Source organism: Polypterus senegalus, chromosome 2, assembly GCF_016835505.1.
Source record: "Polypterus senegalus isolate Bchr_013 chromosome 2, ASM1683550v1, whole genome shotgun sequence".
NCBI classification, from domain to species: domain Eukaryota; kingdom Metazoa; phylum Chordata; class Cladistia; order Polypteriformes; family Polypteridae; genus Polypterus; species Polypterus senegalus.
In genome coordinates, this window is record NC_053155.1 from 55,119,288 (window position 1) to 55,263,466 (window position 144,179).

Below are 144,179 nucleotides of genomic sequence, written 5' to 3' on the forward strand. Positions count from 1 at the left end.
AGGGTGAATACATTTTATTGACACTGCATGTGCATAACTCAAGCCTGCTCCTTGATGTTCTTTCTGGGTTTAAAGATGGCTCAGTATATATATAGAATGTATTAATTTGAATTCCATTTTTTTAAAAATAATACTATTTATGTTTGATTGGATCAAAGTGATGCACAGATAAGAAACTCGAAAATTATAAATTAATGCATATTCATTTCCAAATTATATTGCACTGGGAGTGAATAATAAAAAATACCTATTGCAGTTTATAATAATGCATGTTATGATTAGTCCAAGGTAATGTACAACATCTGAGATACAATTGGGCCCACAGTCACAGGTGAAGTGACTTACTCAGGGTCACAGAGTGTCAGTAGCAGGATTTGAACCCACCACCTTAACTCCACACTGCCTGCACCTCTCATTTATTATTATGTACACTGAATATAATTTATATGATCTAATATAATTGCATATATCATAAGTCATATTAAATATGTAACTTAATTTAAGTTATATATTATTTCCAATATATTACACCTTTATTAGGTTGCAGTGGAGAATTATAGGTTATAATTTTTGCGTGTGTTGGAGTTAAAGGAAAAGTATGGGATTAAGTGTTAAGTGGATGGAGAAAGAGAAAGGGAGAGTGAGAAAGAGAGGCGGAAACAAAGATTTAATGGGAAAAAGGAACAGGTAATAATTTTAAATGGTTGTCTGGGGAAAAAGGTAATGATTTTAACAGATCTGATTTTCCCGGCATTCCTAAATTCCTGAAAGCATCTTGTCTCTGTGTGGCTATGATGTAAGCCACCGTATTTCACGGCCAAGCACAGGCGATGACACAGGCAATTTAGCTTGTGAGTTCTCTCTAACCCTGGACATGGTGTTGTGATTACACGCTTCAGTGAACCCTGTACATTCCGAGACACAGGAAAACCTTTCAAAATAACTTTTATAGAGTATAGCTCTATCCTTCCAGCTCCTCATAAACCCCTGATAGATTTCAACAGAAGTGGATGCCATTAACTAGCAGGTTACCAACTATCTGATAAATTCAAATAAAACAAGTCCATTTTGAAAAGTTTACTTTTCAAAAAAGGGGGACTTGTGTCAGCATTTAGGGTTAAGTAGTCCACGTCATTTAAGTTCTATTATTGCTTATTATTATTAGTATTATTAGTATTATTATTATTATTATTATTATGTCATAAGAACACAGTGTTGCAGATGCTTCATGAAGTATGGAGTCAAGAACTGAGGGTGTATTTTTTATTAACCTGTGCACCACAGTAGCTTCCTTAGCAGCCATGACGCTGCCTTAGGTCTGTGTTTTAAGTTTCTGGGTTGATTATGTCAGGAGGAGTTTGTGTGCTTTCCTGCACTTGCATACGTTTTCTTAAGATACTCAAATGTTCAAACCAGAATGTTGTATGCTTTAGATGGACTGCTCTTTGAAAAGAATAAAAAGGAGTTCCTGAGTAGAACAGATGGCTGTCCCATTCTTATGAATATATGACCACCAGATTTTTACTTCTTGTGACTCTGAAATTGAAAGAAGCAGAATCATTCAATGGAGGAAGTGAACAATTAAATTAATTGTGCCACAACATCAACGCTTAATTCAGAAAGCACATAGCTCAAAATGCTTAATGCAATTTCAAAGAAACAAATTACAAGAAAAACAATAAAATATAAATAAATAGATATATGAATAAATAAATGAAGTACCAAAATAATAAATATGGATAAATCAATGCACACTTAAACAATACAAATATATGAGTAATAGGTATAGTCCTTCATTATGGATTTGTTTTTAAGTCTCTCATGATTACAATGAAAAGTCCAATGGTTAGATGGCTAGAGAGGAGAGAGAAAACATTTTTAAAAACTCCAACCGATGAGATTGCTGGACAAAACAATAATCAAACAACCACGTAGTTGGAATGGAAATTACAACCTTCAATTCTGTGGTCTTCACCTGCTACTGGAAAACAGTGGTTTGTTCCCAGGCGGAGATCCCCTCAGGGTCCTGTTCATGATTTTTGGATGATAAAGCTTAAACTGCTCTCTTTTACTCTGGGTTTCACATTGTTCTGATTGTGTGTGTGTATGTGTTTTTTTAAATTTTTGTTAATTATAAATTATTTTTATAATTTACCATCTCTCCCTTGTTTGATCTTTATTTTGATAATTACTTGCTTAGAGCTGTGAGGTTTGACATGTTTAAGGTACCCGTTGCCATTGCTTGAGTGTTGCGTCCTTAGCTAATTCATTAGCAGTTGTTCTTTGACCCTCTTTTGTGACTCCTTTTTCTTATGGGTTTTTTAGTTTTTTGGACTAGTTTTGTTTTGGTTTTGATTTCTTGGTTTTGTAAATGGCTTAGTTTTTACATCTCTATTGGGTTAATGGACAAGTCCTTGTCATTTTTGGATTATATTCTTGTTCTGCAAGACAGGTACGAATAAAAATAGGGACCAGAAGAATACTTGTAATCAGTAGCCAAGCAAAGTTTGCAACCAGTAAATAAACTTGATTGTTTAACAAACCAAAAGCAAAGCCATGAACTCTATTTAAAGTTCAAAGCTAATGATTCTCATTAACAGGATATTGAAAACAAAACCCACTCACAATCTCTGTCTTTGTCCTTTACTCAGATAATCCAGAAACGTAGGCTGACCTTACAAGCTATCGCGACGGTGATGCCACATGTCACATATAATCTTTCATGATGTTTTTTCTAGTTGTGTTTAAATTTTATTTAGGTGCATATGTATATTATTTATATAAATGGTTCATCCTTTTTTTTTTTGTTTGCTTCCAATCATAGCCATTTTATGTCATGTTAGCCATTTCTTATCTTTGATTGTCAATGAGAGCAGTCATTGGCATTGGCACAACAGTAAAAAGATCTTTTCAAGTGCAAAGATGAATTCTGATTAAAATGTTTGTGCCCTTTCGTTCATTAATTTCTTCAAGAGACTTTGTGGTTACTGATATTTTAGCTTTTTTGATTATTGTTTTTTCCGTTGGACAATCTCTTTATTAGTCTTCTAGTTATGATCCTTTGCTTGTAAAATGTCTCTTCACCTGGACATCCCATTAATTTTGGTTGCATTTCTTTTCAACCTCATTACAAACATAGTTTGTGTTTTCATGTATGGTAATGAATGGTTTTAGTAGTCTTCTGTTAATACATTTAGTTGTGCATTTGTTGAATGCGCTCTGTGCCTGTACTTAGTGATCAACACTATCTAAAAATAGGCTGAATTATACTGAATATCTATTCCATTGTTCATTGCTATCTCTCACAAAAAATATAAATATTTTTTGTCATGAGTAAGATAAAAAATGAGAGGCACCTCTATGTAGATTAAAAAGCAAGTAACTATACCATAATCCTGACTGTTTACTACACTGGTAATAATATTTCATTTACTTAAAAAATGGTTCTTATACCACAAATGGCAGTGCCTCACTGTTTAAGTTGGTAGCAGAAAGGATTCCCCAAATTGACACTGTATGCCGTTGCTTTATAATAATAAATGTAGGAAAGTTTTCATTGCCCAAAATAGCATAATAATCTAACAGTCCAAGTTCTGCAGCAATTGGCATGTGCTCAACACTGAAAGCCAGCTTGCAAGTACAGAACAAAGAGTAATATCCTGGTGTTCTTCCCCTAGCATGAAATCTGTAGACATACTTGGAGCAGAATGGAGAACAATCTCCAAAAAAGCAAAGATGGTATGAAGCAGCTGAAGAAGCTGGCCTTCTCATGAATTAGACAGAATTAAATGTCTAGTTTGCCTAAGTCACTACGTAATAATATATGAGGATGTTTAAATGATTACCAATTATCCCAATTAATTTTGTAGTCATGCTACCTAAGAATAAAAGTGGTTTATAGTCATTTTTGTCAGTGTTTAACAATTATTATAATCTTAAATATGTACAATACATGATTATTCTGGGTCTACTATCTGATGTTTAGTTTGGTTCCCATTACATGCTGCCTAAATAGAAAACATTAATGGAAAAATCACTTTGAATTGAATGGATGCATACAGTATGTGGACTGAAATTTTTCTTAGTAGAGCAAGTTTTATTAATGGAAAAATCTAAGTAAAAAAATAGAAAAGGAGGACATAAGCAAAACATTTCAGCAATTAAGTCTGCTGATCACAATTAACCATTTATGAGTGGATTAGCTATCTAGAGGCAGGGGATGGAAAGGCAGATCCAGTTTATGGTTACTGTAGATTCATTGTTTAAATTTGTTTTTTTTTTATTTTTTTTTACCCTGGTGACTGACCACATCCCGCTTCAGTGGCTGTACAAACAGAAGGATACTAATGCTTGGCTCACTCGGTGGTCTATTAGTTTGCAGGCTTTTGATGTTCACCACCATCCTGGGGCAACACACACCAATGCTGATGTTTTCTCCTGTCTGGCCGAGCCTCGCTTGGATAGTAACTTGGGTGAGGTTTCTAAACTCTTTTGGGACTCCCCACAACGGGACGACACGAAGAGTGTCCCAAAGCACAATCACCACATCTATGGAAGACTGTTTATCCATTGCCTGGGAAACTGCAGGCTCACAGCACTGCAGCAGCTCCCTGCCAAAGCAACTCTGAGCCGATTGTGGTTCCACTATAAGCATCTGTCGTCAATGGGTGATGCAAGGAACATTATAAATGCAAGGAACAGTATTATAAGGACACTCTCACCTCGGAGTTCTGCACCCTCCACCCATCCTTCTGCTGACACAAGCATAGGAGAGACATCCCCACCCACAATTACAGCAGCGCAGGTGAGCAGAAAGCTGAGGAGACTTCATGCTAGCAAAGCGGCGGGTTCAAATGGAGTATCACCACGACTGCTGAAGGTCTGTGCGCTGGAACTGGGGAGTCCTCGACAGCGCATCTTCAACCTGAGCCTGGAACAGGGGAGAGTCCCGAGGCTTTGGAAAACATCTTGCATTACCCCAGTCCCAAAGGTATCACGTCCTAGTGAGCTGAATGACTTCCGCTCACTGTCGGCTGCTGCTTCACCACCTGAGGCCACAGGTATGCCACACCCTCAACCCTCTGCAGTTCGCATACCAGGAGAAGGTGGGAGCGCGGGATGCCATCATCTATATGCTACACCGACCTCTCTCCCACTTGGACAGAGGCAGTGGTTCTGTAAGAATTATGTTTCTGGACTTCTCTAGCACCTTCAACACCAACCAACCTCTGCTCCTTAGGGACAAGCTGACAGAGATGGGAGTAGATTCACACCTGGTGGCATGGATCGTTGACTATCTTACAGACAGGCCTCAGCATGTGCTTTCCCAAGCGCAGGCAGCGGGGTGGCGCTGTATGCGTTTTTAACGTTTGCATACAGTAAGTCAATAGTCCTATTTCCCCGGGTGTTACAGTCCACATACTGGGAGAAGGCAGGTAATGTTTTGTCCAGCGTTACATGGTTAAAGTCTCTAGTGATTACCACAAGCGTCTCAGGGTGCTGCGTTTGTAACTTAGCAACTGTGGAATGGATGACGTCACTCGCAATCTCTGCGTTCGCTCGGGGGGATGTAAACAATAACAACTAGGACGTGTCCAAACTCTCTGGGAAAGTAATAGGGACACAAACTTACAGTCAACAGTTCAATGTCCTTGCAGCAAGTGGAGATTTTAACGTTTACATATCCAGAGTTGCACCATCTTGTATTGACATAGAGAGCAACACCCCCTCCTTTCTGCTTCCTGCTGGTACTTGCGTCTCTGTCCGCTCTAACTGTGCTAAACCCGTTAGCATCTGGGATGTTAGTTGTTAGCCACGTTTCACTAAAACACAGCAAACTGCATTCTCTGTAGATTCTGACATTTTTCATCAGTGCAGCCAGTTCATCGATCTTATTTGGTAGTGAGTTCACATTTCCCAGGATCACAGAAGGCACCGAAGGTTTGTAGCTCCACTTTCTTGCTAGATGTGTGGCTTTTATCTTAGCACCAGCTCTGCTGCCCCGATACCGCCTTCTTACCTCGTCAGGTAAATAGGGAACCACACCAACGTGCGTATTTGTTCTCAGCGCTTGAAGTTGACTACTTGAATAGACGAGTCTCGGTGTGTAAAAATCCATCTCCAAGTAGTAAAAAGTGTCCATGGAACGAGTCAACATAAAAGAAAGTGGTTGGAGTTAACAGTGAAATAAAGAAAAATAGAGAAAAAGGTAGACAGATAAAGACTTTGAAGATAAAGTCATACACAGAGCTGCTGGAAAGGCTGCCACTCGCATCAACGCCTGAGTAAACTGTTACTGTAGTTACTGTAGAAAGGTACAAAGTGGTAGGCACAGAAAGAGAAACATAAACAGCAGATGGGTGACATTGTCTTAAAGGATACAATCTCTGAAAAGGATTTGAAGGATTGCCATTTATGCACTATTCTCATCATCTAAGCAATGTGCAAATAAAAAGTGAGGTTATATTAATAAACTTCCCAACATAAGTCAAGAAACATTACACTCCATATAATGTGCTAGTGAGACAGTACCTTGAGCACTGAATGCAGTTCTGGTCACCACACTACACAAAAACAAAGCATCTCTGGAAACTGTATGGATGACATAAGAAAGTGCACCCCAGGATTAAAGAGCTGGTCCCACACTGACAGTTGTAAGAAATTAAACCTTTTTACTTTTGGCCAGAGAAATCTGCATAAGGAATTAAGAAGTCTTCACAATTGTCAAAGGTACTATTAAATTTGATAGAGCAGAATTACAGTAAGTTATTTAAATACAGAACCACATACACAAAGGCAAAGGTGGAAATAAAAGGAAAGGCATTTACAATGGTAGCCAGGGAGCACTTCTCCAGAGAAAGGGTCGTCAGAATCTGGAACAAACTACAAATACATGCAGCAGAAGCTGAAACCTTGATAACTTTTAAAAACAATCTGAGGGAGATGTTGGAACAATTTAGTTTTCAGCTAACCAAAGAAGTTTGAGTGACTTAATGACCCTCTTGTTTCTGAAACCACTAATTTTCCTATGTAGCAATACAATTTTGAATGTGTGCTATGGATACATTTAAATAATATGGATAATTTAATTCAGAAGATGCTCAGGTAACTTCCAAATACTTGCCTGGATAGTGAGATTTTTATAAATTGACACAAAGAGGAATCTCATAAAGGTTTTGTGTGGCAGGCCAGCATACTTGTACAAAACCTCTCAGCAGGGAAAAGTGACACCAAATGCTGCCAGTGCAAATTAGCAAGTCCCTTAATAGCCTGTGGAATTCAATAATGACAACTCTCTCCCCATGGAGCACTAAACACTGATACAGTTGATACTTACGCAGACGTCAAATTCTCAGTTTTCACATTCACCACTTCCAAAATGTGATCACTAGAGCAAGGAGGACTTTTTTTAATTAAAAAACACAATTAAATGTACAAACAACTTTCACAAACAGGATTATTACAATAAGTTAGCTTTAATATTAGGCTTAATGCAAAATACCAAGAGGTAATGTGCATAAGTTATTGACAAAAGTCTTATAAAGTTACATATTGCTTTAGTTTGATTCTTCAGAAGTATCATATGTATCATATTTTCCTATATTACATCAAGGCTAACAATTTCAAAATGGAGCCCAAAACAACATCTTCCTGTGGTCAGTTGAAGTTTAGTTAATCACTAATTTACTTATTTAATCCATCCATCCATCATCCAACCCGCTATATCCTAACTACAGGGTCATGGGGTCTGCTGGAACCAATCCCAGCCAACGCAGGATGCAAGGCAGGAAACAAACCCCGGGCATGGTGCCAGCCCACCGCAGGGCACACACACACACATGCCAAGCACACACCAGGGACAATTTAGGATCACTAATGCACCTAACCTGCATGTCTTTGGACTGTGGGAGGAAACTGGAGCGCCCGGAGGAAACCCACGCAGACACGGGGAGAACATGCAAACGCCACGCAGGGAGGACCCGGGAAGCGAACCCAGGACTCCTAACCGTGAGGCAGCAGTGCTACCACTGCACCACCGTGCCGCCTACTAATTTTATATTCGTAAAAATTTGTAACATTTTGTAATATTCATAACATTTGGCTGAATCACTGATTCAGTAATTTAAATTCAATGTGTTTATATTTTGAATCATTCTCTTCATAGCAAAGGCACCAATACTGTAATATGTGTGTATATGTCTATTTATTTATTGATTGAGCTTCTGTAAAGTCACAAATTTCCTCTTGGGACAAATAAAGTTCTATCTATCTATCGAGCTTCAGTAAAAAGCCAAATTTTCCATTTGGTATAAATAAAGTTCTATTTATCTACACAGTTGCCTACCTATAGTTGTTCATTGTAGTAGCCTATCAAACCAGACAAGTTTTTCGGTATGTTGCTGCATTCATTTTACAGTCTATCTTCACAATCGTTCAGAGCCTACTGCAGAGAAGCATCTGCACAGCGTGATGCTGCAACCACCATCCTTTACATACATTTTTAATAAACTGCAGTGTTTGAAAATGTCTAATGGCCAAAAAGCTTAATTTTGGTCTCATCACATCATCTTCCAGCTCACTTCAGACTTTCCCGTCATGTCTTTTTAAACAGTGGCTTTCTCTTTTCCATTTTCCCATAAGATGCAACTGGTGAAGCACAAGGCAACAGTTGTTTCAAGCAGTCTCTCCTATCTTACTCACTGTAACTTGTATTTCCTTCCGGTCTCTGTGTGGTCTCCGTTTAAATAAATCTGTTTTAGCTTTAACATTAAAGAGTCCCATGTCAAAATACCCAGATTAAATCCACTGTGATTCAATATTGTGTAACAATAAAATGTGATAACTTTAAATGTGATATATGTATGTGTGTTAAGACTGTTTTCATTAGGGGTGGCACATTGCTTAGCGTTACTCCATTTCACATCCCACCCTGGGCAGTATCCATGTGGAGTTTGCATGGGATTTTCATTGGATAGTCCAGTTTTCCACTCACATTACAAACTGAAAGACTATGACCCAGTATCTGTATGAGGAATCCTCTCAATGGATTTTCATCATGTTTGGTCAGGTCAGGTTGGAGAGCATTCACTGGTACAGCACACTGACATGACGAAACAGCTTGGTATCCTGGTTGGCAACCCCCCAGGCAGACACACAGTCCAGTACCACCCTCTAGAAATGACCATCTATGTGCCACAGTCAGGTGTTATGTATGGGTCCTCTTGGCCTTGTTCAACTGGTCGGGTCCTCAACAATGAGGATCCTGTGAGTCGGATCACCCTCGGGGAATTGTGCTACATGGCTGTAGTGCCATAACTGAGGCTCCATCACGATGCAGGTGATATGCCTCATTTGGGACAATATGAGCGACCACTTGTACGACACAAAGTCAAACCAGCGTTACCCAAGGATTTTCTGAAGAGACACAATATCGAAGGAGCTAAAATGGAAATATACATAGATGAATTTCTGGAAGGTGTGCTCAGTTCTTGATGTGCTTGCAAAACCCCATTACAATATGAAGTACAATTTGTCTCTTACCTTCTGCTGTAAGCAGCCCAACAAAACAAAAGCTGGATATTACCATGTTCAGTTAATATAATGTCACCATTATTAGAGCAAAATTTAAAACTATAAGTCTAAATTTCCCATTTAAGTAAATTACTTAGATCAGTTTGTATTTTATTTCTCAATCAAATCCACATGGGATGTAAGAACATAAGGTACAATCTTTATTAAAAAAAAATCAAAAAAAAAAACAGGAACCAGTCCACTGCTATTGTAAAACAGCAATTATATTTAATGAAAGCTAGAAAAAAGTGGGGGGAAAAATTAGGCAGGCTTTGTGTAGATCTGATCTCCTGTGCTTTTGTTCAGAATTAAATTACATATTGTTTTACACAAGCATTCGAAGAAAAGTTCACCCACACACTGGGACATGTATAGGCTCCATGTATAGACAAACTTCTTAGCTCTTCTTGAGCTGTGATTAAAGCAGCAATAAACACTGTGTTTCTGGGCCAACTTTCAATGAACTAATTACAATTAAGCTGTGAGCACTACAACAACAACATTTATTTATATAGCACATTTTCATACAAACAGTAGCTCAAAGTACTTTACATAATGAAGAATAGAAAAATAAAAGACACAGTCAGAAAATAAAATAAGTCAACATTAATTAACATAGAATAAGAGTAAGGTCCAATGGCCAAGGGGGACAGAAAAAACAAAAAAACTCCAGACGGCTGGAGAAAAAATAAAATCTGTAGGGATTCCAGACCATGAGACTGCCCAGTCCCCTCTGGGCATTTTACCTAACATAAATGAAACAGTCCTCTTTGGATTTAGGGTTCTCACGGAAGGACTTGATGATGATGGTCATGTAGACTTCTGGCTTTTAGTCCATCAATGTAGGAACATCATGAAGCTTTGAGTAGGTGGTGGAGTTGCAGGCCACCACCACAAAGAAACCGGAAAAAGAAACCTAAAATGATCATTATTCCTCACTTCTTTAAAAAAAAGGAGAAGGACAAGGCAAAACCTTTAATTCGGCTGGAATCCAGGCACTTCCAGGCAGGTGGCACAAGTGCATTGAGGAGGGTAGAGACTACATTGAGAAATGACATTATCCTTTTACTAATAAACTTCATTTTCTAACTTTAGCTTGACCCCCCTCATAGTATAAATGAAATGCACGGAAAACGATATACTAGGCACATAGCATAACTGTAGAGGAACCACAAAATCATGCAAATAAAAGGCTACCTGTACTGTGCAGTCCTTCAAGACAACTCTGAAAAGCAGCAACTGTCCATATGCCAGTATTAGATGAAAATAAAGATGGACATACTGTATCTGGAATTGGCCATTGGAGCTGGCAATATGGCCAAAAATCCTTGTCATATTATAATTAAAAAATTTGATGGCTTTAGTAGATACCGGCGTAATATATTTGCATAGGCTTTTTATCCTGAAATATTAATACATGTATTACTGGTTAATGGTGCACACAGGTACATCTCTAATTGGGTCAAAATGCTTGGTAACACTCTTCTACTCTAATGGATTTGATAGCAGGTATTTTTTAATCTGTCTTCCTGCTTCAAATCATAGAGAACTCTGGACAATATCCTTAAATTGGTATGGTCGCTTATTACACACACTTCATGTACAAGTCCCCACACAAAGATGATTCCTTAAGGACATGAATGCACCAATATAAATACTTTTTGTGTGTCAAACATTCTTAAAGGGGTAGGCTGACTTATTACACACAGATCACAAACATAGAAGTACACAAAGACATTACCTTTAAGGCATTAATACATCAAAATAAGTCACATATTTCACACTTGCTTTTGTGATATAACATGCTTTACATTTAAAAGTATTCACATGTTCTTCAACAGCCCATAGTTCAGCAATTAATTAATAGACAGATATTGCTGGTTTCTATTAAAGTTAATCAATTTCAAACTACATAGTTTTCCTGTGTGTTTAAACTTAGCTTTGTCTGTATTTTGTAATTTATCAAATTTATTTTTGCATGTTTCCTGAGAACTAGTCACAACACCCAATGAAGAATCCTATACAAAAAGCAAACTGAACTGAATTGAAAAGCAGTGGGAATGTCATGACAAGACATAAAACTGAAATCTAATAACATTTTAATGTGCAAGGGACATAATTGCTTTTGAAAGTGTTTACTACATCAAATTCCTGCACTTTTCCTCACAGCAGCTGAACAAGATGAAAAGAGTAGCCCATTTTGTGCATTTTTCTTGAGCAAATTTTTCACCTTCCTCTTTTGTTGGTGCTCATTTGTTTGCGCCATTTTTTTCCTGTACCATTCTGCCTGTGCTCTATGTCAGAAATTGCTACTCGTTGGGGGTATAAAAACCACATTATACTAACCAGTCACATGAACTCTGAGTTGGAAGTGGAATCAGTGACAAGGACTGAACTGATGAGGAAAAGAAAGGCTAGTATGCTGGGAGAAGTGTGGGTGCAACATGGGATGTGAGTAGAGAGCGCTACACTTAGCTTGTGGAAGTGTGAACCAGGCACGCCACAAAGTAGACAGGGCCCACCTATTGTTTATGTTGTTATAATTATTACACTTAACAAAATTTTGAATGGGTGTAATAAATTTGTATTGCAAAATATATGCCTGTATTCAGAGGGATTTAGTGCCATAGAACATTTCTGACTTCTTATTTTTAATCTTCACAGCTTCAGGAAATAAGTATATTTTATTGTGTTATTATTTATCAATGCCATTTTGTTTCATTTATGGGCGCTGCCATGTTACGAATCATGTCGTCAGGGAACTGCTCCCAGGTGCCAGAAGATGTCACAGTTTTGAATGTCATTGTTGATGTAACCCATTAAATACTGACGTCACACAAATTTGGGATTAACTTTCTTAGAGATCTTTATATAGACAACATCTTTGCATCCTATGAAAAATTACATTCCAAATTTAACATTCCAGCTATACATTTCTTTCACTATCTTCAAATTAGAAACTTTGTTAAACAGAACCTGCCCGATTTTCCTCATCTTGCACCCTCGTCCATGCTGGAAAAAATATTGCTCAATTTCAAGGACTCAGACACCATCTCTGCAATATATAAAATTATTTTACAGTCCCTCCCTTTCAAAGATCCAAGAGGACACTGGGAAAAAGATCTCTCAATTAATATATCAGAAAAGGAGTGGAAAATAGCAATGCAGAGAATTCACTCGAGCTCCATATGCGCAAAGCACACAATTATACAACTCAAAATTATATATCGAGCACATCTGTCTCGTCTAAAACTCTCAAAATGTTTCCAGGGCATGATCCAACCTGCGAACGCTGCAATCAAGTCCCAGCCTCGCTGGGTCACATGTTCTGGGCCTGCTCCAAATTAACATTATTCTGGACAAAAATTTTTAATTACCTTTTAGACAGCCTTGGTGTCACAATCCCACCTAATCCATTAACAGCTGTGTTTAGGGTTCTTCCAGATGGGTTTAAAGTGGAGAAGGACAAACAAACTGTGATTGCATTTACTACACTTTTGGCATGCAGATTTATTCTGATAAACTGGAAGAACCCAAACTCTCCTCTTTTAAGTCAGTGGGAAACCAATGTTTTATACTATTTGAAATTGGAAAAAATCAAATACTCAGAGGATCTGTACAGATTTTTTTCAAAACATGGCAGGATCTAATCAGTAATATTTTAGAATAAGCTCTTAAAGCACAGAGGAAGCAATTATTTCTGCATTTCTTTTTCTTCTCCATTCATCTCTATTGGCTTATCAAACTAATTATTTTAGGTATGTTTACAAGCCTTAAGTTTTACTCCGTTGGCCTTGCTCTCTCTTTCAGGGGTGGGGGTCGACTTGTTCTCAATCCTACTTTTTTTAAAAATTGATTGATTTGTATGGAATGATTACAATAAAATAAAATAAATAAATAAATACTGACGTGACAGGTCGTTTAATATTCAATGTTGATGGACAGATATAGCTTTGGGCACATTTCTTTTTAAATTCTGATTTCTGAATTCTTCAACTTTCCACTTCAGTTACATCTTTAAGGTTTTTTTATGGCTTTGGCAACAGAATGAATGTCTTTTGATTGGTTACTGACTTGTTTATAGCTTTTTGACTATGTTCACCTCCTTGTCCATTACTTTCATTCTTTCTCTTCTCAACCTACAGGCAAAACATATATAGGCTCCCCACAGGAAAACACACAAAAATACAATCTGGGCTGCAAGTTGGCATTTATCAGAGACAAACAAATGCAAATGTAACATAATTATTAAGTGGCACTACAAAACGCAACTTAAACCTCTAGGTCGCTCAGACAGCATTCATTTACCCAAGGTTTGCACACCCGTGTGGACAGAGCCTAAAAGCTGAGTAAAGCAATTGGAGCATCCAGAACTAAAAAGCCTGTCCTACTGTAGGAGCCTAACCCAGTGCCCATATTTATCAAGTGTTTCAGAATTACTCCTTGGAATTGCACGAAAAGTCTCACAAAGATAAGAATTTGTCCTAGGACATGAGAAGTAGTTACTGTATACTGAGTTCACATTTGAGAATAAATGATGTTGCAGTTTTATGGCATTTGGAGTCACAAAATGACACTCATGATGACATTTTTTAGTTTTCTTATGCTAACAATAAGACTTCAGTACAAAGAAGATAATAATAATAATAAAAGCAGTAGGCGAAGAAGAAGGAGGAAAAATTAAAATGTTGGATATTGTACTAAGCATGCACATAATTGCCGGCACTTCACAAAACCATCAAGAATAATACTGTACCAAGCACCGAGATGGAAAGACTAAGACACACATACCGAATGAATGTTAAGCCCAATAATGGGCATGTCTATTTATCAATGAATGATGCACAGACGAATCACCTCCCTGCTGTTACAGCCATGTGGAATGCCTAGAAATATAATAGTTATTGAAATCCTCCATGGCTATTCTTGCACTGTTTCTGAAGTCGTGTTCATTCTTCCAGTGTCTTTAATCATCTTCCAGAGATGCGTGGCATGTCTCTCTCCATGATCGCCACTTATATTTTGTGGGGCTCTATTTATCTAAACCCCCATGAGTCTTCACATGCCTTTTTTAACCTTCAAAGGCTTGTAAAGTGTAAATTGAATGTCCTAGGAGTTCCTGGAATATATGGTCATACATACCTTGGACAATGTCACTTACTTGTGCACCATCAATCACAGCAACAACTCCGAAGACCACCAAGTTGCATTAATGTAGCTTGCTTTAACATTAACAATACAGTGGGAGGAGGAAAAGAATGAGATGAGGGGAGCAGTAGAGAACTGAATGAAAAAGTGGTCAGACGTGTGTAGAGGAGTGACGTTTACAGGAGAGAAGTTGTGTGAAAAAACAAGGTCAAGTAGATTGCCTTGGGAGTCGGTGGGGTGTGGAGCTGTGCATTATTGACAGAGGAAAGAAGAGCAAAAAAGTCAGCAGCAGGAGGGCTGTTCAGGTGGATGTTCAGCTCATCAAGGAAGACCCTGTGCAACCTAGGAGGGCAATAAACAACTATAATGGTCATGATAATTGGAAAGGAGACAGTAATAACATGGTATTCAAAAGTACTAATGTTGCATAGATTACACAGAGAAGTGAATTTTGAGCTCTTAGACATAAGGACAATTGTCCCTCCACCGCTACTAGTAGAGAGGCAGGAGTGAGAGAAGTTCTAGACCGAGGAAAGTGTTGTCGGAGTCACTGTGTTTTCTGATCAAATCAATGTCTCTGTCAGAGCCAGCACTTGTAGAGCTTTTTGGGTGGCGAAAGTTGGATTGAAGTCTGCTTTGTAGACCACAGACTGACAGGTCCACAAGCCATAGGAGAAGAGAATATCTGAAATGGTGGCTTCACACAGTGGATGAAGGCTGTCTTGGTTTCTTTCTCTCCTGCTAATGGGGCGAGAGAAATGTCTTGTGTTACTAACAGGAATTTACTATTGACACATGCTGAAGACAACATTGAAAGGAAAGCAGAACACAGTACCTTGGTCAAATAGGAGAGTCCATTTCCTTGTGCGGTGTCTGTGCTTAGTGGGCTTGCATACATAGACTTGTGGTCTTTACACAAGTGATAGTTCATTGAAGTGCTATCAAGATTGAGACCAAGATGTTCTTTGACACACAGTTTTTTTTTTTTTTTTTATCTGAGTAAGATACTGACATTATGTAGCCATTAGCTAACTGAATAAACTTGATGAACTCAAGGTCCTAACCGATTGTTTTTTTAACATCTACAGTATGTTGTTCTTATATCAGGTAAACTGCAGGCTCTGAACTGAGCTTTTAAGAATCAGTGGGTACATGTGTGCCCTGTAATGGACTTGGAATGGAATGATATTCCTATTTCTTTTATGCAACCACAAAGCTTTCAAATATTAAAGAGAAACTGACAAGCACATCAATATAAGGGATAGCTAAAAAGCCAAGTAGGTATCTTGGTTAAGTGGCCTTTCTGGATATTATGTGAGTAGAAAGCTTAAAATGATTACCCAGCTGCTATCCTTGCAGAAATGTAAAGAGCAGATATGAAATTGCTTTTTCATTCCTTTGCTGTCAGCGCACCAGTGACCCATGTAAGAAGGCACACTGTGACGATATACTTGCACTTCTTTTGACTTTCTTTCCTTCAGTCTATTAAGTAAAATACTGGGGATCGAAAGTTTGCACACCCCTGCTGTTACACTTTCCCATAAGTTTAAAAATTAACTTTGCTTTACATTATTTTTTTTTCATTTAGCAGGAATGTCTTTTATAGTTAATTTTACTTTATTATATTTTGATACAGTATTGCTCTCCAGTTGCTATAATAACTCGCTTAGCTGAAACTAGAGACAACCATAAGAAAAATGTTTTCAAACGCCCCATAAACCCACTTCCTTTAAGTGGTAAAATGGCACTAGCCTATGCCTTTTCTCTAAGTAGAAAATCAAAACCTGCTGAAGTGTCCAGTAGAATGATGCCTGATAGCTTTCATTGTGTACACTGCTTCTCTCTGCCCTGCCCCCTTTTCCCTCCCCTGCTGCTCCAACTCAGCACTTCAGATCAACAATTAATAAACTGATATACTCTCAGTCCCCAGCCAAATGTCCAATTTCATCACTTCACCACCCTTTACTGCATACTCAGAAAGGGAAACAATCTGATATAGACATTAGCTTCTCATTGGTCAGGAAGTGGAAACAAGGTCCCTAGAGAGTCTGAGGTGTAAGATGTGTACTTTGATTGTGCCACTTGTGTTACCACTGTTCTCTTGTAATCGAATGTGGTTAACAACCTAAAAAAAGCTCCCCTGGCATCTAGAAATTTTCTTTTATACTGAAATGAATGTTGTGCAGCAATGATATAACAGGAATATTTTTAATTAACAATATATTTTTACCTATCACCACAATTAGACAACTCTTGCTATATATAGTGCATTTCTCTAGTGAATGCAATAATTAAGGTATTCAGACCCCAACTTCTGAAAATACCAACTAAGTACTGCAGATGAAAACACTAACTGTTGACAACATAGACTTTAATTGTGCTCTTATTTGTTCATGTTTGCTATGTAGCCCTTCCCTTGTTGGATCATGCTCATTACAATGTTTCATTCCCTGATTGGTCATTGCAGAAAGCGATATTCCCACATGTCATATGTGTTTTCAGTCGTTTTAAGTGTGGATAATGAAATTTGCATAAACAATGTGAAAATGTTAACAGGTTTTTGTAAAAAAAACCATTCCTATAGGAAAATATAGCAGTGTGGATGTAGCCCTGGATTTGTAGCCCATGGGGGAAGGCCCCCTATTTCTGTCTGCTGCCTCCTTTGGCTTCACTTGAGCCCCAGTTTGATTACTGGGACTTTGATTTCTCACTTCTTTGTCTTTGACTTCCTTTCTCTGAGTTTGTAAATGTATTGTAAGCCTAGACAAAGTCAAGGTTTTTGAAGAAAATTACTAATGTAAGAATATTAACATTTGATTTACTAGATGTCTTTTCCTTTTCATTCAGGATTTGGTATTTGAACGTTTTGTGTTTTGGGAATTCTTCTTTTAATGTGTTTCTGTGAATTTGATTAAGGAAAATGTTTTGCATTCTGTGATCTTAGGACCCTAAGGGTTCTTAAATTTACTTGTCTGTTTTATTATTTAAATAATTTTAGTTTATTTTATGTTTTAGTTTATTCTACGCATTTAAGAAAAGTGTCTTGTTTTAGTTTATTGGTTGCTTAATTACCAAGACTTATTTTGCTTTATTGATACTTAAGTTTAAAAATTATCTTTAAATTCCTGAAGCGTCGTCTTATTGTTTTTTCTTTTCACATAATACTATGACAAACAGTGAATAATTAAAATTACTGTAGCTAGCAATTTATGAAACTTCACCAGTTATAATGCTCAGAATCCTTCAATTTCTCTTTTTTTTAAAACTGCCAAGTCTAGAATTATTTCATTACTAATGTATTCTTTTACATCTGTTATTTTGATTTTGATTCGGCTGAATCTTGGATGATTTGGGGTTTATAAGAAGGGACCTTTATACTGTTGATCAGATGATGTCATCAATTCATACTCCCAGTGCATGATGGGAGAATTACAGAGGCAATGGATGACACAAAGCTGTCAAAATTGCAGCAGCAGTCACAAAAACAAAATAACGTTAAATTAACAACTATAAAAGAAAGTCCTCAAACAATAAACAACAAAATGTGATTCTCTGGGTACAAAAAAATGTAAAGATGATGTTGTAAGATTAATCCCTCATGTGTTAAGGGGTTTTTGGTATTATTGCACTTAAATTACATACCCAGAAATAAACAGCTGTTATTCTGCTTATGTAAAAAAGGAGCTGTCAATGGCTGCACAGAAGTAAGTACAACACTAAAAATTTTTAAAAGAAAGTATTTATTTGATTAAAAACACCAATATCAACTAAGTGAAACACACAAAAAATGTGAGCTTTAGGGATTTATTGTCAAAAAGATGGATTTAACAGTCCATAACCAAGATATTTTATGATGCATAACCCTGCAATCAGTTTTTTGTTGTGGTGGTCTAGTATGTCAGGTTTAGATGCCATAGCCCTGTAAAGTTAGGCTGTTTGGGACAAGGTGTCTTTCTTTTTGGGAACAGTTAGTCTCTTGCACCTAAACAGTCTTTCAAAGCAAGTATTGTTGTTGCAGTTATAAACTTTTTTATTTTTTAGAAAAGCAAGTTTATTTAGGAATGGGATAAAATCTGTCACACAGCACTGTCTAACCCTTAACTGTATAGAGTGTGGGGATCATACCATGAACAAAACACTAGCTGAAATGGCTTTATTTTCCTCAGGTGTTTGTGACACAGTGACGTGACCAGCATGATACAGGGACATTCGATCGAAGGCGAAGGCAGCAGATATAGCATCCTATTTTTGTTTTCTCTAACAAAGGGACTTTACAGATAAATACTGATATTTAATGATGAATAATGAATGAATAATAATAATAATAATAATGAATTAGCTAAGCATAACATGAGGAAGCTATCTAAAGTTAGAACTGTGCTCAGGTAGGTGAATTCACATTTAAAAGGGACTTTCTGGTAATCTTAAAGGAAGTAGTCCATGAGTTGGAGCAAAAGTAGCTGCCTTTTGCTGTGTGTCAGCTGGAGTGGGAAAGATCTTGGATTTCAGGAATTCCTGGTGAAAGTACATTATACAGTACTTCCATATTTTAGTTACCAATAGTTACAGTAAAAAAAAAATAACAGCACAGCATAAAGAAAATCAATAATATAAAAAGCAAGCTGCCATCATACCTCACAGTGTTGATGAGTCTTTAGAATTAATGTTGCTCCATTGATCTGTTTCTAACTAAACACTACCACCTTTCGACTACACAATACCACCATCCCCTACTCAAACCTACCACTCGTTAGCTGAGCTATTTCTACCAGTCGTCTCTCAACTGTAAACTCATTGTGCCAAGGGAAAGTTACGGCCTTTGACTGTCTTGGAGTACTGTAAAATAAGCTGTGGTAAAGTGAGGTCTGCTGCTGATTACCTCCTTATAAAATAAATAATTGCCATGCTTGCATCTTTGTGTGGGGAGTCATGGTAATGTGGTGAGAGAGGTTCCTGTGCACAATGCGGGAACGGACAGCCCTACACTTAGTGCACAGGTGCACGATCCTCATTGGCCCTGGGAGCTGCTGATTGCCCGCAGCTGTGCCATGCCCCCACTTTTAAAAAGGCAAGCATGATTGTGAGAGAGAAAAAGAAAACAACAAGAAGAGAAGAGAATCGAAGTTATAGAGAAAGCAAGAGCAGAAGGTTTTTATATCGGTTTGAGGCAGCCAATGTTAACAGGCTTGGGAGAGAGAAGGCAGGCAGCTGGGAAGAGAGCCCCTGGAGAGGAGTGTGTGGCTGACACTTGCAGGGGTTGAACTGAGTCACTCCAGTTGAACACGTCTGAAGAGCGGGAGTGACCAGGAGCATGAACAACTCACCACAGAAGACCAGGAAGGCAGCGGGGGTTTAGTAGGCATGGGAGGAGAGCCCCAATGAGAGCACCATAGGCTGTTGAAGACCCAAGCCTAGCTCCGGAGAGGAAGCCTTACTGTAGCCATGGGACGGCAGGTACCCAGACCTGCAGAAGGTCAGCTGTGCCTGTTGTTAAGGTGACTCCTCTGGTGCAAGGCTCATATGGGATAAGCAGAGGAGCCACCATTTAAAAGATCAATGCACTGGGCTTTTAGAGAGGACACTTTCCTGGCAGCTGAGTTTTAATCTCATTTTTAATGGATTGTTTGAATGATTTTATCCTCCACAAATTCATGTTTTTAACTGGAGTATTTATTTACTGAACTTTCTTGAAGCATTGCACTTTTTAGACACTTGTTTTGTTTAGTTTTTTGTTTTTTTTTTAATAAAATCACTGAGCAGTTTGCACCTACCCTTGCTTCATGTCGTGTCCTCATTTGCCAAGCTCATCTCTTGTAAATGTTATGGGAGGCAGCAGGTTCAATAAGCTACCAGGGGCACCTGTTAGCATGGAGTCGACCCACACCATCACATAAGCACTTTGTGGGTTCCAGATGCCATCAATAACCCTTTTGCACAGAGCTGTCCCTGATGAGGGCTTGACTAGCCATTCACCCCAGTACCCTTCTATATATAAACAGGTGTATGAGTTATATTATTTATTACAGGATGCAATATTTAACATTTTAAGACATTCATAACCCGTTATTTTATTGAATAGTATTTGCCTTGTTTGAATCAAATTCAATAACTTTAGCAAATTGGTGGTTTAAATCAATAATAATTTGACAAACAAGAGGAGACCTTTCAGTTGATCAAGCCAGTTTGTTTAGCTAATAGCTAAGCTGTCCCAAAATCACATCAAGATACTTTTTTGTCAAGGTTTCTGCTTCAACTGCATGCAGTTTGTTCCAGGTTTCCACAGCTTTTAGGTTTTACTCATTCCTAAATATGCCTGATAAAATACATTATTTTATTCTGTTTTCTAGGATTTAAAGTAAAGATAATTTATTATCTAATGAAGTAAATCCTGTGATGGAATAAATATTTTTTTTCGTGTCCTCAAAGGTATAATAGAAAAATAAACTTATCTGAATGTACATCTTTGCTAGTGCTTTAAATAAAAAATCAGAATCTCAATTCAGTTTCATGCTGATTTTTGGCAAAAGTTATTGCTATACAAAAGTTCAGTGAACATCATCCAGTCTTGTGTTGTATTTCAGTGTCTGTATAAAGATTGCTTTCAAGTGTTGCTGTGAACAGCTTTTTGGATGTCAGTGCATTTGTTAGTAGTTTGTGTTGATTTGATATATAGCCCCCTTCTTTCCTGTTTCTTCATGTTCTTTCAGGCAGTTTAATCTCTCCCTCCTGGAAACTTAAGATTTATTGGTTTGAAACATTATGCATATACAGGATAAAGCTGTTGAATTCTGTAATATATGGTCATTACAGCAAATTGTTTAATGAAAAATTGCCATTTCCTTGTTTTGCATAAGAGACAAATAACAAATTCAACAAAAAAATGTAAATTAAAAAACTAAATTAAAAAGTAATTTAAACATAGGTCTAATTAAAGAGTCCATATATTAATCAATCTTATACATATAAAAGAATCGTGTTTTACTCTACTAAAGCACTGATACTTCACCTAGTAAAACAGAATATAATGAATGCATATTATAGAAGAACTTTGGCATAACACAATACATCACATTTTATTTGCTATTAATAAGAAACATCACTGATGCAAAATAACGCAGATGTCAAACAAAAATCTATATACACTTAATATTGCTACTTTTCAAATTATGTAATGTTTATATTTCACTTTAAAGAAAAATCTCCTTTATACTATTATTTTACATACAGCAGAACAACTACAAATTGTAACAGGCAGATAGAGTATTTTACTATGCTCAGATTTTATTGTAGCATAATATGGAATTTACTCAACATGATGATGCACCATGTCATATTAATATGAAAATAATGATTTTCAGCCTACCCTTTAACAAGCTGAGCATCCTGGGAAATCTACAAAAGGGTTCAATACTAGCTGTGCTATCTGGCTAACACGGATTGAAATCTAAGTAATCAATGTCGACCTCATGTGTTAACGTTTGTTTTGCCCTTCTTGGCTACCGTAGAACGAAGGTGTTTCATAATGCATGTAATAATAAAATGCATTGCATTTGCCATTCAAACAGATCTGTTGGATTTCCATAAACCCTAATAATTTCTTCTGCACACTGACTACACAATACAAATGTTCCATCAATATACGCCGCTAAATACCTTTTAGATATTATATTTTATAGGGTAAGATGTGTAAGTACTGCATAACAATTTTTATTATTTTACTAAACTTTTATTTACTTAAGTGTAGCAATTCTACCTTAAATTAGGGTTAGGTTTAGGGAGGTGAAATTGTGTTGGTGGTGGCGCAGTGGGTAGCGCTGCCACCTCGCAGTTAGGAGACCCGGGTTCGCTTCCCGAGTCCTCCCTGTGTGGAGTTTGCATGTTCTCCTCGTGTTTGCGTGGGTTTCCTCCCACAGTCCAAAGACATGCAGGTTAGGTGCATTGGCGATTCTAAATTGTGCCTAGTGTGTGGGTGTGTGTATGCATGTGCCCTGCGGTGGGCTGGCACCCTGCCCAGGGTTTGTTTCCTGCCATGCGCCCTGTCTTGGCTGGGATTGGCTCCAGCAGACCCCCGTGACCCTGTAGTTAGGATTTGCAGGTTGGATAATGGATGGATGGATGGAGATTGTGTTGACATGTGCAGAGAGTGTATATAGAGAAGGATGCTATGCATAGACCTGCTAGGCAAGAGGTAAAGAGGAAGGCCTAAGAGGAGGTTTATGGATGTGGTGAGAGAGGTGAGAAAGAAAAAAACATTATTAACTGAAATGATAAATGATTATAAGTATTTAACTCAAAATATCAATGACTGTATTTTGTATTAAGCATGCTGAAGAGAGCTATGATTTTTACTTCTATATGATTTGTTCTTCATTTAGGTAGAAAAAGAATTAAGCTTGTGCATAGAAATATTAAACTAACTTGCATTCCTTTATGAGAAAATGCTGACCTTTTGATACTAACAGAACACCATATCATATTTTAAATGAGTCATGACACCTATGTATTAAATAAGAATGTGCTAAGCTAACTGAACAAATGTAATCCTTGATATTTTATAAGCAATGTACGTGCAAAGAAAAAAGGAAGTGAGCATTGTCTAAAACCACTGAGTTGCATACACCCTATAACCATTAGGACAAAACTTACTATAACTGGTCTTATGTATGTGTAAGTTAGCAGAGATGTATTTCTTAAAATTGTAAAAATACTGACCATTTTTTATCTGTAAAAAACACTGTATTTTCTCTGCATGTACAAATTCAGGATGTGGACAGAGGCTACAGCAATCCATGTATTAACCTCAGGATGAACTGGTATGTTTTTTTTATTCTTTTTCAACAAACTTGAGTATTTAAAGAAGTCTCTTTTTGGCTGCTGGCAGGCTGACTGTCTATAAGCACACTAGAACGTGACAGGTCCTGTAGCCTCCTCTCACCAAGAATAAAAGAAATTACTTTTTATTTTAAATATTTTTTTTGTCTTCTGTTGTTTTCGACTTCAGCGTCCACAGAGGACATGCAGGTGATGTGTGTAAAACACTAAGATGCAGAAGACAGGAAGATATGGAAATGGGTGATCTCCTGGGAAAAACTCCAATGAGAGCAGCCGAAATGACAAAGTTGCCTGAGTTGCCTTGAAAGCTTGCATATTGTAATCTTTTTAGTTAGCCAATAAAAGGTGTAATTCTGCTTGACTTCTCACTAAGAGCAATAGCCCAAACAGTGACCCCAGAGGAACTCCACTGAAGACTTCATTAATTTTTTTTTTTTAGCTTTTTCTTTTTTTCTGACTCATCAAAAGTTTGAAATCCAGTATTGTAAGTTATCTGTGAAGCTAGTTGCATCTAATTGCTTCAGAACAATACTAAATCAAAAATTATTTCAAAGTTTAAGTTAAAGCATACTATATTTTTGTTTTTACTACTCCTCCAGTTGATTGTTCAAAACAGTCTAACAGATTGGTTTGTCAGGATATTCCTGTCATGAACACATGCTACCTATATTTCAGTATATTATTTTCAAACAAGTAGATTGTATATATAAGTATATTTTAAGATAATTTGTATAATTTTGCATGTGACAGACATGAGACTTAATACTCCATCATTACTGGAATACATTTTGTCTTTCCTTTTGTGTAATGGAACTACATTTGAAACTTTCCAGTTCTTGGGTGCTTCTCCCATCCACGATTGCAGGAATAACCCTTGGTAAAGGTTTATAAACTGCCTTTCATTTCTTGCAAAACTACTGATAAAATTCATGAGACCCAGAGGTTTTACTAGCCTTCATCATGTTGAAGGACTGATGCACATCTAACTCTTCTATTCTGAAATCTGAAGTCATTTTTATTTCTGATTGATACCTTATATTTTTTATATCTACTTTAATAACTCCATTGGTGTTATTAATTTAGTTTGATATTTGTTGCTCATGTTCAATTTCTACTTCTGCACCTCTGAATATATTCTTTTCATTTCGTCTTTTAGACTTTTAAATACTTTTTTTGACCGCATGCTGTACTTTTTCGTATACCTGTAAGTCAACCTTTTTACATTTTTTAAAATATATATACAGTGCATACTTGTAAAGCAAGCTTAGAATAAAAATTGTATGCCTTCATTTGTTCATTTAATTAGGTAATTTTGTCTTTTCATTTTATTATATCTGAACATATTTATTTTGAGCCAAGATTGCATTACTATTATTATTGAAGTGACACCATCTATTATTTACAGTTACAATATTGTATTATTTAATTTTTTTTTACTCTGTCTTCCAGGTGGTTTCTCATTCCTCAGAAATCTGCATGTTATAATTATTAGTTCTGGCACGCACTTGTGTATTTTCAAACTTAATTATGTTGTGATCACATTTCCTTATATGATCTGTAAGTTAATTTTCATTTATTCTATCTCTGCTATTAGAAAAGGCACAATCTAGACAGGTGTCATGCAGTGTTTTTTATGAATGAGAGTTCTGATTTGTTTTATCATTTTTCATTATTTTAAAATGATTATATTTTAACTTTCTTTTTCTACCAGTTTATTTTCATTTTTTGACAGCTGGCCACATCATTTTGTGTTGTTTGTTGTTAAACTGCACCCCGGTTGCCACCACGGGACTCTCAAAAGTGTAATGCATGGTGTGACCACACTGAACATTCAAAACGCAAAAGCACCCATTCTGCCATTTCCAGGTTTCCAGATAGTTCACAAAAAAAAATTAACGTTCTTTGCATTTCTAAAATATGTCTTGATTTATTACTTGTGTTGACATTGTATTTTGCTTTGCTTTGTTCTTCTCAAGCAAGGCAAAGTTTCGCAGTTATAGTGCAGACTAGGTTTTGCATCCCAGGTCTGCGTGGGTTTCCCCAAGGTGCTCTCATTTCCTTCTTTTTCTGTCTTGATTTTTATACTAAATTAATTTTATTGCAATCCATATAGAGCAATCAAGTTTTTACAAAAAGTAGAATTGAGTTACGAACAGATCGATCCCCACCCCTGAGAGAGAGATCAAGCCAAATGGCGTGAAATTTAAGGCTTGTAAACATACCTAAATTAATAAATTCTCTGTGCTTTATGAGCTTATTTTAAAATATTACTGATTAGATCCTGTCATGTTTTGAAAAAAGTCTGTACGGATGCTCTGAGTATTTGATTTTTTCCAATTTCAAATAATATAACACATCGGTTTCCCACTGACTTAAAAGAGGAGAGTTTGGGTTCTTCCAGTTTAGCAAAATTAGTCTGCGTGCCAAAAGTGTAGTGAATGCAATCACAGTTTGTTTGTCTTTCTCCACTTTAAACCCCTCTGGAAGAACCCCAAACACAGCTGTTAATGGGTTAGGAGGGATTGTGAGTCCAAGGCTGTCTGAAAGGTAATTAAAAATTTTTGTCCAGAATAATGTTAATTTGGAGCAGGCCCAGAACATGTGACCCAGCGAGGCTGGGACTTGGCTGCAACATTCGCAGGTTGGATCATGCCTTGGAAACATTTTGGAGAGTTTTAGGTGAGACAGATGTGCTCGATATATAATTTTAAGTTGTATAATTGTATGCTTTGTGCATATGGAGCTCGAGTGAATTCTCTGCATTGCTATTTTCTACTCCTTTTCTGATATATTCATTGAGAGATCTTTTTCCCAGTGTCCTCTTGGATCTTTGAAAGGGAGGGATTGTAAAATGATTTTATATTTTGTAGAGATGATTTCTAAGTCCTTGAGATTGAGCAATATTTTTTCCAGCATGGATGAGGGTGCAAGATGAGAAAAATCTGGAAGGTTCTGTTTAACAAAGTTCCTGACTTGAAGATAGTGAAAGAAATGTGTAGCTGGAATGTTAAATCCATTTCCTTCCACTGGTGATACTAAATTCCCTCTAGTGTGTATTTGTCCTGTGATGGACTGGTGCACTTTCCAGGGTTTGTTCTGCCTTGAGTGCTATGCTAGCTGGGATAGGCCCCAGCCCTCCCAAAACCCTGGTCTGGATTAAGCAAATTAGAAAATGACATGATGTTCTGAAAACCATTTCATATTTTTACCTTTCTGTCACTATTTTGTCTTGCTGTTGCTTTGGCCTTTACCAGTCACATGACCATGTTGCATCAGTGCCTACTTCCTATAAAAGATGGTTGCACAGTGCTGACTGTATTTTAGTATTAGGATAAAAAAAATACCTTTCTGTTCACCCTAGACTTTTTGACTACTTGCATTGCACTTTTTTACTTTTTGGCATTGTTTTATTTTTTGACCTCCCTTTTGTTATTTAACCTTCACATCTTAATCCATTATTAATTGTTCCTTTATAGGCAAACATGCCTTTTTTCCTTCCTTGGCTAAAATACTTTTTCTAGTGTTTATTATTGGTAACATGCAACACTAAAAGTATTACACACAATATTTCAGATAAGTTTGAATAAGTGCATTGTACAGCTTAAGAATAATATCCCTTGATTTGTAGTCAGCTATCTAACCCAATATCCTTTGAGATATATTTGCTTCTGCATATAGACTGGTTGAGAACACTGACCAGTCCCTGTGACTCCTTAGTTTGTATTTTCATATGGTGTACTTTTCTGTCATACTCCACATTGTGATAAGCCATACATTCATTTACATTACACTTCATCTTCCAAATTTCTGTCCAACTGTGAACTCTCTAATAATTCTACTGATATTTAAACTAAATTGTGTGAGGGTCCCTACTAATCCTTCTAGTTTAGTGTCATTTACACATTTAAACAGCTTGTCATTAACAGTCTTAACGCAGCACATTTAGAGGGCCTATTAAAAATGTTCACATTTCATTGTGATATAATGTTGTCAAACTCCATACGTGATTCATTTAGGCAGGGGGAGCTCAGATGAACCTTAAAAGTACTGTAACTGCAAGTCACAACTTCACTATTACATATTACATATTTCAGTATTTTATTCATATACCAAGTCAGGTATCATATGTTTGTAACAAACTTACAATATGTAGTAAATCTTACATTTCCAACTCCAAAAATTATGATATTATTTGTCTACTTATTAAAATAGTGGCCAAAGAAGTATTGTAATCCTTTAGATTTTTTAAGTTGGAAAATGTTTGCAGGGCATAAAATTTAGATGCATTCTGGTATTGGAAGTCAGAGCATTTTTAATTATTTATTTTAATTAAAGAGACCCATGTTTAGTGTGACAAGTCATTGAGATTTGCTCAGATTGCTGTATAGCTGAGATTGTACAGGCAAGCAATTCATTAGCTATGGGCCCTCGAGCACAACTATGTGGCTTTTTCAATAGACTACTGAGGAACATTTTGCTGACAGGAGAGGCTCGCTGACATGTAAAAGAGGGAAACGCAGTATACAAAATATACAAATTCAAGTGACCTCTCTCAGGCTAAATACAAAACATTAAACAAATTCAAAATTGAGGTCATACAGAATGTTTCGCTGTTTGTTTTAAGGATAGGCGGTGTGCACTGCTTGGGGCAGGATGGATTTAATTATCATTGATCGTTAATATATTTATATTACTGTAGCTCTGGTTTTTAAAAAAAAGTTTGAGGAAAAAGTACCCTTTATTCGAGATTTATTTTAGTAACATTGTATTTGTGGGGTGAGCAAGCCACCCTTTAAACTCTTCCCATGCAATAAATCACATTGGATTCAATTTGGATTTTTTGACACTAATCAAAAGAAAACGACTCTTTAAAGTCAAACTGAAAAGTGATCTCTGCAAAAGGCTCAAATTTAGTTATAAATGTAAAACATGAAATAATTGAGCTGATTCATTTATGTTGTATATTAGAAATACATGTAATGTTTCAAAATTTACTTAAACAAATATTTCAAAAGTTATGCTTATTTTATATAAAATACAAACATAAATTCTTAAGCCTGCCTCATCTATATCAGTTTTGTAACAGTCCAGTAGCATTGGTTTCAAGGCAGAAAACAGCACTAGACAAAGCGTCAGGACATCGGCGGCCCCACTAATGCACACACCTACATTGGTACTCTCAGAACTGGGAGTATAACTTATTAAGTGCTATAGGAGACAGGTAAGCAGCACATTTATTAACCTGATTTCTGTTTTCTTTCAAATTAAATTATGTATTTTTGTTTATAATGGCAATAGACAGTGGCATATGTTGAACATTGGTTGAAGTTGCAATTATGAAATTTATTGTACTCTGTACACATGAAAGTACTACTTCTACTATTACTACAAGTAGAGTACAAAGGGACCGTTTAAAATGACCAGTTAACTTACATGCACATCTTTGGGGATGTCAGAGGAAAACTGGCATAAGGGAAGAAAAAGCCATGCAGCCATGGGGAGAACTTGCAAACTCCATACAGACATTGACAAGGCACAGGATCCATGAGGCAGCAGGGCTAACTGCTGCTGCACTGCACTGCCCTGTATATGAATTGCTCTATTAATGCCATTTAATTTAAATCAGTGTTTGTTATTGTTATAATCTAAAGTTTATTTTTATATGTAAAATGTCTTCAAGCCTTCTTCTTGTTCTGATTAAGATTTGTAAAAGTCACTAACTGCAATTAATTTGATAAACTCCAGCTGATTCTTTCAAAACAAATTAGCAACAGACAAAATATGACAGGGCAAAATAAATGATACTGAATGCATTCCATCTTCCATGCTAGTAAAAGGCCCTTATTCAGTAACGATTCTTAAATCTTCAAATAAGGCATAAAAATGTTATTACAATAAAAATAAAGAAAGTTAACATTTGCCTGACTTCACTGCTGCAGGCGTTTTCATACAAAAGGTGAGTGTGCTGAGCTCAGTGCACTATATGGCTGAACTGTATATATTAAGAAACTCTCATCTCTAAGTGCCTAAATGTATAACAGCTCTCTCCAGCTTTAAATAAGCAATCTATTAGTTAACACTGGAGTTTCCTTTAAGTTAATCTGCCATTAATCAAAATAGTAATTTATGTATTTGTGTCATTTTAACTGAAATTCTTTTTACATTTTAGAAAAAAATATGTACGGTATGCATTGATGACCACTGGCTACAATGTTATACTTCTTTTTCTTGATCAACCATCTTGAGAAGAGTCACATAAGGGTCAAATGAATGAAATATAGTATAGGCATGACTGTTAATAAAAGATAGATAGATAATTTGTTCACTCAGACATCCATCCATTTTCTAACCCGCTGAATCCAAATACAGGGTCACGGGGGTCTGCTGGAGCCAATCCCAGCCAACACAGGGCAGGAACCAATCCTGGGCAGGGTGCCAACCCACTGCAGGACACACACAAACACACACTAGGGCCAATTTAGTAACGCCAATCCACCTAACCTGCATGTCTTTGGATTGTGGGAGGAAACCCACGCAGACACGGGGAGAACATGCAAACTCCACGCAGGGAGGACCTGGGAAGCGAACCCGGGTCTCCTAACTGCGAGGCAGCAACGCTACCACTGCGCCACCGTGCCACCTCACTCAGACATCCTTCTTTTAAAGTTACATCTTAGTTGAAGACCTGAAAAATAATATTTTCCTAGCACTTAGATAGATACGAAAGGTACAATATGAAATAATTATAAGTATACAGACTAATAATTTTTTATTTTTAAAAAACAAACTTTATTGAATAAAATCATTATACAGAAACCTGTAAAGCTTATTAGAAATGTACTGTATATTGTGATCGTAATGCAACACAGACATCATAAAGATTTGGGGCAGCAACCCGTATATTGTTTTCCCAGCTGCAAAAGTTGAGTTTTCGAAGCACGATGTGCATAGAACAGAGTCCAAAACAGAAGTGATTATTACAGACAAAGATGGAGGCTTTAAAGGCCCGTAAAGGAAGTGACGTCATCAAAAGGAGCGGAATTTGGAAGTGATGTCTTCTGGAACGGATGTGACATCAGCAAAGGGGCCGGCACCAGAAGTAATGTCTTCTGAGGCGCAGGATTTCCCAGGAAAGGTCTGTAGGGAACTGAGAAAGACAGTCAGGGCACTCCACCTAATTATTACAATTACTCTGGCCCTTTAGCTGCCTCGTACTTGCATGTGTGTGACAATATTCATACTTAATTATTTTCCAAAACACACTCAAACACCTACACTCCTAAAAACAACTATAATTCTTCATTAATACAATCACATAGTATACTATTCACACACCATGTACTTTTAACACTTCTAAATATAATAGCACTCCAGTGGTTTACTTAATGCACCAGATAAGGTATGGTGATCCAGTTCCTGACTAAAAGGAGCACTGCTTTTTTCCCAGTTTAATTTTTGCAGAAAATACCCTTTCAAAAACTCTCTGATGTGGAAGCAAGTTTTCAATGTCCCCCTGGTTTTCAGGTATTATGATAATGTCATTAACAGGCTGCACAGTGTAGTCAGATATAATCAAATCACTCAATACTTTTCTCAATTGAATTCATTTTTCAAGAGATTCAAATCTGACATGATTGTGTATAGATATCTAAACCTGAACCAGGAAAATTAATAAGAATGAATTCATCAGAAGATGTGACCTAATAGACAACCATGAATACCACCTACATAAAAACTGCAAACTATGTACAGTGCAGGATGTCTGGAAATGTGTTAGCTTATGACAGGAGATGCACAAAGATGCTTTTAGTGGAATCATCACTGCCAGATCTAGCACTATTTTCAGGAATGCAGGAGCTATTGGTCATTAAAAAGAACATGCGTGCTCAGTGAAGTTAAATCCTCAAAAGTTCAGAACAAAAGCTCTATAGACTTATCACGGAAAAGAAGTTCTGTTTGGCTGGTATGGGGCCTGTTATGTTTTGTGAAAAGTTAATTCTATAATTCAGAGGACAAACATCATATGAACGGTGGAACAAGTTTGGTTTAAGGATGCACGTCTGCTTAGGGAGCTTTACAAAATGCAATTAGGCATACATTCTGCACCAATTTTAAGATTCAAGGAGAAAGTCAAGCCATGTTAACATAATTGACTAGTAGCTAAAGGAAATGTTTGATTGTAGTTATGCCTGCTAAAGGTGCCTTAACAGGTTATTTAGTGGGCAGTTACTTTTCAGTATATGTGGAAAGAAACACTGGATGCATCATTTCTCATCCCACATAGGGATTTCTAGCCTGTGGAATAACAGACAGATATAATTTGCCTGGCCTTGCCAATAATTCCCTCCCTTTAAAATTGGTGTCCACAATCTCAATTGAAGAGTTACATTATCAACCAAGTGCCCAGAGTGTATTGAAAATTCAGGCACAGGGACACTTTGTAGTTGTCATATTAATCTAAATAAAAGCAAAACACAAATACAAATAAAAATGCAAAACATATTGAAAACATGCAAAAACAAATAAGAAATACCACAACATACTGGAAAAATGCAAATACAAATTGAAAACCACAAAACATTTCGTATGCTGAGTAAAAAATCAGAAACAAGAGAAGAGTACAAACAGGAGGGGGGTAGCATAAATAAATTCCAGAACACAAGTACAACAAGGAAAAACACACTTTCAAAAAGAGGTCACAAGTGAAGTTTAGTTTTTTGTGAAATTACAGAGTGTTTAATAGCGGAGGAAAAGAGAAAGCGGTAGGATTAAAGCATTCTTTACATGTTTTTGGCTTTTCTACTTTGCCACATTATTATCATATCATACACCGAACACATTTTACAAGAAGCGTTAAGTCTGGCATTCATTCATGTGTTCAAGAACGAACCCGCCCATCCATTTCACATTGTTAGGGAACTGGATACAATATGGTGTGCAATATGAACAAGTCACGAATCAACTCTGACAGCTGTCAATCCATTTTATACTATGACTGCACACACTGCAGACTAACATCAAGAAACCAAAAAGATCTGAAATGGAAAAACATAGTAGTGATGGACTGAAAAATGTTATTGTGTTTTCCAGCCACTGTATTTGGTTCAAATTGCAGCTGAGGAATTACTGTGTAAACATTTATGACACTAAACCTTTTCTTGTGCACATTTATTTTTTCGGGTTCAAAGAGGGGGGGTCTTTGAACTGCAATCTTGGTATGATATGTGGTTATGACTGTGTACCTCAATGATCCCTAAAGCTGGACATGCAGTAAGTGCTCCTAACAAGGTTACTGTAAAAAAAACTGATATAAGCAAAGGGTCAGATAAAAACAAAATCCATAAATGAGCCTTACAAAAGCACCAATGAAATCCAACAGTCTCACATGAAAGATATACTGTATACAGTATCTAGGCCCACTCCTAGCCAGTCCTGGTAGCAAAATGGCCTAGGTAACTTGGTCAAACTTGGTGTAAAAAATGAAAGGAGTTTCCCCTTTTAGCTCATCACTTTCAAGTCAAAGGTTGAGGGTGCAGCACAAATTGAGTTACAGCCAAGAATGCAAGATATTCCAGTCGTTCTAGACCGTAACAATTGAAAGTGACTATTGAGTGGAAAATAAGTTCTCCTATTGGGAAGTGAACAGACAGACATGGAAAATACTAGGTAGATATTGTCTCAACTCTACCCAGAGTAGCAAATCTGAAATCAGACTTCTTATCTCCCCCACTGGAGTTCCCCCAATAAGAGAAGCCTCGGGCCGGTGTAGTATAACTTACAGGCTCTGAGCTGGGTAAAATACAGTTTGTTCAGGTGGACAAAAGTGTTGCAGAGACGAAAACATTGACTACTGTTTGCATGTATATATGAAAGAAATATTAGATTTAAGTCTCAAAAGAGAACCATCTACTGATTTTGTAATCTTACTAGGAGACATTAGTTCTCACATGAATTGCTTAGATTGCCACAGGATTTTTGTTTTTGGCATGGATTGACATAATAAACATTTTGTTCAAACACAATATTCTTCATAAATGTACCTGATACCAGAGTAATTTGAACCATAGACAGATAGACAGAAATGTGTATGAGGCCATATGTTCCAGATACTCAGGTAGTGAGAATGATGAGTTGTCAGCTGATCGCCACATTCAAATGGGTAGAAAATATAGTGGACAGACTTGGAAGACCCAAAAGAGTAGTAAAGGTATGCTGAGAATGACTACTCAATAGCATTGGCTGAATATCTAAGCTGTTTAAAATGTTACTGGTGCCAGTCCTGTAGGCAACACCAGGACCAGTCTTTGGACTCTAGCAATAAGTAAAACTAACAGGTTGAAAAAAAGGACTTCCATGTAATGATAGCTGGAGGATCTGACGGAGAGGCAACAGTTGGCCAAAATGTCAGCAGCTATAGCATTGGCCAAAGCAAAGGTTTTTGGGTGGGTGGAGTTTAGTGAGACCAAAATATCTGATTATTCAAGATGGGTAAGCAGGATATTGCTTAAGTGGTTAACAAAGGGGGGAAGAAAATGGGGATATTTCTAAAAGTTGGAAAGTGGACTTTGAAGAGGTCCTAAATTGGGTGGAAAATGCAATCCTTGAAAGAGTCAGTGCCAGAAGTACTGCTTGGGGTTAAGTACTTTCTGTGGCTAAAGTCACTAAAATGATTAAAAAGCTCCACAGTGGATAAAACACAGAGATGAACTAAACCTCTCCATAAAAAAAAAATATTTTGGCTAACACTCTAGTTAATTTTTGCATCAAAGATGGAGACAATGTTTCAGATTGGAAGGCTAAAATGGTATTTTCCATTATTTAAAAAGTTGTCAAGGAGTTAGTTTCAATTGCCAAGAAATGGCACTTCATAGCTTCCCTGGTAAAACCCCTACTGGGCTACTAAAAAAAAGATTTTATCTGGTAGTTGAGCCTCAGAATTAAAAGGAAGAATGGTAATTGTATTGTGACTATTAATCCATTGACTACCTCTTTGTTGTTGTGCACACAATTGAGACGTTAAGGGAGTTTACCAATGTTGTCTACGTGTTCTTTTGCAGAATTGGAAAAACCTAAAGACCCTGCATCATATCTGGTGGAATGTGTTACAAGACTATGTGGTTTCGGACTGTTTCTATGTGTTGTGTGGTACGTGTATTTGTTTGGTGAAAACAGCGCTAAGTTGCGTACATTCAACGAGTGCTTTCTGCTCAGCCTAGAGTATGTTTCGTCTTCTCTCCTCTTTGTGGTTTTCAAGGGCTGAATATCAACGTACATGGTGTGGATAATATCCTGTTTAGTTACCTAAGGGTTGCATCTCTGATGTTTCCAGATTATGCTATCACTTGGCTTCATCAGACAGTAACCTCCATCATACAGTGGAACAGTTTACAGCAGAGTGTGATGCAGTTGGAAATCTGAAATCATGGTCCTCTGCAAGAAAAGTGCTACATGTTGTCTATAGATAAGGAGTAAGAAGCTGTCTCTACTGGAGAGGTTCAAAGAGCTTGGGATGTTGTGCACAATTAATGGTGGAGTTATTCATGAAATTGACCATTAAATTGGTGTATCAGTTGCAGTTTTATAGTTCTAAAAGATCATGGGAATGAAAAGCGTGTTAATACTTACAAATAATGAAATAACAATAAACAAATGAGAATATGAAATAGCTCTGAAATAGCACAACAAAAAAGGACAACCAGAAAACATTTGTGAATAGTCACAGACATCTTGCAAACCACAACTTTTGCAGCCACCACTGCTTGATACCACTGGTTCATTGAGACAATAAGTCTCTTTTTGTAGGATATTATTTCTTTAGTGCAGAAGGGCCTGACAAAATGACAATCTTATATTTCCGAATATCGCGATTCACAGCATCCCAAGGGGCTCTGTGGACTTACGGTCAGGAGAGAAGGCAGGGTAATGCAAGATCTGTACACCAACATTCATTCATTTGGACAGTTGTGAGTACAACTTATGGGTGTGACCTCACATTATTCATGGTTGGGTTATGATGGAGGTGTGAGGAGAGGACCTCTGGCAATTTGCTTCGCCCTCAGCCTGTTCTACACTTTCCTGCAATTGACAGGGGTACTGTGTTTGGCAAAACTAATGCAGTAGGTCAGAAACAAACTCTTAGATGGACCAGTCTAACGTATTGTAGCTGCTCTGGAGTAGGCACTCAAAGATGACCAGATCACGAACCTCATTTGGTAAAGGTGCACCTAACAAGTTTTCGTTTGTTTTGCCGTTCACAGTGCAAAAAAAAAAAAAAATGTGCAAGTACACAACCCATAAATGTTTTTCCAGAAAATGTTTCATTATATACATGTGGTATTCCGTTGTTGGAAGAATTGTACTGTGCTGTAAACAGATGACAATAAACTTAAACTATAACCCCCCTCTAAAAAAGATAAAGGAGGTTTGCCACTGCATCCCAACCTAGGAGTAGCAGTATGAAAATGATAATGACGACGACGATGATGATTTCATTTGTTTAGAAGTACAATATTTCTAGTTTAACAATAGTTAATATTATGACGCTTTCAGAAAGTCAGAATTCTAACTTCCATACAATCTTTCATTATTTTACTTCTCTGCCACTTTTACGCTGGGCGAGTTGAGCTATTTTAAAAGAAGCTGCAATTGTTTAATTTTATAAACACCATATACATTTTTTAACTTTGGCAACCCATAACTGCACCCCTCTTTCTTGGTGGCAACACTGTTTTCTGTAGAGTATGCATGCACTTTCTTTTATCATTTTGCTGATTTTTGGAGTACTTCAAAATATAGGAAGTGAACAATGCCAAAAGGCACATAATATTTCTAAAAACACGTCACAGGCTCACCTCTCTTGCTTCCCAAATCTCGGAAATCTGGTATATTTTTCTTGAAGACTCCAGTTTCAAAAAATTCCCTGCGGAAATCTCATGAGGTTGGCTGCTGTTTCAAAGTCAGCCTGGTATGGATGTGGGTGTGCCCAGAGATGAAAAGGCCTAAGTTCTTTTGAATAGTAAATACGTACGATTAAAACAAATGGGTAAATGCTCATCCACCCTTAGACGTTTATTTTATGAAAAATAATTTTTCCTGATGGTTACAATTCCAAACTTTTATTTCATAAAAAAGTAATTGGTAACATCTAGCATAAATATTTTTTAAACGTATGAAATTTTGACATCCTTGCATAAGGATGGTTTTTCTCATGTTGAAGATAATTTTATTAGATCTTATAATAGCAGCCTATCTTTAATTTGATCCTTTTTTGGCAGTTTTTACAAGCAATCAATACTGTGTTTTGCTATTGTAAAACACTGCCAGACCAAGAATCACTCCGAGTGGTGGAAAACCTTTTAAGCAGCAGTCAGGGTGCCAGATCCATTAATGCAGCACAAAGGAGATAAACGTTTAACTTCGTCTCTGAAATTTCTTCTGACTTACAGCGTGAGTAATGTTGGCACATTTGGAAACATTTAGGGAAACTGAAAGGCAAATTACTCAATGGCATTAAGTAATTGCTTTAAAAGAGAACATTAATAGGTCAGTTAAAGATCTAAACTGAAATGTATTATTCTGTCTTGGAATCAGTCAGAGGTGTGGTCAATATTTATAAAACATAGAGTTGACCAAGAAAAACATATATGTGCCAAAAGGAAATAAAATATGTTAAGGAAAAAAATCCCATACTGGGGTAAAAATATTTTAAAGAAATAATCCATCCATCCATTTTAAGAATCTGCTTTTACTTTCCAGTACCAAGTCACAGAAAGCCGCAGCCTATCACAACTCCAATGGATGTAACGTGCAAGTCAGTCTTGGACAGGCAGCCACACTTTCTCAAACAAGAGTTGCCAATTATTTTAACAACCATATATTGAAAGTGTGAAAAGAAACTGAAAACCTCACATTAAATCCATGTCACCATGGGAGGGAATGTTCAAACTTCACATAGATGGTACCCCAAGCTAGAAATGTAATCATGGTCTAAGTGCACTGTGTTGATCATTTCAACTGCCACTTTCAAGCAAGTAATGAATTCATACCGTCATTGAACATGGCACCTGTTTTTGGTAAGGCAATTATGTAAGTACTTGTGAAAGCTTTTTACAATTTGCCTTATGTTCAGAATCTAAAGATAACAAATAAAGAAATGAAGCAGCGGGTGGCACGGTGGCGCTGCTGCCTCGCAGTTAGGAGACCTGGGTTTACTTCCTGGGTCCTCCCTGTGTGGAGTTGGCATGTTCTCTCCATGTCTGTGTGGGTTTCCTCCAGGCGCTCCGGTTTCCTCCCACAGTCCAAAGACATGCAGCTTAGGTGGATTGGCGATTCTAAATTGGCCCTAGTGTGTGTTTGTGTGTGTCCTGCGGTGGGTTGGCACCCTGCCCAGGATTGGTTCCTGCCTTGTGCCCTGTGTTGGCTGGGATTGGCTCCAGCAGACCCCCGTGACCCTGTGTTCGGATTCAGCGGGTTAGAAAATGAATGGATGGAAATGAAGCAGCACCACTGATATCTGTTATATTTGAAAAATTAAAGGAATTCATAATCCACTCTCTGTCAGTAAAATAGATGACATTTATTTCATGTATTGTAGTCTTTTTGAAAGTGTGTTTATAATTAAGATTGGGCAAGTGTTTCTTTACACTGCAGCAAAATCTCATTTCTGAATCAAAATCTTGAGTGTGTATATCAAGTAATATTTATTAATATTGTCCCCACAAGTCCCACGTTTGTCAGGTTGGGGTAATCTTCTGATCAGTAAGTCTCCATGATGGCTTACCAGGCAAGGGACCATACCTTGAGAACATATGGAAAAGTAAAACCCTGTCAAGATAAACAAACTGCATAAGTCAAAGTGCCAGTGAAGACATGGACAATCAAAACATAGCTTAAGAGCCATGATAAAAAAGGATAATTAACAAAACCTTAACGTGAATAATGGTCAGATGCTGTACTGAAATCCAGGAGGCTGGAATCAAAAGGCAGTGGCACTAACCACTGTGCCACACTTATTACACCATATTTATTTATTTATTTTTTTGTCATGAGCGTGCGCTTAGAGGACAGTTTAAGGTCTCTGTTGATGATATTTCTCTGTCACTCCAGGGGTTGGCACTGTGTGATATCGTCTTCTCTTTTTCTCGCTCTGCAGACTAGAAGATTGACGGCTTTTCCAATCCCAACATCACCTCTGGTGTCTGTTTGCCTGAACCTGCCTCTTCCAGTTGTAAATCACCATAACCAGAAGCTTTGCCATCTTCAAGTTAGTTCAGTCTCTAACTCCTGTCTGAAAAGATGTTACTTCAATGCTTTGAATTGAGCTTTGTTTATCTTTTTGAAAATTATTTATATGAGTTTTGCCCACAGGTGTCCCAAACATTTGTATTGTGTCCTCTTGTTCTTACTATAATAGTAAGTAGTATATATATATTTTGGAAGATTTGGGGGGGTCGAACAGCACCCCTAACCCAGACAGGCTCAGCCACACACAAGTCCCAAAAGCACAACCCACTTTTATTTTCTTCTTCTTTAGCACACAGTGTACCAAACCCCAATTACTCAGTCCATTTCTTTTCTCTCTGTTCTTTCTCCTCTTTTTCTCTTCTGCCTCCACTTCTCCTTACAGCTTTGTCCTCTACCACCTGACTCTAGCTCCCCAATTTGTGGTGAGGCAGCTCCTTTTATAGCAAACCCAGAAGTGCTCCAGGTATGTCTTGACCTTCTTCCGGCTGCACTTCAGATTGGGGGAAGAGGTTCCTCCGAGGATCCAGATGAACCTGCAGCATCCCTTGGCGGCCTTTGCTCAATACTTTGTCGATGCACCTTTGGCAGCAATTACAGCCTCAGGTCTTTTGCATATGATGCCACAAGCTTGGCACACCTATCCTTGGCCAGTTTCACCCATTCCTCTTTGCAGTACCTCTCAAGCTCCAGCAGGTTGGATGGGAAGCATCGGTGCACAGCCATTTTAAGATCTCTCCAGAGATGTTCAATCAGATTCAAGTCTGGGCCCTGGCTGGGCCACTTAAGGACATTCACAGAGTTGTCCTGAAGCCACTCCTTTGATATCTTGGCTGTGTGCTTAGGGTTGTTGTCCTGCTGAAAGATGAACCATCTCCCCAGTCTGAGATCAAGAGTGCTCTGGAGCAGGTTTTCATCCAGGATGTCTCTGTACATTGCTGCAGTCATCTTTCCCTTTATCCTGACTAGTCTCCCAGTTCCTGCCACTGAAAAACATCCCCATAGCATGATGCTGCCACCACCATGCTTCACTGTAGGGATGGTATTGGCCTGGTGATGAGCGGTACCTGGTATCCTCCAAACGTGACGCCTGGCATTCGCACCAAAGAGTTCAATCTTTGTCTCATCAAACCAGAGAATTTTGTTTCTCATAGTCTGAGAGTCCTTCAGGTGCCTTTTGGCAAACTCCAGGCGGGCTGCCATGTGCCTTTTACTAAGGAGTGGCTTCCGTCTGGCTACTCTACCATACAGGCCTGATTGGTGGATTGCTGCAGAGATGGTTGTCCTTCTGGAAGGTTCTCCTCTCTCCACAGAGGACCTCTGGAGCTCTGACAGAGTGACCATTGGGTTCTTGGTCACCTCCCTGACTAAGGCCCTTCTCCCCTGATCGCTCAGTTTAGATGGCCGGCCAGCTCTAGGAAGAGTCCTGGTGGTTTCGAACTTCTACTACGGATGATGGAGGCCACTGTGCTCATTGGGACCTTCAAAGCAGCAGAAATTTTTCTGTAACCTTCCCCAGATTTGTGCCTCGAGACAATTCTGTCTCGGAGGTCTACAGACAATTCCTTTGACTTCGTGCTTGGTTTGTGCTCTGACATGAACTGTCAACTGTGGGACCTTATATAGACAGGTGTGTGCCTTTCCAAATCATGTCCAATCAACTGAATTTACCACAGGTGGACTCCAATGAAGCTGCAGAAACATCTCAGGGATGATCAGGACCAGGAGCCAGAAGTGACGTTATCTAGTCCAGGCGAAATTTCTTGTGTTTGGTCTGCCTATGAAAAAGAGGAAGGATCAGGACATTTATTTCCTGAATTATCCCTTTTTGAGTTCTTCAGCTGCCTCCCATGCACATGTGTGTGACACCATATATATTATATATGTATTTACCTCAATATCAGATATTCCCAGAATCCATCAATAGCAAAGAAGTAGAAGTATTATCAAATATTCCACTAGGTATCATATGCCAACAGTCTAGTTAATTAGTCTAACCAAGTGGTCTGTGCTGGATGGAACGAGTGCAAATTTCTGATGTTTATTCTACAATCATGCACGTGACTTTTGATAGATTTTCAAAAGACAATACTGATCACATTTATTGAAGTTGACAAACTTGTTCAAGACATCTATGGGAAAGCATCAGCAAAGAACCTACAGAGAAGTAATACACCCGAAACTGGATTTTGCATCATGACAATGCACCTGCATTGTCGGTCAAGGAGTTTTTGACCAAAAACAATGTGGTTGTTGCCTCACATCCCATCCTTCCCCAGATCTCATTCCATGTGACTTCTTTTTGCTCCCAAAATTAAAACTGAGACTGAAGGGAAGAAGATTTGCTACCATGGAAAAAATCCAGGAAAAATACTGGAGGCTCCAGGAGAAGTGTATTGCATCTAGGGGTGTATTTTGATGGTTACTAAAAGTTAATTTCTGTAAGTTTAATAATAAATGTTTTTTTGTTTTTTTTTTAATTCCAGGACTTTTTGGATCTCCCCTTGTACAGTGCCCTCCATAATGTTTAGGAAAAAGACACATTTTTCCTTGGTACCCGCCTGCTCCACTGTTTAAAATTATAAATCAAACAACGCAGAAGTAATTGAAGTGACTTTAATGTAAGGGTACATACATACATTTTGGTCAGATGTTGAAATTAAAACAATAAAAACAGATCAAAAACAGTTTTCAGGAGGCAGAGGTGTGTGTGTGTATGTGCGCATGTGTATGTGTCAGACACAACTAGCTGCAGAAGACTAGTTAGCCACAAAAACAGGATGGCCAGATTTTAGTTTGTGAAAAAGTACTTAAGAGCCTGCAGAATTCTGGAAAAAGGTCTTGTGTACAGACAAGACAATGATGAATCTGTATAAGAGTTATAAAAAGGAACTTTCCAAGATCCAAAGCATGCCACCTCATCTGTTAAACATGGTGGTGATGGTGTTATGGCTTGGGCATGTATGGCTACCACATTTACACATGACGCAATTCTCTTCAGTGATGATGTAATTGTTGATGACAGTGGCACAATGAATTCTGCATATCGAAACATCTTATCTCCTCAAGTTCCTGTAAATACCTCCAAACTCATTGGATGGTGTTTCATTCTACAACAAGAAAATGATCACAAACATACTGCTGAGGAAACAGTGTAGTTTTTCAAAGCTAAGAAACAGAAAATTCTTGAACCACCAAGCCAGTCACTCAATTCAAAGACTATTGAGCATACCTTCCATTTGCCGAAGAGAAAACATAAGGATACAAGCCTCTGAGGAGCAGGAGCCGAAGATGATTGCATTAGAGGCTTGGCAGAGCATCACTAGAGAAAATCCTGAGCACTGGTGATGTCTGTAAATCACAGACTCAACCAGTCATTTCATGAAGGGAATATGTGACAAAGTACTAAATATGCCTGTCTTAACATAGCTGCCATTGCTACGTCCCAAACATGGTGCCCAGAAATGAGGCAACAATGTAGTAAATATGTTGTCATTTCTACATAATGTGACTGAAATGTATGCAAATACAGTTTGCACTTGTGCGCTTTTTTCACATCTGAATTGTTTGACTTGTAATTTTAAACTGTAAAGTAGAAGGGAAGAAAAATGTATTTGTTCCAAACATTATGGAGGGTACTTTATACACAATACGTAGTTAATTTAAATTACACAAAACACAAAAGCAGCAAAAATTCAAGTATAGCTTTCATTGCTTATACTAACTATCATTTCTCTCTCTCTATATATATATATATCCATGTACCAGGTGCTTGAGATTCTATGGTATCCAGATATTCATACTGACAAAATCCCTTTAAAATCCCTATTTGCATATTTTAATATGTATTGTTCATTTTTAGGACAGAAATTGGAAGAATGACTAAAAGTGCAAACAACTAAATTTTCAGCACAGACTGTTTAAACTAGGTGTCTAAATCTATCGAAATCTTAATTTTGTTTCTATCTATCTATCATCAGAATCCTTTCTTTCTCACTCAGTTACTTTCTTATTATCAGTTTTCTAAAGCAAATGTCGTCCTCTGTGCTGCCACGTACATTTTAACTTTGATAAACAATATTATTATTATTTTGCTGATGCCTTTATCCTAGGTGACTTACAACGATTTGAGATACAATTTGTTACAATTTTTTTGTTTTTCCAATTGGAGCACAAAATGGTGAAGTCACTTGCTCATAGTCACACACTATCAGTATCAGGATTTGAACCCACAACCCCAGGGTTTGAATTCCAAAGTTTTCTTTATTATAGTTTTATGTTTATTGTCTTCTCCTTTGCAGTTCTATAACTCTTTTTTGTGCACTGTAATGTTAAAGAAACATCCACACACTGTAATGTTCTTTATATCCACTCACCTATTTGTCAACCTTGTCACCATTTCTTAATTCATGAACAGGAGTAGCGAAGAAATGCAGCCACGTTATTGTGTTTTTTTTTTTTTTCAAAATTGAGTTTTTTCATTTCAAGTAGTACATCTGCTGTTTTGGTAGTAGGCTCAAAGAACACTAACAGACCTCCTGCTTCAAAAGACAATCTATCAAACCACAGTAGCCATGCTAAGAACATCAAAGTAAACCCATGAAAATTAAAAACAGTATTTTGTAGGTTGAAAGGCATTGCAGTAAATCCACGACGGAATATAGTCGAAAGCTTTTGGATGTTTGTGATATTTTTTCCTGTAGCCTATGGGTCATAGCTATATTTGCCACGGTCACTGAATAACAATGCTGTTCATAACATAGCCATAGAATCTTGTGCAATAGGTTACTCAAATGCCTGCCTTCTGTCAATTCAACATTCTTTATACCTTCCTCACCATGAAGAGTCGCTTTGCATTCTTTCAGCAGTGTCTGGCAGTGGAAGGTTCATGTACTCCATCACAAGTTTCTGCCACAGTGTTGACGAAAATCAGCTTTGACAGCATCATGTTTGGAGCAGGATCCAACTATGGACAGGTTGTCTATCTGTTAAGGAAATTCCTCTCTTTCTCTCTCTGTCTCATTCTGTCACTGGGCCAATTTAGAGTTTCTAATCAACCATGCATGGACATCACTGGAATGAGGGAGAAAACAAAAGCTTCAGGAGAAAACTACACAATTCTATGCTGTAAGTCTTAACTTCACACAGTACAGCCTAGGTGCTTGGTGCTTTAAGGAAGCATCTCAAACCTCTATACTAACATCCAGTAAGAGTTCTCCTTAGTTTTGACATTTATGTTGAAAATGAAGATGTCTCTTGTTCTATTTAACATTTCAAGATAACATTTTTAATGAAACCTGCATTTGTTTACCTGATGTCTAAACTATAGAAATATAATTACAATATTGGCAAGGACAATATATTCAGATTCATGAAACAAAAGAAGTGGTGGCACCAAAATTTGTTATTTGCATGAGGCTTTTTAGATTGAGCTAATAGGATGTTAAGTTATATATAATGTGTTACAGACATGTTTTTTTCTCCAATTTTTCTGTTTTTTTATTGTTTTACTTTTCTTTAAAATGGCATCCATTCCTTATACTTTGCAAATTTAACTCTAAGAGGACGTCACTGCTGGGTCCTCCTTATGGCTAATTATTGATGTCCCAAACAGTGACTCAACAGCAGGTCATCAGGAGTAGTAAAGATTCTTGTAATTATTCCTTTTATTCTTTATTCTCTGATTACTGAATCTTTTCAGTTTCGCGATTGTACTTTTCTTATGGATGTGTTTTGGGACTTAATTGCTGTGGAGGCAGTTTGTTAGGTTTTCCTATATTTGCTAATAAACTCTTCATTTATAAAGATTACAGTTTGAATAGTCTATTCAAGTAAGAGTTATAGTTTCTAACTTTAGTACAGATTTTCAACTTCTAAAGGCACTTTGCCAATTATAGGTGTAGGCCACAGTCTGCAGGTTGCTGAGTTGGAGTTAGCCTCTTCTCGACAGACCATTGAATTACCAGGCCTGCTTTATGGTCTTTTGTAGGCCTCATGAATCCCTCTCACCATGTTTTGACTCCTCTGTACAACAACAATATTGCACATTTTTACAGTATAAGTCAAGGGAAATTATGCTTAAGCTATACTGAAGCCTCATCTGGAGTACAATATGCAATTTTAGACTTCATATTACAAAAAAGAAATAGCAGCAGCAGAGATAGTCCAAAAAATAGTGACTTGTTTAACTCCAGGGGCCTCATGCATAACGCTATGTGTAGAATTCATACTAAAACATGGCGTATGGACAAAAGTGGAAATGTGCATACGCACAAAAACTTTCAAATGCACAAAACTGTCTGTACGCCAACTTCCATGCACTTCTGCTACATAAATCCTGGTCAGCGTGGAGAGTAACTTTTATTGTACACACCTGCAGCCCCATCCTGACTCCTCTGAGAATTTTGCAGATTTTAATATGTAAATCAATATAAATAGCCCCTTAAGTTTAGCTTTCTGTGAAAAGAAAAGCAAAAGTATGGGGAAAATAGAAGAATTTCAGCGAAAACCAAGTGGAGGCAAGGAAAAATGTACTATTGGTTGGTTTAAGCAGTGATATAAACAACAAAAGGAAGTTGATCAAGTGACAGAGTGATGGAGAAACTCAAAAGTTCAAGTTCAGAAAGTAGCACACTGCCCGAAATAAAAAAGAAGTGGTCAAATATCAAAGTCACCGTAAAAAGGCGAGTCAATGGCCACCATCTGAGTGTCATTTGGAAGCATATTAGGGTATAGAGAACAGAAAAAAAATAGGGACACAGTTTAAAAAAGGTAAAAATATCCACTTTAATCTCAGTTTATTTTGTCATTAAAGTAGAACGTAGTAAACCTAACCTTAAAATCGTGTAATTTACTAGCTTCTCAATTTCCATTGTAACTAAAATAGAATGTTAAATGCTTCATATTCTATGTGTTCTTCTATGTACTCTGTGTGTGAATCACTACATCACTGACAGGACACAGAATACATTACATTCATGATATTACAGCTCTCTGAACAATTTAAATACTAAGATGTATACTTGATATCATTTTCAGCAATTACAGGAATTAAAGCATGTACTAAAAATGCTTGAATGTTGGCAGAGTGGTAGCATCCAGAGATTGTCCCTGCCTCCCGCAAGATGCTTGCTGCACTGTGCGCGACCTTCAACTAAATAATTTGTTGCAGCAGTACTGTCTCTTTCAAACGTACTAACCTCCAATTCCTGTCCTTCATTTTCTTTCTCCAAGTAGCCAATCACCACACAATAAGTTCTTTAAATGTAAAACTATATCTAAGCTTAGAACACAGATTCTTCAAAACTTACATGGAACATTGAAATATCTTCATAGTACATGTTTAATTATTCCATCCATCTATCCATCCAGGGTCGCGCCAGTCCCAGGAAGTATAAAGCGTGAGGTAGGAACAATCCCTAAACGGGGTGCCAGCTCATTGCTACCGCAATGAAGCTAAAGTTATTGTCTGTTTTTACATGCATTTTTAATACTCTATAATTTAATATTGTTTTTTGTATCAGTATACTGCTGCTGGATTATGTGAATTTCCCCTTGGGATTAATAAAGTATCTATCTATTTATCTGTATAATGTAATATACATATTTTACTGCAATTCATCTTAAAATGATATCAAGAGCTCCAAGAAGATAGCGTTTGGACATCTAAATCCATTTAGAGGCCAGTCATCATCATCTGTAAATACATGCTCACTTCTATTGAATTGAATTGAATTCCTTTATTGTTATTGTAAGGTACAACAAGATTCAATATGCAAATCTTCCATAAACGTATTTTCCTATAAATTATAAAACAACAACAATAATAACAACAATAATAATAATAATAATGATAAAAAAATGAAAAATATACAACATGTAAACATAGGTGGCTCAGGTTGTGCAATATTACAACTGTAGTGCAAGTTTAAAGTGAGGTAATTGCACTGATAAGTACACACAGTTCTACTGGGAGCACTTGATGGACTGATTGAATGTGTTTAGAGCTCGATAAAAGTACTTCTGAACCAGCAGGTCCCGACAAGAAAGGCTCTGAAGCATTTGCCATATGGGAGCAGTTGAAATAGACTGTGAACATGGTCAAAGCAGCATGTGCTAGATGCTGTATCCCAATAATCCTCTTTCTGATCAGCTCTTGTAGAGCTGTGAAACCACACTCAAATACAATGGGTTAAAATACCTTCAGTGGTACACCTAAGATTAACAACGCTAAAGCAGCTATAGCATTTGGAATAGTTTAGTTTTTATACATTGCGATGTGAGCGTGGAAATGGGCATACGCAACATTTTTCTGCATACACACACACCATTTATACATGAGGTCCTAGGACTTTGAGGTACTGTATGATAGTATATTAGGTGATATAATTGAAGTTTTCAACATTATTAGTACAGTGGCTCCCAGTAATTACTTCAATGTAAGTTCCTCAATAAGAACATGCAGACATAGATGTAAACTTATTAAAAGTAAATTTCACACAAACATTTTGAAGAATCAAATAAAATATGTGATTTGATATTTCTTTGGAAAAATTATTCAGACAGGATTGGCAAGCTTTGTTGGGGTGATTGGTCTGTTCTCATTAAAACTGTTGTAATATTGTAATATTTAATAATGGTTTTGAGGGTTCCTTAGAGATTAAACAAACTTTTTAAATGTCTGTGAATGTTCACAGGAATTCAATAATGACTCATTTAAAATGCACATAACCATACAAAAAGCTGGTCCCTATCGCATCAGGTGCAAGGCAGGAACCAAACCTGAATAGGGTGCCTGGGCAGAATCACACACCTAAATTGTGCAGCTTGCCCAAAAGCTGCATAAAACTCCCCATCAGCAGTGGCCAAGGACTTGAGATCATAATTCTAAAACTCGGAACTCATGACGTAATGGACAGATTGCTAAAAATGGCTTTATAATGGTAATCCAAATGGTATTTTCAAATGTCCTATTTCTGATTGAATCCACAGTAGGAGGATTATATTGCAGGATTGCATGAAGAACTCGGTTTTATCTCCCAAATCCTGAAAATTGTGCAGGTAAGGTTAACTGGCAATTCCAAATTGTCCTAGTGTGTGCGTCGCTTCAATGAACTGGTGCTCTGTCCAGGGCTATTTTTTGCCAGTCCTCTGGGATAGACTCTGGTGCTCCATGATCTTGAACTGGATTAAGCAGGTATGAAACTATAATGTTATGATTTAAAAAGTTTCTCCCCATTCTTTTGCATTTTCTGTAATCTCTCTCCTAATAAATGCTTTGTAACACTAGATGCAGCAGTACTTTGGACCCTGGGTTAAATATCCCCACATTACCATGACAGAGTTTTCACCAGACTTAATTTTAAGCCTATTTCAGTTCCCTTTTTTAGTTGAGAGAAGGGCTGTCCACAGTAGATTATTCAGTTTCATACATGAAGCCGCTATTCAGCAGATCAGCTGCTACTTTTCAGTTTAAGCACTTTGTCAATACATTGACAAGCCGCAACAACAGGCTGTACATTTGATAAATATCTGTTGAAACGTGAAGTGTGCGTTCCAGCTCTCCCTTCTTGGAGCATTCCATTGGTGCAGAATTTTCTCTGCAGTGCACATATGTGGCTTATATCCACTAAAGCTAAATAACAGTACGGCATTGATTTACGAGGTCTACATTTCTTTGAATGATCCCTGCTGCTGCGGCCTTCAGCGTTTTCTCTTTCATGTGTCAGTGTCAGAGGGCAACTGTGAACCAGCTGTGGAAAGCTGGTAAAGAAATTGCCATTTCATTGTCATATTGTTGCAGTCCTGCATTACAAGTACATTTGTAAAGTTAGTTTAAAATACTGACATGAGACAAACTGAGTTATCAGCAAACTGAAGAGAAACCTTTTAAGGGTAACTTTTTCTTGTCCGACAGTGGTGAAAAAGTTTTTAAAATTGCCTTTTCGTTTTATTGGGTTTCTAAATTTATTTCAAATTTCATTGCTTTTAGGGGACATTTTCATTATGCTAATGTTCTTGTTACTGGGCAAAAGTGGGAATAAGCTGAACTTTTTTTTTTTTTAAATAATAATGAGCCGTGTCATTAGCCTGTCTCATTAGAACAGTATGGCACAGCACGGCTTATAATAACAGGAAGGATCAAGAGAAACCATAAGGTGTGAATGACACACCTCATAATTTAGGACACACTTTTTTTTTTTTTAAATTAATGATAACTTTAACAAATGACCAAAGAAAGCAAGAAAAAAAAATAATAGTGCTGAGACAAATAAAAATAACCTTTTCAATATGAAAGAAAGTGGGGGGGCACACTTAATCCTGGGGGAGAAGTTATTTCTCAGCTTTTTTGCATGCTGGTTTTCAGTACTAAAGTGTGTGGCACTAATAATATTATCATAACACTTACCTGAAGAAGATTTTCTGAAGACACCTGCTATGTGCAGTTAGAACCTAAGTAGATATAACTACCACACTTTATTAAAAGTGTATTGTGATTTTTAAATAAAACTACTGATGTTTTGTTTTTTCAAAAATTTCAGGCGCAGACTTTCACTGAAGTAATTTTTAAATAAATGTGACGAGACCTACTTTAAATTAAAGCAGAAAAAGTGACGATTAGTCACTGCAGCAGAAAGTGTCTTTCTAAATTTCCAAATTATTTATTTATTATTTTCTGAGACAATAGACAGTGAGCTAAAGTGTACCTTATGCTTAAATGAGAAGTTCAAGGAGATTAAATTTAAATATTAGTTGGAAGAAAGCTGCTGCAGTCCTCTATGACCAGGATAGTTCATCCTCTGTTTAGGGCATGAACAACACAACACTTGCATACATGAACAATTTTCATTGTACCTCAAGAATTTGTTATATAGCATTTGTTGTAGTTACAATCAATTCATTCATTATTCTAAAGTCAATTACTCAATTATTGATTTTTTAGAATGATAGATTGGGTAGTAATGTACTGCAAGGCACACACAGAGAGCTTACTTTAAGAGTAATTAATCAACAAACTGCACACCTTTGGGACACATCCCTTTAAGAGGAATAATAAATAATCAAATAAAATGTGCAAAGATTATACAGACGTTGACTAACTAAACCTGTGGTTTAAACTCCTAGATGTATTAACAGATGTTAATAAAATACATTCTGATTTATGTATTCATATTGAGGTAATTACATAGTCATTCACTCTCTCCAGATTCATTTTAAATCCCAGTTTGATAGGACTTAATCAGCACATTGTATGCATATACAAGTCATGAATATGAGTTTGGAAAATGGAAAGTACCAAAACATCAGTATAAAAGGAAATTTCTTTTCTTTTTCTCTTAAAATTCCCTAGGCCTCTGAATTTTTCCACAAATAGTATATATGGTAAAAATGTCAATAGCAATGGCAAAAATAGCGATAAAAGCATCCATACTTATCCATAACCTTTTAAATTAAATAATAATAAAGATACTGGGCTAAAGTATAAGAGTCATATTAATACAGGAGTGTTTAATCCATGTATGCAATGCTGTAAAAAAAGGAGTTCTGTTTAGATCTGTCAAATAATTTTTTTGAAGCTAATATCAACAGGACTTCACAGGATTCTAATCATGTATGCATTATGCTGTTATTGACAAAAATGAAAAAAATATTTGATTTTTGTGAAGAAATAGATGGTAGCACTTTTTCAGTTCTGATTGTGAACAACTTGACCAGAATCTTGGCGTCACTGTTTAACAGGGATAACAGTCCATAGGATGCTTTCTTTTATTATCCTAGATTGTTCTAGTATTTTTGTGATGGACTGTGTTAAAATATGCAGTCAAGACAGAAAAAAAATGTCTGAACTGGAGGATCAAATAGCCATTAGCCATTACCAAAATGGGAATCAAACAATCATCCAAAAATATCAAAGATAAAGGAAGCACTGAAAAAACATTCTTTTGAAAAGGATACAAGTCAAAAAGAGGTTTGTATATGCAAATCCAGATAAAACATGACCGGCCAAGCTGACCTTTATACCCTTGACCTAATAAGGTCAATGTCACGACCTTTGTAAACACACCCCCAATAACAGGAGGATGCATCTTAACAATAGGATCCAAAAAATAGCAGCAAAAACTTTATAAATTGTTAAAAGAAATGTTTAGAAAGTTTATGTAATTTCAAATAATGGATGGTACAATTAGACTCTAGAAATAGGAAAAATAAATAAGTAATAATTAAATGCAGAAACATGAAGATATCTATAGAAAATATTCCAAAAATGTATACAAAGTCCTCATTCATAAAACAGGCTTTTTTTCTTGATTTTTATAAATTGTTCTGGACCCACTAAAAATTATTGTGGCCTTGTTTTAGGGGTTTTCGAGATCTAGGAATATTGCGGCCCCTTTTATTCTGTTGTTTGATTTGTTTTTAATAATGTTGAAAATAAGAAGCATTCTCCTGAAATCCCATCTTGTTTTACTTATAAGTGCCACCATTTTGAGGAGTATTTGTGGACAGTTGCTATGCCATTGCTTTGCAAGGTCAACAGGAAGTGCGCAGTGGATAACATTTCTGGGTCACAGGTATAGTGGTCATGCCATGCACTTCCTGGGGGGTAGTTTCCATACGTCGCTTAAATCATCCGAGATCAGATGCCTCATCTTGGATGAGTTAATGCCGGTGAAACTCATCCAGGATAAGTCGGTTTTTCAAACACAGCCGTGTAGTCTAACTGGAGCTAATCATCCGAGATAAATGAGCGTGCCCACGCCGATTGAAAAGCCCATATATATTGAGCCTAGAAAACATGATCAGCAAATCTTTGATATGCTGCAACAAAATGACGAAAGAATGGGCGCATTTTTTCACACAAGCGGAGTAGGACCTTTTACTTGAAGGATATGAAGAATTTCAAGATTTAATATGCACAAGGGGTAACACTGCAAAAGCAGCCCAAACCAGAAAAGACGGCAGGCAATAAATGGCTGACAAATTAAACGCTAAGTAGTGTTCATTGTACTTACTGAATGCAGCGTTCCATTTCCTATGTGTCTGATTAATTATTATTTAATATGTCATAATTCCAGATCAAACGTGAGCACAAGGAGAACATGGGAACAGGTTAAAGTGAAGTACAAGAATATACTTCAAACTGGTAAATATTAGTATATAACTATTTAAAGAATTGTTGACATATATAATATAAAAAAACATTAATTTTAAAGCTAATAAGAAGGCAGACAAGCAAAAAACAGGTGGAGGTCCATGCAGTCCAGACCTAACCCCTGCAGAAGAGTTGGCTCTTCAGCAAAATGCCCATCGCCCTGTTTGTGAGGGCATTCCAGGAGGAAGCTCCTCCTCAGAACCAGTGGCAGGATGCAGTGGTGACTTCATTTCAGGTAAAGGATGGTCATTGCATATATTTGTCCTCATTGTGTGCCATAGGTATGTTCCATATAGCCCTCTTTTTTTTTTGTTGGGTCAGTTGCAGGAAATGTCATTTCCATAGAACTTGTGTCTGACCAACAAGATATTGACGAAGGACAAATATTTAATGAAGACACTGTGTCTGATTATTAATCAGGAGGAGAGGTACATTTTCAAAATAATATTTGATCAAATGTGGCCCAATCACATTTGGAAATCCTGGGTAATGAGAATGTTAGGCTGATTGTGAGATTCTTTATGGAACTGTGGGTGTTTATGCCTGTGTATTACCTACCTGCAATGGCATGAAACGCCTCTTTTATTGTCTGCACATGCAGGTGTCCAGGAAACACTATGAAAACCCGAAGGAAATATTTCAGAGCCAAACAGACTTTACGAATTGCCTGGCAAACTGCACTTTTAGATAGATTTTCCGTATCGCCTACAATATATAAAAAAGTGCCGCTTGCAAAAAATTTCAAAGCAATGCATACTGTCTGTGTGGTTGTGAGAGCCCGACTTCACCTAGTTTGACTTCGAATATAAGGTGCAAATAAATCTTTGAAGTACAATATTCCCCCTCCTGGAGCAATAAAGGATCTTGCCGATCACACAAAACCCTCTCTATATGAAATTCTCTTCTTATAATTTGCGCACCGATATCAATTGGTCGCTCATTCATAAACGGCGAAGCCATGACTGAATGAATTCCATGCACGGAAACTGATTAAGTGTGTGAGTTAATCCTTGTTTACATAGAACAAACCTGATCCGAACAGGTTTGAGGATTAGGATGTGCTGCTATGACAACACATACACCAAAAGTTTCAAAAAACCGACAGATCCAGGATCATGCCAAATTGTCAACATTTACAGCCGGCTAAACGAGTAATCCACGTACGAAAAATATCCCCCTGGTTGGTCTTGATTGTTGTTGCTTAATAAAAACAAGTGCCAGAAAACAAGATTGTTTCTTAAATATTAATAAACAGACAGGCCTAGAGCAGACATGGACCTTTTCATCTTCTAAAACAAAACATTTAAGCGAAACATAGTACAAATTTTAGAATCAGAACTTACAAATCTGAATAATAAACCAATGGTTTCCTACAGTACCATGACATTTTTTTTGCACTTTCCATTTAATATTTACAATTTCCCAAAATAGTCACTCCTGAGTTATACTGTAAAAAGCATAAAATAAAGCATAAACATAAAAATAAATAATTATTCATAACTTATACACAGTGTCTATAAAAAGTATTCATTGCTTTCCTAAGTTTTCACATTTTATTATTATACAGCATTGAATCACAGAGAATTGAACTGGCTTTTTTTACATTGATAAAGAGAAAAAGCCTGGTCAAATCTCAAAGTGAAAACAGATTTCTGCAGAGTAATCTAAATTGACTGCAAATATAAAACACAAAATAATTGATCACAAAAGTTTTCATCCCCTTCAAGTCAGTATTTTGTAGATGCACCTTTGGCAGCCATGACAGCCACGAGTCTGTGTGCACAGGTCTCACTCGACTGAGACTGTGCACATCTGGACTCTGCAATTTTCCCCCACACTACTTTGTTAAACTGCACAATCTTTGTCAGATTGCAAAGAGATTTAATGACTGAGCTACACATTATGTAATCTTGGTTTTAGACCCTATGAATTTTTAGGATCATATTATTTGCTTTTTCTCTTTGCTTCTCTCTGTTTATGGTTATGTGACATAGATAGATAGACAGATAGAAATGTTATTAATTATCCCACCTCTAAAAGATTCTGGCACACAAGTATTGGATCCCTTTTCAAAAACAACTCACATTTTCTTTCTTTAGGGTTACTGGAAGCTAAAAGGCATTTACGAGAAGATCATAATAATAGACTTGATATTTTTGGAAATGCTTCTTAACTCTGAGTTTTGATTTGTGTCTGTAGTTCTGCTGGTTTAATTTATTACAATTTGCGTTTTGTGTTTTCACTCTTCTTTGTATTTCTAGAACTCATCTTTGCCATAACCAACAATGCTCTGTTTCCTAGTCTCACTTCCTATACTGCCTTACAAGCATTGTAATTCATTCTCTTAATACTTGTACAGTTGAGGATAGGAGTTTCTATTTTAGGAGTGACTTCAGCAAATCTGGATTCTACTTAGTCTCTTTCTGTAACCATATTTTGTCAGCTTTGTCATAAACGTGATCTATTTACATTAACTTTTCTGGCCTTAACCCTGAGCATGGCTCAGGCTTGGAATGCTGTATAAATACGGTAAAGCCCAAGTAAGACTTAAGGTGACATGTAATGATCTGCTTTACAGTGTTATGTCCTAATAACCCTCATGACAGTATTCTTCTGCTATCTAGTGGATCAAATAACATCATGCTGCAGAAAATCATGAATATATCTTTGTGTTCATGAGTGGGAAAGAGCCTTCATCTAATAACACTATGGCAAATGAAAAGGTGTAATGTTAGTTTTAGAACAAACTGAAACTGAACTATTGCTCAAATGAGCCATAGTGATGGTGATGTGAACTAGTCATCAGCCATTGGCACAGACAGTGAAATTAACACCTGTTCAGTAGATTCCGACCTGAGACAAGTTTCAGTGATGTTCATATTAAGTTTCAGCGTCATACTATTACTGTCAATCCTGCACCTCCACATTGTCAGTTTATGGGTAATTCTGGTCTAAATGTGTCTGTTGATCATAATTATCTGGACTGTTTACAATTAATCAATGATTGTCTGTTAGAGAAAATAGTTGTTGAAATGAATTGCTATGCTGAGCAGTGTCAGAAAAGTCACAGTAAACCATTTGCTTATTGCTGCAGACAATATGTGGGTGTTTTTATTCTCCTAATACTGCATGGCATAGTGTGTAAGCTAGTTCAGAGATGGTGATTGTCCACAAACCAGTTGTTGAAAACACAAGAAGGAAGATGGGAAGACAACCGACCCAGAGTGGTTGGTAGTGTGAGGCCAACAGCGGCTCAAGTCTCTCCAGCTGAGTAAGTCTTGGGTGAGCTGGAGAGACTGGGAAGGAGCTGTGTTTGGCTAGTGATGCCTCAATGACTGCTGCAGGTTTTTATTCTCGTGTTTTAAACCTTTGGGAATTTTACCTTTTTATGGATTATTTATTTATTTATGGACATTTTGGAGCACTGCACTTCTTTTATTTTGAACACTTTTTGTTTTTGTAATAAAAGCACTTGCATCTTTTGCACCATCCCCTTGCTCAGTTTGATTTGTCCCAATAGGCCAGCTCATCCGGTTACATTACCGATGGTGTTGGGTTCAAGGGCTCCCAAAAGGGAGGAGGGAGCTTGGAGCAGGACTCACATTGTCACACAAGCAAGGAAATTATGCAAACTATTGGATGTGTATGAGTCCATCATCAAAAATTTGATTGTGACATAAGTATTGCATAAATATTACAAGCAAAACCTGTAATGGATATATTACATCACATGTAAATGGTCATAATTCATTATCAAGTTCTGCATGTTGTAGATAGATAGATAGATAGATAGATAGATAGATAGATAGATAGATAGATAGATAGATAGATAGATAGATAGATAGATAGATAGATAGATAGATAGATAGATAGATAGATAGATACTTTATTAATCCCATAGGGAAATTCACATACTCCAGCAGCAGCATACTGATAAAAAAAAATTAAATTAAAGAGTGATAAAAATGCAGGTAAAACAGACAATAACTTTGTATAATATTAACGTTTACCTCCCGGGTGGAATTGAAGAGTCGCATAGTGTGAGGAAGGAACGATCTCCTCAGTCTGTCAGTGGAACAGGACAGTGACTGCAGTCTGCCTCTGAAGCTGCTGCTCTACCTGGAGATGATCCTGTTCAGTGGATGCAGTGGATTCTCCATTATTGACAGGAGCCTGCTCAGCACCCGTCTCTCTGCCACAGATATCAAACTGTCCAGCTCGGTGCCTACAATACAGTCTGCCTTCCTCACCAGTTTGTCCAGGCGTTTTGGGTACATATGAAACTCGATACTTTATACCAGTAGATGCGATGGCAAATACATTCAATACGGTGTTGTTATATTATCTGTGCTGTCACTGGTGGACCATTTTCTTCACTAAGGTTACTGTATAATGATGGACAGTTTCTATACCTCACTTGAACTGCCTGAGATTTTACTTCAAAGGACAACCACTGTATATAGCAATGCATGACCAAACTGCTGTGATATGCCTGGTGCGTCCATTTGTGTGAACGTGCCCTAACTCTGTGGCAAAAAGACAAGATGATTAAGATCATGTGGTAGACAAGAAAGATACTAGCCACCTAAACACTGTTCACAATGCAACAACTGTCAATGTTCCTGTGTGGAGAAATGTGGAAGTCACTATGCCTTGCACAATATAGTAGGCTACAGTGACACAATGGGCAGTGTCGATCATGTGATTCAGCCTCTGACATTCTTCCCTTTCATGTACAAGTAACAGAAATATATTACAAAAAAATCCTTTGACATCTGCTCGAACAGTGAATGTGTAAATTGGTGACTACTTTAAAACATGTCACACAAAGGATGTGTACTTGCATCAGTACAGCAGTAAACACCTTTCCTATTGTGAATATATTGACATTTTGGTATTTACACGATTCTCTAACACATAATAAAATTTTTTTTTGTTGAAAAAAATTCAACATTTTGGCTTGTTCTTCTGGGGGAAGCAGAACGCAGAGGCTACTAAAGCCTTTTGTTTTTGTGGAACTCCTCTTGAGCTGTTAGTCTGGAGAGGAGGCCTCCAAAAGAAGATAATTTGAAACTTTAAAACCCTTTAGACTCCACTGTAATGGAATCATATACCTTAGCTCTGTCCCTGTTTAAATGCCAGCCAGCCAAATTATTTTTTCAGGCTCATTCAGTTTGTCACAAAAAGAAAGTAAAGACTCTAATGTCCTTCTCCTCTTATGCAGTTATCTCTGCATTGCCCATCTTTTTCTATCCTGAGTAGATCAAATTTTCCATCTTCTTTCAAGACAATAAGACACCTTTGTATGCTGTTTCATTTTCATCTTTATTGAACCCAGAAAAGAGTCTTAGGAATATTTCTATCTTGGGAAACTAGGCTAATCTTCTGCTGAATCAGAAATAAGGACTGGTATTCAATCGGCTGTGTCTCCACATTATTTGTGCAACATAGCACCCCAGAACAACAAGGACTGAGGAACCAGAGAATTTGCACATTTAATAGCTGGTGGTAGGCTAGTGAAAGATGAAAAACAAGCATTTACCATTTTTCAGTTACATCAATATACTGTTAAGTCTGATTGATCCTAAAATAAACATTGACATCCTGTTTTGTCCAGAGTTTTCTAGTTTAGTGTGAGGGACGGCCGGAGGTTCAGTCCGGCCAGTACATCCCTGAAAGAAAAGAATGGAGGAAGGCAGCCTTTTCAGGGCACTGCATGTCCCGGGACACCAGGTGGCAGCTCCCCTGGACGGCAACAGTTCTCCGGATTCCCTCAAAGCATCCTGGGACGTGGAGTCCGTTTCCTCAGCCCTGTTGGGTGCTGTGGGTGCTGCCAGGGGGAGCTCACCAAGAACCTGGAGACTCCTACTGTTACGACAACCCGGAAGTACTTCGGAGTCACGAGGACGGAAGCCCACAGTACTTCTGGGCTACTTGAAGAAGGATGATGTGGCGTTTGACCCAGGAGAAGAGAAGCAACACTTCCAGGTCATGGACTATTTAAAGGACTGGTGGAGACCCAGCAAAGAGAGCCAGAGTTGGGAGGTTGGGTGACGAAGCTGCTGGGAGTGGAGGATTGTTGTATTGTTATTGATTATTGTTATTATTATTGAGTATTGGAGAATTGTGGAGTATGCAGTGCTTTGTGCACTTTATTTGAAGAAAATAATTAAAAATTCTTCTTGGTGCTTTTACACGTGTGTCCTGGACATTTGTCTGTTGGGTTCACGGGGCAACAACGCCCCTAGTGTCCACAATAGATCTAGGAAAACAGAGATGTCAGAGCTGCTGTCATCGTCGTGATTCTACTTTCTGGTCATGTATTTTGCTTCTGGGGAATTAAAGGAAGAGTTTTCCATATAAAAGGCACTATAATTCCATGTTTGTAACAACAATCATATTATACTGTCAGTTATTTTGATTTTAGATTATAAAAACAGGGCTTTGATATAATATGAATAATAGAAACCTGGTTAAATGATACAGATGGTCAGGAGTATAATATTGACAGGTACACATTATGTAGGAAAGACAGGCAAAACCCAAAATGTGTGAGAATCTGCATTTATGTTAAACAGAATTTAAATCAAGACTTCTTTATTTAGGTGGTGAGCTTAGTGAGGATGTTTGGTTTCAACTAGACAACATTAGGGACTGAGGCCTGACTGTGTTATAGATCCCTTAATGGAGAGAACAGTTCCATTTAAATATTTTTAATAATATATTGAAGAGGTTAAGGTGACTGAGATAGTAGTATCTAAAGACCATTATATAATAAAGTATGCATTGTTTGGCAGATTACATATTCAGAAAACAAAGCAGTTAAATTTAATTTTAGTATGGCAAACTTTGAGCATAGCCTAAGTAGGATAAATTAGAATAGGTGTAGAGACAGGTGAGGACATATGAGTCAGGTTTAAAAGTGTTCATCCCAAAATTTAGAAGCAGTAAGAAATTAAAGAAAATTGAGAGGTAGATAGATATAAAGATGGGCGGCACGGTGGCGCAGTGGTAGCGCTGCTGCCTCGCAGTTAGGAGACCCGGGTTCGCTTCCCGGGTTCTCCCTGCGTGGAGTTTGCATGTTCTCCCCATGTCTGCGTGGGTTTCCTCCGGGCGCTCTGGTTTCCTCCCACAATCCAAAGACATGCAGGTTAGGTGGATTGGTGATTCTAAATTGGCCCTAGTGTGTGCTGGGTGTGTTTGTGTGTGTCCTGCGGTGGGTTGGCACCTTGCCCAGGATTGGTACCTGCCTTGTGCCCTGGGATTGGCTCCAGCAGACCCCTGTGAACCCTGTATTCGGATTCAGCGGGTTAGGAAATGGATGGATGGATAGATATAAAGATAAAAAGGAAGTTACAAAGAAATAGACAAGTGGTTTAAGGAATGTAAAACTAATAACTCCAGCACTTACTGTAGGGCATATTAGCGCAATAGTTAAAAACAATGTTAGGAGAAATATTGCAGAAAAGGTCAAAGATGAGACAAACAAATTCTTACAATATATCAGTACTAAATGAACAGTCAAGTAATTAAAAGAGTATTAGGAATGGTAAAATTGAGCTAGAATATACAGACAATGATTTTAACTTGCATTTTACTGATGTTTACATGTGTGAAGAAGTTGATAACCTCTCAAAAGTAACAAGGACTACTAAAAAGGTACTTATTGATTTGCAAATTGAAGAGGGAGAAGTACTGCTTAAATTAAATTGGCTGAAATCTAACAAATCATCATAACCAGGTTAACATTTATCCTTGAGTGCTAAAGGAAGTTAATGACTCCATATATAATCCTTGGGTACATATTTTTCCAAAATCTTTGCACAATGGGGAAATTCCGAAAGACTGGAGGCAAGCCAAATTATCCCATTGTAAAAGGTAATTGGGCTTATCCAAGTAAATATTGGCCAGTAAGCTTGTTAAGGAAAAGCTCCAGCAGCACATATCTATAACAGACATGTTAGCATATACGTAACATGGCTTCAGACAAGGATGTTCACGTTTCAATAATATGTTGGAATTCGATGAGGAAGCCACAAAGGCAACCAGCCAGAGATATGCAAATGACAGTATTTATCTCGATCTTCAGAAGGCTTAGTGAATAAACTAAAAGTAGCAGGAATTCAGGTTGTGGTCTCTAGGTGGGTATAAAATTGTCTCAAGATACAGAAAGGAAACTGCTCTTTTTTAAAAGATGTGGACAAGAATATAATAAGATATTTAAGTTTGCAGATGATGTCAAACTAGGTGGAAGGGCAGATAATGTAGAATCAGGTGAATTGACATAACCCCTTATGACAATAATCTCGTAATCATAGTGGACTCATCACTATCTACATCCAGACAGTGTACAGAAGTGATCATGAAGGCTAATAAAAAGTTAAGTTATGTATCACAATGCACAGAGTACAAGTCAAAGAAGGCTGGTTATGCACAAATCATAACATAACATACTAGTGAGGTCTCACCAGAAGTACTGTGTACAGTTTCCATATTACAAAAGAAAATAAAACATAGCAGCACTTGAGTACCTATTGAATAGAGCAACTGGCTGATGCCAAGAATTAGAGGTACAGTATGAATTATGAGGAGAGATTGAAGGAGCTAAACATTTTTAATTTAAGCAAACACAGATTAAGAGGTGAAAAGACTGAAGTATTTAAAATTGTGAAAGGAATTAATACAATGGATCCCAGCTGTTACTTTAAAACGAATTCTGCAACAAGAATATAGCGTCACAGTGGGGCACTTGATAAGGGCAGATTTTGCACAAATATTAGAAAGTTTTTCTTCACACAATGAACCATAGACACAAAATAAATTGCAAAGTAGCTTGATGGAGAGCAGGACTTGAGGGACCTTCAAATCTCAATTTGATGTTATTCTAAACAATACAGGTGAATAGGATGGATTACCTTGTTAGGCTAAGCGACTTGCTCCTGTCACAGTGTTTCATTTTGTTTTATTATCCCACAAAAACATGATGTGTACCATAATTAATATGTTAACTTTATTCTTTGACAACAATCAAAGATTGTATTGGTTGAATGCTTAGGAAGCAACCTGTATTAAAGCACTCTGTATTAAAGGGTAAGTGCAGGGAGGCCAGTGATGCACCAGAATGGTAAGTCATCAGCTCCTCCTGCTGTTCTCTCCACAACTCTTCATAATCAATACTCTACCCCGTCTTGCAAAGGCCTGCATGCAAAGCTGTTTGTCACTTAGTATAAAACAACAGAGCCATCACTGCCTTTGAATGTTAATCAGTAGTTGGAAGCTCTCAATTTTCTCTAGATCTCTTTTCTCTTCTTTTTTACTGTAGAGTTGTAAAATACCTATATAACTATACATCTAAAAGACATAGTTGAAATCTACAGTAAATTCTGTAGGTTTCAATTTTCACAATTTTACTGTGATTATCTTCAGACAAATATGCATACTATTCACTATTAGACCCTAATGCCTATTAAGGAGAAATATTGTGTTCTTCACACTGATGCTGTCACCTGCTGAACATTCCATGCCTGGGCCTCATTGACTCAACTGAGCAATCCCTTTAAATCGCACCAGATGCGGACCCTTGCTGTTAGGAAAACTAATTGATTTTACCAGTTACAATATGGCTTTTGTTTCCAAGCGAAGTAATGGTTATTCAATTACAGCACTTCAGAAAATATGACTAATAATGCACACAACACTTTTCCTCCTCTTGATTTCTTTACTTTTTTAATTGTGAAAAAAAGATTGACTCTGGAGATTGGTCTGCATTGAGGCTGGCTATAACCATGATGGATAGCTGTTGTGTGTAAGGCGTTATTATTTGTTATGTGAGCAGAGGGATATGGCAGGCGTTCTGCGCCATACACCTGCTGAGCCAAGAGAGGCAAGAACAGCTGTATGCATTGATTTAGATGCTCGCTCCATGAGCTCCAGGAATGAATCAAGCAACAGCTAATAAAAAGAGGGGTTTATGATTTTTTTTTTCCTCTCTGCAAACAAACGGCTACATCATTTGTTTTTATAACACTGCGATCTATCAAAATCAAATCCCAAACTTAGGTGTCAGCTTTGGACTATGTCAAAAATAAAATAACTCGATTACAGAATTCAATCAATATTTAGCTCTTTTACAGTGAGCATATAGAATTTAGTTATAAAGTAACATATAATGCTGGGTTAAAAGAGCTTGATATACAAACTATTTGACTGCAATGTCCATGCATTGATTCAACATATATGAAAAAATCATTTGACTCAAGGTGTCAGAAGAAAGTGGCAGTTAGGAAGCTTCATTAAGAACAGTCACAAAAGGGGATTTTATAGTTGGGTTGCTGTGCATAAAATCTAAAAAGTGTCCTTTGTGGGTAAAGTGGTAAAAAGACCATGAACAGAGGTGTATTGAGCACTAAAAATAATTCTGTTCAGATGTGTCACACTTCACCTTGATCTCAGTAAGTAGCTAAGTACATGTGTGCTGCGAAAAAAAAATTCTATAGGCCCTAATGGTTGCTGCTCATAATGTAAGCTGTATAAGCTGGCAAGTCAGACAATCAAGAAATAGCTGAAAGTGTTGGGAGATGGGTAAATGCTGAATGAAAGTTTAGGAACAGACTGGGGTCAAGCACTGAGAATTCAAAATGATTGTACACCTAAACCAATTTGCAAACCAAAATCAAAGTGAAAAAATAACAATCTAGTGTTCTGCTTGCCACAAAAATTAGAATATGGGACCAGGAGAGAAACAAGAGAGAGCAACTGTGGGTCAAAACCATGAATACTTTTAATTCAGGCAAACGCAACCTGTAGGCAAGGAAAAAAGAACTATTTGTTGGCTTAAGCAGTAGTATAAGCAACAAAAGGAAGTTGATCTAGTGATAAGAGTGGCGGAGACACAGGAAAGTTCAAGTTCAGAAAGTTGCACAGTGCCCAAAAAAAAAGTGGTCAGATATCAAAATCGTAGTAAAAATACGAGTCGTAGTCGTGTCATACGGAAGCGTATCGGAGTACAGAGAAAGGAAAAAAAACAGGGACACAGTTGAGAAAAAAAGGTTACATTGTCAACTTTAATCTCAAAATCTACACTTTAATGTTGTAGTTTATTTTGTCATTAAAGTAGAACGTCATAAACTTCATTTTAAAATCGATGTTTAATTTATTAGAGTTTCTCAAATCCCATCGTAACTAAAGTAACATGATAAATGCTTTGTATTCTATGTGTGTGAATCACTACGTGATCAAACAGGCTTTCTCTTTCATAGACAGAAGAGAGCAGGCACTGATCTCCACACAGAATATATTACATTCATGATATTACAGCTGGGCGGCACGGTGGCGCAGTGGTAGCGCTGCTGCCTCGCAGTTAGGAGACCCGGGTTCGCTTCCCGGGTCCTCCCTGCGTGGAGTTTGCATGTTCTCCCGTGTCTGCGTGGGTTTCCTCCGGGCGCTCGGTTTCCTCCCACAATCCAAAGACATGCAGGTTAGGTGGATTGGCGATTCTAAATTGGCCCTAGTGTGTGCTTGGTGTGTGGGTGTGTTTGTGTGTGTCCTGCGGTGGGTTGGCACCCTGCCCAGGATTGGTTCCTGCCTTGTGCCCTGTGTTGGCTGGGATTGGCTCCCTGTTTGGATTCAGCGGGTTAGACAATGGATGGATGGATATTGGGTTGTGCAATATTACAGGTAAAGTGCTGTAATATTCCGGTTAGTGCAGGAAAGGCTCTGAAGTGTTTGGTGGATGGGAGATATTCAAATAGACTGTGGGCACGGCTGAGTGGAATCCATGCAGATGCTGGTGGCTTTTCTGAGGCAGCATGTACTATAAATGTCATCCAGGGCTGGAAGCTGTATCCTCATAATCCTCTGTGCTCTCTACACAACACACTGTGGAGATTTCCAATCAGCTGCTGTACAACTGTGATTCCACACACATATACAGTGGGTTAAAATACCCTAAGTGGTGCACTGAGAGTAACAACAGTAAAGCAGCTATGGTATTTAATATAGCCTGGCATTCCATGCACCATTATATTGTTACAGGTTGATTACAATCAGGTGCCTTAAATTTATAAATGATATGCGGTTAATGTCAGTGTATTTAATAAAGCCCACATCATGGATGAGAATCTAAAAAAGAATGGGAAACCACACAGGAACAGTAGTACTGCTTTGACACTGGGTTCAAAACCAAACAAAAACGTGTGTACACAAGGGGGAAGGCTACCGTGAGAATGTGCGTGGATTTACGCCAAGTTTAGTTTTTATACATCGCGATGTGAGCATGGAAATGGGCATATGCAACATTTTTGTGCATATGCACCATTTATACATGAGGCCCCAGGTCTTATGCAACACTGTTTTTCATCACCATCATAAAAATACAAAATGATTAAATTTATTATGAAAAACTGTATCAATCCTTTACCAGATGCTTGTAGAAACCTATCATTACACAGTGAAAGTGTTCAGTGTCTTCCGGCAGTGTAACACACTATTGACACTTTTTATAATTCACTATAATAATTTTACTTTTTGTGTGTTTCTTCAAATTTTGTAGTAGGTGGTATTTATTGTAGCTATTTTCTTCTTAATTTTAGTACATTTTATTTTGTTTATATTTTCTCCTCCACTTTGTTTGTCATCGATATCCCTGCTTTGTTGTTTTATTTTGCCATTGATAGATACTCTTAAGAAAAAAATTACTAATTTCACTTTCTCTTCACTTATACAGGAAAGAGTCTTGGTGGAAATATACTAAGCTGACCTACCTTCCTTAGTAAATTATTCTAGCTCCACCTAAGGTATTCACAGATGATCCTAGGCCAATCAAGAATTATAATCGCTCCAACCTTCTGGATCTTCTGCCAGCGGTCTGTGCCTAGTACAATCCAAGGAGCATCTTATCTGCAATTTTGTCACTAAATATCACCTTGCATGCATTTCACATACTGTATGTGTAGATTATTCCAATGTCCACCAGAGGACGGAGTCAGATGAAGATAAGAGGACAATATAATCTGCAAAGGACATCACCTTCAGATTCCATTTGTAGTTCTCTCTTTTTCATATTCAAGGTGGGGCACCCAACTATTAAGAGATTTAAACTGCAATTTATAAAAAAGTTCATAAAATGGAATGGTGCTCACATATCAACCTTAATTTTTTCGAATTGCAGTTCAGATATGGCAATAGGCTTCCTTTCGATAAATAAACTACTCTTGCTGTAATGAACAAAATAAGTTTATTTATAACATAAGAATAATAAAAGATGGGTACAGGAATATAAATAAGTAAAAGCACAATAAACAAAAAACACTAAATATAAATTTCAGTCAGATTTATTTTATTATGAGTTGTATTTCCCCTTTCTATTTCTTGACTAATGAATTGCACAAGGAAGCATCATTAATTCAAGGTAAGCTTTCAAAGGCTTATAACAGATTTTTGGTCTACCAGCAAGTTAAGTGGAAAAACCTTTTTTAGTTGTAAGTTTATCACTGTCTATGTGCTTTGATATGGAGGTAAATTAAAAAGTAAAGGCAATTTGAAATGTAAGTGGTAGCCACAACAGATAGAAGTTGATGTTCACAGTGCCTGGTGAATTCGGTCCCATGAAGCTTCACCAGAGTTCATAGTCTGGAATATTTTATTTTACCATAAATAACAGAGTAACACCATGGATTATTTTGAAAAAAATCTTAAAAACCCACTTTTTAATTTGCATTTTCATAACTACGTTTTAGTTCTACTCTTAATTAACTAGATATGAATACAATTATCATATTCTTCAATTAATCTGCAATCATTATTAATCTCTACTTTTCTCTGTTTTCTTTTCCAAGTCTTCCTTACACCACCACCTGATCAAAACACAGTGCAGTAGCCTGTAATATTTAAATGAAAGTCAATACCCCAACTTTTCATGTGGCCCACTGTGTTGAATTTTCTAAGATAATGCCTAAAAAATTCAATATGAATACTTAAGATACTTACAATACTTAAGAACATTTATGTTAGGTAGAATGCCCAATGGGACCTGGGTTGTCCCTTGGCCTTGGAACCCCTGTAGGTTTTTTTTGTCCTCTCATCTGACCTTATCATCAGACTCCTCTTTAAACACTTAAATATCAGTTCTATACAGGAATTCTACTTCTCCATTAATTATATAAGTGTCTCTCATTTATTTCTTGTATGTTACTTTTTCACAATTACACTTATCTGATTTTAATTTGCTTTGCATTGTTTCTATTCCTTTGACATCTTGTGCACATTGAGCTACATTCAGTTTATGAAAATGTTATACAAATACAGTAAAATGTTATTGTTGTTATCATTTATTCATCTTAAATCTCATACATATGTTGGTTAAGCTAAGGATACACACTAAATGAGACATCAGTCAATCATAGACTTAAATTATAATTATAGTAAACCTATATAATAGTTTCCAAAGATATTTAAGTTCAGAGTATCCCATTATTAGTATCTGGACACATTAGGCTTGACAGCATATTGTTTTAAACTTGCACGTTATTTTTTGTAAAACTAATTGTATTGTTTTATTACTCCTGGCGTCCAAATAATGGAATGGAGTCATTGGTAAGACATTAACGTTGCATTGACTGCATAAAACAAAAACAGCCTTACCTATAATACATATAGACCTCTTTATAAAAACTAAATAACCTGAGGAGCTTTGTGTTAAATACTGAGTAAAAACCCCAGAAAATGAATTCACTTCATTTAGGAATATTTAAGTGACTCTGAGCTTTATTTTGCTGTATGAAGAAGATAACTATTTAATTACGTAGATGATATTAGACTTGAGATTTCCTAGAATCTCCATTTGTATCTCCCATTTACTGTATTTTAGGACCATTCATTTACAGACGGAAGTGAATACTTATGACAATGCTTCACCTCATACAAGTCTCATATCGGGATTTATACTTGCAAGCTACAGATTTGTCACTATAAGAGAGTAATGGAAAGAGGATGATGCAAGAAGAAGGTTGTATTAGACAATGCCTCTTGTTTGACTCTTAATTTTTCAAATAATAGCTTCTTACTAAATGTGGTACACCCAGTCCTCTTTAAAGCTGGAGTTCTAGCAGAAAAGGTGACAAGTATGAGAATGTCAGCTAGGTATTATTGTGGGTGTATAATTGCAAGCAGTGGTTTTTGATTTTCTCTGGTTTTTGTAACAAGCCTCCTGTTCCCATTTCTTGCCTAATCCCATTTTATTCAATAAAGATTAATTCAACCTAAAAATCTCCTGAGAGATCTGAAGAAAGATCACTCAAATGAAGATCACATGTATGTTTTATATTGTTTTTTGCTGTTTATAAGAATTATCAAGATTGCAAAGTTGCAAATGTCGTAATAAATCTTCCCATGTATATTTGAATGCTAAAACGATAGTCACTGCTTGAGTAGGGGATTTAAAAGTAAACAAGGCTTGCATATTTTAAGATTAAAATGTATAAAGCAATTTTAATGTACACTTAATATCTAATTTGCACAAGAAAATCTACATCATACACAATTTTTATTATTTTTATTTTACTTTGGTGTATGTGTGTCAGTTTCAAATATTTTCATGCTGTTGAGTAATAAACATCAATTAACCATTGCAATTCTACCAACAAATGAAAACAGGAAATTTTAAAAGGTTGGGAACCAGCCAGGTACTTCATTTAATTTGAAGAAATGAAAATTAAATTACAAGGATGTCTTGTATCCTGTGTGCTTTCTGTCTAAAAATTTGCTTCTCCGTCATGGAGTTTCATTTGCTAAGTGAGTGTGGTCCTAATGGGCACCAGCCTGTGGTACCTTCACTCTTTAGGTAGCTTCCAGAGTGGAAGAAGTGAAATAAACATATTTCTTTAGTGGAGTAACTTGAAGTGTATTTGTTTTGTCTAACAGTTACAAACTTAACTTAGCCTCTGAAAATTAGAAAGCCATTTTAACTAGGCATCTTAAATTGAAAGCATTTTGCAGCTTGTATACAAATAATGCAGAAGTCAATTTATTTTTCTGAATACGCCATTACAGGGCCTCGGAAAGCCTAGAGATTAATTCATTACCAATGGGCTCAGTGTGTCAGACGCTGGTTTATTCTATTCAAAACTGTATGACAAGTACACCTCCTTCAAGTCAATGTCACAGTCCTCAGCTCATACTGTACAGACCTACTCCATCACAGACCATCGGACTTACCACACCCAGTGAAATACGTGTGAGCAAGGTGTCATTTTAACCTGTTACCTATATGCTACATCGTCTTCTCATCTTGATAATGGAAACAAGATGTACTATATGTATAGGTTAGACTTTATAATTGAAAAAAAAAATGTTCAAAAAATCTTCAGTGTTTAACAGTTCTTTATTATCATACTTCCCACAAGCAACACTCACACTCAACAGCACTAAGCTCACTAGTCAGACTAATAACATCAGACTCTTTTTTTCTCTAGATGTGTGAAAATTGGATGTGAATGAAACAAGTGTACTATACAATAGTGTGATGCAATGTTTACTATTATATTCAAGATACTTTTTTCTGAAAGTAAACCAAAAAAAGCTTTCACAAGATTTGTCAGCGTATCCTACAACCTGAACAAGCCATATATAAGCTATAAGAATAACAAACAGGACAAGGATGAACAGTTGGGGCAACTCTTCTGAGAAACCCCTTTTATTTGTGAAAGCCAAAGAGAAAATAGAAGACATGAGATTTAAGTCAAAAACCAACTGCAGCCACAATTATGTGTTCCTAGTACTAACACTCACAGGAGGTCCATCTCACTCAATTGTGGGTTTCAAAAGTGAATGGCCACATCCTGTCTTTGACGGGTTATAGAGTTGACATGCCGTAAGGGATGTCATAGGATGTAGGATGTCAGTCAGCTTCCTGGCCATCTTTCAGACTGCAGAGGAATGGGAAGAAGGAGCTGGCAACTATACCACTTCTTGGTGTGGGGTGCTACTTCTTACCTTGATGGGGGCTTGAAAGTGTCCCTGTAGCAGAGTCTGACAAAGTAAAATTTCCCAACTGTTTTTTTAGTGATCAATGCTGGGAACTCTGCAATGAAGAAATAAATGGCTACTGCATCTCAGAGCACCAGAGCCAATTGTTCTAAGCAGTTTTGATTTTAAATGACATACTGCTTGGCCTGCAACTAAGGAACTCAAACTTAAACTGTTAGAAACAATAAATAAACATTTTAGCTTCAAAATAATAATTGTTAGCCAAGCATTTAAAAACATGAATCAATACTGGGAAGTCAATGTTAAAGAAAAAATCTCCTGTGTACAGTACAGCTTTTACAACATTCATTTCTGATTTTATCAGTAAAAGATAAAGGACAATGTGCACAAAAATGCAAAATGATTGTCTGTCTCCACTTAGCATAATCCACTGGAGTGATTCGCCACAGTTATTAACTAAGTCAAGTTGTTGTGTTCATAGACTTGCATCTTAACACACAGACACAGCAAGTTCACTCCGAAAGTGGTCAAGTCATGTTCTGGGATGCCTAATTACATGTACACCAGTTGTCACGCACAAGCACATGGGGAGCAGTTTAAGGACCCAAAATGCACCGCGATAAGTCATGCTGGGAGACAACGGCAGCGTACTAATCTCTCTCTTCTTATTTTCTCAGAAAGAACGAGACTTCGCCGCCGTAATACCGCCTGCACGATCCAAAGAGCCGCAGCACTTCCAGGTTCCTTTCTTCCCTCTGGTCCCCATTTGATGACGTCGGCCACCCATCTAGCACCACGGTTTTCCCAGCATCCCACTGTTTAATTTCTGGTCCGACCCCATAAATTGTCCGTCTATCTATCCTTCTGTGTCTTTTGAGTTTTGGAAAACTATTGACCTTATTTTGTTACAGTATACAGGGCTAAAAACCCCAAATCTTTATGAGTTTCTGCTTGATTATTACACAGTTCACAATTTGAAGCCAGCATTTTGACCCTCTCATGATTCTTTGCCTATACCTATGGTATCTCAACTTCTTTCAGTAGAGCTAAACATACTTGTGTGATTTTACTTTAAGGCCGTAGGCCCATAGCATTTTAAAAAGCCAATAGTTGTGTCAAGTTTCAGCTGGTTTGAATGATTTTAATTTTGTGCCCATTGTTTCATATTCTGACACAAAGACATCACTCTGGAAAGGGTCTTGCAATGTTCCAAATTTTGACCTTGTTGAAGTACTGTTTATATATACAGTATATATATGTATTGTGTAAAGGGGGAAAGAAAGAAACAAATGCTTATTGCATCATTTGGCTTTGAGATCAACGAGTGTTTTGTATATACATTTTCATATTCAATAATGCTAAGCAACACATACAGATATGCTTGAGAAGTGACAATGCACTATCAAGCATGCCCCACTCTCCATTTTAATAATTTTCTTCAAAGATTTGTTCACAGTCTGATACCCATCTTCTTCTTCAATAATTACATTATCCAATCTTCAAATTTTTACTGTAAACTTTGAAAAGACCTATGGTATCTAAATATACTGTGCATAACTTTGAACATTTGTTGTGAATTATTACATTTTTTGTGTATTGAGTATTACATTTTCTTTGTATGTTATATTGCTGAAAACACTATAGTGGTGTTAAATATTTAATGTTAATATTTTTATATTTACAACTGCAATGCAAGAATAAATTCTTATTAATGGTACTGCATGGAAATTAGGTTTTTAATTGAAAAATGTGATTCAACTGAAAGGCCTTACATTAGCAGCCCTCGTCTTTTCTGTGTCACACTTTTCACCGGCTGTTACAGACTGAAATCAAAGGCTTCTTCTTTTTTGGTGCATACACTGTCAGCATGGTGCAGTCATATCTAAACTCTAGCATGGTGAATTGCTCACATACTGAAGTGACTTTAGCTGCAGGTGGAAGCTCCATTTTACTTATGGTGCTAAGCAGAGTTGTGTTGCGGTGCAGCAGTTTATTAGTCAGTGAAAGCTTTGTGAAAAAGCTGTCTGTTACTATGGTCCTGCCTTTGTCCAGTCTGATAGCAGTCACAGGACATTGTATCTTTGTTTGCCGCTACAACAAACAGTTCTGAGCAGGCATTAGCCACAGCGCATTTCTTGTGAAAAGAATGGAGATAAATGCCCTTAATCTCAAAGAGGGAGAGATAAGTTTATTGTACTACATGAATGTCACTGAGAGAATAAAACTGAATAATAAAAACACAAGAGCTAACTTTTACAAGTATCCAAAATTTACACTGGGTGTTGCAGACTCAAATCAAATGTATGTTTTTATTATATTGTAGAAAATAATAATAATAGCAGCTCGCTACTCAAAATACAGAGCACCCAGTTTCGAACTAGGGACATAAGGCAGAAGCTCTTACCTCTACACCATTCAAGAATACGTGTAAATTCCTTGTTGATTGACATTTCAGCTTGAGTTTTTAACTCATTGACAGCCACATGTAAATTAAATTATTTTTTTTCTTTGGTTATATTATTCAATAAAAGTGCACGTTTATTTGATATTTGGACTAAAGTCTTCACACATTATAAACTTCTCGTTATTATTAGTATAACATGGAAAAAGTTTCTGCTTTAGGTATGTGTTTAGCATTTCTTGCATTTCTCACATTTCCTTTCATCCTACACTTACCTAGATCTATGTAGATACGGAACACACATAAAATGCATGTATTCATAATAAAAATATACTGTACTGTATTATTTACCCTATAAAACTCCAGGCACCCCACACATAGATAAGCAGCCTTGGCTTGAGCTGGGAGAACTTACTGCCTGAGCTGTACTCCATCAAAGCAAGGGATGGGACAGCAGGCTGCATGCTGCTTGTGCTGATCGACGCATTTACAAAATAAAAGATGCTGATGGTAGAGGTGTGAAGGGATTTAAGGAGGGCCGGGATTACGAGTGTTTTCGTAGGGTTCAGGAATTCTAGAGTTAAAACAAAATCAACTTCCTAAAAGCATGACCAAGTGCTATCCTAATTCAACCAGGATGTATTTGAACCAATAGCAATTCTCCTTTTTTCTTTACTTGTGTTTTTAACTCTTCTTAACAGTAGGCACCCATGTAATGTGTTACACATCTCTCTCTTCTGTACTAACATTCCTGTCTTTTGCCAATTTGTGACACCCAGCATTCTATATGTACAGAATTTCTGCTCTGTATTGGTGAGTGTCATTCTTTAATGGTGTGTCAACTCTCTACTTTTTCCCTCTGTCTCTCTTAATCTGTCCTTCCTTTGCCAGCCTTTAATTCCTGGAAATCACGTTTGAACTAGGCAACCAATCATAATGCATGCATTTTTTATTTTTGATCCTAGCCATAGTTGCTTGTTTCTTTCCATTTTTATAATTTCTATCATTTTCTTCTTCTTCATTCAGCTGCTCCCGTAAGGGGTTGCCACAACAAGTGATCTTTTCCAATATTTTTATCATTTCTGTCATTCACTAAAATAATAAAACAAAAAATTAAAAAACAGTGATGCTCTAATATTTAAAATTGTAGAATATTATAAGATTAGATATTGTGGCCTGCATGGAGTGCACCAGCCACCCAAATCCAACACAGACAGACACCAGGCACAAGTTCCAGCACACCACACTTTTATTTATAAGTGGGATGGCTTCCCAAACTGTTCCCTCAAGCAGTACAGTATAATATGTACAGCACAATAAGTACAGCACACAGTGCTTTCTTCTTTCTTTATCCTGTCTCTCACTCTTTCTCCTTTCCTCCTCTCCTCCTCCAGGAAAGCTTCATCTTTCTCCCTCCCAACTCTGGCTCCCTGAATGGAGTGAGGTGACTTTTTTTATAAAGCACCTGGAGGTGTTCAGGTGTCCCGCAATCTCCTTCCAGCAGCACTTCCAGGTGTGACAGAAGTGCTGCAATAAAGAGTTGAACAGTTCCTACAGCACCCCTTGGCAGCGCCCATGGAACCTAACAGGGCTGTGCTGAACTACAACTCCTATGTTGCCCTGCGGGGGTCAGAGACACCCCTGCAACCCAGTGGAGGCTGCAATACTAGTGCTCCAGTGGAAATAAATCCGCTGTGCAAGTTCTCTCCCCTGGTCCTTCTATTATACAGGTAACCAAGCCAAGTAAAGGCCCTGGCCATTTGCCACAATATTTAATGTATAAAGCATATTACACATAATTAGTAAGAGTTCTTATTTTAACCCTTCTTTTTCACAGGTTACCATGTGTAACTTATGTAAAAGAACAGAATAAATGTAAACATTTGTAAAACATAAATATATAAACTTATTATACTTTATGATGCATTATTTAACCCATGCAAAAGTATGTATTTTTTACATTCTAATGTAATATTCATCCAAAAATAATGCATGTACATACTTTAATTTTCTAGATGTGCAATCGAGGCTCTGCATCCACTGGAAAATGGCATTCTCTAAGCACAGGAAATGAATGCCCCGCTGACAGTAAGCAGACCCTGAATTAACTACAAGCATGCAAGTGCTATATCCTGAAGGTATGATTTATGATTCCTTTTTACTTTTAATTTTTATTTTCTACATAAATCAAACCCAACAGATTAACATTTAGCAGGTGATTAGGAATGCTTACTTAATGCATTTTTTTTTAAAGTCAGTCTTTGCAAGGAGATTTAGTTATTTCTGATTAAAATTACATCTCTAATTGATCAAACAATATTGGTAATTACCCCTGGTAATTCTAGATTGTATTTGCGAGTGCATTAGTGGCCTGTGGCTTGATGCTTATTTGCTCCAGTAAAAGTCATCTGACAGATCAAAGGCTAAAGGATGTGCTATCTGCAGCAGCACACAGACCATCTCTACTACAGCCTAACAGAGTGGATACTGGGGCAGTATAGCAGCACAGCTCATTTGCTACAAACACATTTAATTCACTTAAAAATTTGTTGTCCTAGTCAATCATAAGTAATTCATTAAACTTAACTCAATTACTCAGTGTTCCAGGATGCCAATACATAAATGTTAAAACAATACAATAGAAATTGTATTTAAGATAGCACAATCAGTTCTCCAAACATAACTTAATTTTTAAATGATCCAGCAAGTCCTTCCCTTTCATTTGCTTTTTCTCCCCTATCCCATTCTTCTTCTGTGTCTATGTTTCTTTTTTGTCCTCTTGCTTCCTGGTCAGGCTCACTTTTTATGCCCCATTCGGGTGCAGGTGCCACAATCACCCACCCCGGATTGCTAACAAGAACATTGCACACCTCTACACATTAATACATAGCCAGCCAATTCCCCTATTGTCACTCCAAAACCATTCATACACACTTCTACTTGTGCCTGCACCCACCCAGAGCCCAAACACTCCATTTTTTATTTATTCAAAAAAAACTGCTCATTGCTACAGACCTTTCTGTCATTATACTCTGTGATATGCAGCTCTGGGTTCTAATCCAAGATTATGCTCTGTCTATGTTGAATTAGCACTTTATTGCTTTGTCAATGTGTAAAGATAACAATTTATGAATTCATCGAGTTGGTACATGGCTTTATCCAATATAAAGTCACGGGTAACTGGAAACCTATCATGGCGAAAGTGGTCCATGAGCAGAGCGCATCTTAAGGTCACCACTGCCCTCTTTACAGGAGATCTACACCAAGCGCTGCACGGCAAGTAAAATAATTAAGGACTCTACCTACCTCAGGCCATCAGAATCCTGAACTCTGATATGCCAACAAACATTCGAACCTAAAACACACTTTAGCTTATTGCACAGCCACTTTATACTTTTTACTGCTTTAGATTTCAGATTTTAATTTTAATTTAATTTAATTTAGTTCATTTAGTTTTTCTTAATTTTATCAGTTATTCTATTGTGTGTTTTATTTTGAACTACCTTGGAATAGGCTTGCATTTCTATTTCACTTCACATCATACCTGTATAACTGTGTGTGTTATGAATAGTGTTGATCAGTGAATTTCGCCAAAGCGTTATTCACAGAAATTTTGCTGCATTTTTTTTTCAAACCAGCACCCCATTATGCTTTGCGAGGCCAGTGTGACATCCTCCAGAGCTGTAATAACCAACATTTATGGGACAGACCCCAGGTATATAATGATGAACATTTGCATTACAGGCTCTGTGGGTGAAGTTATCTGTACTTGTAGCTAAATATGGAGGTCAATCTTTGAGTTCCACATCAACATAAGAGAAGGAGATGCGTGCCCTATGCATGCATAATAATTAGCCACTTGGCGAGGCAACAGTGAAAACAAGCCTTGAAGAAGCCTAAGCTCCCCCACAACAGAGCAGACTCTATGAAATAATAATAATTAAAGGTTTATTACTATTTACAAGACGTTTCTATCTTTTTGATAGAATAAAAAGTTCAAAACATCAGTACAGAGAGTTTAGAGAGCCTTCAGCGTGACTTCAAAAAGTAGAACGTGCTAGCAGTTTTAATCACAATGACAGGCCACTCTGAATTTTCTGCCTTTAAAAGATGTACATTTTTTTTTTATTTTTTGACTACAATTTCAGCATTTCCTCTTTGTTTTGACGAAATCTATGATTGTGCATCTCTGACTGCGTACTTTCTTCTTTGATATCACTGAGGTAAGGTGGTGCAGTAGTTGGCACTGTTGCTGCACTGCACTGGTCACCTTTTTGGCCACAATAATAGGTCCAGTTTAGTTGGTAGACATTTCCCTAGCCCTCAGGGACACTTTAAAATGATGGCACCATTATAATCCAGTTAAATGTACTTCAGTTAGTTCTTCTGCACTGACTTTAATGTAATTTGCCAAGTTCTCCAAATACAGCGAACATTTCCGTGATTTTAGGAAACTCACGGCAGACCGACCGTGGCAGTATTCACGCCACACTGGTGATGAATAAAACTCTTGAATCTTGGTATCTCTCCTCTTTATATATATATATATATATATATATATATATATATATAATCACATGTGCGCTTAGGAGGCAGCCAACAAGCCCCGAGGTGAGTAAAGTATCACGGGACAAGGTGTTGCTTAAGGGTACTAACATCTCTCTCTCTCTCTCTCTCTCTCTCTCTCTCCAGACGCAAAGAAGAAAAATAAAATACCAAAGTTTACACCTACCTCCATTACAACCCTTCAAAATGGCCACTCTCCACATCCATCACCCAATTGATGATGTCACTTCCAGTCCCACAAGTTCAATGTTATTTCCGACTTCCTGTATTTGATGTCACATCCTGTTATTCCCTTTCCTGTCACCATTGTGTTTGCTATAAAAGCACATGCATTCATGCCTTTGTTGTCAAATGTCTATTTTGATCCGCTTTGCATTTATTTTTGCATCCGTCCTTTGGACATTATACGGGGTTATTTCCCACATCTTTTTGACGTGTTGTTGTCAGCTTATTTGATTTATTACATTGGCATAGTCAGCAGGATACATTGTTCACCATGACTGAGGAACAAGAGCTGAATGCTATTATGGCCAAGCTCCAGACGGTAAAGGTATAACTAGGACCCAGCTGGCTGAAGTGGAGGCTTGGGCTGCCGCAGCAGTAAGATCAGGGACTGCTCGGTCTCTTTCCCCTCAATTAATGTACCTGACAGAGGGGGATGATATAGAATCTTATTTCTTAATATTTGTGTGCACTGCTAAGCACAACATGTGGCCAAGGTCTGAATGGGTATACATTCTAGTGCCATACCTGAAAGAGGAGGCGCAGAGAGCCTATTATGAACTAACCGAGGAGAAGGCTGCCAGTTATGACACTTTGAAGTCCAAGGTTTATAAGCACTGTGGCATTTCAGTGGCACAGCAGGCAAAAGACTGGAGAGAGTGACAATTCGATCCAGAGAGGCCGATCCAAACCCAAGCCTTTGAGGTTTGGGCCAAAATCGGGCGCTGGCTAAGGCCGGATGTAAACACAGCCCAGCAGGTAGTAGAACAACTAGCCTGCGAAACTTTTGTTAAAGCCCTCCACAACAGTCTCGCCTAACAGATCCGCAAACAAGTTTACCTCACTATGGACTTGCTGATAGAGGTGGTGGAGCATCATTGGGCAGGCTGCAAGAAGTAAAGGTCAGAATGTCTCCCTCGTCAATCCAGGCAGGCACGTGTAGCAGCCCCTGAGCCCAACAGACACAGCACAGACAAAAAGAAAAATCGTACAACTCTCCCCGTTGATTCAAGTGGGGGGGGAGGGGGGGTTGGACACATATTCCACACATGCCCAACGGTGGAGCCAATGGACTGTTCAATCACCAAGGGAGAGAGCTATTGTGCCTTGAGTAACCCTTTGTCTCTGCTGTGTACAGGAATAGTTTTATTAAATGGATATAAAGTGACCACTATGTTTGATTCAGGGAGTAATATTTCCATTGTTGCTTGCCACTATGTGTTACCGCCACAGTGGCTTAAAACTAAGACCAGTATAAGATGCATACACGGTGATACCTGATTCTATAAAACCACCTCTTGTATTATTATGGTGGACGGCTCCATGAAACAACTGATTGTAGCCATCTTACCGGAGCCACCATATCCCTTTATACTTGTGCTGGACTGGTCTAATAGTATTAGCAGTAATACCATTACTGCTCCTGATAGAAAAACTGGCTTGGTAATGGACAGGGAAACGACTACTCTGGATGCCTCCACATGGCCTCTAGGACCCATGCGTCGACACAGTGCGATGGAGCTGATGAGCCCACGGTCCTTCCAGAAGTCATTGTGACGACAGGAGTTCCTCTATGTGTGACGATGCAGGTTCAGCTCCATGCCCCCTTTCAGCTGCTGGTAGCCCTTTTAACCCAACACCGTCGGTAATGTCACCGATGAGCTTAGCAGTGAGGCAACAACATAGCAAGGGGATGGTGCAAAAGTGTCAAGTGCTTTATTAAAACAGTCAACAAAACCAAGTGTTCAAATTAAAGAGTGCAGTGTCCAAAGTCATTAAATAAATAATCCATAAAATCAAAATGTGGAGGTAAAAAAAAACAATAGAAAAATGTCTTCTTAAAACAACGAGGTTAAAATAGCACAGGAAGCAATCTTTTTAAAAACAAGCCCAGTGACTTCTTTCCTGGCGTCTCTCCTGCTCCACCCATATGGACCTCGCAACAGGAGAGTCGCCCTCTAAGCAGCTGACCTTTTCTCCGTTCGACTACTGGTCTGGAGCCCTCCCGATCCCTGGCTTCAGTCGCACACTCATCCCAGACCGAGGCTTGGCTTTCACCCAATGGCCAGGATACACACGCAGGGCAAACCACCACCAAAACCTCGACTCCCGCTGCCTTCATAGCCTGTCGTCCTTCACCTGGTCACTCCAGCTCCTTGCTCGCTCAGCTGGAGCGACCGCTTCCTTCTGCCCCCACCGAGTGTTGGCCAAACACCCTTCTTGGGGCTCTCCTTCCAGCTGCCTACCTGCGAGCCTGCACTCACTCGTTCGCCCACAACGGCTCTCTCACTGCACTGCTTCCTGCTCTCCAGCAACTTCCGTTTCCTTCTTTCTTTCTTCCTTTTTTTCCTTAACCATCACGGGCTTCTCTTTATAATGGATGTGGCAGCTTTGGCAATCAACAATTCCCGGGAACAACTACGATGTGGACAGTCTCTCACCTGTGCACTTGAGAAACGTCCGCAGCACAAATACACCCAGGAACCGCTTTGGCCACACACCACCACGCTCTCTTACTAAGCCGCGAGCATCGTGATTATTTATTTAAAAAACAGCTCTTTATGTGAGCTGTGGACCCACTACACCACACTGCAGCACGAGACTCCGCCCATTGAAGCTGAGCGAGATCCCATTCAAGACTTGAGTACACAATTTAAGTTAATGGCGTCCTCCTTTAAACGGTAGCAATGTAATGAGGATTCCTTGAAAAATGTAAGAAATGCAGTGGTTTCCGTTAACAGACTAATGTCCCAAGATCCCAATCCACCAATGCCTTACTTCGTCTAAAAATTATCTGTTATATCGCGTGGCAGCGCATGGGGGTGAAGTGTGGTCATTTTGTTAATCCTGCGTATCCATCGTCAACAAGTATGCAAGTTAGCACATGCCCATCTTCTAGGCACCCACTTGGGAGCTGAAAAAACGCTAGAGAGAATTAAACTCCGATTTTTTTGGCCAGGGATAAATAAGGAGGTCCAACTCTTTTGTACTTCTTGTCCAGAATGTCAGCTGTGTCAGATTCCTTGGAGGGACCATGCTCCTCTTATCCCTTTACCTATCATTGATATTCTCTTTGAACGAATCGGTATGGATCTTGTTGGTCCTTTAGAACCTTCAGTACGTGGCCATAAATATATATTGGTCATAGTAGATTGTCACCCGATTGCCAGAGGCTGTTCTGTTGTTATCACGCGGGAATTAGTAGGGTTATTTACACGTGTCTGGTTCCCCAAAGAGGTTCTAACAGACCAAGAGACTATATATATAATATTTTAAAGGAGGATATGGATGGACTGAAGACTAAAGACCCAGCTAGGTTGGTGGGTGGTACCTTGCCAACCTGGGCAGTATGTTTCTCCAGTGTGATTGGTGGCAGTGTATTCGGGGAACATATTACCTGGGCATATTACTCTTAGGTCCAGGTTGGATTACTGCAGGCCTCCACGGGAAATGTAGTTGAAATGGGCATCCTGGTTGGGAACTTCAGGAGGGCAGGTTCCCTGCCTTCATGTGTGTGATGCAAAGGTGTTTCTAAGTTGTGCCTCTCACCTACAAGAAGTATTTTCAGATATTGTTTTAAAAGAAGTCCGTCCTCTTATGAGTCATAATTTAGAGTGGCGCAACACAACTGTCATCTGGAGTGGAGGAGAAGGAGAAAAAGCATGTATTACCACACTGTGAAGAAGTAACAGTTGTGAATAAAAGCCTGTGGTAATTAGGGAATATAAAAAGTCTTTTGGATATGAAACATGAAACCTGAAAATAGTTTTTTGTTTACATTCATAGAGCATTTCTATATAAGGCAATTAATGTATAGCATCATCTATTGCCATTTTCTTCACATATATGTTTTAAAATATTAGATTGGCTTAAATGTTCATTCTAAATTGTTTTAGAACAATATTGCACACATGCATTGTACAGTACATTTTAAAAAATGTAATCACTTTTATTATTAACGTTTCAATAAATTCTAACATGGTGTAAACATTGTAATTATATTGTATATTTCGTTTCATGAATGTAAACGAAAAAATATTTTCAATTAAAACAAATCTTAATAATTTAAATTTTTTTGACATATTAAATGGTTCCCACAGACCCGAAAACAACGTAAATGTTAATAGTGTATTTCACAGAAACGATCCGTATTGTTTAGTTTGACGTATGACAGAAAATGATGGCAGAAACCCTCCGAACTTCATAATTTATTTGGTTTATTTGGTTTGATGTACTGTTTTTCCTCCTCATTTTTATTGTTTAATTTTTGAATGGGTCCTTGACCCGAAGTTACTTTCCGGGCTTTGCCGAGACCTGCCGAAACCTTCCAAAAGTATTTTTACAATGTCAGTCCTGAAACTGAGGAGACATTACTTCTGGGTTTACACCTGCAGTGACGTATGGTGCTGTGGCTCTGCAAGTGGATATTATTGTGTACAGCAGCTGTCCTACTGCTTGTGTTCTATTTCCAGCTCTGTGTGTGGTTAAATCTTTTGGCACAAAGTCTTGTCTCTCTACACGTGAGTGCTTGATATATTTTAGCTCATAATTTAAAAACGGAATGGTGATATAATGCAAAACAAATACAGTTTTTATTTACCTCCTCTTTGCTCAATAAGCTGCTGGCTTGCTGCTGCTGCTATGCTGCGTGATCTGCATCTCTTTAAAAGCTTGTACAGAAGCTGTCCTACTGCTTGTGTTTTATTTCCGGCCCCAGGCGTGGTTAAATCTTTTGGCACAAAGTCCCGTCTCATGAGACGTTAGTTCTTGATATTTTTTAGTTTATCATTTAAAAACGGAATAAGAATCTGAAAATCTAACAACATCACATTAAAGTTCGATAAATTCTGAAAAGAATGATACCAAACATATATATGTAGGTTTTAAAATAAGCCCAATTTAAAGCATGACAAAAAACGTCAAACACTTCCATTGCACTTTTAGGCTTAGGGTTTTATGTATAGAGATTTTATATATATATATATATATATATATATATATATATATATATATATATATATATATATATATATATATATATATATATATATATACTTTATCAAGCATGTGTGCACATATATGTAGGCAACTAACTGCATACATCCAATAAAGCAGTTACTAATGCACTAATATGCTAAAGTAATCAGAGATGTTCTAGGGTTCACAGCAAAGAAGGGGGTCCTGTGTTAAATTGGTTAAAAGTGAAATACAAGCCAGCATTTGTGTGCAATTTGCTGTCATGTTGGAAGCCACTGCAGAAGCCAAGAAAGAGAAAATCTTCAATATTTCACTATTTTATTTAACCCCGTAAAATCAAATGGCAAATGTATTATTTTTAAGGATAATGAAATGAGACAGGAAATAGGTATCCAACCAGCTTTTTATTTGTTCTCTTGGCTAGAAAATATTGCTCTTTTTCAAATGTCTCATTTTATTTTTCACTCATACAGATGGTTTTAGTTCCCCTGCAATATAACTAAAGCTTTACCAGCAACAAGTTATTTTTCAAAACTTTTTTGGAAATTAAAACCAAAAATGTTTTCCCTTTGCTTGCCAAGCAAAGCATTTTGCAAAATTAATGTTCAATTTAATGTGGTAGATTGAAAGATTTGTCAGATATTTATAGTCACATTAGAGGGTAGGCAAATAAAAAGTCAATGGTTCTCTTTTGAAAAATGTTTAGCAGTTAGTAACATAAAAAGCAGTACAGAAGGTAAAGCTTAAAGAATAAATAAATAATAAATTATCAGTATGCTTAATGGACTGAGACGTTTTACTGATATGGTGCAGAAAGATGTGCATTTTAGAGTCATAAGAAAGAGCAGAGAATAACAACAGTTCATTGATTGTGTCCAGTGCTCTTTTGTGTGATGCTACTTTTCACAGGAAAATTCTCAAATGAATTCTCTGTTACTTTATCCTCACTTTCTCACAGTTATGGTAAGTTTTAGGAAGCCCAGTCTGTGTTTTTATTGAAATTTAAATTTCTAAAGTTACACTATGGCAGCTTTATAGCTTTTTTTGCTTGTGTCTTTGTTTTCTTATGCACAGATAGGACTGAAAACAGCCTCCGAGCGTTCTGCTTATGGGACACGGTAAAATGAGAAAGTGCTTCTCAGAAGTTAATGAATTTTACTTCTGGATCTGGCAGTGGAATTAGCTACCCGTGGCTTAAGCTTAAGGGGGCCCAAAGACTGAATGCAACATTTTTGTGCCTGGCCTACCTCTCCCTATGCATAACATTAACAAACAATCTCATGTATGTTAAAATAAATAAAGAATATTGAGAGCTAATGAAATGATGCATGCATAGTTGTATTTTAACACATAAAGATCTGTGCCACTATGCACCCCAATAAAATATTTAATAAAATAATTTCAATACATTACAAGCACTCAAACACACCCCTGTACTCTGTATTACAGTTGCCTGTCAACCCAGTAAGTTAATCTTTGGGATCTGAGAGGAAGCTGAATTACCAGGAACAGCCCATGTAATAATAATAACAATAATAATTTAATTACATTTGTATATTTTCCTTTTCTGACTTACTCAAAGCACTTTACATAGACAGTGATGTACCACTTGAGCCACCACCAATGTGCACAAATAGTTAATCATTCGATGGAGTGGTGGCTCTGAGGCTAGGGATCTGCACCGGCAATCGGAAGGCTGCCGGTTCGAATGCCATAAAGAAACTCTGCTCTGTTGGGCCTTTCAGCAAAACCCTTAGCTTACAATTGCTGAGCGCTTTGAGTAGTAAGAAAAGCGCTATATAAATGCAAAGAATTATTATTACTCCTACTTAGTTCCATCAGCAGTCTGCAGTCAGGAACTGAATTGAGATGAAGGCTCGCTAACAGACACAGCAAAAGGCCGGTGGCTCAGAGAGAGATCTGGTAGGTAATTAATGGTCCTTGATTATGGAGTTATGTAAGTGGTAAAGATATTGCTTTGTACCAACAAGATAGCAGCTTTGACGGGCAGGCCCAGAGAGTCCTCAGATTTTTGCAAGTGTAGTGTATATTCTGATATAACTATTCCTATATTATGTGCATCTTATTAAAAATTACCCATTCCTTATTATTTTCATTTAAAGAAATTCCTATAGTGGCCAAAACTGAGCAAAGTTACAAGCCACTCCTTGGCTTAGGCACAGCAAAATATTTTCCATTATTTTCAAAAGTACTCTTTTTTTATGGGTAATTGACTGAAAATAAGATTTCCTTACCCTAATATACTTATGGCAAGCAGCCCCCACCATTTTCTGAAACCACTTCATCCTGTAAATCATTGGAGCTTTGTCAGAATCTGACTCAAAGGCTGAATTAGACACCAGTTCATCATAGACCACACTGGAGGAAACTGGAGTCCTTGGAGGAAATCCATGAGAACTTATAGAGAACTGCCAAACTACACCAACAAGGCACCCTAGCCTGGAGTCAGACCAGAGACCAAGTCCAAAGCTACCCATTGCACACTCATGTGACAGCAGAGATTAATGTAATCCTTGTTTGTGCAACCGATAATGTTATTAGGTGTCAAATTCCCCACTCAGAATTCTTTTGAAAGAGAAAAAAACGAACCATGTCAGAAGACATTAAAAGCAAATGTCATCGTCATTTGGAGGTCTGAGAACACTCACTACAAGTAATCACCATGGATAGTTGGAATATGGAGAGAAAAACAAAGTTCTGGTTTCCACAAAACAATTCAAAATATAATCAGGAATATATTGCCTAAGCTTTTTTGGGCTAAATGGCCTAGTGTATCTTCTTTTGAGTTTATTGATTTTTAACATGTAACATAAAAATAAATAAAAAAAAATCTTTCATAAATGCAGACTCACATTCTCTATCAGCACCCAAGAGTTGTGTTTGAAAGAAATGTGCAGTTTGATAAACACTTACAATAATACACTGGTCAACAAATATTTATATTATTTTATTTTAATATTTAAATAAGTTTTTCTCCCTGAAAAAAATTTGGTGATTATGATAGACTTTGAGATGAGGACAAATATAATTTCATATAGGAATCCAGGATAAGATTAAATCAACTTTTATCATATTTAGCATATTAATGATACTGACACACTGCATTAGTTCAAGTGAACTAAAAATGTTTTGCTGCTGATCTTCGTTTGCACTCAATATCTGATGCTTCTCATTTCAGCGTCACAATAATCGGCCATCACTGATAGATTCCACTTGCCCTGCTACCAATTTTCCATAATTGTACTGTCAGGTAAAAACTTTCACTATGTGTGTAACTGACATGCACCAAAATTAGTAGGTAAAATGTCCAAGATGTGAATACAGAAAGTCATTCTTTAGCAACATGTTGCAATTCATGGTTTTGCTTGAAGCAGGTTGTCGACCAGATGGACATTATGTGATGCTCTATAGTTGCCAAGAAAATTCTCAACATCCTTGAGTTCCTTCCATCCAATTTCCTAAGGCTTCACTAGAAGATCTTTCAATCATTTGTAGTTTATAGTGTATCTGACTTGTGAAATAACAAAAATGACTTCCTTTATCTTGGCATCAGTTATTCATGGAAACATCTGACTCAAATATTGAAATTGTTAACCTTACTTGTTCATCACTTTTACAATATTTATCATCAGTCCAAGTTTTATATGAAGAGCAGGCAAAAATATTTTTGATGGGTCGACAAATGATTTATGCTCCACACTCTTCTTCCCTGAGAACCGAATCTTAAGGAGCAGCCAAATGAGACTTTTTAACACAGGTGTCCCATTCATAAATGAAGCAACAGTGCTTGCTATATCCAAGTTGCATTTCTAGTAGCACTGCCAATACATTTAAATCACCTCAAATATTCCAGTTGCAATTGTACTTTCTATGTGCACTTACAATATGACAGCAAATCAAAATAACAGACGATCACAATAAAATGGTAAGTGATAGAAAAAATTTAAGGTGTTTTTTGTGATCAGTAGGCAACACTCCCTAAAATACACCCAAAGGGTTTTAAAAGCAAAATCTTTGTTGTTCATTGACATTGGCCAATATATATATATATATATATATATATATATATATATATATATATATATATATATATATATATATATATATGCAACGTACAGTAGAACCTCTGGTCACGGACCAAAAAGTTTCCCTACGCATGTTTGTAAGCGCCAATGATTTCTCATTCTCCGTTTTCCATTTTCTTTTGTTTGCGTATACAGGGCCTAACAAAGCAGCTGATATTGCAAAAGGAGTTGCAATGTTAACCAAGCAGAGGCCTCAACTGCTGGAAGTGGTGGAAAAACTGTTGCTAGTGTGATTGAACGAGAAGCACCTTGCAGGGGATAGCGTAAGCGAGGCTATCATATGTGAGAAAGCCAGGAAGAATCATGACGATTTGCTGAAAAAAAATCCTTCTTCGGGCAAAGGTGAGGCATTTAAAGCCAGTACAGGATGGTTTGAAAAGTTTCGCAAGAGAAGTGGCATTTAATATTTTTCTCTGTGCTTAGAACTCATAAAAAAAGTATTTACAGTGACCGGTTGGTAAGGGTCTAGCGTGAACTCTTACAGTGTTAGTTTTCTCTGTTGCTCAAGGGTTTCTCAGTGTTATTCAATGTTTTTACATTTAGTTTACTATTAAACTGTGCATTCTATGGTATAATTAACTATTTTTGTACTTAAAAAATATATATTTACATACAGTTCATACAGTCTGGAACGGATTAATTGTATTTACATACAATCTTATGGGGAAATTACGTTCAGGTGACCAGAGGTACTACTGTATATATAAGCCTATGACAATCAAAGAAATGTCAATGGAATTTGGAATAGAATATCAATGTGGTTATCTGGTTACATATGGCTAGAACTTACTTCAACTGCAAGGGCATCTTCATACTTTAGAACCGCAGAAATGGGGATTTTTGGATTTAATTAGACAAAAGTATGTAAATTTGCTCAGTATGTATTAATTTCTGATTCTTACATTTAATGAGTTGAAGCAGTCACACACGTGTGCTTGAAAGGCAGGCTAAGGGCTTAACCAAGGGTGGAAAACAAGCAGATTTTTTCAGAGTGCACTAACCTTTCCTCTTCTTCTCCTACAGATAACCCTGAAGGTAAACCAACATAGAATACTTCCTGCTTACTTTGCATAACCACGCTTCCTACCAAGGTCACTTCCGGTCTCAGTTATTGAACCCCACCTTTTCCTCCCTGGCTATTATAAAAGCGCAATTCACAGAACCAGATGTTGTTCTGGAGCCATTTGTTGAAACTTTGAGTTGTTTTGCTTTGTACATTGTACAATATAGGGGGTGGTTCCCCAAACCTTTTTCTGCCTTCTTTGTGTATCTTTACAATAAACAGTATATATACTTTTTATATTTAGAACTGTTCAGCTCCACCAGATAACCTGGATATGATTCCAACTTTTACCCCTACTGCTCTGACATTTTAAATAGAAAAAGAGACTACCAAAAAATTAGATGGATAGCATTGTGAGCTTTGTTTGTTTGAGTCACCTAAATTTTCAAACCTGCTTAATCCTACTGAGGGTCAGAGGGAGATGTAGTCTATTCTATGAAAAATAGACAGTTCTGCAAGTGTATAAGGCTCAGATGAACACATCTAAAATGTTGCAACAATTAATGTCTTGAAAGTAACATCCAAATGCTTCTAAATGGCCTTTGAATTTGATGCTCAGGATCACTCTATTGTTTCAAAGGTTGGAGTGCACACTATACTGTTTCACTTGTACATATTCCATTGAGAGTAGTAAACAGTGTAAATCTCACCCACTTTATCATACCATATCTAGGCTAGAAGATGTCAATAAGGGAATATTAAGTATGACACCTCCCATTTTGGCAACCTATAAAATAAATAAGTGATATGTAATATTGCTGTAATAGGTAAAATCCATCCATCCATCCATTATCCAACCTGTTATATCCTAACTGCAGGGTCACGAAGGTCTGCTGGAGCCAATTCCAGCCAACACAGGGCGCAAGGCAGGAAACAAACCCCAGGCAGGGTGCCAGCCCACCTCAGAATAGGTAAAATATAAACCAGAAATACGATTAAAATACACGGTCATCTTGATATAAATTTTATAAATTGCAAAGCAATGCAAGCAGACTGCTAGAGATCCCAGGAAAACATGGAGCTAACATATAGGAAAATACACAACAGCTACAGAATGATGTAAACGGAAGCTGCCTTAAATCAGTCTCTTAGCTCTGGGAGCAAACTACATTCTTGTTCACTTGCAGTTCCTGTTAGGCTCCAGTCAAAGCACAGCTACATTGCGGAGAGAGGGACCTCCTGTCCACACGATCTCTGTGAGATGTGATTTACTGCTGTGTGATGCATGCTTTATTTACTACTTTTTGCTTCATGAAATTAAACCCTGAGGCTTTGACACCAACATGGGTCACTAAAAAAACATTTGTTACCTGAGCTGCATGGGACACAAGAGGAATCTTAAATTTATAGTAGTGCAAGGGTTATTGCACCCAAGTTAAAAATACACTTAAATACTTATACGGCTATGTTTTGAAAAAGACTGCCTGTTATTAAAACATGTATGATGCATTCAACAGTGAACTCATATTTATTGAAATGTAGAAATGATAACTTAGTTATGAAAGTGACCGGAAATTGTTTCCTAAGTGTGTTGTATTTTTTTTTTTTTTGTTTAAAACATATATATGCAAGGGATATTCTCATGAATCTATGAATAATTATCAAAGTACAACATACAATATATAGTGAAGTTTATTTAGTGATTTTCCAAAATTTTAAATGAGACTTTTATTGGGGATCAGCAGATACTGTCGTATATGTTTTCACAAGCTCAGCTGGGGAACCCAACAAAATAAAATGGCTGTAGACAGGGACGAGCCATGCTGGAATTATGTGTAGACTGGAGAATACACGACAATTTTGGAAGAAAAAAAAATGTTCTTTATTGAATATGATTATACTATGACATATTTAAAATTATTATGAAATATTATTAAATATTATTAAATATTTATGAAACTAATCAATATTCTATCATTCACAAATGTTACTGGGGTCATCTTTTATATTTTGATAGTAATATGTGTCATGTAGTGTGTGCTTCAGATACCTAGCAACACAAAGCATACTAAAGGCTAGATATAACATATGCTTCATGATTTATAAAAATGAATTACAACAGGATATAGGCTGGCAACTCCAAAAAATATCCAGAAAAGGCCAAGGATATTCTTAAGCAGTAATGGAAACTGGCAACCATGACATCATGTGTCAGTGTAATTAAGTCATTTTAATTTTTTCTGATCTTCCCATCATTTGCTTCATAAATTAATTTTTTTCAGGTTTGGGTTTTGTAGGAGTTTAGGCTTTTGACAAGTATTCATAATTTTAAAAAATGTTTGCACCATTTCTGATGTTGTCTTAGTTTTCAGTGATGCTTCTTTTTGTTCGCCGTTTTGCTATAACGGTAGTGGATCAAATAGACGTAGTGTGTGATGTCTTTGGTGCAGCAGGATAAAACTTCATTGCTGCTCATCTCTGTCCAAGATTGTGGGTAATCTCTAAAAAAAACTTTGTAGCAATACTCTATTAAAAGATTTCACCTGTACAGAACTTTCAGTGGTGCTTCTTGAGTTTGATTTTTAGTTTACATTTTCACTTCAACGACAGTCTCTGCAGCATTGTTCATTTTCTACAGCTGTTTCTGTTAATATCGTTCTGTTTATTACTTAGTAGATATACTTAAAGAATTATGGTTATTTTTGTTATTTGTTATTTATTATTTAATTATAATTTAGCATATGTGTGTGTCTGACTGTGTTTTGCTATGTTCCTTATATTTTGTGGGTAAATCAACAAGTGACAGAACCACCCTTACTGTACCATTAAGTGAGCTCCTTGTGGATATAATTTGGAACATTACTAATTCTTCTTTCAGTTACCCCTGTTTGGAGATGAACCTGTTTGGTCAAGATGCCCTGGGGTGACACCTATTTTGTTGTAGGCCAATTAGAATTCTGGCTTGTTTTTGTGGATATTTTGTGCTGTTGTGTGGAACTAGAAACAAAACAGTTCATCTACTGTAGAACAGTCAGCTTGTGTGACTTATCCAGGACCACATGATGTTATGATGTTGTGGATGTCCATGGGAGATTGGGGGATCACCATTAAAACATAATAAAAAAATAAAGGCAAAAAAAAAAAAAACAAGTGCACTCCTTTGGGTATAAAACCTGACATCTTGTTGCATTTAATTTTTTTCTCAATGTTATGCATTATTTTAATTTAATGATTTCTTCTTTTTCAAATAATTGTGTACATCAGGGCACTGCTTGATTGTATATGTAGATGATTCATTTATTATCTCCTATTTTTAGTTTCTATTGCTACATTTTCTTAACTGTTAAGATCCTTTATTTCATGCAAAATTACAATGACTTATTTCTTAAGAATAAAAATTTTGCTTTGGTTGCCTGATCATTTTTACCTCTTTCGGTACTGACATGTTTGCACTCTTTTAAATATTTCTACATTAAACATAATCATCAACTGGTTATTTTTCCCCTTCTCACAATAATCTTTAGATGTGAAGTCTTATAACAAATGGTATCTCTTGTGAACACAGAGAAAACATGCAAACAGTGTCAGGCAATTGCTTGCTGAAAACATTGAGGTAAAAACTGAAAGCGTGAATTGGACAGCAGGGAGATATTCAGGCAAACAGGATCCAGTATGCTCAGGTGAAGGTGGAGAACTCAAATGGCACCATAATTAGTCATTTATTACTTGAAGCTGAAAAGTAACTGGAAAGCAGGATTATTTTAAGACAGCTGAGCTGTACCACATAGATTTTTTTTATAAAGAAGACATCATAAGACTCATATTTTCATTTCATCATTGACCTCCAAACCTGTAAATGATTTTTTTCCTACTAAATGATGTTGGCATACTATGGAGTGCTGTACACAGTCTTGTCTTTACTGGAATTATTTTTGTGAACTCTTGCTCTTTTTGTGTGAATGCCTTCTTGTCATTATTGTGTATATGTCTATTTGTATACGGGCTGTCATTTTGTGTGTCTGGTCATTGTGAAGTTGCAAAGTTGCTAGGCAGATGATGCGTATACCATGTGACCCATGGCAAATCATGAAATATAAAGTGTGGATACTCACATAAAACTGACATCCAAACTTTCTAATACAGTCTATCAAAAGAAATGTTTTCAGAGCATTTGATATACATTATATGCAACTGTAATTTTGCTGTAGGTTTTGGGTTTGTTAGTTCAATATAATCCCTATGTACAAATCTAGCAATGTCTGAGCATCCTAATTTAGCTATTTAGCTATTATGATTAGCATCTATTTTAGCTAAGTAGCATCTCACCCTCTCAAAAAATTATTTGGATCCAAATACAGTAATCCCTCCTCGATCATGGGGGTTGCGTTCCAGAACCCCCCCGACAGATGAAAATCCGCGAAGTAGAAACCATATGTTTGTATGGTTATTTTTATATATTTTAAGACAGAGATGACAGTTCTTTCTCACAATTAAAAGAATGCAAACATATCTTCCTCTTCAAAGAATGCGTGTCAGGAGCAGAGAATGTCAGAGAGAGAGAGAGAGAGAGCGAGAGAAAAGCAAACAATCAAAAAATCAATACGTGCTTTTGGGCTTTTAAGTATGCCAAAGCACCGCGATAAAGCTGCATTTTTTATAGGAGCGTCCATATCCTCTAGGCAAACAGCCACTGTGCAAACAGACCCTCTGTTCACACCCCCTCCGTCAGGCGCAGAGAATGTCAGAGAGAGTGAGAGAGACAGAGAAAAGCAAACAATCAAGCACCGTGATATCGTATATCATTGAGGAGTTTTATTTAATACGTAATACATGCTCTGATTGAGTTACTTCTAAGCCATCCGCCAATAGCGTCCCTTGTATGAAATCAACTGGGCAAACAAACTGAGGAAGCATGTACCATAAATTAAAAGACCCATTGTCCGCAGAAATCCGCGAACCAGCGAAAAATCTGTGATATATATTTAGATATGCTTACATTTAAAATCCGTGATGGAGTGAAGCCACGAAAGTCGAAGCGCGATATAGCGAGGGATCACTGTAGTCTAAATATTCACCATATTCGCCACAGTTGTCACACTCCATGACTCAGATTTCAATACGTACAGATATACATCCTTTAAAAGAAAAATAAAAGCAAACAGCCTATCCTTCCAGGCACTGCAGTATTACCTATTTTTTTCTTAGGAGCTAATTGTTGCAGGCCAGTTCTCAACTCTGTCTATGCAGGCTCAAGTTGATGAAGCAAACCATTGCGGGCTCAGCCACAAGTCCTTAATCCTTGGTGCCTTCTCAGGTCTAGCTTTAGGAGCTGTTAATTTATAATGAACCTATTGCTGTTTACTTTCTCTGTGTGTTCATTCCCTTAAAACTGCATTCTTTTAAAATTTCATCCCCTGTGGTTTGACACTTGTCATTATTTTCGTAAAAATCTGCTTTTTTCTGAAACCCGCATAACAGGTTTGTGCCGTGCCTATTACAAATTTCTCTCACTATATTTTAATTTAAAGGCTTCTGTCAGTAAGGAGAGTACCTGTTGCAGTGTATTCTTTAACAAGTGTATTCTAAAACAATAATAAACTGTTACCTTGCTCCGAATATAACTATTCACGATTGCAGTAAAACAGGTTAAGTAACTCTCTCAGGTTCACAATTGGTGGCCTCCATCACTGTACCTACTAGACCACCACCCTGTCATAATTTTGCGACAGTAAGCTAGCCTGCCATAAACGTGTTTTTGTCGACCAATTCTTACAAAAAAAAAAAACCTTACATCCTGCATAGGGTGAATTACCGCCTCATGTTGCTATTTGGAAAAGTTCTGATCGCCCCTTGACTCTCACCGGGATAAATGATAGCTTGTACAATGGGTAACTAGAAAGATGTTTTTCTGTTGGAAATTACCAATTTACATTTAATCTATAGTGATGCATCTCAGTTCAGATTTATAAGTAAAATTTTTAACCCTTATATCAAAATATCATCTCCATTTATTCTTATATTATAATTATTTGAAATGTTTCCATAATATTCTTATTAAACTTTGTTCATAAGTTGTTTTATTTACTGCATTTCTTTGTCTAAAAGAAAGGAAATTAAGCTATAAAGGGACTCAAAGTCCCATAGTAATGGTAAGTGAATATTTCATGTTGAAAAGTTTTTTCCTGCTTAATTTTTGTCTGGCACTAGTTTCCCTTTGCATAATTTAGTGGTCGACGGTTGCAAGGCAGGGGGTATGAGTATGAATCATATACAATGCTTCTGTAAGATCATTCATTACAAAAGTCTGTGCCGGGGCAGGAAGGAAAGAAGGCACAGATTGTTAAATGATCAATCTCCTAGCATCTAGCTGTTAAGCATTTACGGTTTAGAACTTAATGAAGGCTGCATGTTAGGTGCGCTTTCTCTATTGAAATCATCAGAATAAATATGTGACCAGTCTGGTATGTTTTTAAGCAAACAAGATGAAACATTTGTGATATTTCAATTGTATATTATTTTTAAAATGAGTACTAGGCTGATATGTGACTTGGCAAATAAGATAGGGTGATATTTACTTTGAATACTGTGCAATTTTAGAGAGAAAAATAGCAATAAAAGTATAAAAAATAAAAAAACTGATTTCAATAGCTTTGGAACCCTGTGAGAAAATCAGCCCTAAAACAGCTTTGGTCTATTCACCCCTACCTTGGTCAAAATGTCCATTTTAAAATAATAGTTGTAATACACCAAAGTTACTTTAGTTAAGTTGTGATGTATTTATTTCTTTTACAATGGCTTTTAGCTAATTTTTGTTTAATCTGAAAATACTCAGTTCTTATGATTTTTGCTCACTGCTCAGACCTCGCTGGAATCAGTCCAGAAGATTTTCTCTTGCGCTGTTATGTCATTCTTATAATGTGGAGACTCATATTGGACATGATATAGTATTACAGCTAAGCCAAAAGTTATCCAGGAAAAAAAAAAGACTGGAAAAACTGACTTCAAAAAAGTGTAACATTAAGTAAATGCTACCAGACTTACAAAGGGAATACCCGGAGCAAGTCATGGACTACTCAACCCCAAATTTAATTTCTTCTAATTTAATTTATTTAATTAATGGTGGAAACATGGGAATGCCTTATAAACCCCAGGTAAGAAGAAGAAGGGTGGCTGGACTACCACTTTAAAGGAGCCCTGAGCGTGTGGTAGTTTTGAGTTTCATTCAAAATCATCTTCCCATTTAAGGATGCGTTCACTAGGGATGTTATTTGAGGAATAAACTGTGTTTTGCCTAACCACGTGGACAAGCAGATCTGTACAGTTCCATCTTTGGAGAAGGAAGATCTGCATTACCTCACCCACAAGATTCCGTACAGCTGTTTTTCAAGGAAGATCTACATGATCCTGTTCAGCACTGCTGCAAGATCATGGCACTGAGAATGTCTCAGCCCCTGCTTCTGACACCAACACCTACAGCCTTGGAAGGAGAACAGGAAAACTGGCAGGGAGACCCACCAAGCTGCTCTTCTCAATCACAACCTCTCTAACATTACACCCTCCTCCACCTTTCCATAAACCATGGCCCACCTGAAACCTGCAATGATGCTGAGGTTGAAGGAGATGGAAGTCTTGTATATGTATATTAGCTTTTAACAGGAAGACTATGCTGGAGCCGGGTTTCACTAACGCCAATACCATGAGTATTCAGTCTTTCACAGCAGCCTTTTTCTGAGTTACATTCATACCTGCAACTGTATGTGGTACAGGTACATGGTGAAAGTGGCAAACACTGAGACCCATTCTGCTCACTTTTTGGTGAACTGCACTAAACAGAGAAAGGTGATTGAAAATTTCAGCAAAATTATACTTGATAAACATACATAGTATTAGATCAGGTTTTGTAAAATTGTATTAATTTTATTTTATAATTTTCTAATATAGTAGCTTATAACTAGGTTAATAAGCACATGTAGACAGGACTGGATAACCTTTCAAGTAACTGTGCATGGACAGGAGTTGTTCCCCTGATCCACCACCACATTGCACCCTTGAGTCTAAAGTTCATCTATCAGACTGAATATCCATTCGATTTCTACAACATAACATTTCCCAGGGATGCTGGGGTGTTTGACCTCTTGGCAATTGGAACACCACTTTGGTCCATTTGGTATCTTTAAGAATATTCTACAGTAGTGTGGGACACAGAGGGTGCAGGTGGATGCCATTTGATTCATGTATTTGAGACGTGAGAGTTGTATTGATGTAGTTGCCATTAAGTGAGGACTTTTCAAAGTAGGAGTTGGACTATGTCAAATGTGTGGTTTGTCTCCTCTTCTATTCATGATTTTCACAGACAGGATATCAAGGTGCAGCTTTCTCAGCACTGCATTCACTGTACCAGTATCCAGTCTGAGACCACAAGGATTTAGATCTCTTTAGTTCCAGTTTAGTACCATATTAGCCATTATGAATGTAGTGAAAAGTCAAGCAAAAAGACACCTTTTATTGACTAACTAAAAAGATTACAATATGCAAGCTTTCGGGCATCTCAGGCCCCTTCTTCAGGCAAGATGTAATTACATATTGTAATCTTTTTAGTTAGCCAATAAAAGGTGTCATTTTGCTTGACTTTCACTATGTTCACCTACAATGCAATCTTTGCATCATCAGAATGAGGAAAACATGGAAATACAATCTCAAAAACTTTAAATGTAGCAAATAATCACATCCGAGATTAATTAAGATTTATTAACACAAAATATGATAGTAAGGATAGGATAGGCTAAGGAAAACTAGAAAAGGTAGCAAGACCAAATAAAGTATTAGTACATTTACAATAAACCCTCAATAACCAGTAAAAAGAAAAAGACTGAAAAGTGACTTACACTGGGAAATGAGGGGTAGAGCAGAACGTTCTAATAAATAAACTAGGACCAAGCAAAAGATTTGGTACATTTACATTTAAATCATTTAATTTAGCAAGACCATGAAATAAACAAATACATTTGGGACACGGAGCTGAACACTAAGTAGATCTGTAAGCAAGTTGCTTTCCACAGTGGAGGATTTCTTCATTTAGCGTTTCTTGGAATTTAGGATATCCGTCCAGTACTGGCCCAGCAATGACCCTTGCAAGACCCTTGTTCTGAATACACCTAATTCAGACCTCACACTATAGTCTGGTATTTTTTCTGCATTTTTGCAAATTCTGCACCAGCCCATGGACTATGTCCTGAACCCCCTGCACCTTTTTATTTCAGATTGAGACTTTTGTGGGTATGAAATTAAATCAAAGGCTGCTCCCACCGATCAAAGGCATTCTTTTTTTTAACATTTTATTGAATTTATTAAAAGCAAATAACATTCTTCACAAGCAAGTAAAATTTTACAAAACTAAGTTCAAATCAGATCAACTCCACCCATTAGAAAGACTAACTGGGCCAACGATGAAACTTTAATAGTAGGGTAAATAAATAAATAAGGAAAGAGAATCCACTTCTTCAGTTTAAATGCTTGTTCTAAAATGTTATTGATTAGATCTTGCCAGATTTTAAAAAAGTTTTGCACAGATCCTCTAAGTGAGAATTTGATCAATTTCAAACAGTAAATAACTTCAGTTGCCCACTGACTTAAAAGAGGTGAGTTAGGATTCTTCCAGTTGAGCAAAGCAAGTCTATATGCTAGTAGTGAAGTAAAGGCAATTACAGCTGTTGATGGGTTAGGAGGGATTGTTAAACCAAGGCTGTCTGAAAGGAATTTAAAGATTTGGTCCAAAATTATGTTAATTTGATGCACGCCCAAAACATATGACCCAATGAGCATGGAGATCGATTGCAACGGTCACAGGTTGGATTTTGCCCTGGAAACATTTTGGGACAATTTTAAATGAGATAGGTGTGTGCGATAGATGATTTTAAGTTGAATAATTGTATGCTTTGCACATATGGAGCTGGAGTGAATTTTGTGCATTGCTGCCTTCCACCACTTTTGTGAAATGTTGAGTGAGAGATCCTTTTACCAATGTACTCTGGGATCTTTGAAAGGGAGGGACTTTAAAATGTTTGTGTATATTACCGAAATTCTGTCTGAGTCCAGACTGATCAATATTTTTTCTGGAATAGAACTAGGTGGGTGGAGAGGAAAATTGGGTAGATTTTGTTTAGCAAAGTTTCTAATTTGGAGGTAAAAGATGTTTTTAATTAGTTGGCCACATAGACCTCATGAGGGGGCTAATGCTTAGCCTTACATGACTGGTAACAGTCGATTGAGAATATCACTCTTTTTCACTGAATATATACATGAAAAGTTTAAAATATATCTGAAAATGTGTAGGACCTGGAATATAATATGATCAGAAATTCATAACCTTTTTTCTAATGCAATAACCCTTTTGTATGCGATCAGGCAATATGATCCACCCATCCAAGGTTATTATAGTTTTACCTTTTTATATTAGTTTTTATTTCTATATTTTTTCTGACCTTACTTGGAAATTCATTTTATTAGTTTTCCTTCATCGTGTATTTTTAGTTTTAATTTAGTTTTTATTTTACAAAGACATTTCTATTTTATTAGTATATATATATATTAGTTTTACTTATAAAAAAAGTAATTATAGTATGATAAAAGAGGTACTATGGAGTTTAGTTTTTTTGTCACAATGAGACAGAACTGTACACTTAACGGGTTTGGATATAATATGAGTTTAATGTTAGTGGAAGCTTACTACACTATACAACACAGTTTACTATTTGGTTTTGTTTTTGTCTGATAAAAAGAAGCATAATCAAAACCAGGTACTGAATAGGAACAATTTTACACAATTTTATAATTTTGAAATATTTTCTATGTCATTTGTGCTGAACAAATCTGCGCTGACTGTATTCACTTTTTACTTTTCCTTTTATTGCCCAGAATGGGCCAATGTGTAATAAAAACTAGGTGAATTTTAAGGAGTGAGGCTTTTTTACTCTAAATATATACAGCACACAACATATCCTGCTCCAACGACAATGTGCTTATAATGAATGCCTTAAATATTGCATTCAAAAATCTCAAAACACTGGACTTTGTAATTTTCTACCAGCCATATTGATCTCTGATTCCATCTCAGGCACAAACAATTTATGGACAGAATTTTGCCACTTGCAGGCCTGAAAAGATATAAAAAAAAATAAGAAAAGATATTCTACTGTGTTCTGACAGGTTTGCCAATGAAAATCATGTGGGCATAGGAAGAACAGGGCTCTTAGGCTTGAAGCAGTGTGCAGACCCCACCTAGGTATATTGAGGGAAACAAAGAAAAACAAGCATGTAGTGTGAAGGTTAGGGGCAGTGAGACTTGAATAGCCCATGCATAAGAAAAGTAAACCCAAAAATGAGCAGAGCAAGAGCAGGTAATAGGATTATGGACAGACACAAAGCGACAGAAATTAAGAACAATATATACATCATCTAAACCTGTTTATCCAGTGCAGGATCATATGAACCTGGGGTCTACCCAAACAGGTTTGGATGCAAGGCAGGAAAAATCTCTGATATGCTATATATATGATATGGCTGAGGTTAAGAATAAAAAGAATATGATATTTCAACTATCTGTTTTGAGAGAGAGAGAAACATTGAAAAAATGGGGACAGATATTTTAATATATAATTCTGCTATTGGATTATTTTCACAATATCTGGTATTTTGAGCTGTGAATATGAACTAAAAAACAAATTAATAATAACTATAGAATAAATACAAACACAAATTAGTATGTTTAGTTTTTCATCACTTGGCAGACTCTCTTTGCCTACCTACCTGTAGTTCAGTAGAGACATTGCAAACTCGGGAATTTTACAAGGTTTGCATCGCGTTGTTGTTAAATGACATTTTTAAAGCAAAAGTGATTGGTCAGCAACAATATGCTGGTCTTGTATGATGACCTTGTCAGTCTCTTGATCAGTGCTGTTTTATTTTCAAAAGTCTGCCCTAGACTTTCTCATGTACTCAGATATGAAGATGTATATTTGAGGAGTAAACCGCAAGATAATGATTATATTATGTACATTAAAGAACTATCAACATCAAATCAAATCAAGTTAGAAATATTTTGAACAATTATTATAAAAGTAAAGATAAATAAATTGGACTCTTAGGCTGCATGAATAAAAAAAATCGAGTTTGTGTTCAGGTAAAGTACCACTTCTGGTCAATGGATTTGGCCCAAAAGTTAATACAGATCTGCAATTCTTGTGTAACAACCACATGCTAAATTTCATCCATCTATCTAGTTGCATTTTTGAGATATCGTGTTTACACACACACACACAGACATAATTCCAAAAAACAGTATTTTCGAGCTCGGGGAGGTCTAAAACATCAAGATTCATCAAAATATCGAGATTTAATTTTTTTCATGATTACTATTTACTTTGGGTGCGAAGTGGCAGGTGAATTACTGTCAACAAAAAGCAGGCACCTGAGAAATAAACTTTTCTGTCCATATGGTAAAGTTTTTGTTGACCAGCACATTCCAATTTCAGGCATTTGAATTACATCTTGATATACAACAAGTGCAACGAAAGGCGGCACGTAAATCTCTTTCTATTTCTCGTGCTTATTCAGCTTGCTCTGTCACCGCAAATGCTGTGTGAACACCCGCCCGACATCACCAGCCGCCATTCACTGGATGAATATATGCGGGCGATTCGTGGTGGATGACTTTCAGTTTTAGAGTTAAAAGTTATAAGGATTAAAAACTAACAGCAAGAATATTCATTCAAAAACAAAAACTAAAATTATGTTTAGTAAATTATTATTTTATTTCAATTAGTCTTTCCAGCTACTTTAATAGTTTCGTTTAATTTTAGTTTTTCATTTTGGTTTTGTTAATTATTTTATTTCAGTTTACAAAACTGTTTTTTTAATTATATTTTCAGTTTTGATTTTAGTTTTCATGAACTATAATAACGTTGAAGCCACCCATGGAAAATTTTCTTAGCAGTGTATGGTATTGCACAGATGTTGTAAAGAATAGTTCATCACATGTAAATAGTTGGCATTTCTTTGTGCTTTTTTGAGACTAGTGATACGTGAAACAGGCAAGTTTCGATTCAAGTATAGTTTCGCAAAACTGAATATTGTTAACCTGGGAATTTTTAAATTGTGAAATGTGAAACTTGTTAAAGAGAGTTTTTGGAGGTTGTCAGGGTGGAAGGTTTTTTTTTTTTGGGTGTTGAAAAAGAAAAACTGTTTTTAAAGCCTTGTTTACATTTCTATGTTTACCTGATGCTATAGCTGTATAATGCAAAAAGCCTGTAACACACATGTGAGATCAATTCTGTTTAGTCCTCTCATGCACACAACTATGGGAGAATGCAGTGTGCTTTTTAAAAATGTGATATACTGGATATTCTCCACATGAAGAAATGCACTAAAATGCTCGATCGTCTACATTACAGTGTTTTCTCACATGAAGCCATTCCTCCCCATGCCATTACCTAGAATCCACTCTTGTCTGTTTCTTTATTCCTGCAAAAGAGGTTGGGAATAAGAGTTTTTGTCTTCTGGTCTTTGTCTTCCTTTTGGAAGATCAGGACAAAGCTGTAATCCAGATAACAAGTAAGCGATGGGGTAATACAAAAATGGCAATTATTAAAATTAGAGCACACAAGGTGCCTCATGTATAAACGGTGTGTACACACGAAAATGTTGCGTACACTCATTTCCAGGCACACTTTGATATGTATTACAACTAAACTTGGCATAAAGCCACATACATTTTGACAGCAGCCTCACACCATGCATACACAGGTTTCTGCTCAGTTCTTCAAACTGGCAGCACCCAGCATTGAAGCAGTGGTACTGTTTCTGTGTGGTCTCCCTTTTTTCAGACTTGTATCATTGCTGCGGGATTTATCAAATACACCAAAATTAGTTGCTTATTGTTTACAAATTTAATTCACTTCATTGTAATCATTCTGTAACAATATAATGGTGCATGGAATGGCCAAACTATTCCAGCTACCATATCTGCTTTAGTGTTGCTAGAAGACATCGCATATGGAAGAATTAGAAGAGAGTGCACATTTACAGATAATGATGAATGGCTTCTAAGTTCATTTCAGTTTTCAAGAGCTATCCTCTTGGAGCTGTGTGCTGAACTGGTTCCGGCTTTACAAAGGCAGACTTTGTGCTCTACCTGCTCCATTGAAAGTTCAGTCCACTCTGGTCCAAACTGGTTTGTAAGCAACAGGAACTTTTCAACGTGAACTTGCTGAGCGATTGGGTATTTCAGAAAAGTCACTGAGTTGTGCTGTGACAGCTGTATAGAATGGTATTATCTGCTTATCATCCAGATATCTAAAATTTCCTTACACTGTGGTTGAACTGGGAAACATCAAAGAGCAATTTGCAGCAACGTCCAGTTTTTCAAATGTAATCAGAGCAGTCAACTGCATGCTGTTTGCTATTGCAATGATGCTGGATAAGCTACATCAGCCATGGATGAATCACCAAAAGAATGAACTGGCAAAGCATCATCTATAGCAGGAGAGCCTATAAAAACGGTAACTCCGCAAAGTCGCAGGTGTGACAATAGGCAAGCAGTCTTTCTAAGGACAGCGAGTCACCACAGAGAGCCATGTAAAGAGCTGAAAATCTATCCATTGTGGGCTTGGTGCCATCGCTACTCTGTAAAGGTGCTTTCAGAGAATGAATTTGCTCATGTAAATAGAAAGCATTTCCACTCTATTAATGTGTTTCTCTATAGTTCACAGAAAGTGTGCTGCACTGTGCAAGTATGTAATGTGCTGTGTAATGTGGCACTCAATCATGGCCTACCCATACCTGAAGAGATGCAGCATAAAGAACCTGACCCTGATCCATCAGATGATCAGCCAAATCAGAAAGCGTTTTTAGTTTTGAATGTAATTAGCGGAATGTTAAAAAAGGTAATCAGATGCAGCATTTATTTTTTAACCAATTCATTTAATTTGTGGTCAAGATCATATACAGTAGTACAGCTCTTATATTCCTTAGTTCATTGGCCACATCTCTTACAGCATTCACTATTGCATATTGCAACTCCAGAACAGAGTCTGTCAGCACACACCCAGATGGTCATCCAGCAGTTTCCGAGGCAGAGGTGTGTGAGCAGCCAGCACCTAAACATGTGCTGGGCACAGCAGCACCATCACCACCTGGAGTCACGTCCGTGGCACGGGGGTCAGCTTTTGTAATATTGTCTGAAACAGAATAAATAGACGGGGGGCTGTGACTTACCTTTTCACATTGACTTTGATATCTAACCGCTTCCTTTTTATTTCAGACACCATGTGACTAACTTGAAATTTCGATTGTCTCCAACATGCAATATCACTCCATAACTTCCTTTAGTTGCTTATACCACTGCTTAAGCCAACAAATGGTACATTATTCCTTGCCTCCACTTCACACTAGCTAAAATTCTTCTTTTTCCACATGCTTTTGCTTTTGTCTTTTAACAAAACACTGAAAGGAAGGGGCTATTTATGTTAATTTGTATATTCAAATATGAGATATTCTGGGAGGAGTTGAGGTGGGACTGTAGGTGCGTGCAAATTAATTCAATTTCACGTCTATTGGAATTGATAAAGGGCAAGTGCGTGGAACTGTTTCTTTATTCATCAAGATTTTTATTGTGTGTATGCACATTTACAGTTTTATCTGTACACCATGTTTTAGTGTGAATTCTACACACAGTATTATATATGAGGTCCAAGGAATGGATCAGGGGAAGCACCAAAAAAGCACATAAAAATAAAGGGAAAACAAATCACTGATACCTCTCTGGGCCTAGTCATACATCAGATCAAATCTCTTGTCATTATAATGGCATGGCTGGTCCATTTCCCAAAATATATATTATTAAGCACCGTTTCAAAATCTCCAGTTATGATCTTTTAACATCTGTTTCCCCTGCTATATGAAAGCATGTTCATTTCACTTTTGAACCCCACCTTCACCACCAAATTGAATGAAAGGACATTTTAAGACAGAGACTGGGCTAAGCTCCTTATCACTTCTGAGGTCATATACATGCTCTGGAAGCCCAATAGTCATACTCTTGGAGCTCACCCTAGTGGCCTCGAATGGACATGCTATCCTCAATCCCAGTTGTCCTTTACAGGAGCAGGCACTGATAGGAAGCCTCTCATCCTAAATGTACAATAGAAGTCCACATATTATAAAGAGGACCACCAAGCTGCACTGTAGCAGCCAAGAGGACTTCTATTAATTTATTAGCTCTCACTGCTATTTATCTAGGTCAAAGATTTGATAATAATGACACTCACGTTAACCTGCATGGGCTCTGATTTGCGGAAAGATCAAACAAGAATAAATAAATTATAAGTAATATTGATGTCTCTTTCACCTTTAAAGAGTACTGTATATCAGATTCAACAGGGTACTCTGAAGAACATCTAGTTAGGTATTGCACTAGTAGTTAGTTAGGTACTCTGTGGTTTGGTGACCCAGCGGGATTACCTGGTGTGTCCTTTTGTCAGAAAGGACAAAGAACAGGAACCAGGGAACCCAGAAGAAGTTATGACTCTGGAGAAAATAGAAGGAAGGCTAGAGATGAAAAATGAAAGTGCTTCATGTGAGAAGGCAAGCAGGGCATTATGGGAAGCTATGGGTGATTGGAGCACCCACTTCATGGGGTACATAAGCACTTTAATTCTTCGCATTTATATAGCAATTTTCTCACTACACAAAGCGCTGTCCATGCAGGGAGGACCCGGGAAGTGAACACACAATTTTCTTAATGCAAATCAGCAGCGCTACTTTATTGACTACAATGGCTTAGGTGTTTGTTATTTATCTCTTTTGTCCCTTTCTGTAATTATTCATTTATATGTCGTGGTCATCCGAAGGAATGACAAGCTCAAACAAGAATGCATTTTGGGGTGCCAGCTAACACTATGAACAAAAACAATGCTTGATGGAGTAAAAAGGAAACAAAAACTGTGGTTACCAGAATAACGTGTCTAGTATAATAACAGTTGTTTAGTCTGCCCTTCAAATGACTGAGAATCTCCTTTGCTCTGGTCCCACAGAAAAGAAGTGATGCTTCCTTCTGGCCAGTCCTGTTTTTGTGGCCTGGGGACTAGAAGGGGTGGAGTCAGTAGCCCACATTGGAGAGTATCTCTACACTGTGAAGGAAGAAAAAGACAAGACAGTTAGAGGCAGCACCCCCAATCTACCACATGGGAAGAATTTTTAGGGTGACCCTCTGACACGCATATCTGACAATGCTGATAAACACTTTTTTGTGTCTTTGCGCTCCTGTGTCATTGTTTGGGTTTGCTCTCAAACATCCAAGAAATGTGCATCCTTTAGCAATTCCAACATTCTGCAATCTCAGCCCTAGCCAGAGGCCACTCTACATCTGTTAAAAGATGAAGCTGCAACAGATATAAAGTCACGCTCCATTTATAACGACCATAATCGAGATTACTTTTACTTCAAAATCTCCAAAGGGACCTTAGGAAAGAATTTTCATGGTGAGTCATTTCAGCAGAATGTACACCACAGTAGTGCCCCCTAGTGTAGAAAACAGTGCTTACAAGCCAGCTTCCCTTATTTGAACCCCAGTGCACATTTCTTCAGCGGTGTAGCGATGGAATAAAAGCAGTCAAAGAGCACACGTTTCTTATTTTGTTTTTACTTAAATAAGTTGGTTTAATTAATACATTACTAACATTCCTGGATGTGAATTAACTTTTTTTTTCTGTGTGATGAGTGAATAAATGCATGAGTTTTTAAGTGTTTTTTAATGATTGAGATTAAAATGAACCGAAAGCACAAAGCCCAGCTGTTTAAAGGCAGTATAAAAGTATTGTGTGCTTTCCTGCATCTTTGACAGACAGACCATTTAATTATTTTAGGAAAGTAAAATGTGCTGAAGGCTGGGGCAGCTTTAATGACCTGCTGTGTGCCAATTTTTTTGTAAAACAAACAAGGGGGCCTCTTCCACACACAAACACACAAGGGAGAATATGTGTGAGGTAGCCAGACTCCTGCCATGATAGAACCCGGACTCGCGTCACTCTGCAGGCAAAGACCTTAAGCCCTCTGTCTCTCACAGTCTACCACATCCCTCATCGACACATCTGGTTTCCAGCAATGATCCAGCTATTGTAGACTGACCTTTTCACTCATGCTGTATCGCTGTGTTTTTTGAACTGCACAAACTGCTGGATTATTCTGTTCCAAGAACCTTTAGCTGCAGATGTAGACACAAAACCATGGGTGGTGCTCCACCCCCTTCACTGTGGAAAGAGAAAGCATACTGTAGAGCTTCGTTCCAAAGTACTGCATGAAAGCTTTCGAGTAAGGTTAACATCAACACGTATGAAATAATATGGGTAGGTACTAATAGTGCTGACATGGCATACTCAGACTAGGGTGATTAGGATATGTGTAGAAATTGTTTTGTTTCTGAAATTGTAAGGAGTGTTCATGCCGATAATAACTTTCTGGTAGGAAAGGCTCAACCATGATGGCACAGAGCAGGATGAAGTCATACTGAAAACCTCTAGGAATGAAAGATCACCGTCCTGGCAACAGTAGAATTCCTGCACATACGTTTTTGGCAATGTAAGGAAGAAATGCCCAATATGTGCTAGGTGATTTAGAAGGATTATACAGAAAGGCACTAACCCATGTGAGATTGGGTTTCAGCATGAGTAGAATAATTCAGTGACCAGGATTCCAGATGCTTTCCCAATAGTGAGACCAGGAAGTGCAAGAGGGAGGAGAGGCCACCTGACTTTCTACTCAACTAGTGGAGGCAGGTGGCCTCTAACTGGAGAAATGTGGTTAGGCTTGTTCTTACAGCATTAGTTGAGGGTAGACTGGCAGGGGGGGCAGGACTCTTCTATCCAGCCACTGAAGGGCACACACTGTTAAACATACGGGGCACTGGTGTCCCTTTAAGGTAATGGGTAGCTGACTGGCTGCATGTCATACTCGTCTCTTGACGGGCAAAAGAATGTGCAGAGGTGCATAGATACCAGCGGTAGTTGGTAGTTTCTCTGTAAAAAATGTAGGCAGCCACTGACGATGGAATTGATATTGGGACGTAAAGCTCCTTTTTGACCAAACTTACATTGAATCAAGAGTTGGGAGGTTAGCTGGGGTAAAGGCTCAACCGGTGGGAGGAAGACAGTTTAAAGTTGAGATGGGAGATGAGAAATGGGAGCCTGGCAGGAGCTCAGAACTTTTCCATAAACTTTGTATTTAGAAGAATGGCAAATAGGCAAGACAACCCCTGGGCGGTCAAAGGTTCAAGACCTACGTTGTTTGACCCAGAGTTGCAGTTTCCTGTGTTCATCCTTTCCTTGTGTTAATTCCTTTAATAACTGTATCATTTTTTGGCCCTTTGCTGCCATAAGGAAATGCCAATGTCATAGTATACATTTGCACCCATACCGTAATTTTGCCCAAGTGTTCTGCCAGATGGGAATAAACATCAGTACTGTATACATGTTTAAAAGAACCAGGAGATAAGACAAAGTCAGAAGGGTCAATACAAAAATAGCCTGAATTTGGGTCACCAAAATGCTACACTCTCATAATCACTAACAAAGCTGAGAGCCATTGTACTAGACAATTTATCAAACTTTCACTAAGTCCTTCCAGAAAAAATCCACAGTTGTGTCAGGGATGTCACACCCCATGCATTTTTAGCCATCCCTGCGTAGTAACACCTTGAACACCAGCATTGCAGTAAGATGCAAAATAATTTTACCCTTAACAAAAAACATTCCAAAAGTGAAATTACATACTAGATTTTGGTTCTCCAGTATTTAAAAGCTTTTAGGCCAGTCTGAGACTCTAAAATGCTTCATTGTGAGTGAGTGAGTTAGAATTTATTCCTTTTAATTTTTTAAAGGCAACAATTCATCAAATTTTGCAATCCTGAGACCCTATTATTCAATGCAATTTTGGGTGCCAGCTGCTTGGACATTCAAAGGTTGTTCTGGGTGTTTTCTCAGAAGTTGTGACCTGGGAATAAAAGGTTTCTTTGGCAATCCTCTCCTGTCCAAGCTGTGAATATAATAACCCGATTCAATCCCTTGGTAAAGTCTTTGTGCTTCATTCTTTTGTGTATCGATCTTTCGCTTTTGTCCTTGATTTATAATTTTGCTCTTTTTGGCTTTGACACACAGTTGTCTTTGATCTCCCAGTTTTGACTCATTTCTGTTTTCAGGTCTTTCTCTTGATTACTCCCAATCTCATCTGCCCAGCAAACATAACAGAGAGTGGGCAAGTAGGCAAGTGAATGAATGAGTGAGTGAGTGAGTCAATGAGCGGCTCATTGAATCAGTAAGTGTCTACACTTTTATGTATCTCCTGCTAACACAATTTGCATAAGTGATTAAAAACCACACAAATCACAGTAGACATATGGGCAACAAACGCAAGATTAAAATAGAGGAGCCCAATAAATATTTTATGTTGATTTGAGTGTGCCGGTAAATTATTGACCCACGTTTTGCTCTAGGCTGGACTGAGCTCTGCATGGAATTTTATGGATTTTCCATGTTTGTATGGGTGTCCTCTCACAGTCCAGAGACATGTCTGGTGACTCTAAAATGGCTCGGTCCTGGAGGATGTCTGCATGAGTGTGTTGTGCTTACGCAGGCAACACCGTGCTGGACTGATTCCAGGCTTGCCCCTACAGTGGATTTAATAGGCTCATTACAATCTAACAAAGACACTGGAAAGGTGGTAGGAAAGGATTTGACTTCACCCAGTACCAAAAGTTTGATATATCTGTCCCACTATTTCTCCCTTTTTTCTGGAGAAGTCAACATTAAAAAGCGACTTCCTATAAAGAGGAACAGAGCCAACAATTGATAAGGCAGCAGTGTAGCTTGACAGTTTTTTCTACATACAGGTGTAGTGTGCTTATATATAATTTTAGAACTGAAGCTTAATTTTAAAAAAATAAAATGTGTATTTCAGATTAATTTTATTGTATGAAAATGTCTTGTGATTATTGATGTAATTAACACAGACACGCCTCTTATCCATCAAAGACTTGTTAAAACTCTTCTGTTCAAATAGAACTGACAGTAGTTGTTCATCTTTCTTGAACCAATAATGTTACAGCTGTGTTCTCTCTCTGTAATTCACTCACTCACTCGCCACCACTGCCAAGCAGACTGTACTTCCTGTCCTCCCTTCATGCTTGCATTGACTTACCACACAGCACTGTGGGTAAAACTCTTAAAAGGGTGGGCTTGCATATTACAGATGGTTCACATATTGGCCTATACACAAAGACATTACATTTAAAACAATAATACATTAGCACAAAATCATATTTTCCATTTCCTTTTGCATAAGTTACGGGTAGAACCAGAAATTTGATAAACCTAACACTACCTGGGTAAAGCTGGTATTATCCGAAAAAGATTACCTGGGTGGGCGACACGGTGGCACAGTGGTAGCGCTGCTGCCTCGCAGTTAGGAGACCCGGGTTCGCTTCCTGGATCCTCCCTGCGTGGAGTTTGCATGTTCTCCCCGTGTCTGAGTGGGTTTCCTCCCACGGTCTATAGACATGCAGGTTAGGTGGATTGGCAATTCTGAATTGGCCTTGGTGTGTGTGTGTCCTGTGGTGGGTTGGCACTCTGCCTGGGATTGGTTCCTGCCTGGTGCCCTGTGTTGGCTGGGATTGGCTCCAGCAGACCCCCGTGACCCTGTGTTTGTATTCAGCGGGTTGGAAAATGGATGGATGGATTACCTGGGTAAAGTTAGAAACTCATACTTTATTCCATCTCTACCCAGGTAATGCTAGGTTTATCCCATTTTTGTGCTTTACTCGTAACACATGCACATTTTGTGTTTTATACTTAAATGTTTTCGCAAATTTTCACTAATTTTTAGCATACCATTAAAGCAGTTTTTTCAAAATTCATACCAGAAGAAATATTCCATCCAGTATACCAGACTAACTGGTCTGTCATTCACTATTAGCACTTCAGGACCTTCAGACCTCAGCTGATGAAGACATTTTTTGGACATGTGTTGTGAAGAGGAGATATCAGTGGCAGATTGATAAGATCTAGATAAGCCCCTTTCTCATGCTATTGTGTTTATATGTTTTGCCTTCATAATATCACTTGGCCAACCACTCAACTTATAACCCAAAACATAGCCAAAAATAATGAACACACCTCAAAAGGCTCAAGTTCATTAACTTGCTGTGCGACATAAAATCTTCTTTTGAACTCTGTTGCTGACTTAGAAAGCTATAAATTACAACTCCTAGGAATCCCTGTCATCGCTGCTTCGCTTTTGACAAACCTGTCTGACACCTCAGACCTTCTGACACTGGCCTTCTTGCTCTCGCAAAGCTGCATTTCAGAGTTTTCAGTCAGTGCTCATTGTCGTTTGTGGCTCCCCCTCTGTGTCCAAGTCATATAATGCTCACATCTCATTTATCCAACCGTCCATTTTCAATTCTGCTTACCTGGATGTAAAAAGTGAAATGTTTGTATCATATATTTTGGATTTGAAAGTCTTTAATTTATTTGTTTCCAGCTTACAATCGGCCATATGTCATAAGCTGGTTATGATTCCCATGGTTTCTGTTTGCCTCCTCCAGACAAAAACCAGGTGCTCAGCTAATTGAGCTAAAGGAACATTCTTTGAGCCTGAGTGTCTGTCAGTTCTTTGGATCTGCCATGCTGTGGCTGACTCTTTGTCTCTTACATCCTATCAATGCCCCCTACCTACCCCATCTTTAGTTTGTTGTTTTAATTATAACCAAAGGCAAGAAGGGTCTTCGCACTGTCTCAGTGTAGAAGCAGTATTAGTAGTAGCAGTGCTAATATTGTCACTTGTACAAAGTACAGTGAAATTCTTACTTACATTTCTGAATAACACATCACCACTTTCCTGTGCCATGATAAACAATAATATATTACGACATACAACACAGTAGTGAAATGATTTGCACAAAACTGAATTTTCAGTGAAACTTGGAGTTTCCCTTCACAAACGATTTGTGAAACAAACTGTGTTTCTTTACAACTGATATCCATGCCATTAGCATATTTATTTTCCTCTCATTTGCATCCTCTTCCTCCATATGCAAAACCATGGAGAAGCATATTCTGGAGGGCTGAAACGTGCAAACACTTCACTGCTACTAAAACCTTTTGGCCTTTGCATTTGGCTTGCAGGGATGGGGAAACTGGGTGCAGGTATTACCCATGGTGTTACTTCTGCCTCTAAATGACTAGCGCGAGGCAAAGCTGGTGGGTGGCATGAGAGGGCAGACGTTGCTATGATAGTTGATAGATAGATAGATAGATAGATACTTTATTAATCCCAAGGGGAAATTATCCATGGAAGGAGCCATGAAACTTTGGTGTGACCTTGGAAGATAGCTAAGGAAACAAATAGTTGTTTAATAACTCAAAGGGAGCAATAATACATATATTCCTCCCAAAAAACTTTAAAAAAAAATCTTGCTTTAGTGAGTTTCACATTTTGCAATTGCAAAATCACGCGCACAACAGTGGGAGATTTGAAACTTGAATGTTCACCTAATGAGAAGGACCTACAAGCCATCTTCCAGTGATCTGAATTGTATTTGTATTGTAAAAAAGGCGTGACATGGTGGCACACTGGTTAGAACTTCTTTCTCACAAATCCACAAATGTGAATTAATTTCTGCCTGTTTACAGGGTGGAAGAATCAAACATGACTCTGTGTTTAGCAGTTTATGTCAGAAAGCACTTTATTGCTACACAAAGTCACATGGAAAGAAGCAGCACCGCTGTAGTGTCACTGGTTAAATGGGGGCAAACACAACATTAAATTTGATACCATCAAAACATAGAATATGTAGGTATGTAGGCATTCCCAAATTATAACAAAGTAGACTTTCTAAAAGCATTACAACTATGATTCTTACCTAATCAAAAAATGTATATTTTAAGCATTTTAGTAATCTGTAAACAAAGCAGGTCAGCACCTCATAATGGTCCCTTTCACTCTCTTTTCTGTATATTGGTGTAATGCAAAGAAACCTTGTAATAGTTTAATTTTTCAAAACATCTTTCAGAACCTCAGCAAACAGGTAAATTCATTGTTTTGAGTGTTCTTGTACAGTGTTGATGTTTGCTGATATAATCTGTTTATTTTATTATACTTCCACAGGAGTTTGCACATCATCACTGTATTCATTAATATCTCAATGACATGCATGTTAGACAAACTCTCGACTGCAGATCATTCCATAGTGAGTAGCTATGGTGTGCCGTCCAGAGCTGGATCCTACCTTCTGCTCTTTGCTGTCAAGTTATGCTCAGTCTCTGCACAACCCTGTAATTAGAAAAAAAGGTGTTATTACACGCCTTATAAAGCACAGTTTGATGATGCTTGCTCTGTCTTTAACTCATTTATTTTAAGCTTTGTCTGGAGTAGTCCAGGCCTATCCTAGCAGCACTGAGAGCAACATTGGAAATGACACCAGAGTGACATGGAGGACACTCACACCCACAGTCACAGTGACTTGCCGATCAATTCATCCTGCCCATCCTAGAGAAGAGAAAATACACACAATCACTTGGCCAATCCAGGCTTAGACTATGGCGCAGGCATGCTGAGCACCATGCCACAATGCTGCCTGCTTGTTATAAAAAATATAAGGTGGCCTGGCAAGACACTGTACCGAGTGCCTTCTGTGTATGATTCCTGCTAAGCCCCAAGACACTGAAGGGTGAGTCGAAATCACCTCAGTTTGATTAAACAGTGTGTGTCTTCCAGTATACTGGGGTTCAATCCAAAAACATACTGAATAAAGCAGATTGAGAAAATAAAAAGATAAATGAAAATCCAATCTAAAGCAACTTTGGAGCAGAACCCCAGCCCTTTTACGCACTGAGAAGATTTGTATATAATAAATTAATCTTCTTGTTCAAATGCTTATTTTACTTGTATAGAATAAACTGTTTTGACAAATAACTTATTTTATGCTAATTCGTTGATGGCATCCTCCCAAAATCCTTCACTGGTTGCCCTTTGTTCCATCATTAACAGCCAATTACCAATTTGCTTTCCTAGCCTGATGACAGTAATTAATCAGTTCCATCAGCACTAAGATTATCACATTCAGCTGTTTGGTTTTGGAGCTGTTGAGCAGCAGACTTGCATGCAGCCTTCTCTTGTTTTAACTTTCACTTACCGATTAGCCCCTTTATTCAATCTATCAACACTAGGTGGAATTACAGGTCTCCGGGGCATTGCACTGCCATATCCATCTGCATAGAGGCTGCAAGACCTTTAGCCACTGTCAGCCACCCCGATAATCCTGTTTTCGTTTTAATAGCAGGGTTGCTAAAGCAGTGAGACTTTTGCTGCTTCTTCTTCTGCCTTTTCTCCCTTAAACGGCTTCCTGTTCCTTTTCACATATCATATCGTCTCTACATACTAGTCAGTATTAGTAAAGGAATCTCGGTAGAAATGAGACTTGCAGTTGCCATTGCGAGCACAGCTGCATTTTAGCTTTCATCTTATAAGATGGAAAGCAGATTTGCTGGTCGCCAGTAATGACCTCATTATTTATTTTGCTAAATTTGAAAAGTGATCCATCCTAATGATAGAGCACAGAGTAGATTAAAACTACAACAGGCACAGTTTGACCTGCTGTGGTGCAAATTCAACATGCTGTGAAAAAAACAGTAGTGTAGTCTTTTCCAAATGTGCACTTGCTGAGGGTGCCATTAAGCACAGTACTGAGAAACAGTCAGTGGAGAACATTAGTGAAACTTGTGAGTTGTTTAGAAACATCACATGCAGCTGTAAAGACAATGAAAGGAGCTTAGAAAATGCAGGCTGTCGGGATATTTGTCATTTCTCCATCCACCCTTAAACCCACAGTTCAATTCTGGGTCACCAGGGCTGGAACAGAATTAGGCACAAAGAAGAAAATAAACTTGGATAAGAGGCCAGTCCATTGAGGGCTGTTTGGAACTTTATCTTTGGAATGAAAACTGAAGAGTATGGACAAACTCCACACGGATGGTGAAGATTCAAACCCCATCCCCTGAAACAGTGAAGCAGCAGCACTAACAACCAGGCCACATTGAATCTCACTGGGTACAGGACGGAAATTCACAATGTTAGGAACATTAGTCCATTGCCATGCTAAAGCAAAATATCGAAAGAATTATCAGAAAACACAATTATGCTATATAAATAAGTACAGTAATGTGTTTTAGTGTATGCAGCAGAGGGGCTCCTCACTATTAGTTGGCTCCTCCCTTGGTCCCAGTGCTGCCAAAGTAGGCTTCAGCCCTCACAGCACACATTGGATTAAGCATGTTTGAGAATGTTACATGCTGTTTCTGGTTTATTTAATTTTTAGAATGTTTATTAATTTGTTCTTTCTTTCTTTCTTTCTTTCTTTCTTTCTTTCTTTCTTGTTTTGTTTATTATTTTTTCCCCTGGGATGGACTGGTGTCTTCAATGCCTGTCTTTTACCCACTGATGTCAGAATAGACTGTGACTTCCAGCTATACAATTGAGAAAGGCAGGTTTGGAAAAATCAAAGGATTGGTTATTTATTTTTATTTCATTGCTTTCTTCTCTTATGGCAGTGTCACTTACAAGCAACCCAACACCTGAGGGATCAATGTATATCTTACTCTTAGCATGATGGCATTCCAATTCATGCCTCTGGTGTGTGTTGTGATGTAAATAGTGAGGGTTGTCAAGGTGCCAGCTGACTACCCTAAAAGTGCCATTTTCCCCTGAGTTACCCTGGTCATAGTAATGCCAAACTGAGGCGGCATTCTAAAAATGACATGAATGCATGGTATGCTGATCAGTTTAGATACATAGCACTACATCATGTGTTATTTCTTTTGGAAGCTGTAAATGTTTATCAGCTCATGTTCTTTATGTCAACGAAGTTGCAGAGTGACTAGTAAACAGCTTTGAGTTAAACTCAGTTTTCTACAAAGCTCTACACTACTGCTGTCATAACTATAGTATAACTAAAATAAAATGCCCAAATTCACGCAATAAAATCACAAAAATATAATTCTGAACCTAAAGTAATGCGTACAGAGAAAAATACATACTGTGACAGGTTTCTCACTTGTCAAGGATTGACTCAGGCAAAAAGGGCAAAAATTAATATATGACAGGAGATGTAGTAATAATAATACCTTTTATTTATATAGCACCATTCCCATGCTCAAGGCACTTACAGAATATAAGAAAGAACGACAGGGTATACAGTATATAGCATTGTACAAACCAAATAAATAAATAAAGAAGATTAAGACAGTAAATTCAGAGAAAACCTAACAGACAACAGAAATGATGGTCTAGCACACACACACAGGTTGAATGAGCATCTTGACAGAGAGGTAAACTGAGAGAAGGGAAATAAAGTCAAGTAGAGCTAAAAGCCTTCCTGAACAGATGAGTTTTGAGTTGTTTTTTAAAAGAATTCATGGAGTCAGCTGACCTGATTAATTTCGGTAGGTCATTCCAGAGTCTGGGCGCTATGGAGCTGAAGGCCCTGTCACCCATGGAGTGTAGATTAGTGTGGGGCACGACAAGATTGCCAGAATCAGAGGACCTTAGTGAGCGGGCAGGCACATAGTGATGGAGAAGGTCACTGATGTAATTTGGCGCAAGATTGTTTAAGGCTTTGCAGGTTATTAGTAGGATTTTATATTTGATTCTGCAAGACACAGGGAGCCAGTGAAGACGGAGCAGGATGGGTGTGATGTGCTCGCTGCTGATGGTTCGAGTAAGGACTCTTGCAGGAAAGTTTTGAGTAATCTGGAGCTGTGATGTGATATAAGATTAGAAGGGGCACCTGCCAGTAGGGAATTACAATAATCGATGCAGGATGTGACCCAGTAGGGTCTTGTCCTTCTAAAGAAAATTAATAAGGAAAATTCGTCCAAGTGTAACTATTGGTAAACAACTGGCTGGTGCATATATACCATTTAAAGAATAGCTTCTTTCACACTAATATAAGACATGGGGAATGGCACAGGGACTGGAGAATTTACTCATGGCCTGAGTGACAGCAAGAAAATGCACCTTGGAACATATGGGTACCTGCTGTATATTATGAAGGGAAAGAAGTATAGAAGAGACCAAGAGTCCATGGCCCTTATTATGAAATGCCTTAAAAAAGCAAGGTGCCCACACAGCAGGGATGAGATTTTTATAATCAGGACATGAAAGCCGCTGAAGGGAGTGACAGATCTTGGTCAAGAACTACAGCCAACTGAAAGATCTACAAAACTCAAGTGACAAAGCGAAATTGGAGATCAAAAAAGTTACAAAAGGTCACAGCCAAATTATTTGTGTATTTATGTATTTTATAGTTTTGTGACTCAGAAATTATGTGTTGTGGTTGATTTGTTAATTTTACTCGTTTTGGCAGTTTAATTTTATCATCATGTTGTTTTTTGTTTGTTTATGCAACATTCCATGAAGTGTTACCTGACCACATCTATTGCATTGAATAATATCACAGGATGTGACGCTATAAATGTGGAGACAGTCACAAACTACAGTGGGCAAAATTACATATCAGTGTTCTTAGCATGGTTAGGCCCTAGTGTTTTGTGTGTGTCATGGTTCTTTTGCATGTTGTTTTGTCCTCAGCTTCTGATTAATGTCTTGCCCTTTGGTTTTTGGTTTACTTCTTGAATACACGGTGCTGACCCTTGGTTTCACATGACCGTGTCTTTTTTCCTATGTATATCATCTCCTGGTCTTTTGTTTCCTTACAAAAATCCTCAGACACATTCTGTATCTCATAACAGCCAGGCCCAAGAGTTTGACCCAGTAAAAATTCTGGGGACTGTCTCAGGAGTACCGTTTGGGTGAGAGTGTCAGTTGTCCATCTGCCTTAGAGTCCAGAATGTGTTCAGGCATGGTGTGGAGGTGTTGTGGGCAGTTAAGACCTAGAGATACAGGTTTCAGAGTGAGCAGGAGGTGAGTGGGAGAGTGTTTTTGGTAGCTGAGGCAAGGGGTTTGATAGGAGGCAAACCAACCCACCCAATGGCTGGTGCCCAGCACCATATGCATTCACATCTTTGGGCAGTCATCCTTTAAATAACAAAATATAAGTAAAATTCTAATTTTTCTTGGTCAGAGGGCTGGCAAGCCCAAATAAAAGCATCACATTGTAAGAAAACATTGAGAATATTTATATTTTTGAAAATATAAATTTGTCAAAGTTTGATACTCAAATCAAATCAGATAATTTCACATTTTATTTGTCATATTAAAATTATATATACAGTACAATATGTAGTGAAATATTTAGTTGCTTAACTACAATGACTTTACCTTTAAGAAGAATATAAAGGGACAATAACAATACATGACTTTTTAAATATTCAAAAATCATGAACAGAATTATAAATATGTCATAAATAATAACTAAATTAATAACTTAAGTATCTTAATGTTAGAGACTTTACATTAGGGTATTATCAAGTTTGAAACAGCTTCCTTATTCAAGATATAGATGGACTGTAGGAAGAAGCTCCTCCTCAGTCTCTCTGAGCTGGACTTTAGGCAGCCATTGTCTGTACCTGACCACAGCACAGAAAAGAGGCCATTGTTGGTATAGCTGGCATCATTCGGTGCATCACTGGTGTGAGTTGCTGAATATCTTAATTAACCCAGGACATAAAAAAGAGCCAATTGGCACAATTACTAAAAAGCACTATGAACAAACTCAGCAGCAGTCTGAACAAATGTACACCATTCTAAAATAATGAGACTTCAAACTTGATTTAAATGCCAAGACTAATGAGACCTTTCTAATGCTCTAATTTATTGTGAAAAATCTCTTAGTCCTACAAGAGTTTTATTTATACTTGGCTTTTTAATAATATCTGCGTCTTGTGATCTAAGTGTTCACTCTAGAGTGGTGGTATTAATTTAGTTCTGAGACCATTTACAACATTCTTTTTCAGAAGTAGGATTTTCAAACAATCTATTAGCTTAACTGCAAATTAATGTAAGAACTGAAGGCCTGCAGTTACATGGTCAAACTTCCATCTAGTGATGATCTTTATTTCTTTAATGATCTTTCTTTATTTAATTGTAGTGGTAATTCTTCCTTACTCCACTATTTGCAGATATTTTATATCTCTTGTAGTAAGGTGGCCCAGACATCTATTAATACATTATAAAATATAAACAGGAGTAGTGAAAAGGCTTTTTGCCTGTTATGTGATTACTCACAAACTACTAGGTTTAGAACTGATGTTGTCTTAATTGAAAACTTATGACCTGATCTATTCTGGAAATTCAGAAAATTTTAGGTGGCGATGCCTTGGCAGAGTGACCCCTAGTCAATTGTTTCCTATGGCACAGTGATTGGCAGACCAAATGACATGGCAGAAAGAAAAAGAACACCAGTGACATTCACCGAGAATCAAGAAAAGCACAATGAAAATGAACACCATAATAGAAATAAAGGCAAAGGAAATTGGCAACATTTGCTGAGCGTCAAGCATATCATACAAAACCATTAAATGATGCAGAATGAGAAGGAATGAGAAGCAGACAGGACACTGTCAATGTCAATTTTATTTATATAGCACATTTAAAACAACATAGGAATGCTGTAGCCAAAGTGCTTTGCAATAAAAGAAGGAAAAACATACAATTAACGTAAAAAAACATAAATAGAAATAAAATAAAAGAACGTAAATAAAATAAATAATAAATAGAAGTAATGTTATATAATCACAATGAGGAAACCATCAGTATTACTGAAGGTCACGGAATGCAAGTGAATAGAAATGAGTATTTAATCTTGTTTTGAACAGTTCAATTGTAGACGACTCCTTTATGTGATGAGGTAGAGAGTTCCACAGGCGAGGAGCAGCTGCAAAAGCCCTGTCCCCCTTAGTTTTACACTTTTACACTGAAGCACATAGACAAACAAGTACTACTTCTGAATAAATTAGGTTGCAGAAACCTAGTGGCATCTTTACTGGTGGGCAAAAACATTTATTGTAATAAACGTACGGTCCCTGTGAGGTCGTCTATTGATAAGAATTGTGTTTATTGATAATTAAACATCGGACATTTATTACACTTGGCGTGATTACTGTAAAGTCATCACAAAATCAAGTTATAACCACCATAAGAGGAGCAGCTAATTGTCACACAAATACCGTATATGCTCACATATAAGTCAGATCTTGAAACCCGAAAAATCAATCATAAAATCATACCCCGACTTATATGCCCGTTCAAAAATGCGACACTTACATTTTATTTTTTTTTACAACTTCTTGCCTCCTCCAATCTCACATCAGTTTCTCAGACGCATCAAATTTTGTTGCAATTTAAAACCAACTTCATATTTTCTTCTGTTTGAACGCTCATAGATAAGGGATGCTCTTACAATAAAGGTGTATGAGGGTGTGAGATACAAAAAACACAAATCAGTGCAAACGTTGCTTCGGAATAGTTTGGGTATTACTGTGTGGTCACGTAGGCACATCATAATCCCTTGTACCAATAATTTGAGTTTTTCACATTCAACTTATACGACTGACATTATAAAATACCAGAAAATCAAATCTCGACTTATCTGCGGGAGAACTTATCCGTGAGTATATACGGTACTGTTACTTAGCAAAGTTACATCAATGATGAGATCGATGTTGAGCTATATTTCTTGATGTTGAAACCAAAAGAATGTGTTGCCAAAATGGAACAGTCCTACTTGCTATCAGTGAGCCTCTAGAACTAATAAAATGACTTACTACAAATAATGCATATTATTTTAGCACCATAGATCTGTGTGTTTCATTTATTTAAAAAAATATGCTGTCATGTAGTGAGCCCTTCAGTAGAGTGTTGTATGATTTATAATCCTCATTTCCTCAATGAAATCTTTTAGTTGTTTACAAAAAATATATACTATTGAAGTTATTCTCAAGTGCACTTCCATATTTGAGTCCAATATCAAGAGTTAGAGTAAGTACACACATAAACACGAATTTATTGCTGTATTAACACAGAGTCTTGGTGTGATTCATACATCTCTTTAATTTTAGATCTCCACATGAAGTGCACAAACAAGAAAGCAAGAAGTTGGAGTTAGAATGATATCAGATAACAACCTAGAGTTGGCCTCCACTTTGGAAACTAGTTACAAAGATAACCGACACCTCAGCCGCTGCAGACTGACATGGACTGAAGAGTGTCACCCTGACATGATACAAACCAATCAATCTATCCACCCTCAATCTTTAAAGCCATTTAAACAATTTCACTGTCATGGAGGACAGGCATCATTAGGCAAGGACAAACCCGGACGGGGCACCAGTTCATCACAGAGCACATTCATACAAGTGCCACACTCATACATGGTCAGTCAATCAATCTTTATCTCATTTAGTGCCCTCCATGGTGAGTACTATGACAAAGTATCATACAAAACCAATTATAAAGCCTGCATAGGAATTAAAATACTAGAAATTAGCTGTCTGAAGAGCCACCTTGTTCTCAGGCAGAACTATGTGTGGCTGGATCAATGATGTAACAACCCTCTCAAATACTACAGAGCACCAAAGCAAAAGAGGAGTGATTAATGATGGAAGACGGACATAGAGGCACTGATAGAATTGCAGGTGAAAGGTAGCAGTAATAAGGCTTATTTAATTTTTTTTATTTTAATGATGTAACCCTTCCTCTTCAAGGCACAACCTAATTTCTTAAAAGGCAGAAGGTTGCACAACTAACGATAAAACACAAAAGGCAGGTGTTCTGTGGGTGAGCATACATGGAGTCCATAGTTCATCACAGTAGTGCTGATTAGCTGGAATATCCAGAAGAGGTTACATTGCTATAAATAAAATCATTAAGCAGCGTATTTTGACTTTGAGTAATGTGAACACAAGCCGTTTTATTATGGAAGGTTACAGTAATGAACGCCTAAGTGGATCTAAACATAGTCCTTTAGAAGTGAGGTCAGGCAGAACCAGACAGCTCTGGCTTCAGCAACCCGATGCTAAATTGAGTGCCTGCATCAGTCAGCTGCTCCTGGCAGCCTTCAGGCGGCTATAGGAGGCAGGCGAGGGGTAAGCGCTGTTAACTGATACGGTTAAACTTTGAGCCAAAGAGTACAATTAAGTTAACTCAGACAACAAAAGTTTTTTGGGATAATTGTTCATTTTTCTATGAGTTTTAAGAATTTTACTGAACATTTGTACCACAGGTAGTAAATTATATAAAGAAATTAATCAAATGTAGTAATATCCCTTGCTGGTATGAATCAGAATCCTAAAGCCGGTTGACTAAACAGTCAGAATATTAGAATGTCGCATCTGAAACAATTACATTGATGGACAAAGTTGACCTGTATAGGTGATGATCAGCAAAGCATTTAGGTGTGAAGGCTTTAGAATATTCAAACTTTTTAAATATATTTTACATTTTTTCTGCCTCTGTGACCAACCTTAGCGATTCTCTATAGCAAACAGAAGGATTGTATGTCACAGACTTTCCATGTACCATGCTGTGCTTTCTCCGCTCAGTGCACCTCTGTTGCAATTTCTTTAAGATTAGCTCATGGAATTTTAGCACCAGTCGCTGGTTCTAAACATGCTGTACTGCAGGAATGATTCGTACTCCATCTCCAGCTGGTAAATGGGCATCAGTGTGGAAACTTCATCATCAAGACCTTTTTTAACTTTCCTAATTACATTTGTCATTGTCAGCTGCTTTAATCTCCTAGGCTGCTGGAATCTCTTCTTGCTGAATGAGCTATTTGATAAGCTGTTTACAATCTAGCTACATGTAATGATCCATCCAGAATGTAGCAAGCTGCTCCAAAACATTAACCTGTTAGCACAGGGGTGTCAATTTGGGTGTTGGCCTGAACATTTATAGATTTTAGAAAACTGCCTCTAAATAATGTACCTCATAATTCTTCACATATGGGTGAGATGTTATGGATCCTTACTGCCGTTATGGTTAATTCAAATCCCTTTGTAGAAAACACTATAAATGCTTGGACTTTCCAAAACCTGAAGATATGTGAAGTTTCTACCAACTTTTTGCATCATTGTAAGATGTGTATGATTTCTACATTTGAGGAAAGATTCACACCACTAGACATTACACATAGTAAAAGGAATCCATCCAATTTCCAACCTGCTGAATCTGAACACAGGGTCTCGGGAGCCAATCCCAGGGCACAAGGCAGGAACCAATCCTGGGCAGGGTGCCAACCCACCACAGGACACACACAAACTAGGGCCAATTTAGAATCGCCAATCCACCTAACCGGCATGTCTTTGGACTGTGGGAGGAAACCAGAGCGCACAGAGGAAACCCATGCAGACATGGGGAGAACATGCAAGCTCCACACAGGTAGGAACCGGGAAGCAAACCCAGGTCTCCTAACTGTGAGGCAGCAGCGCTACCACTGCGCCACCGTGCCACCCACACACACATAGTGAGCAGCTCTTTAGGATAAACCGCTTCAGGTCCAGCAGCCAAGATAAACCTGGCAGCAGGTTCGAATCCTCCCTCCGACCATCAGCAGAGAATCTGACCTGCAAAAGAAAGAAACATAGTAAAAGGAATTGATATAAATATTTGCATTTCTCTTTCATGCAGCCACACAGCCCTTAAACAAAGAGATGGGTATACAGCTTCAGGAAACTGGAAAGGATCACATTTTAATTTATGCAGTTGTTGATTTCAGCTTATATTAATGATATTGTATGATAATGATCTTGGGTGATAGGGAGCCAATTGGCCAATGTCGTTAAATTTGTGTCTTTGTCTTTTATAACTGACCATTGGCGCTGTCTGGGATTTTTTTCTTTATTAAAAAATTAGCCAAAAGTCTGGATGATTTGAAGTTTCCTTTATTTAGGCCAAGGCACCAATAGAGCTCAGCAGTACTGAACACATGGGAACTTGTAATTCTGAGACATCCTATGGCACTTAGGTTAATGAGTATGTAACTGTTAGTTAAGTGTGCTTCTTTTGTTCTATCAGCCTGTACTGGTTCGTACTGAAAAGTCTACTGTACACTTCAGCTTAAAGTAAAACTTTGTTAATGTAAAACATTACTCCTTCGACCACTAGAGGTTTATTTCCACCATGTCCATGACATAGTGAGGGGATATTCTTCAGTTTAATGTGTTATGTTAAGTTTGCCTAATCATTTTTTTTTTTGTTTTGGCTGTAGTTCAACAATTAATTAATGGACAGATATGGCTGAGCTCCATTTACATTAATCAGTTTCAAACTACTTTGTTTCCTGTCTGTTTAAGCAAGTTTTTGTCTTTATGTGTACTTACAATGTAATTAGTATTTTGTAAATTTTTCATTTGTTTTCATCTACATGTGAACATTACGGCTCTATGCACTTGCATTCAGTGAAAAACACCATACAAAAATAAACTGAAATAAATTAAATTGAATTAATTTTTCTCCTGATGAGCAGATAAAACACTGCAGGAATAAATTCTCATTAGCCCTTTTTACTATTAGTTACTGTAATTTGTTTAGCCATCAGGTAGAGAGCGAAAAAGGGACCTATAGCACAGTTGTACTTTATTGCCCATTGTTTTCAATATTAGGCCTCACATCCATGCCCTGTCAACTCCTCAACTAGTGGTATATGGTAGTTTTACCTGGGAGATGAAATCACGCTCAAAAATTCCATAATTCTTCCTCTGAAACAATTAAACCTGCACTCAGAAACATTTGGTTTCAACTAAGGGAAGTTGTATATAAAATAGGATTAGGGGGTTCTTTTCCAATAAATTCTGCTGAAATAAAACCCCTGCATCTTTTGGGAGTATGAAATGCTGGAACAAACCAACTAGTTAGCCAAATGAGGCTGGAAGACTGGCCAGCCTTGTATACACTTTTTGACAACCCTGAATATTATGGTGTTACGGACATTGCAGCTCTAATGTGTTGTTAAAAAAGAGACATGCTACACTGAAGAAAATTGTGAATTTACTGCTTGACTGTTAAAGGAGTAAGATGTGTTTCTGTGTATTGTGGGATACAACACTCCACAGAGATGATATACCCCCCATCATTGTGTGTTGTGCTTCGTGCTACGGTATCTGTTCATACCACTTTGCCATGTCCTCTCTGGAATAAATGCAAACAGCAAGTCGTATGTTTGGCACCTGCACTTAACATTGTAATGGTGAATGACAAATGAATGCTCTTTTGGTTTTTCACCCTTAGTCTACCTCTTTATCTTTTTCTGTTTGGAAGTAAATGTTAAAATTGCTTCCTGTATTCAGATGGGAAAGAAATAGTTTCTCAGGCCTCTGGTCTGGTTAAGAGAATTTGTTTCTTAAATATAGATAGCTGGAACGGCAAACAGGTGAAAACTGGCAGAACCGATTAATTAAAACAATGGGTGTATTTATATAAAGAAACCTAATTATTATCTACATTAGCAACTTTACTGACTAATCACTTTGTTAAACCACAAGAAACCTGCAGGTAGCATTGGTTTTATCTTAGTCAGCCTTACCTTGGTTCATTTTCTTAGTTTCCCCTTCCAGGACAGCTATGCAAGGATCCAAACCCTACCTGGGCAATGCCAATGAAACGTTCTCTCCTGATATATCAATCACTTTCAGGGTTTCTCATCCTGCCTGGAGAAGGAATTTATTGAAAAATTTATTTAATATAATCTAAAAATGCATGCCAAGTATCTGAAAATGAAAAGGAAGTCACTCAGAGATATCTCAATAGACTTCAGATATACTGTGGGATTATTTTGTGTTATATGGAAACAGGTGCATAATTAATATAAATGTTAATATATTTCTATTAGATTTCATTATATTTATATATATTCCATAGAGAAAAGCCAAGCAAAATGACACTTTTTATTAGCCAACTAAAAAGATTACAATATGCAAGCTTGTGAGGCAACTCAGGCCCCTTCTTCAGGCAAGATGTAGATCTGCATTCATAATGGCTATCACGGTGCAACACCCTAGTACTATATATTTCATATAAATGTTGATATATTTCTATTTTATTTAATTATATTTATATACTGTATTGTATTTCATATTCCTAATATATTATAAAGCACTTTAAGCTACATTATTTGTATGAAAAAATGCCATATAAATAAATGTTATTGTTGTTGTTGTTGTTCTACATGTTCATTTTAATTTTCATACAGTATACTGTATTTGACAAATATTTCAAATTAAAATAAATGTAGCCTAATGATTTTTAATTAAAATATATAGTTTATAAAAAGTATGAATATATATATAATACTGTTTAAACTATCAAAAATAAGATCAAAAATCAATGTGGAGTCATGTTCCTTCACCCCTAGTGTTTTATGGTCTGTGTGCTGTTTTTAGTGAGTAAGCACCCTTGTTTTCATTCTGCATTTGGTTTCTTAGCAACGGTTCCCACGACACTTTACACACTTTGCTAATTAGGGCACAGTCCCCTCACTCTGGCATGGTTCCCAATGTCCTCGGGCTCGTAAAAGTGTTATCCCTGTACTTCAGATGTAAAAATCTTAATATTCTGTTCTGATTAACATTTGCTCACACTTTGATCTTGCTCTGTGATGCATCTTTATAGCTCATCATATTGCTGATATTCATTTATTTCAATCACTGCAACCTCAGCAGAGCATTTTGGAGGTCTTTTTAAATGGTTAATGACTTCATCCTAATTGCGTCTTCTACCTCCATCCAAAATTGTTGACCACTGCATACTACACTCTTAAAAATAAAGTGGATCTTCAGATTGATGCCATAGAGGAACTATTTTTGTTTCCCAAAACAGCCAACCCCATGAAGCATCCAGAAAGAACTTTTATTTATTTAGATCTGTAACAGGTTTCAAAAACAATCATGAATTGAAAATAACAGATATGTTTAGTACCAATGGGTTTGTTATATACAAAGTCTCTTGCTGCATAAAATAAAACGGAATCAGTTCAGGTTTCTACTATACATAAAATATTTCTGTTTTATCCACATATTAGGAACCTTTTTAAAGCCTACAAAAACAATTTCATATGCAAAGAATCCACCCCAGATTCTTTGTGAGAGACCACAGAACTCAGGAAACTGCTAATTTAGAATTACTATTTCTAAGAATGTACTGAAACATCTCCCACTTCTTGGTGTTTAATAGGGACTCTTGTTCTTTATTGTTGATTTGTGTAGTTTCCTTGAAGTTCAACAGCTTTGTTCTTTTTAATATCTGAAGTTAGCCACTGCCATAAAAGATTTGTTTATTGATGACACAAACATCTGCCATGTCCTCTCATTTGCGAGAAAAAAAATCATAGATATGTAATACAATATCTGCCAAATAATACAAAGAGTACACGACACGTGTTTTACCTTAACTGGGGCTCATCAGGTGTAAGCACATTTGATTGTGATTCAGACCTCAGGGATATAACACTCTGATCTACACCCTGACACATAAGTGAACCATCCGCCGTGGCACAATGTTTGAAGCTTCAAATTCAGGCACTGATGTCTGAAGTTCGGTCCCCGCAACAGGAAGCAAAGGTGCATAGGCCTGATGAGCCCCACTTAGGGTGAGCCATGTGTCGTGTACTCTTTGTATAATTTGACAGGTGCTCTAATGTGTAATTTGTCAATATTTTTTGTCAAGTTTGAAGAGTGCTTATTTATTTCTTAATATTCACTACACATGGAAGGCAATTAGGCAAGTAAAATACAGTAAGGGATTGTTACACAGTAGTAAATACTCTTCTGTTTGTGAATAAAAATTATGAAACTACCAAAACACACTTCACATTTGCTAGAGTAACTTTATAAATACAGTCTGTACTATCATTGGCAATTTTGTTTACACTCAACAGTTTATAATAGTCCACACAGAAAACTCATGTACTGTATTTTTATTAATGAGCCGTGTGCATCTACCAGGTAGTATTTGTGAAAAGTACAACTCGTAAAGTATTTTTTTCTCCAGAAATGCTGTGAGGAGCTAACTTTTGTAATTTCAATAACTCAACATGTTCTAATTAGGTTTACAAATGACTTATGCAATTGTAACTACCATATGGCCAATTTTTATCTTTCCAATCACCTCACCTGGCAAAACACATACAAGACACTTTAGCATTTTGATGAATGTACAGAGACGCTCATCTAATTTTTCACAGCACAGTATTAACAAAGCTTTCTGTTATTTAAAAAAGCAAGCTTATGGCTGTTTTTTGTACTTATGATTTCATTTTCATAAGGTACAAACCATCCGAAAACAACTTATTCAAGATCTATTTCTCCTAATCAATGGTAGTCTGTTAAAAATCAGCAGAGCGTAACATGGTTGTGCTATATTTTGAACTTTCTTTTTATATGCTGCCCCAGTACAATGTTTTCATTGGATCTTAATGAATAATCATACTTTACATGAGTTAATCTGGTCATTCACCCTGTGTACAATTATGCAGTGTTGTCAGCCAACAATAGTATCTTCTGGAATTTAGCGGTATGAATGAAAATGTCCTGTTAATGTTACTGCGGTTAAAGTTACTTCTGTCAATCAGAAGAAACCTACTGATCTCAAGCTTTGGTGTTGTATCAGATTCCATCCATTTGGAAATGCTAAAAGAGAAAAAAGGTATTTTTGATAGTGTTCCTTTTTACATTTTTGGAACTGAATGTTACATTAAAATGCTGATCAGAGTACTTGCACAATCAAATTTATAGCTAAGAATGAGGAATAAATATTATATATATATATATATATATATATTTGATCTCACATCCAGTTTTAGCATTAAAAAAGAAAACTGTAAAATCAAAGCTTTTGGATTTTTAGGAAACGTCTGTAAAACTCCATCTGTTATTATAGCAAAGAGGTAAATATAGTGACTTTTTAATATTTTGTTATATTGAAAACACAAACAGAAATACATTTATGTAGGATTTCTTTTACCACTACCTTTAAAATCTATTATATATTGTCAAAGTTTAAAAAATTGTCTGCACATTTTTGCAGAAACTTTATAACCAAATAGCTCACATGACTCCGTTGCCTATTATTCACCACTCTGGCTATATCATTACTAATTAAGCATTAGGGCATTCCTTGAGATTTCTCAGGTCCTCCTGGACTCACTTTAGTTGGCCAGCATAAGAAATATTGAAATATTTACCTATTTGTCTGATGCCTTTATTTAAGACAGCGTACAATGTTTGAAAGATACAACTGCTCACTTCACCCCAAATGGAGCTCAGGCAGATGAAATGACTTGCTTACAGTTAGAATTGCTTATGTGTCAGTAGCAGGATTCAAACCCAAACACTTCAGCAATAGAAAGACAAAGCCTTAACCCCAACACCACACTGCCTGCACAGAAGCTCTTTAATGAAGATTGAATCCATGACCCAGTCCTGCATCCTTCCACCAATACCCTCATCAGACTGGTAGAACTGGTTCTTGTCTTCAGTGCCTTGTGTTTTGATCATAACATTTTTCAACAGCTCAGTAGAGTTGCAGTTGGTACTCTAATGGGGCTCAGCCATGCCAACATCTTCATCAACTTGGTGGACAAACATTTCTTTACTTCAAACCTGGGCTTTGTATCAGAGCTGCACAAAACATAAAATTGTGTTGGTGCTTCATCTTGCTCCATAATCATCTCTCAAGTATATAATCTGTTTTTTCCACAGCTATGTAATGTTTAGATTCCAAGCCCTTATATCAATTTTCTTGGACTTAAAACCTCTGTCAACACCCTCACACACTTACCTTCTCTACAGCTCCTTTCAATGTTGGCACACTAAGTCTCTTCCTCTTTTACAGTTCCTTAAACATCTCCACCTCTGCAGTGATGAGTTTTTTTTCATTGATAGAGGATAACCTTCTCATTATGGACAGGCCTTAATCAAGCCAGGAGCAGACCTCGTGACATCCACTCTAAGAGGAACCATAAATGATGAAACCTTCATCCCATATATATAGTGACCACTAGGGGCGCCTCAGATCGCCAAACCTCAGACTCAACCACACAGAAATAACCCCAGATCTAAAAAAATATTTTTATTTTACAAAGTACCTTTTTATGGACTCTTCTTACACAATATAATTATAATCAGTCTCAATTCTTTATCCCTTTTCTCCTCTTCCTCAACTCTTCTCCAGTGAAAACTGTCCACCTCCTCCCAAAATTGTCTCCCTGGAGTAAGATGATGTACATTTCAACACGAACCCAAGACTATTTTTTGTACAACAAGATTACCACCTGAAATCACTTCTGGGTCAGGCAGAACTTCACTGTGACCGGGGAGTCCTTGCTCCTTCTAGTGGCACCTGATGACCCTAACATGGATGCCCAAAACTACAACTCTTATACAGCCCTGTGGGAGTCCAAATGTGTAGCATGCCAGAAGGATTCTGCCAACCCATATGGCCCCAGTAGGATGTCCCCGTCTGTCTTTCCATCATAACATCCTCTTAACTGAGAACGATACCCTTAGCCAACCTAGTCAGATACCCATCAACACATATCCTTCCTTTAAAAAGACTATCTAGCCAGGTAAGAAACCAGTCATTCTGCATGGAATGCCACTCAGCTTGTGTTGTGTATGACAAAATATATTTTATAAATGGTACTCCACTTAATAAAAGAGAAAAGAAGATCACAGAGGAGTTTGGAGGGACTGTGAGAAAACATAGTTGAGGATAACCATATAACACAACAAGAAGCTTGAAACATTTTCAGCATCACAATGAAGAAGGCCAATTTCAGTTAGTCAGCAGAACCATGGTAGTGAATCACTTTGTGAAACACCCAAGTCATGAGTGGTAGAAAAGGAACAAGTTTTAAAGGAGAGAATGTCAGTTATTTTTGGGCATGTATTAGGATATTTATCCAAGCAATGACTTGGGCCTGCTACAAAAATTATTAACTGCCTGTTAAAAGATTAAGAGTGTGTTAAGAGGCTAAGATTATTATGTCTTATGTTTCAAATGAAAAGTGTCTTTATACAGCATTATGCATATGCTGTATATATGAATAGCTCATTCAAAAATGTGTGTGAATTCACTATCAAAACAAAAATATATATTCTCCTAAGAAAAGTGTTACTTGTTTACAAAAATCAAACACAATGCATACAGTAATTTATTCAAAAGTGAGAGTAAAGAGTATATACTATGCCATCATCTTAAATAAGGACATGCAGTGATGTTGCATGTCGCCTTGGCATTGATCACATAATTGGACTGTGGCAGCAACAACTGATACTACAACATGTTAATGCTTGCTATATAGAACATCATCACAATTATGAAGAAGAGCAAAAACCCATCCATCCATTATCCAACCCGCTATTAACCTAAAAACAGGGTCACGGGAGTCTGCTGGAGCCAATCCCAGCCAACACAGGGTGCAAGACAGGAAACAAACCTTGGGCTGGTCGCCAGCCCACCACAGTGAGCAAAAATCAAAATGACAAAAAACAGCATTAAAATATTACTAAAAATGATAATATACAGAATGACGCTAAAATCACAAAGTAAGAAGCTGCAAACTTTTAGATATGTAACCATGATGTAACAGTACATTTATTCTATGTTTTCAATAAAGTACAAATTTACAAATAGCTCTTATGATATTCAGTCACTCATAATAATGAATCATGATAATGCTAATGTGATCTTTTGGATCAGGTCACAATTCTTAAATCAACAGGTCAATTAATTTGGAAGAACAATAAAATGGTGCACAGAATGGGCAAGTTATTCCGAATACCATAGCTGCTTTAGCGTTGTTACTCTCAGTGCACCACCCAGAGTATTTTAACCCATTGTATCTTAACGTGGAATCCCAGCTCTATAGCAGCTGATCAGAAAGCCCTATGTCGGGTTGTGTAGAAAGTGTAGAGGATTATTGGGGTACAGCTTCCAGCCCTGGAAGATATCTATAACACACGCTCCCTCAGGAAAGCCACCAGCATCTGCATGAATTCCACTCAGCCATGCAAACAGTCAATTTCAATTTGAGCTATAAATGTACTCAATCAGTCCATCAAGTAGATGGCCTAGTAGAACTGTTTGTACTTATAATTACAATTACCTCACTGTAAACTTGTACTACATCTGTAATATTGCACAACCTGAACCACTTTATAAACCATTTGCACAATCTACACAATATTTACATGTATATTGTGCTTATGCTTTTATACTGTATGTTTTTCATTGTTTATATTGTAGTAACATTATTTTATCATTTTTTAGGCAAATAAGATTATGGAGGATTTGCATATTGAATCTAATTATACCATAGAAGGACAATAAAAAGGAATTCAATTCAATAGAAGAGAGCGCATATTTACAGATGATGATGACTAGCATCTAAGTTGATTTAGATTTCCAAGAATATTCTCTTGGAGCTGTGTTCTGTTAGAATACTAGGATGTATATTTGATATCATTTTTAAGATGAAATGCATTAAAGTATTACAATATAAAGATATATCGTAAGACCAAGAAACTGGTAGTGGATTTTAGGAGACCCATGCCCCTCATGGACCCCGTGATCATCAGAGGTGACTGTTTGCAGAGGGTGCAGACCTATAAATACTTGGGAGTGCAGCTGGATGATAAATTAGACTGGACTGCCAATACTGATGCTCTGTGTAAGAAAGGTCAAAGCTGACTATACTTCCTTAGAAGGTTGGCGTCCTTCAACATCTGCAATAAGATGCTGCAGATGTTCTACCAGACGGTTGTGGCGAGTGCCCTCTTCTATGCGGTGGTGTGCTGGGGAGGCAGCATAAAGATGAAGGATGCCTCACTCCTGGACAAACTTGTTAGGAAGGCAGGCTCTATCGTAGGCACAGAGCTGGACAGGTTGACATCCATAGCAGAGCGACGGGCGCTGAGCAGGCTCCTGTCAATCATGGAGAATCCACTGCATCCACTGAATACTCTCCAGGCAGAGGAGCAGCTTCAGCGACAGACTGCTGTCACTGCCCTACTCCACTGACAGACTGAGGAGATCGTTCATCCACCACACTATGCGACTCTTCAATTCCACCTGGGGGGGGTAAACGTTAACACTACACAAGATTATAGACTGTTATACCTCCTTCACACTCTCCACCTTGCATTTTTTAACTTGCACTGCTGCTGGAGTTTGTGAATTTCCCCTTGGGGATTAATAAAGTATCTATCTATCTATCTATCTATCTATCTATCTATCTATCTATCTATCTATCTATCTATCTATCTTTGCACTCCTCACAAGAATACCTAATAAAGAAATCAAATGCTTGCAACAATCCTAACCAGGAAAAGAAAATCTAACCACATCTTCATAGTTTCAGCATTCTTACATTTGTTATCCATGTCCTTTAGGAATGATTTTAAAATATGACTAGTGGGATATAAAGGTTTAAATAATCCTGCTCCTTCCTGTATTTTGGAGTGCCTGGCTGCCTACATTCCAAGTTGTGATATTAGATCTCTAATAGTGGTCTGGTTTCTATTCCAAGAATTAAGAATAAAAGAAGTGGTGAGGCAGCCTTTTGCTGCTATGCACTAAGAATATGGAATACTTTACTGCTAGAGACGCACAAGGCTAATACTGTGGATCATTTCAGAAAAACTCCTAAAAACCCACTTTTTTATTTTGCCCTTTTTTGTAGCTGCATTTTTGTTGTACTCCTAAAAGACTATGAATGCATGGGATTATCATATTTTTCAGATATTTTCAATTACTATCTCTCCTATCACCTATCTCTCGTTTTCTCTGCTTATCGAGGCACTGTGCAGCCACCTGTGATGCTTCAGATCCACATGATCCACTGTGATGAATCCTCTCAGACAAACCATGGAAACAGTGAGGAATAACTTAAGGACATTTATTTTAGGTAAAATGGTCAGCCAGGATTCATTGCTCTTTTGGCATTGAACTCTGCAGATTTTGTTTTTTCTGTCCTCCAAGCCATCTGACCTTATCATCATACTCACCTTTAGAGACTTAGAGACAGCTATAGGGCCTGATTAATAGTAGTACCACACCAGACCAGGGGGTGGCAAGCTGCACTAACTCTGTCTCTGAATCATCTGCAGATCATCCACGGAAAATCTCACTAGTTTCCGAAACCATTGATGACATCAGTTCCGGTTACGGTCCCGATGACATCACTTCCTGACCTTTAAAGCCGCCATCTTGTCTCCATACCAGCAGTTCTGTTTTGGACTTCAACCTGAACACAACTTACAAAAATTATCCTTTTGCAGCCAGGACACAATATATGGGTGGATGCCCCATACCTTTTTGATGTACTCATGTCATTCTTGTTACTATACATATATACATATACAGTATATGGAAACAAAGGTCTGTGATACGGTTTGCATATTTGCAGCTGGAGATCCACAAAGGGAGAAAATGAATAATGTATTATAAAGTAGTTATTGTTCCTGAGTTTTCAGCCCCTGCCAGGATCCTTCATCCGACGATAATGCTTATACATAACAAGAATCAAAGGCAATATATAGCAAAATTAGGTGGTGGGGTAGGTCAGAGTGAAGAGTATTGGTCGTAAAAGTTTTATTTATTATGAATATGTTCTTAAGTTTGCATATGCTGGGTTTATGTCCAAATGTCTGTTGATGGCGTTTTCATCTGATAGCCAAGATTCAGCCAGCTCTCTGGCACTTTTAGTACTGGCCTTAAATCTAATCTTGTACATTATCCCAGTTAAATGTATATCCTGTTGATTTTGTATGCATATAGATCAGTGATCGTGAGTCCTTCCTTCTGACAGCGTTGTGATGTTACTGTATACGTGTTGTGATTCTTTTTGATGTTTGTCCTATGTATACTGCGGGGCAAGAACTGCAGGGAATGCTATGAACTGCGTGTCGTGTTTCTGCTGTCGATTTCTTGTTTTTGGCATTAAAAAGGACAGTGCGCAGATTGTTCGAAAGCTTGTGTGCTATTCTGACACCTGATTTGGCCAGAATGCGTGCTGCACCTTCTGACACTCTGTGATGATAAGAAAATGTGTGTCAGGTGGAATGGGGAGTCTGACTCGAGTCTACTGTTTGCTGGGTTCTCTGGCATCTCCTGTGTAGGCATTATTTGATGAATGTTTTTGAGTATCCGTTTGAAGTGAAAAGATGGAAAAGATAGCGTCTTTCGTTTGTTTTTGTCTCCTTCGTATTAAAATGGGTATGAACTCTTCTGAATAAAGTTTTAATACAGCTCTGTTTATGAGATGCTGGGTGATTGCTGGAGAAGTGTAATATCTTGTTTGCATAGCATTCCTTATGTTCGTCTATGTGGCGTATCCAAATTTTTGGTGTGAACTGGGATTGAGACACGGTTTTCAAATCACTGCATTACCAGTTCCTCTAGAAGTCCTGATAACGGCGATCCCATTGGCATGCCTTCTTTATGAATGTAGTATTTCCCATTGAAATGAAAGCGAGTTTTCTGGCAAAGTAATATTAGGTGCATTATGTCTTTAGTGGACAGCTTAGCTCTTGTCTCTATGGTGGGGTCATTATTCAGTCTCATTAGTAGCGTTTCTGTGGCCAGATGAATCGGAATCATGGTATATAGCGACACGATATCAAACAAGACCATGACCTCGTCTTCGGCGATGGATACGTCTTTCAAGGATTGCAATGCCAACTCGGCGCTGTTCACCGAATATTCTGAGTCATAAGTTAAGTGTTTCAGTATCTGGAAAAGTCTTTTTGACAAGTTGTAAGCTGGTCCACCTATTAGGCTGACCACTGGTCTAAATTTCAATGGTGTTTTATGTATTTTTGGGAGTCCGCAAACTTCAGGGCAGTTAGCATTGCTGGATTTCATTTTATAATAATTCTGTGCGTTGTCACACATGAGTGCATGGGGAGCAGTTTAAGGACCCGAGAAGCACCGCAACAAGTCGTGCCAGGGGACAACGGCAGCGTACTAACCTTTCTCTTCTTATTTTCTCAGCAGGAACGAGGAGCCGGCACCATAATACTGCCTGGACGATCCAAAAAGCCACAACACTTCCGGGTTCCTTTCTTCCCTCTGGTCCCTGTGTGACGACATCAGCCACCCATCCAGCACCACGATTTTTTCAGCATCCCACTGTTTAATTTCCAGTCCAACCCTATAAATTGTCTGTCCTCCCATCCTTCTATGTCTTTTGAGTTTTGTAAAAACAATTCACCTATTTTCGTTACAGTATACGGGGCTAAAAACCCCAAACCTTCATGCTGTGTCTGTCTATCTTTACAGCGGTTGTTATTTCACATTTGGACATAAACCTAGCATATGCAAACTTAAGAAGAACATATTCATAATAAATAAAACTTTATGACCAATATTCCTAATAAATATATATGTATAAGGGAGCTCTGCCCCCAGCTCACTTCGCTCGTCAACCGCTAGGCGAAAATCTCTAGACAATAGTCTCGTCTTACGAGACTTGAAAAAATCTCTTGGCAAAAAGCCATGTCTCAAGATTTCCTTTTATAATAGAATGTGCTATAAAAATAAATGTTGTTGTTGTTGTTTGTGCTTGGAAGGCATGCTTTTTAGTATTATTATTCAGGAGCATTATTTTATAAAACTCTGCTCTCATGGCTTACAAGTTCCCTTAGGCATATCATCACCTGGGATATTCCCAGCTTCTCTTTGATTCACTAACAGATAAATTAGTTTAAAGCAAAAAACATACAGAGTGACTCTCATTTTAATTGTGCTTGTTTGTCATTGCACTTGGCTCACCTTCACTCTATTATCAGTACAAAGGGAACATACATTGTGCGATGATTGGCTGTTTTAATAGGTGCTTCTTTGGTTCTGTTTATATGATTTGTTCTGTTCACTTCAGTTTTTACTACCAGTTTAAATTGTTTTTTAAGGTTAGTGGAGCTTATTTTAAAAGTTTGTAAAGTGGGAGGTGGGTTGTGTTTATATTTATGCATTTTTATATTCTCAATACATTTTGTTCTCTGTCTTATTGGACTGGTGGAGAAATATAGCAGGTGGGATTTGGGGACAGCTCCTGGTTGTTATTAATTGTAGTGAGGACTGATAATGGGGGACAGGCACTTTGTTCTTTCAGCCCTGTCTGTGTTTCTTGTGAGGTGGCTGTGGATTTTAGTTTCAGACTGTTGTGGGGTGGTGCAGTCAATTTCTTTTTATTGCACATTGGGTTATTACTGTCAGTTCACATCAGCCTTTTCCCTTCTGTACATTTTACCCCTATGTTTGATTTTTGATCATAATTGTTTTAGTGGTTGCCTTGTTGAACATTTAGGGTTTATGCTAACTGACATATCATTCATCATTATTTTAGTTCTTTCACAAGTAAAAAGTTCATATTGCACTATTGGTGGAAACACATTTGAAGGTGATTAATATTGTACAATGCATCTTGTCGGTGACAAGGTGATCGTCTTCAGCGACTTCTAAATATGTGCCACTCTAATACTACTATCTCACAAACTTCAAATAACAATTTTCAGCTTGGGTGTTAACTGTTCAGGTCATCTTTGCTTTTTATTTGTGTAAATTGATGGAAATAAAACTGCATTCAAGTTTTTATATTCTTCTGCTCCTTCTCAAATGGCCTGTTCTCTTAAGCTGGTGTCTGCCTCAGCATGGATACCTAGACTGGTATGTGTTCATTTATTCATTATTCTCCTCCAAACCTACTTAATCATCCATCTCTTAGACTTTACAAATATAGCACCTCTCTGGTCAACCGTTTCCATATCTGAAGCTCTATTTTTCATTTTACTCCTATCCTAATAGATACCAATCTCAAATTAAAGTTATTCTTACTTCCTGTGCATTAAAAGAACAGATGCTGACTTCATCTTCTCTAATACTGTGGATCACAAATGCTATTTTTGATAGATGGGCTCTACAAAAAACAAATTGCACTTACAGATGGCATGTAAATACAAATCGGCACAATACTGTGAACAACACTGAGACTTTACAAGGCTCACCTACAGTACCTCATTATGGAAATAAGGAAATAACAGAGTTGAAATTAAAACTACAAATCTTGGGCAAACAAGACCTGCCATTTTTGATCATGGCCGTGAAAGGCAATTTACTGTAGTGAGATCAGACCTTAATTCTCTTTTAATGCATAATGCTGGATTTATGATCCAACACACTTGTTATTATTTGGCAGGGAGAGCTCCCAAAAGGCTTTTAACACTGAGACATTGCAGAAATGAATATTTTGCTTCCTTTCCTATAGTGAAACTTAAGACCAGCAATTTAACTAATTTGATAGTAATTTCATTTGCTATGTTTTCTTAATTTAACTGCCTAATTTTTTTAAGCTGTCTTTTTTGTAATTTTTTTCATTCTTTTTTGTTTTTGCATTTTCCTCTTTGAGACCACTGTAATTATATAAACAATTATTTTGTAAAGCAGCATGTGTCCCTGACTAACCTCACCCACATCTTTCAGAATTCCAACATTTGCCATTAGGTTTAAGCTTAAAATGCAACTGCTTCATGTATTTATTCATCCCAGTGGCTACTGCTAAGTGTGTTTTAATAGAAAGATGCAAACTTAATATGTACTCTCTATAGAAGTCTTTCTGCTGAGAAATGTTACATTGTCTCAGTGTAGTTTGTTACTGTATCAAACTGTATATATCCATGTTTATTTCTATATAGTATTTTTTGTATTATATTATGTCTTTTTGTGAAGCTCTGTTCTTTCTATAATAATGTTTTGAAATAATAAAATTTAAATTATTTTTGATTCAGCTGAATTGGAGGTCAGAGAATCTATTACATGTAAATCATTGTGTATATAAGACACAAAATCTCACTCCGATAGATGCACAGTACCTCATAGCCCATGGCATTAGTTGAGTCAAATTTTAGAGCTTGACTCCAAACCCAGCAACTCCAATTATTTATCGTTAAGTCACAGATCTCTAGCAGTCTCACTCTTCTCCCCATTGACTACTGGAAAGGGTTGGTCCTGTAAGAACTTGACAAACTTTTACACATGGGCCTACTTGCCCCGAAACATTGCCAAAGTAAGATGCATGTATGTCAGCTGGGCCTCTTTTTCCAAAAAGGTCATCCTTTGAAAATAGTATTATTATTGTAAAAGCTATACATAATTCTCAAATCTTTAAGAAATAATATAATTTTTGGCATTTCCTGGTAATGCAGGATATTCAATTTTAGTCTTTCATTGAAGATAAATATTGAAAAATGCAAAGTTCCTTATGAAAAGGGAAGCTTGTATGTTGATCTAATGTCACACTCTTGTGCATAGGAGGCAGCCAGCAAGCCCTAAGGTGAGTGATATTACAAGTGATAAAGGGTTGATTGTATGTACTAATGCCTATCTCTCTCCTTCAACAGAATTAAAGAAGAAAAACCCTAACTCACCCACAATACTTCTGGTTCCCCAAAATGGCTACTACCCAACAATCCTATCTCTGAACAACATCGACGATGTCACTTCCCCATGATCCCCCATGATGACGTCACTTTCCAGCTCAAAATGATGATGTTACAGCCCTCTGTGATAACCTCAATCCGGTTTAGTCCTGATGACATCAATTCCATCTGTTGTGACAGATAGGGGGCGCTGTCATCCCTTTGAACCCTCAGATCAGTTGCCAGACACCAGGTAAAAGTCCAATAATTGACTTTATTATTAAATAACAGTGCACAAAGCACCCTCCTCTCCACAATACTCATAAATCAATTCACAATACACTAATCAATAAATCCACCACTCCCAGACGCGTTGCCACCCTTCCACCCAGCTCAGCTTAACCCTGGGATCTCCCACAGTCCTTTAAATAGTCCATGACCCGGAAGTGCTCCTGAACCCCGGTCAGATCAAAACTCCTCTTCTTCAACCCGGAAGCAGGTTATTCCCTTTGTCCATGTGACTCGGACGCACTTCTGGGTTGTAGGGAAAATACTCGCTGCTCCTCCCGGCAGCACCTTCTGGTGGCCCCCATGGTATCCAGCAGGGCTGTAAAGGAAAACTCCATGGTCCATAATTTCCTGCACCTCCATGCTGCAGGGAGGGCTCCACCTGGCGGCCTGGGGGTATTGGCCGGGATGACTGGCCGGCCATATTCCACACTATCTGTTTGGATGCCATTTCCTATCTTATTCATTTCCTGCCACCATTTTGCCTATATAAAATCCATGTACTAATTTCATTCTGACAAATGTTCTTGTTTTTGATCCAATTTTCATATATTTTTTTCATTTGTCTGACAGACATTATACAGGGTTATTTCCCAACTCTTCCTGGAGTTTTCCAGTGTGTTTTGTTTATTACACTAATTAATTTATGTATTTAATCAGGTAATGTGCATGATTGACATATTTACAACAATTCTAATTTAGTTATCGTACAGTGGAACCTCGGTTTGCAAGCATAATTCGTTCCGGAAACGTGCTCGCAATCCAAAACACTCATATATCAAAGCGAATTTCCCCATAAGAAATAATGGAAACTCAGATGATTCGTTCCACAACCCAAAACTATTCATATAAAAATGATTAATACAAAATATAAAGTAAAAATACATAAAACAAATTAACCTGCACTTTACCTTTGAAAAGAATCATGGCTGGTGAGAGTGAGTTTCTAAACTCTTTTGGGATTCCACCCAACAGGACGACAGGCGGAAGAGCGTCCCGAAGCAACCACAGGCTCCAAGCACTGTAGCAGTTCGCAGTAAAAGCAAATCCGAAAAGATCACGGATATGCTATAAGCGCCTGCCGTTGATGGGTAATACAGGAACATTATAAATGTACAGGGCACAGTGTTACTTGGCCCCAACCCTGCCTGACTGCTGTGCCTGTGTATAGTTAGTGGCAGATCCCGCTACAATAAATAACTGTGCTGTTCCTGTTTCAAGCTGAATAAAGCTGGTGTCGCTAAATTAGTGAGACTCAGCTTCATGTTTTGCGGTGCAATACAGGGACTCACACGTTACAACACACACACGTGGTCACCATGCTATAGTAAACAGTACACACTCATACAGATGTTGACTATATGAGTGAGGCACGCCAACTCAGATGGAGAATGGGAGACGATTACCCACAATTCCGCAGCAAGAGAGAAAAGAACCATCAGCTCAGTTGTGATCACGTGGCACTTGGCAGGCAAAGCATATACGTACTACTTAGGAGACTGCACTCCTTTAATGTGGGTAGTGACATCCTTCACATGTTCTACACATCTTTAATTGTCAGTGCAATTTCTGTAATGTGGTGTGGTGGGCTGGTTACATCACATCAAGAGACCCTTGGAATCAAAAAACTAATTAAAAGGACAAGCTCAGTTATGGGACACACTGTTGATCTGCTGGAGGAAGACGCAGAGTTGAAAATGAAGACAAAACTAAGTGCCATTACGAACAATGCTGCATATCCTCTCTCTGACACCCTAACACAGAGGACAATGAATTATTCAGCATAAGTGTGTTAAGAAACATTACTGGGGCTCCTTTATATCAATAGCAATACATCTTGTGATAGACGGGCAGGAAACCTGCCCCGCCGGGACACCCGGAGGAAGGAGCGACTGGGAGAGCAGTACTTCTCTTCCCTGGGCACCTGGACGGTCCTTGATCCCTGGGGGACAGCGCTTCGGGGACACCAGGAAGTGCTGGCAGACCAGGGATGGTGTACGCCCGGAGTGCTTCCGAATGCAAGGGCAGCACTTCCGCCACACTGGGGATTGCTGCCGGAAGTTCATCATCAGATACCTGGAGCACATCCAGGGCATTATAAAATGGGCTGACTCACTCCATTCTGGGAGCTGCAGTCGGGTGGAAGAGGATGGGGCTTGCAAGGCAAAAGTGGAGGCGGCCCCAAGGACCAATGCAAAAAATTTCTGAATGCAAAATTGTAAATAATAGTTGTAAATAGTATAATAAACATGTGTGTTGTGGACATTGCGGTGTCGTGTCTGTCTGTGGCCGAGCTAGCTCTTACAATCTACATAATGCCTCACTGTCACTGTAATTGCTCTTTATGTATTTATCCATTTCAGAAGTAATCTTTTCTTTTAGTAATTCTGGTGGGTATTCATGTGTTACCTTTATTTATTTATTTATTTATTTATTTATTTATTCATCTGAAAAAAGTAACATTTCCCCCTTTGGACAAATAAAGTAATATCTATCTATCTATCTATCTATCTATCTCTCTGTGTGTTTGCGTGGCTGCACTATTTGATGGACTAGCCTTGGGCTGAACTATGCTCGTTCTTGCTTTTTGCCTTATGCTGTTGGGAAAGCCTCTGGCAACTGCAGTCTTGAATTAGATTAGCAGGAAATTCTGTTGAATTGTTGGATGGACTTTTACTGTGGCCAAGGTGTTGAACTGCAAACTACAAATCTGGCAGTATAATGCCTGTCAATGACTCAGTATGAGGCCTTTAGTGAGTCAAGTCAATTACTTAAAAGTCACCTTCTAACAAATTAGAAAATTTTGTATTTGAATTCTAAAGCATTTATGGTCGAACTGTTGCTTTGAAAATGGAAAGTATAAAATTAAGTAGAATCTATAAATGAATATTTCAAAGTGCTGTATGACACAAAGTTTAAAATGTATTGGCACAGGCACTGGTTTAGTCAAATCATGATAGTTTACATTAAATTATTTTAAAGACTTCGTAAAAAGTTGAATCAATTTTTCACCCTCTAGTGTGTTGGTTCCTACCTTGTACTCAATGCTGCTGGAATAGGCTCTGACATTCTACCTGAACTGAAGTACATAGGTTCAAGATTTGGAAGGAATGAGCATAATTTTATTTTTATTTATTTTATTTTACCTTTATTTAACCAGGAAGTCCCATTGAGATTAAAATCTCTTTAACAAGAGAGACCTGGCCAAGGTAGCAGCCGTACACACATGCAACATGTTAAAGTACAACATATTTAACGTAATATTTAACATATATTCAATGTATATACAAATGTAACATACAGCATATACAATATAATATACAATCTCCACAATTAGATAAATATTGTACATAAACACACTAACCTCTTAAGAAAAACAACTACATGTCTCCTTTACTACATTCTTTATGATTAAACGTAGATTAACCAATGTATACAAATGTATCTAATTTTAGATCTTTTTGCATTTTATTCCATGTCCATGGTGCATAATAAGAAAATGCAGTATTAGTAGCTTTCTTAGATAAGCTGGAAGTTTACCCAAAATTGCTTTATAGATAAAAATATACCAATGTTGTTATCTGCGAGTGGCCGATGATGTCCAACCCACTCAATCATAAAGAATTCATTGATGAGTAATAGACTTTACATTTCTAATAAAATGCATAGATATATGGTACCCTGAATCAAGGCTCCATAAGACAGAGGAGGAGGATGCTTGCATATACAATATGTCACCATAATCAATCACAGGCAAAAAAATAGCTTCCACAAGTTTTTTCTTGGTACTGAAAGTAAACCAAGATCTATTTCTAAAACCAACCTCCACTTTCAGTTTCGTTTCCATAATCCCAAATACTTATATGAAGTCACCCTTTGAACAAATTTACCATCAATTGCAATATCAAAAAATTATCTAACAACTTCAAATGAGGTTTTTGAAAAGACCATAAACTTTGTTTTCTGAGCATTTAAAACCAATTTTAGGCTCAGAAAAGCAGTCTGTAATCATTGAAACACATTCTGAAGCTCTTTCACTGCCTTCTTTATGGAAGAAGCATACGTATAAATGACAGTATGATCAATATAGAAATGTATTTTTGCTTGAATGTCCTTACCCAGATCATTTATGAAAACAAAAAACAAAATAGGACCCAGAATAGAGCCCTGTGGGACACCTTTGGTTATCTTTAGAAAATCAGGTTTGTGGCCTTCTGCATAACACACACTACAACCTACAAAATATTTAAAATACAAAGGAAGAAAATTTTACAATTAAAGTGCATAAGTTGAAAGATTAATGTTACTACAAAAAAGAAAATGAGAGGAAGGGTAAATGGGATTTATACTAATAAAAGGCAAAGCCCTCACTGACACTGACTTATCACTAATTCTCCAAATTCCCATGTAGGTAGAAAGCTGAAATTTGGCAGGCTTATTCCTTACAGCTTACCTACAAAAGTTAAGCAGGTTTCATTTCGAAATTCTACACGTAACTGTCATAATGGTCGATAACGGTCAACAACATCCGCCATGTTGAACTTTTTTATTTATGGCCACATCTTCACGAAATTTGGTAGGCGGCTTCCCTGCGCTAACCGAAACCGATGTACTTACTTATTTCGATGGTATGACGCCACTGTCGACCACCATATTGAACTTTCCAACGTCACCAATTTTCCAACTTCCCGTGTAGGTAGAAGGCTGACCCCATCTTCACGAAATTTGGTGTATAGCTTTCCTGCGCTTACCAAAACCGATGTACGTACTTATTTTGGTGGTATGACGCCACTGTCGGCCGCCATATTGAATTTAACAAACGTCACTAATTCTCCAACTTCTCGTGTAGGTAGAAGGCTGAAATTTGGCCCATTCCTTACAGCTTATTTACAAAAGTTTAGCAGGTTTCATTTTGAAATTCTACGCGTAACAGTCATAACGGTCAACAACGTACGCCATATTGAACTTACTTATTCATGGCCCCATCTTCACGAAATTTGGTAGGTGGCTTCCCTGAGCTAACCGAAACCAATGTACATACTTATTTCGGTGGTATGACGCCACTGTCAGCCGCCATATTGAACTTTCCAATGTCACTAATTCTCCAACTTCCCGTGTAGGTAGAAGGCTGAAATTTGGCAGGCTCATTCCTTACAGCTTACTTACAAAAGTTAAGCAGGTTTCATTTCGAAATTCTACACGTAATGGTCATAACGTTCAACAACGTCTGCCATGTTGAACTTTCTTATTTATGGCCCCATCTTCTTGAAATTTGGTAGGTGGCTTCCCTCCACTAACCGAAACCAATGTACATACTTACAGTATTTCGGTGGTATGATGTCACTGTCGGCCGCCATATTGAACTTTTCAACAGTCTTTGTTACTTATGGGCCCATCTTCAAGAAATTTGGTACATGGGTTCCCAACGCTAACTGAATCCTACTTATGTACATATATACATCTATAGCCTGCAGCTCGGTTGGATGCCTGCCTATATAAGACCGTCTGTCGCTCCGGTCTCTACATTCCCTTCCTTGCTTCGCCACGGGATTCACGTCTCCCTACTGATAACTACAGCCTTTTTGTTTAATCCGCGGCTTCTCCACTGTTTTATTGTTTGTTTATTACAATTATAGTTATTGTGTAGGTATTTTAGACTTACTTTACATTTCTCAGGTACCCATTTCCTTTATCATTCCAAGCCCCATTACCATGTCTATCGAGGTGATCACTATAGTTTAAATATATATATACTAGCAAAATACCCGCGCTTCGCATCGGTGAAGTACTGCATTCAAATTTTTATTTAGAAGAAAATTAAACCTTTTTAAACTGTGGGACAATAGGCCAATAATTATTTGTTAAGGATCTCTTTGTATACCATGTTGTCAGTTCGGCCCTCCGGTTGTAACATGACCAAGCTGTGCACTGAGCTTACTCTTGAGCATGTAACTTACAGTTGACCATGTGAACAGTCAAATCTCACAGCTTGGATTGCTGCTGTCATAATCGGTTTGAGTTTCATGGTTTGTTTCAATTACGACAGTATTTGCAGGATTTGTTGTGTTGAAATGACATTTGGCATCTGTCAAGCGTTGTAAGCACACAACCGGTTTCATCGATAAAATCACATCCAGCTTTTGAGAATTTAAACATTCATAAACATCAAAGTGTCCACTACTGAAATCGTCACCTGTGAATCTAAGATGTTTAAGAGGCGTTGGCGGTTGTCGAAAGGTGTAAAATATTTGTCCATTTCGGTACACTTGAAAGCGACAACTGAACAATTCAGCGGCAGCCATCAACTCACATGCAGAACCATAGGTGAAGGGCTTAAGCATTTCACTGTTCTAGTGCTCCTGTGTAGTATAATTATCTCCTGTCATTCAATACATAAGACAGAATGTTCCTCCGGATATCAAGAGTGAGCCTGATATGGCTGTGCAATATGTAACAAAGAGAATGGAAAAGGTAGGTGGTATCTCCGGGCATGGAAACCACTCGGTAAGTGACAGTTCTTTGATCGATAGAATTTCTTGAAGATGGGCCCATAAGTAACAAAGACTGTTGAAAAGTTCAATATGGCGGCTGACAGTGGCATCATACTACCGAAATAAGTACCTACATTGGTTTCAGTTAGTGGAGGGAAGCCGCCTACCAAATTTTGAGAAGATGGGGCCATAAATAAGAAAGTTCAACATGGCGGACGTTGTTGACTGTTATGACCATTACGCGTAGAATTTCAAAATGAAACCTGCTTAACTTTTGTAAGTAAGCTGTAAGGAATGAGCCTGCCAAATTTCAGCCTTCTACCTATATGGGAAGTTGGAGAATTAATGATGTTGGAAAATTCAATATGGCGGCTGACAGTGGCGTCATACCACCGAAATAAGAACTTACATTGGTTTCGGTTAGCTAAGGGAAGCCACCTACCAAATTTCGTGAAGATGGGGCCGTAAATAAGAAAGTTCAACATGGCGGACGTTGTTGACCGTTATGACCGTTACGCGGACAATTTCTAAATGAAACCTGCTTAATTGTTGTAAGTAAGCTGTAAGGAATGGGCCTGCCAAATTTCAGCCTTCTACCTACACGGGCAGTTGGAGAATTAGTGACGTTGGAAAATTCAATATGGCGGCCGACAATGGCGTCATACCACCGAAATAAGTACGTACATCGGTTTTGGTTAGCGCAGGGAAGCCACCTACCAAATTTCGTGAAG